General features: G+C 36.3%; 9 protein-coding genes across 12 annotated transcripts; 5 read left to right on the plus strand and 4 right to left on the minus strand.

Annotated features, from left to right (window-relative positions):
• The first annotated feature begins 565 nt into the window (after positions 1–565).
• LOC132163451 (Protein kinase superfamily protein) lies at positions 566–5,236 on the plus strand. 2 transcript variants are annotated; one of them, XM_059573747.2, is made up of 5 exons: positions 566–847; positions 1,632–1,897; positions 2,255–2,444; positions 2,587–2,978; positions 4,661–5,236. In XM_059573747.2, the coding sequence occupies exons 1-5, from the start codon at positions 745–747 to the stop codon at positions 4,976–4,978; spliced, it is 1,269 nt and encodes a 422-aa protein (XP_059429730.2). In that variant the 5' UTR covers positions 566–744; the 3' UTR covers positions 4,979–5,236. The 2 variants fall into 2 exon arrangements, with proteins under 2 accessions (XP_059429730.2, XP_059429731.2); XM_059573748.2 differs by lacking the exon at positions 566–847 and adding an exon at positions 989–1,125.
• Positions 5,237–6,557: 1,321 nt separating this feature from the next.
• Positions 6,558–8,012, plus strand: LOC148584225 (Serine/Threonine-kinase RLCKVII protein). The gene is made up of 2 exons (XM_088518912.1): positions 6,558–6,789; positions 7,493–8,012. The coding sequence occupies exons 1-2, from the start codon at positions 6,558–6,560 to the stop codon at positions 7,759–7,761; spliced, it is 501 nt and encodes a 166-aa protein (XP_088375038.1). The 3' UTR covers positions 7,762–8,012.
• An 84-nt stretch (positions 8,013–8,096) lies between these two features.
• Positions 8,097–10,983, minus strand: LOC132163449 (transferring glycosyl group transferase (DUF604)). Its single transcript, XM_059573746.2, has 3 exons — positions 10,105–10,983; positions 8,605–9,147; positions 8,097–8,198 (listed from the first exon to the last, which is right to left on the minus strand). Exons 1-3 carry the CDS (start codon positions 10,936–10,938, stop codon positions 8,097–8,099), a joined length of 1,479 nt encoding a protein of 492 aa, XP_059429729.2. The 5' UTR covers positions 10,939–10,983.
• A 4,926-nt stretch (positions 10,984–15,909) lies between these two features.
• Positions 15,910–29,052, plus strand: PHOT1 (phototropin 1). The gene is made up of 24 exons (XM_059573786.2): positions 15,910–16,197; positions 18,124–18,852; positions 19,005–19,187; positions 20,151–20,242; positions 22,294–22,570; positions 22,668–22,911; positions 23,014–23,084; positions 23,250–23,356; positions 23,469–23,518; positions 23,607–23,711; positions 23,891–23,950; positions 24,037–24,126; positions 24,440–24,516; positions 25,291–25,375; positions 25,522–25,602; positions 25,805–25,908; positions 26,542–26,591; positions 26,843–26,949; positions 27,096–27,221; positions 27,511–27,562; positions 27,978–28,090; positions 28,348–28,488; positions 28,622–28,729; positions 28,807–29,052. The coding sequence occupies exons 2-23, from the start codon at positions 18,128–18,130 to the stop codon at positions 28,724–28,726; spliced, it is 3,045 nt and encodes a 1,014-aa protein (XP_059429769.2). The 5' UTR covers positions 15,910–16,197; positions 18,124–18,127; the 3' UTR covers positions 28,727–28,729; positions 28,807–29,052.
• A 2,774-nt stretch (positions 29,053–31,826) lies between these two features.
• Positions 31,827–38,477, plus strand: LOC132163044 (BTB/POZ domain-containing protein). Its single transcript, XM_059573245.2, has 2 exons — positions 31,827–32,581; positions 37,257–38,477. Exons 1-2 carry the CDS (start codon positions 31,979–31,981, stop codon positions 38,205–38,207), a joined length of 1,554 nt encoding a protein of 517 aa, XP_059429228.2. The 5' UTR covers positions 31,827–31,978; the 3' UTR covers positions 38,208–38,477.
• Positions 38,478–43,140: 4,663 nt separating this feature from the next.
• On the minus strand, positions 43,141–86,361 carry NRPC1 (nuclear RNA polymerase C1). Of its 2 annotated transcripts, XM_088518925.1 has the most exons (27): positions 86,246–86,361; positions 85,985–86,114; positions 85,159–85,308; positions 82,712–82,889; positions 82,161–82,345; positions 81,890–81,999; positions 81,637–81,736; positions 80,376–80,588; positions 80,136–80,284; positions 79,914–80,055; positions 79,684–79,824; positions 77,368–77,556; positions 70,093–70,309; positions 69,086–69,179; positions 59,424–59,658; positions 58,975–59,166; positions 57,051–57,149; positions 53,929–54,132; positions 53,587–53,862; positions 52,447–52,594; positions 52,178–52,329; positions 51,561–51,716; positions 51,365–51,481; positions 51,158–51,243; positions 45,695–45,899; positions 45,215–45,417; positions 43,141–43,372 (listed from the first exon to the last, which is right to left on the minus strand). In XM_088518925.1, the coding sequence occupies exons 1-27, from the start codon at positions 86,317–86,319 to the stop codon at positions 43,321–43,323; spliced, it is 4,197 nt and encodes a 1,398-aa protein (XP_088375051.1). In that variant the 5' UTR covers positions 86,320–86,361; the 3' UTR covers positions 43,141–43,320. The 2 variants fall into 2 exon arrangements, with proteins under 2 accessions (XP_088375051.1, XP_088375052.1); XM_088518926.1 differs by lacking the exons at positions 43,141–43,372; positions 45,215–45,417; positions 45,695–45,899; positions 51,158–51,243; positions 51,365–51,481 and having other exon boundaries at positions 51,702–51,787.
• Positions 73,199–74,023, minus strand: LOC148584226 (uncharacterized). The gene is made up of 2 exons (XM_088519051.1): positions 73,970–74,023; positions 73,199–73,816 (listed from the first exon to the last, which is right to left on the minus strand). Exons 1-2 carry the CDS (start codon positions 74,021–74,023, stop codon positions 73,199–73,201), a joined length of 672 nt encoding a protein of 223 aa, XP_088375177.1.
• A 3,237-nt stretch (positions 86,362–89,598) lies between the features above and the next one.
• On the minus strand, positions 89,599–106,890 carry LOC132163737 (cell division cycle protein 27 homolog B). Of its 2 annotated transcripts, XM_059574104.2 has the most exons (16): positions 106,077–106,890; positions 105,722–105,794; positions 105,466–105,575; positions 105,145–105,191; positions 104,228–104,325; positions 102,697–103,001; positions 97,197–97,352; positions 95,040–95,256; positions 94,453–94,679; positions 94,278–94,343; positions 93,854–93,973; positions 93,516–93,592; positions 92,706–92,825; positions 92,347–92,566; positions 91,971–92,252; positions 89,599–90,256 (listed from the first exon to the last, which is right to left on the minus strand). In XM_059574104.2, the coding sequence occupies exons 1-16, from the start codon at positions 106,626–106,628 to the stop codon at positions 90,206–90,208; spliced, it is 2,721 nt and encodes a 906-aa protein (XP_059430087.2). In that variant the 5' UTR covers positions 106,629–106,890; the 3' UTR covers positions 89,599–90,205. The 2 variants fall into 2 exon arrangements, with proteins under 2 accessions (XP_059430087.2, XP_088375245.1); XM_088519119.1 differs by lacking the exon at positions 105,722–105,794 and having other exon boundaries at positions 105,466–105,525.
• A 2,890-nt stretch (positions 106,891–109,780) lies between these two features.
• Positions 109,781–110,918, plus strand: LOC132164214 (uncharacterized). Its single transcript, XM_059574658.2, has one exon. It carries the CDS (start codon positions 109,898–109,900, stop codon positions 110,714–110,716), a length of 819 nt encoding a protein of 272 aa, XP_059430641.2. The 5' UTR covers positions 109,781–109,897; the 3' UTR covers positions 110,717–110,918.
• The last annotated feature ends 3,619 nt before the right edge of the window (positions 110,919–114,537 follow it).

The raw sequence follows: 114,537 nt of genomic DNA on the forward strand, positions 1-114,537 counted from the left end.
CCGTTTAATGTTTATTACCAAATCAGGCTTAAATCTTTTATTTCTTTTTTGGGAAGAATATAAATCTTTAAATAAGATACGATTTTAATTGATTTATTGTATGTACTTTTTTTTTTTTTTAATTATTGTAATCCTCACCGGCAGGTAATTCAAAATAATACGAGGAAAAAAAAAAAAAAAAAAGAAAAGAAAAGAACTAGTGGCTATAGTGGGGAAAAGACAAAGATCTGTCGTTGCGAACCAGCTCGGCCGAAATTGCTGAATCCCCCAACCACCGGGCGGCACGTCATCAGAACAGTGGGCGATGAACACGTAAGAGACCAAGCAATGACAGGTTGCCTTAAAATGCAGTTGACCAAACTGCCACTGTCCGTTTCACGCGGCGTCTTTCGGTGTGTACTAAATTGTGCCCCATAATTTTGGAATGACTAAATAGTCCTCACCTGGCCATGTGGCGAAGTCTAATTGGGTAGAAAACTTGTGGGATGTTAACATGATTCGCACCTCAATTTTAAACCCCTTTCAAAATGTAAAGTAAAATCTACACACCAAATATAAAGGCACAGCCTTGAAGAATTATAAGAGCAGCTGTGTCTCTGTCTCTCTCTCCTTTGTCTCTGTCTCTTGTGTTTGTAACTCTCAAATTTTCTCTGTTACTTTTTATGTTTGGGTTTTTGGGTCTCTGTTTTGGGCTCTTTGTTAATATTCTGTGAATAGCTGAGAGACAGAGAGATAGAAGCTGTCATGGGTTGCTTTCGATGCACAGGGAAATCAAGCAAAAAATCAGAGAACGGGAACGACAAGTATAGCAGCAAGAAGAACAAGCCAGACGATCGAACCGCTTCAGGTAATTCTGCATGCCATTTTGATCAAATTTTACTGGACATTGAGGTAAGACCCATTTTCATTTGATCATTCAGATTCTTCTATTTATTTTTTTAAAAAATAAACGTTTTTGGGTGACTATTTTTTTTTTTTTTTTTTTTTGAATTTTCTGGTATATGGGTGCGTAGTAAATCATTCAAAATTGATAATTTTTGTAGGTGATAATCCGTGCCCCACCTTGTTTCATATTTCCATGAGGATTATCGCCAGTACTTTTTTGCTCTAATTCAATGGGTGGACGTATGCCTTTTCGTCTCAATTTAATTTTCTTCTGATAAATATGTTGACGGTGAACTGAGTAGTTAGAGAAGGCTGAATTTTAATTTTGGTGAGATGGGTTTCTCTTGAAGTATAAAGTTTAATTTTTTTTTTCTTTTTCATTCTGATTTGGGTTTAGAGTTAGGGGTGCTTTCTCAAAATTATATAATTTAAATTTCTAAGCTTTGATTTTGGGTTTATGTAGCTCATGTACTTATGCTAATATTCTCTGTTTTTTTTTTTTTTGTTTGCTTGCATGCCTGGAAATGTCCAACCCATAATCCAAAAGGGTTTTGTCATTTTACTCTCTTTGTTTGCTTTCAATTTTGATGATTGGTTTTCCGAGTCCCTTCTTTTAGAAAAAATTATCTCAAAACAATCTTTCCGCTTTTGCTCGTCATGTCCTTATTAGATGTCACTTTTGTTTGTTCTCTCTCTCTCTGTGGCTCTGTGTGGGATGCTTATGTCTTTTGGTTTCTGTATCTTAGATGCATTGAAAGTCAGCCCAAATGAGAATGTAAAGGAGACCGACGTGAAGGAGGTAGTGTGTAAGGATGACCAATTAGCTTTGGATGTAAAGGGTTTGAATTTGATAGATGAGGTTACAAAAGACGGAAAAACCGATGGCAAGCGGGCACAATCACTTACCTTTGATGAACTTGCAGAAGCAACCGACAATTTTCGGTCCGATTGCTTTCTGGGTGAGGGAGGTTTTGGAAAAGTTTACAAAGGGCACTTGGCAAAACTCAATCAGGTTGGTTGGAGTCAATTTGATTTTAGAATTTCTTTGTTGAAATGATAGACAAAATTGTGATAGTCAACAAGCCTGAAACCAAACTGAACAAATTACATTACTCAGAACAGCTCATTTAGTCAACAGGACAGAGTTGTAGTTTTCATTTCAACTCTTAAACATGTTTGCATTAAGTTAGAATTATTGTAGAACACATCGTTCTGCTTTGGGAAGCTATAGGTGCCATGTTATACTACTGTGTGATTATGCTGCTGTATATGTTCTGCTACTAAAATTCCTATTTGGTCAGTATTGTGCTTTTGTTCTATGGAGTAGGCTGGTGGTCAGACCTGAATTTTGTTACTGTTTTTGGTGCAGGACGTAGCTATCAAGCAACTTGACCGTAATGGAAGCCAAGGAATCAGGGAATTTGTTGTTGAAGTTTTGACATTAGGTCTTGCTGACCACCCGAATCTTGTGAAATTGATTGGTTTTTGTGCCGAGGGAGATCAGAGGCTATTGGTTTATGAGTACATGCCATTAGGATCTTTGGAAAACCATTTGCATGGTACTTAATTTTCTCAATACATGATCTCTTTTGCTTCCCATCTCGATTCTGGCCATTTATAGCTAACTTTTCAACTTTTTGGATCATCTCTACGAATGTTAGGATTTTTTTTTTTATATTCATCCATGACTTTTGATGGCAGAGCTTCCACCTGATAGGCAAGTACTTGATTGGAATACAAGAATGAAAATAGCAGCTGGTGCAGCGCAGGGCTTGGAGTATTTGCATGACGAAATGAAACCCCCTGTTATATACCGTGATCTGAAATGCTCAAACATTTTGCTTGGTGAGGGGTATCATCCAAAGTTATCGGATTTTGGATTGGCTAAAGTAGGTCCCATCGGGGATAAGACTCATGTTTCCACAAGGGTTATGGGCACATATGGGTACTGTGCACCAGATTATGCAATGACGGGCCAGCTGACATTTAAATCAGATATTTACAGCTTTGGGGTTGTTCTTTTGGAGATCATCACAGGGAGGAAAGCAATTGATCATACCAAGACTGCTAGGGAGCAAAACCTGGTTGCATGGGTAAGATAAAGTTGTTATTTCACTATACCTGCTGATATTAGTGTTGGTTGGATTGCATTATTGTGGTTGCTGTTCTTGTTGATATATTTTGTGCTAAGCAATATTAGTTCGATATTGGTTCACGTGTAGCGCATCAGTCTATCAATCTGAAAAGTTGATTTAGTGGGGATTGCTTTGTCTACATCACTTTTTTGAATTTTTTTTGTAGCTGTGTTGGCTGCCCGAGAGCTAGTACTTGAGGTGAACATTAGGTTAGCGATCAGCCCAAAGGACGAACCTAGGAGGAGTTTTACCTATTTGCTGGCTTTTATTTTATTTTTTATTTATTTTTTAAATGGTAAATATCACTACTGGGGCTGGAAATGAGTCTAGTTGAGCCGAGCCAAGTAGTGGCTGTGCGAGCTCGGCTTTACTTGAGCTTGAGTATCTAAACCCTGGCTTGGCTCGGCTTGCTAAGGGGAAAACTTTGTGCGACCTTGAGCTTGAGCTCGCCCATTAGCGATCAAGTACTCGGCTCAGTATCCGAACCAAGAGCATTTTTTAAGGAAATCATCTTCAGCTGAGCAGCCCAGTTGCATGGTGATGTTACTGCTGTTTGGTCCCAAGTGGCTTGTTAAGTAGTTCCAATTATGGATGAGCTCTACATTATGTAGAAATAGCTGGTCAAATTGCATGGTTAAGTTTTTTGTTTATTTCCTTCACTTGGAAAACCTATGGTATGTCTATTGAAATTTGACCTTCACTTTTAAGAATCATGCTAGAATATTTTGATAATGCATAACTCGAACTTATAAATAAAATTAGAAGCCTTGATAATGCGTAACTCATGCATATAAAAAGATCTTCACTCCCTTCTTGCCCCAAAGACCCCAAATTAAGAAAGGGGAGTTTCAGAAAAAGTTAGTTTATTCTTTCATCACAACAACCGAACAAAACAGGAATGAATAAATGGAACTTTTACAAAGATTTAATGGGACCGTTCACTGTGTTGAACTCACCATTGGTGAATTCCTTGAAGTGTCAAATGCAGTGAAACATATTGATTCAGATTCGTTTTGGGAGTTCATGTGCATCATAGCCTCATCATTATGAACCATGCATGTTTATATTGTCCTATCTCATATCACTAGATGAAAGTGTGTTTTTGTTCATTCTTGACATTCTCAACGCCGAAATAGTGTCTTTACTTACTCTTACAACCTAGTTGAAATTAGACAATTATAAACCATGAACTTACTATTATTTTAGCTTGGTCTCTTTACATGTCTCTATTTTTGAGTCCCAAGCATGTGGATCACATATTGAGTTAAACAAGATTGGATTAGATTTTTATATAACTTGACAATATAGTGTAGCTAGGCTAGGGAAGCTACACAACTCTATACCAACTCCCAGAAGAGAAAAATCAATGAATTTATATAAAGGCATGTTTGCGCTTGTAACTTATCTTAAGAGCCTATTATATAGTGCATTATGGAGCTTAAAATGTGATTGTAGTACATAAAAAGCTGTGCCAAGCAAAAGTAAGTCCGTTTGGTAAACAGGCTTGAAATAGATTTCTTTATTCCTTTTTTGTCAAACACCCTGCCCCCAATTCTCTTATGAAATTTCGACATTTTGAGACGACTTCCATGGCTCTTAGTAAGGCTTACAGATGTGTTGTGTATTGTATTTGTTTGCAGGCACGACCATTATTCAAAGACAGGAAGAAATTCCCACAAATGGTGGATCCACTGCTCCAAGGTCAATATCCTGTGAGAGGTTTGTACCAAGCTCTTGCTATTGCTGCAATGTGTGTTCAGGAGCAGCCTAATATGAGACCTGTCATAGCTGATGTGGTTACAGCTCTAAACTACTTGGCTTCCCAAAAATATGATCCCCAAATCCATCCAATCCAAAACCCTAGGAGGAGCCCATCTTCTCCTAATGTTAAAAGGGATGATGATAGAAGACAAATTGCCGGAAATGAAGGGCAGAGAGAGAGTGGCTGGAAGGAATAAGTCAATGATAAAGTGGTCAAATACCTTATACTCTGTTCATACATAATGTGCCTCGTTATCAATTTTTGCATCATAGAAGATAACAGGCGCTGCTTTGAACCTTTACATACAGGGAATTCCTGCCCTCTTCTTCTCTCAGTATCTCCTCTTTCATGTACATGTGAGCTCTTGTACCTAAGATTTCCCCTTTGTAGGAACTGTCTACCCATTTTTATAGTTTAGCATAAATTTTCTTAATAATGACTTCTCTTCTCATGATCTTCCTGTGATTCTTTTTCCAGCCATATTTAAGTAATTGGGCATGTATTTTCACTCTATTTAGCATTATGCTTGGAACTTGGAGAGATGTTAAAAAGAGAAATGTACGGAAAACAGTGCAAGTTTAGGTGGGTTAGATGGGAGTGCTTCACCATGAACACACTGCAAGTTTCTTCTTCCTATTGTTGCCTAGACAGCAAATAAGACTAGTGTTTTTCGAAGGCATGTGAAAAGCGAGATGTAAGAGGCTTGAGGACCTCTTTCGGGGCGGCAATTCGGGTTCATGGGTTGAGTTGGGTATCCCACTAGCAATTTACTGCCTGAATTACTAGTAATTTATACAGTAAATATAAGTTTTTATGAGACTCAACTGTTTAAGCAAGTGGGCAGACAACTCAAAATTTGCTTGGGCATGTGAACTTCATATTAACTTTTTCACATTTGCTGTTTGAATTGTTAGGCAGCAAAATTGTTGGAGATTTCAATCCATTCGACTATATGGGTTGACATGAATGACATTTAATTAATCATATCAAATCCCTAGTATTTGATTTTGTCACTATAACAAGGTTGCAATTTTTGCAGTTGTCAAAATAATAAATTTTTTTTTTTTTTTTTAATCAAATAAGGGAAAGCGGGTTACATGATTGACTAATTGACCACAAAAGAGGTGGGCATCCCAATAACAAAGCTCAAAAGGTAAATGCAGTACAAATTCTGAATCTGATCTAAAAGGAAAATCACTCCCCTATTTCAAAGAATTGGTATTGATTTGGATTGAAAAAGCTTCAAAGAATTTGTTTCAATGCCTATTTCCATAAATTCAAACATTATTTTGAATAAAAAATGCGGCATGTACATCATACAAACTATCTTGTTATATGAAATAACCAAACTACTTATATAGAAGTTGAACTTGGTGGGTAATTGCCCATCTAAATTATCTATAGGTTAATTGCCCGTCTAAATTTCCTATAATTTCTTTCTAGGGTTATTAAGTAAATTTTCTCAATATCAATCATTATTTTCAAATAAAATTGTGGAGATTTTGCTATATCAACATCTATCATTACATTATCATATTTATTACCCTCAGTATTGCCGTTAGAAAGAGGTAAATATAATGGATATTTGCCATTAGAGAGAGAGCCATGTGAACAGTATAAATAAGGCACGTGAATTGCACGTGCATGAATTCCCCGCCCAAAATCGTTTCAAAGCCAAACTGCCTTAAAACCAGATCACTCAAGCCTGAACACCACAACTAATTAATTAGAAAGAGGCTTCAAATTCTGTCTCTCTCTGTCTCTGTCTCACAAGAATGCAGCAGAGGCCCTCTTCAAGCTCATCTCGTGCACTTGACGAGTGGATCATCGACATCCCCCCGGAGCCACAAGCAAAGCACCCTCCAAGAAGAAGAATGGATGATATGGGCGATCGTCTTCTGGGCTTCTTTAACAGAAAGATTTTACGGTCCCCGGAGAAGTGGATCCATGTCATTCCTGTCATTTTGCTCATTTGCCTCTTTGTTCTTTGGTGCTTCTCTTACCCAGGTATATCTATATATATATATATATATATATATATATATATATATATATATATATATATATATATATATATATTCTCAGGTTGAATCAATTTTCAGGAACCCAACTGTTGTTTGAGGATTCTTTTCCATGTTATTGCTTTGCTTTTCATATTGTTTCTTGTTTTGGCGAATGGGTTGGTTCTCTATTTCTTTTCTTGTTTTCCTTTAGTATTGGTTTTGTAGATTTTTTAGGTATCTTTCTTTTGGGATTTTTCTTCTATTGCATCGATTTTTGTTCTTTAATATTGCTATGCATTTCGCTTGAGTCTGCACAAGAAAATTGGGCGAGTTTGGCACTTCCTCTGCTGCAAAAAATGGATTTAATGAAGAGAAAAAAAAAATTGAAATCTTATAAAGAACTTGGAGTTCGAAAGGGTTGTTGAAACACAAAGATATTTGTTGACTTCAATATTATTCTTAGTCTCTTTAGTCTAATATCACCCTTAGTCTCTTTGTGTTTTCTTGTTTTCTATCATCTGCCTTCTAGCTATTGGCTGCTGCAGAAAATTCTGAATATCATGTTTGTGTAGTTCTGTTTCTCAATGAATAAAAAACCCATCTTTAGAAAGTCAAAATATTGCTCTTCTTTGCAATGCTTTCATCTCATTGCTCTTCTTTGCAATCCTTTTGCCTAATTAACTTTTGTACCTTTTGCTTGAAAGCAGTAAAATTGGTGATCAAGGATGGCAAACTTGCTGCTATACATCAAATTAAGATGCCGGTGCTTTTCAATGATATTGATGTAGCTATCCTGGCAGCGGCGGCTATATCACCAATAGCCTCAGACTCTCTGAATCTCACAAGCAATAATGAGACTGAAGGGCCGCCTCCGGCGAGTAAATCGGATTGCAGAACCGTCAGCAGGATATGCTTCTTTCAGCTTTGTGTTGGGACATGTTTGCAAGAGATAAGAGTACTCCAAGAACACTTTTGAAAGTGTGTTATAATGAAAGTTTCACAATAAAGGTTTTCCTCTTTATCTTTTTACACAAATAGATATATAGCAGCTAGCACTTTTGAGCATATCTTGCTTGTATATATCAAGATACACAAATTGATAAGAAATAAACAAAGAAAAACAAGAAACAGCTAAACTCTATATCAGACTCATTTCGTGGATCAGTGATGTTGTTGATTCAAAATTCCTTCTCTTCTGTGGATTTAATTGTGTAATCTAAGCTAGCAAATCTCTCTTTCTGAGTTTTGATCCTATTGGCACTCTTAATTAGCATAGATTTTATTCTTATAATAATGCTTTCCTTGATGCTGCTACAACTGACTAATCTCTCCATCTCGACAATTTCCCACCCACAAGTACATTGTTGAGCTCTTCTGTGATGGCAGAACTCTACAACAATCCCTTCTTGGTGACTGCATATCAAATTTGTGATTCTGTCAGTAACAGTAACAGCAATATCAATCTTTTAAGAGCATGTCTGGGTGTGCATTTGAAAGATCTAAAAGTGCGTTTAACACTCAAAAAATTCATTTGAAGAAAAAAGTACTCGTTTAGTAAAAGAATTGAAAGCACTTTTAAGGGTCAAAAAAGCCTAAAAATAACCAAAATGCACTTTTTGGCAAAAGCTAAAAAATGAAACTTTTGTCAAAAAAACGTTTTTTTGATTTAAAATCTCTATTTCTCAAACACAATCTCAAACATACTCTAAGTCAAAAGAAGATTATGCTAAAAGGAAAAAGGGTAAACCATCGAGTCAATGTTCAAAATCAGGATCTCTCGGCTCTAATGCCATAAGATGATAGGAAATGGTAAAATTACCTTCTGCCAACGAAGAGGGTCTGGTTTTTTCAAGACTATGACGGAATCGATTTTCTCCGGCGAGTTCATCTTCCAACGACAATAAGGGGAGCGAGATTTATGACGAGAGTAAACCCCAACGACCTGCTTCCGGGCTCGATCATATCGGGAGGAGCTCATGTAGAAAACAAAGGGTTTCTGACACGGATGCTTGGTGACAGGCCTAGTGTTGAATGCATATGCTGTGTAATCAGCTTTTTTGTACCAATTAAGGAAGGTTCTAGTGGGCATCTCCAGCTCTCTGGGCGAGATGACTCCCCTTAAGATTTGAACCACATAGCCCCATGAGATGGAGATGGACCAATACTTTTTCTTGTCATAGCAGATTGATTGCTGCATTATACTTGCTGAATCGTGCCTGACGGATTGCATGAGGTGTTGGAGGGCTTTTACTCTTGTGGTGCGTGGGAATATTGGTTCCACCACATCAAGGTGGTGAACTGACACCAATGGAGTTATTGGATGGGCTCCCAAAAGCCCTAATAGGTCTCCATACACATCATACTGCATAACGACAAAACACAAGTCTTTATATGCTAAACAATATGGAGCACTAATGTCTTATGGGTATTTCAGCGTTTATCGCCACTACAAAAAAATCAGGATTTTGTGACATTTTTACAGTACCTTAGTTTTCAAAATGTCACAAAATGGTGACGTGTCAAAGAATAAAACGTTTTATATCCACACGTAACTAATTAGTGACGTGTGAACAATAACATATCACTAATTAGTGCATCCGGGTCATCAAATATTAAAGAATTACTTTATTTTGGCTATTTATTTTTTCAAAACACCTACATCCAACTTAGTACTTTAGTTATCAACTCTCACTATCTTATTTAAATATATAGTCTTTCTTCGACAATCATATTTTAGAAAGTTTATCGTTTTCTTAATGATCATATTTTTCAAAATATGTCTTTTTTTAATTGTTATATTTTTCATATTTTCCATCAAAAGATGAAATATAGTGAATTTTAGTAATTCATGGTGCTCCCAACAAAAATAAATCAATATATAAAAAGAGTCGTCTATGGAGTTGCTTGGCCAAAAGAGTAATCCCATGTGCATTATTCTCTCCTCACCCAAAAAAGCTGCCTGACTTTTTTTTATTAGAGGAGATAGAATCATATATATCTTCTTTTTTTTTTTTTTTTAAATGCATTGTTACAATTTGAAGCAAGTCGCGGAATTAGCATTTGGAGTTTGGGAGGGGGCAAAATTAAAAAATTTAGGAGTAAAATTCTAATTTTTTAAAAGATTGAAAGACTTTTTAAAAAAATTTTGGGAAAAATATGACCCGAATGCTCATTTTGACTATTTTAAAATGAAAAATGTTACACATTTCAATTCTCTTACGCTTCATAACATGCGATTAAATATAGTGATTAAATTTTAAATTCAATGATAATTTTTAAAGCGCGAGTGTATGCATGCATGTTGTGGGAATTGTCGTACCTGATGAAACCCAGGTTCCTTGGTGAGTGGGACCCCAAGCTCAGCCATGCAAGCCTGAATCCTGTCGTCGCTGCCATACAACCCCGGGTACCGCTGAATGCACCGGTCCTGCATCTTCGCCAGCTCCTGTGCCAGAGGATAGCTAATGGCGAATCCGCCGCCGCCATAAGCCATCGCATACGAGAAATATATGTTCTGAACATGACTCTCCGACGAGCTCCCGACGTAATAGAATTGCCGGTGATCGTACTTGGAAAGAGTTCTCACTACATTATCCACCACGAAAACAGTGTCGTCGTCACCCATTACAAACCATCTCACATCCTTCATCCCAAGCCTTAAAGTCTCCGAAATCACCCTCGAAATCCTCAGCGCCGACCTCTGCCCCTGCCGGTTCGTGTATTTGAATCTTTTGGTCTCGCCGGATATCCGAATCTCCGGCAGGCCTTCGTTTCTTCTGGTTCTTACTCTTTTATCCAACCAAACAACCCCTCTGGTTTCCTTCGGCCTCCACCACACTTTTATGTATTCCTTTCTCTTCTCCCACAGAGCCGACGAGGCGGCGATCCCGAAAACAACGTGCTTCAGCTCCGTGTCGTAGCGCTGGGATTTTTGTGGGAGTTGTAAGGTGTACGAAGCTTCTGCGCTTCCATCTTCGACGGAGATGTTGGTGAGCGTCTGAAGCTGTTCGTCAATGGAGGCGGCGGTGGCCGCGGGGCATTTGCGTTGGCCGGTGGTGAGCATGAAGTTGGAAGAGTAGACGATGCAGAGCATGGAGATAATGAAGAAGAACCAGGTGATGAAGGTGCTTCTGAAGCCGAAATGTTGCCTCATTTGAGTCCAACGTGGAGGCTTTTTGTCGGCGTCTTCAACCTTGGTGTTCTTCATGCCTGCCATGGCGGTTTCTGTTGAAGCTGTGGAGAGGATTATTCGGATCCGAGAGCAGGGAGATGGAGGGAGAGAGATCCATTTTAATGATCAGTTTAATTTGTTTTGAGTTTGTTGGGAAATAAACCGAATTTAAATGCGGGTATAATGGATTAATTAATAATCATCGTTGAAATTTGGTATAGTTCTTCTTGCCATGCCAATTAATTTAGATTTTATTATCTCAAAAATTATCATCTTTATAAAATTAGAGTTTTTTTTTTCTTCTTTTTTTAGTTTTAATTTTATTAATTACACTAAAAGATGATATAATCTAAATTAATTAATTGATGAGAGAAATGTTATTCCTCAAATTCTTATTGGATAAGCAGAAATATGAATAGAGTTGGACGAGAGATGAACAAGAAAAGAAAAACTAGTTCGAATTTAAAGAACTTTACCATATATAGTGTTCTAAGAAGACATCTGAATAGAAATTTGTTATAAACGGGTTTGTAGGTAATTCATACAAGCCCCTCTAATAAAATTACATATTTTCCGTCTCACATATTAAATAATACATGTCACTTTATGAAATGAGTTTGTATGAATTTGCTACAATTTTGTCCAAGAAATCTATAGCGATATACTGGGTATATCCACCCAACCAATTTTGATAGGAGTGCGCAACCTCGGGCCGGGTTATGGGCCGAGTAAACCTATTAGCTAGCCACTTGCTTTGATCGTTAAGGACGGCTGCTCTGATATGCGATCCCAACTGTCATGTCATTCTTGGCAAAGAATCATCAAGGCGACATTCTTAACCTGCCATCAACATGTGACATTAATGTGACAAATGGTAAATAGTTGTAGCTTGCCAAGAGGTAAGGAATTTAGTGCAACTATTCTTCATGGACCGTACCCCCACCAATACACAAAGAATACTGTACGAGCCTCTTTGAAATTACGTTCGAGAAATAGAGTTTTTAAATTAAACAATTTTATTTTGGCAAAATGCTTCATTTTTAAGCTTTTGTCAAAAATGTGTTTTAGCCATTTTTAGGCTTTTTGAGCCCTTAAATGAGCTTTTAATTTTTTTTTTACCAAACGAGTATTTTTTTTTCTTCAAACGGATTCTTTAAGTGTTAAATGCATTTGTAGGTTTCTTAAACGCAATTTCAAACATGTCCAACATCACTCAAAAACATGATTTGAGTGCCAAGCCAAGTCAGAGGTCGTGCCAACACCAAGCTTGCTAAGATTGTACATGGAAAAATTACTTCGCTTAAGAAAAATGAAGACAACCGATACACACATTTAAGAGTGTGTTTGGCAAACAACACTACATTGTTCATGTTTGGTGAGGAAAAAAAATGAGTGTAATAATTAGTATAGAAAAATAAAAAAATAGTATTGAAAAATGGAAAAAAAAATTTGTTTTGTATTGATTTTTTTTATTTGAATAGTAGTAAAAAGTAAATAATGTGATATAAAAAGTGAAAATATTTTTGTGTTGATTTTTTTAGGGAATGAAATGAATAGTATTAAAAAATGTTGGTGTCGTTTAACAAACAAGGTTAGTATTATTGCTCACGCATTCTCATTTCTCTAAAGAGTATTCTCTTTACAAAAACTCTTGCTAACTTACTTATCGAAGTAATTAAGTATTTTCGATTGGCTCTCTCATAAAGTTTTTAAACTTACTTTCTACTCCTTTTTGCAGGCATTTATAGGCATCGTTTGATAAATGATTTTGCCTGTTTTTGGTTATACACTATTCATCACACTTTTTTTATTTTTTTAATATTCTCTTACTTTTTACATCATATCAATTATTTTTTATTATTATTCAAATAAAAAAATCACTACAAAATAAAATTTTTTCATTTTTCTATACAAAACATTCTTACTTTTTCACTTTTTTTTTAAAAAAAACATTCTTACTTTTTTTTTTCACTTCAATCACTTTCTGCTACAGAACCAAAACCAAAACAAAATCTTTTATCAAACGAAGTCCTAGTCTAAAATTGGTCGTGCGACCAACTGCGTCATCTTATAGTAACATTTCATCCTTGGTGCAAGTAATGTGATTTGACAGGGAGCTTTTTGGTATCAATTTTTTGTCATTACACACAAAATGCAAAGTTGTGAAATGTCCAAATCAGTAATGTCTATTTATGTGCTTACTCAAGATGTTGAAATGTCTTATGTGTAGGCCATCTAGGGCATAGAAGAGCCCATTGGCCAAAGGTATGGGCTGCTCTGCTCACTAGATATTGTTGGGCAACAAAGCCTAATTTGCTTTCCCCCAATGTCACTGTCCTGATAGTTCCCCCTATTCCTGGCCCAAAACTTTAAAAAGGACAAAAAAAAAAAACAAAAAAAAAAATTACATATATTTTCTACTACTTAATTACAATTAATATAAAATATACAGATTAATTCATATATACATAATATTTAGGGTAAAGTTTAAACTACCACTTAATTGACAATGTTTTCTCAAACTACTAAAATATTGTCAATGTCCTAAGACTAGCAAAAAGATAAAAATACTCCTATATATTTCTCAATAAAACAAAAATACCCCTATAAATTTGCAAAAAAAAAAAAATTAAAAACAAAAATAATTTTTTTAAAAAACAAAAATTTTAATTAAAAAATAATTTATTTTTTAATTTTTTTAGAAAGCGATTTTTTTAAAAAAAAAAAATTTAAAAAGAAATTTTATTTATTTATTTTTTTTTTTATCTTTTGTTTTTAAAAAACATAATTTATATTTTTTTAAACGAAAATTTTTACTTAAAAAAAATTATAAAATCTAAATTTTTTCTTATAAAAAGATTTTTTTTTTAAATTTTTTATTTTAACTTGGGCACTCCTTGCATTATTATTATTATTATTATTATTTTCAGTTTTAGGTTTTTTCTAGAAGTTGTACTATTTTGTTTTGTTAATTTTACCAAGATTAATTTTGTATTAGACGGACATTGACAATGCTTTAGTAGTTTGAGAGAGACATTGTCGTAATTAAAAATTGAAAAATATTGTCAATTAGGTAATAATTTGAATAATATGTGGACTTTCTTCTAAAATTTATAAATTAAAAATAAAAAATAAAAATAAAGAAGAAAAAGAAAAAGAAAGAGAGAGAGAAAAGAAAGAGACAGAGACAGAGACAGAGGTGTTTTCTGCCATGTACACATCTGATTCCCATGATCTCCAACTCCGGCCAATGCAACAAAGCGGGACCACCTTTTCCTGGTGGGGTCTACCAGGAAAAGGGCACTACTTCACCAACAGGACTGTCTGATTTGACAACTCACAGACGTGAACGGATAAGATGATTGCAAGGAGGCGTTCACGTGGCTGTGGGACCCACGATGTGGAAGTGGGGCTCTACTACATCCTTCTCAGTTTTTTACCTGTTTATGAAATCAAAGTATGACGGGTTCACAAGTATAAAGTATTCACTTGCACAAAAAAGGTTCCCGTCTTATAAGGTGATGGTGATGTGAAAGTGTTGAACCCTTTTTAATTCAATTCTTATTAAAAGAAAAGGCTTAATGGTGGATAAAAGCTACTATATTAGTTAACATCATCTCATTTAAATAAAAAATTTCATATCAGTCTAGTGAAATAAGAGTCTGAGTATTTAAAATTTCTTTATAAAAAAAATAGCATAAATAAAATTAAGGGTAACACTCACTTAATCCCTTTAAATTACTACCTCAATAATAATCTACCCCCAAACTATTAATTGTGACAATTTACCCCATAAAATACCAAACAATAACAATGTATCCTCAATTTTAACAAAATGACGAAATTACCCTTATTGAAATAAAAACAAAAATACTAAAATTTATTTTTTATTTTTCAAATTTTAAGGAACTTACTCTTTTTTGCTTCTTCTTCTCCTTTTTTTTTTTATTTATTTTTTATTTTATATATATATATATATATATATATTTTTGAAATCTCTTCTTCCTCATATTATTAATACTAATATTGGGAAAGATCGAATTTGAAGCTATTTTTGACAAGGGACTTCGTTATTTATAATAATAATAATGTTAAAAATTATATTTTTATTTATGAAAAATTTCACTTCAGACCCATAAACTACTATGCATTTTGAGAATACCTTCCAAATTTCAATAACTCTCAATTTAACCTCATAAACTTTCAATTTGATTCAATTGACCCATTCTGTCAGATCCAACCGTTAACCCTAATGGAAATGACTAAAAAGACTAAATTACCCTTCGATTTTATTTTATTTTATTTTTTATTTGAAATTTTATAAACAAATCAGGGATATAAATGTTATTTTATCACTTTTAACGTTTAAATTTGACGTAGGGGTATATTACATCAAATTAAAAATTCAGAGAGTGAAATTAAGAGTTTTAGAATTTTGAGGAAGTCTTCTTAAAATGTGTGGTAGTTCAGAGGTCTTTAAGTGAAATTTTTTCTTTATTTATAATTATCGTATGCAATCTTAACCAATCTTTGTTAAAAAAAATAATTTTAAAATTTGTGGAAAAGGATATATTGCACGATGCTTGTGGTACATAACATTATTTTTATTTTATTTTATTTATTTTTATATATTCACATAAGAGAAGAGAAATGAGAAAATAAAATTCATACTAATAACCTTTATTTTATGGAACATAATATCTAGCTAATGGAACTATCTCCGCCAGTAATGGTCCATAGCGTTATTATATACAAATGGTAATTGTAAGTGTCACAAGTAGGTAAAAGTAAAAGTGAAAGCTCAACCCTTAATAAGTAAGTAAAGTGTGGGATATAATTCGTGGTAATTCTTCATCATCGAACATCAGCCGACAAGTGCCACGTGTCCAATAACGACGACTCTCTCAGGGACCATACTTCTCTGCAACCTACAACATAAAAAGCAAAAAAATTCCTTGAGAGTCTGAGACCCATATATATCCATCTCCTTTTTCTCCCAATTTGAAATGAAAATTAATTCTATATTTGCCTGAATTGTTTTTATCCTCGAGCTTTCTTGCCACTAGTGAGACACGGAGACCCAAGAAGCATTGCCCAGCGAGCCACCGGTCGGAAGCGCCACCAACTCGCAACGTGCTCTGCTTTAGAAGAGACTCTGTTTCTGCTTCTGCTGCTCTGCTTTTTCTGCGCAGGCCCATTTCCAGTCTGTCTGTAAATAAAGAAAGCGGAAAATCATTGGAGGTAAGTAGCAAAACAAATTAATATTAATTCCTGAAATGATTTTCAAATATTTGGGTATGTAGAGAAGCATGGGAATTCGTGTCGATTCTTGGTGTACCGGGATGGGAAGCCTGACCTTTTCGACAATCATTCTCTTTCTTCATTCACACCCTTTTCCCCATTAAAAAGTCCTTTTCTGCTCATTATCTTCTCGGCGCCTCTCTCTCTTTCTCTCTCTCTCTCTCTCTCTCTCTCTCGAAAGCTTTTTTCCTGAACAAGGAACTGAGCATAACCCATCAAATTCTGCTCCTGGGCTCATTTTTTCGTCAAAAACAAAACCTGATTCTGCAGTCTCTGCTTCGGTTGAGGTACTTCTACAGTTTCTACGTCCTTTTTACTATTTGGGTCTAAGGAGTACGGACCATTCTCCATGATTGTATTCATTTTTGTTTCTGGGATGATATAGCCATTCATATATATCATCTGTGTGTATATGAGTTTCGATTTTGTTTTCTCTGCTCTGTGTTTGATGCAGAATCTGATTTTTTTTTTCCTTTTGTTTTTGTTCTATTTTCTCTGAATCTCACGGCCAGAAAATTGCTGGTTGTACAGCTTTAATTATTAAACTAGCCAGACATTGTCGTGTGTAATTGTTGCTGTTTCTCATGTCACTAGTCAGCCAATTTTTCGAGTCACCGAACCTGATCCCACTGGACAAAACTACCCTCAGAAAATATATGGTGCGAGGAGTTTCCTTCCACGTCCAAACCATAACCAAAACAAATTAGTGAAGGAAAGCAACGTCAACTGACCACAACACCCCTGGAAAAGTTGTGAAATTCACTTTGCTTATTTCATATTTCTCTTCCAAAAACATCACTCTCCAAAGGTCCCCAGTCCAGTTCATTGCTCTGTCCCACAGCTCTCATCCACAGAAATATATTTGCATAGGCAGCGAAAGTCTTGGTTAGGATTGATCTCTTTGGGGCCGGACAAGCCCCATCATACGTTAATTTCCTCTTGGTCTGGTACTCTAGAATATATCCATCTGGACCCTGATTTCAAACACTTTGAAAAAAAAAAAAAAAAAAAGGTTCAAATTTATCAAGCTTTATGTACAACTGTTTACTTGAAAACGTGGCCGGCAGTGCATTTATGAGTTTTGTGTCCAATGTTAATATATCTACGTAGATTTAACCTTATTAGTTAAAAGTAGTGTTCACATTGATAAAGAAAAAAAGTAAAGAGTACTTGATATATATAAGTGATCAAAGTTTATTAACTTAGTTTTTGAGCAGAAAATAGTGTCTTAATATGTATATGGATGAATTTTTGTTTGACTTCCTTCAGTTTTATAACTTTTATCCTTTATGGATCAAGATCTACTCAGAATTTTAGTTTTTGAAATTTTGAATTCAGGTCGTTCATTTTTCATTCAATGATCATTGTTTTATAACATTATTTTATTTATTATTAATAAAATAATAAATATTTTATTATTTTAATAGTAGTGAAACACGTGACAGAACAATAACCCTTAGATAAAAAATAAATGGCTTAAATTTGAAATTCTAATGGATCTTGCTCCAACTTTTATATACTTCAGTGTCTCTTTTTAACTCCCGTTTTCACTCTTTCATATTATATTTCCCATCATATATTTCTATAGGAGAAATACTACACTCTCACTTTTACATATAACACTAAAAAGTACCATTAAAAATGCTACGCATACTATCACTTTTCCATGTAGCACTAATTGAAATGGTAATTTTTATTCAAAAATAAATTAAAAAGTTTAATAGTAATTTTCACTGGTAGGTTGAGAGTGTGGGAGCGGGAATATAGCGGGAGCTTGTGTCACATTTCTCTTTCTGCACTATATATATGGATACTAATCTCAACACTAATACTGTTATTTGGTGGACACGGGTGATGTTCATGCAGAGATATGGATAAACCAGAGAAGCCATCGTCGCTAAAACCAGCAATGCCCAGAGGCTCTCGCGACTCGCTGGAAGTGTTCAAGCCCTCCACCCGGCCAACTAACCCACCCATCGTGTCCCACCCCGCATGGCAGAGCTGGGTAGACCCACGTGGCAGCCCCGGCAGCCCAGACCCACCACCCAAGCTGTCATCCAAGTCGGGTCGGGTGGAGGAGCTCTCCACCTCTTGGATGGCCCTAAAGGACCCCACCCCACCGCCGCAGCCATCACCGCCGCTCACCCAGAAGACCCTCTCGGCGATCATGCTCGATCACGACGATCACCACAGACCAACGGCGGCCGCGACGCCACCAGCGGCTGGCGAAATCGGCACCGCGGCGCAGAGAGCCGCGGAGTGGGGTTTGGTGCTGAAAACCGATACCCATACCGGGAAGCCGCAAGGTGTCTCCGTCAGAACCTCCGGCGGCGGCGATGACCCGAGCAACAAGGCCGAAACTTCCAGGCGAAACTCCAACAACTCGGTGCGGAGCTCGGGCGAATTATCGGAAGATGGGAAAGAGAGAGGGAATATTCCCAGAGTTTCGGAGGACCTAAAGGACGCCTTATCGGCTTTCCAGCAAACTTTCGTTGTATCGGACGCGACGAAACCGGATTATCCGATATTGTACGCCAGTGCCGGGTTCTTCAAGATGACTGGTTACACATCCAGAGAGGTTATAGGCCGGAACTGGTACTACTACTACCACCACCATTTATAACTGTAATTTTAACCGTAATAACTGTCATATTGAATTAATAATTAATTAAAAGTGAATTTAATTAATATGTTAAGAAGAGAGAGAATGTTTTATTGTGTTGATGAGGTATTGGGTGGGGGTGCAGCCGGTTTTTACAGGGAGCAGATACCGAACCGGATGACGTGGCAAAGATAAGGGGAGCACTGGAGGCTGGCAAGACTTACTGTGGGAGGTTGCTGAATTACAAGAAGGATGGGACCCCCTTTTGGAATCTACTCACTATTTCACCCATCAAGGACGAGACCGGAAAAGTCCTTAAATTTATTGGGTTGGTTAATTCTTACTCTTCCATTTTTGTTTTCTTAAAATAAATTAATGCAATTTATAGAATTTAGTGCACACTTTTTTACCATCATAATAAAAATTACGTTTGAAACAATAGTAATTTTTACTTTTACGTTAAAAACTGCATATGACATTTCTCATGCATTTAAAATGCCTTTTTTTTTTTTTTTTTTTTTTTTTTTTTTTTTTTTTTTTTTTTTGTCCTTAAGAGGTAGTTCAATCGACAAGGACCACGCCTAATAAAGCCAAGGTCATTAGTCAATTGTAACGAGTGAAATGTGTTTGGTGAAAATGATTTAGATTCCAGCAATTTATTGTTCGGCTTGTAATAAATATAAAAGAGTTTTTATGGGAGCTATCTGTCTGAGAGCAAACTGCTCAATACTTGTTTAGACAAATAAATTCTATAAAAACCTTTTCACTTTTACGGTCTAAATTATTAACAATTTGAACAATAAAGTTACTGAAAATCTTAATCCAGCATAACGCGCCAAAATTGGGGCGACAAGAATGCTGGACAGCATGAAGGACAACCCGAGAATCCCATGATTGATAGATATGCTTGAAAAATGTGGTCGTATGTAACATTGTGAGTTGCACAGAATTTGTCCAAGAACATAGCACATGATTATTAACTGACCAGACCAAACAGAAGCTGGAGAATTGCCTCTTTTCTCCCATGCCACGTCACGTGTGACATGTCACTCCAATAATGGACCTACTTTTTTCCCCCAAACTGGGTCGCCCCACATTCTTGTCCTATTGTCCGATTCACTACTTGATTGTGATTGAGTGTGGCCAGTGGCCCTCTTGAGCTGTGAGCATTGGGTTGGCGGTGCACTTGCTACCGTCCGATTTTCTTAATTGATTTTGATGGGGAATGTATAGTGGAATGGGGGATTTAATTGGATGCTTATCTTTTGTTTGTTCTTTGTTGATTTGGCAGAATGCAAGTGGAGGTCAGCAAGCATACGGAGGGGTCCAAAGATAAGATGATGCGGCCCAATGGGTTACCCGAATCCTTGATTCGATACGATGGTATTGCACCACGTCCCCTACAACCTTTTTCTCTATCATGTTTTGTTCAAGCTCATAAATAGTGTTTTTTTTTTTTTTTTTTTTTTAATTTAAAATATTTCATGATTATTTATTTATTTAACACCTCAAAATATTTCTAAAAAAATTTTAAAAAGTAAAAAACGAGGGAAAAGTATCACTTATGTGACTATGTCAACATTTTTCCTATACTACAAAAAAAAAAAAAAAAAAAAAATGTCAATGTTCCCAAGGTCGTTAGTGTAAAGCCTTGAATGGATTCAAGTTTGACTAATTTTTTTGGGCTCGGCCACCCCCAAAACACTCGATCTCCCCCCCCCTCCCCCCCCCCCCCCCACCTTTTTTTTGGGCCTTTTGGGGGTGGCCGGACCACCCCCTTGGCCATGGGGTGATTCGACCACCCCCAGACTAGAGCCAACCCCGATTTGGTTTTTGTTTTGTTTTTTGTTTTCTGTTTTTTTTTTTTTTATAATATTTTGCTTTAAAAAAAATAAAAAATTAATGCCCAAAACGGTGTAGTTTTGGGCTGGGTATAATGGACATAAACAGTCAAACCGTTTGACTTTAACGTTGAAAACTAACAGAAGGGTTCAAAGTGAAAGCAAACCAAAGTTTAGGGAGCCTAAGTGAGAGTTTTGATAGTTCATGGGGTATTTGTCAAATCAGCTAGAAGTTCGGGGGGCTTACTGAAGTTTTCTCAAAAATAAAAGTTGTTTGATATTAAAATTTACTTTTGTTTTCTGTTTTTATTTTTATTTTTTTAGAATAAAAAAAAAAAAAGAGTTAAAGCCTGTTTGGAATTGTGTTCGAGAAATAGAGTTTTTAAGTTAAAAAAACATTTTTTTTTTTTTTGTAAAACTTTATTTGTAAGCTTTTGTCAAAAGTGTGTTTCGGCTATTTTTAAGCCTTTTGAACATTTAAAAGTGCTTTTAATTTTTTTATCAAATGAGTATTTTTTTCTTTAAATAAATTTTTTAAGTGTTAAAAAGCATGATACGCAATATAAACATGCCCTTAATTGCAAAACACACCGTATTCCGGAGTCAAGTTCTGCTAAATAACGTAAAGCCATGTGAAAGTTTTCTTGAAATGTCATCCTGACCTCTAAAGAGACCATCTGTCCTTTTTCAATGCATGATAAAAGACAAAAGAACATCATTCCTAGCTGGGGTAAAGCCATGTGAAAGTTTTCTTCAAATGTCATCCTGACTCCTAAAGAGACCATCTGTCCTTTATCAATGCATGATAAAAGACAAAAGAACATCATTCCTAGCTGGGAAATTGAGACCTCCATTTAGTTTCTGTAGACTGAAGTTCATATACATGACTATGATTAATGTGGCGCAGTATCTGTCTCCAAATTGAAAGTAAGTGTTCTGGAAAACTGGTTTTCCTCTCATGACGTTGCCATCAAACATGGCAGTAGCATGACTTTTAATTATATCCATTTATTCGTCAAACACTCTTCAAGAATACCATCGCCATGATACATATTTAGGTATAACTCGTATCTTAAAAGTTGGCTTGTAAGAGAGCTTATATGTATAAGATTAAGATTGTACTTGAATTATGTGAGACACTTAAGATAATAAAATATTACAATATTTCTCATCCAACGTCCACGTCGACCCACTTTATCGACACTGCACAATAGTAGTCCTTTCTTTTTTAACGTCTTTACTCATCTATTAGTTTTTAATAGTTTAACATTATGCTCGTAGATAGTACTGAGACATTTTTATCTCGCGTATATATAAGTCGTTCTCATTGTGGTTTGACCATAAAGCTGCAACCTCTTTGATCCTATGTTTAAAGTGGTGGCTGACTTTAATTTCAAATGATACAAATATTAGATAGAATTCAACTCTAAAACTTGGTTTACAAGAAAAGAGTGTCCGAAACTTATATAAACGGAGTTAAGATTAATCGACTGTATTGGCAATGCTGCAATGATAGGACTAAGAAGGGTAAAAGGAAACAAGATAATGGGTGACAATTCCTTATTGTTGAAATTAATATGCTGAAATTTGCAGCTCGCCAGAAAGAGATGGCCTCCAGTTCAGTGTCTGAGATTGTGCAAGCAGTGAAGAGGCCTCGTTCCCTCAGCGAGTCAATAAACCGACCCTTCATGAGAAAATCAGGTGGCGGCAAGGAAGATGACAGACTTGAGGCTCTAGCAAGGAGAAACTCTGAGAGTGTTGCTCCCCCAAGAAGGAATTCTCTTGGTGGGGGTTCTAGAACCTCAATGCAGCGCATCAGTGAGGTGCCTGAAAAGAAACCAAAAAAATCTGGTCGCCGTTCTTTTATGGGGTACTATAATGTCTTGTTATATATGGATGTTGTAATTATATTAAAGTTCATATTTTTGTCACTCTCTTTGTATCATCTTCTTCTATCTATGTTTCAGGATTATCAGGAAAACTCAATCCAACGATCACGAAAGCCTTGACAGCACTGAATTTGCCATGCAAGATTGTGATGGGAGTGATGAAGATGACATCAATGACAGTGACAGTGAGAAGAGGCCTGAGAGTGTTGATGACAAAGTCAGAAAGAAGGAAATGAGGAAGGGTATTGATCTTGCTACTACACTCGAACGTATAGAGAAAAACTTTGTCATTACTGATCCAAGGCTTCCCGACAACCCCATTGTAAGATTCATACTTGTCTGTTTTAGTACTCCAACAACCATATATGCTGTGTTGGGAGATGAATATTTGAGTTTAATGTTTCAAAGTTGTTCATTTCTTCAGATTTTTGCATCCGACAGCTTCTTAGAGCTTACAGAGTATAGTCGTGAAGAAATCCTGGGAAGAAATTGCAGGTGCCTCTCAAAATCGTTTAAGAGCCTGCATTTTCTCAATCCAAGAAGAACCCATGTTAAATCACCCAGATTTTAATTTACATTTTAATACTTTCAAATGACGGAGACATGATTCGAACTAGTAACACGTGCTTTAATACTATATATATTGTTTGGATTTTGTAGGTTTCTGCAAGGACCTGAAACAGACCCAGCAACTGTGAGGAAAATTAGAGAGGCAATAGACAGCCAGACAGATGTCACAGTCCAGCTGATTAACTACACAAAGAGCGGTGTGCTTACTTTTTGCAATCTCTATGCATAGAATCACTAAACAAAATGCTCACTTTTAGACACAAAACTTTGGTCCCCTCAATAGGTAAAGACCTTTTGTCTTCATTTCAGGTAAAAAGTTCTGGAACCTGTTTCATTTGCAACCTATGCGTGATCAAAAGGTCAGTACAGAACACAAATGATCTTCACAAATAGATAGCATGATTTCCTATAAGACAATTTTGACCAGAATCTGTACTTGTTAAACAGGGAGAAGTGCAATATTTTATTGGGGTACAGTTAGATGGCAGTCAGCATGTTGAACCACTTCGCAATTGTATTCCAGAGGACACTGCAAAAGAGAGTGAAAAACTGGTCTGCACTTTCTTCAATTGCTTCCTTTTATCTCTTAAATGTTATGCTTTTGGATTTCTTTGTGGTGTCAAGCTTATATCAATGTCTGTTGACTCAGAAGAAGAAAAAGTTCCATTGTTCTTTAACTATTGGAAATTTGCGGGGTTTCTGATACAAATCTATTTGATATCTATTCTCAGGTCAAAGAAACTGCAGAAAATGTTGATGATGCAGTGAGAGAACTTCCAGATGCCAATTTGGTAAAGTCTCACCTTGGTACACATTTGCTGAAAAGCTTTTGGGGTTACAATTATGACAAGGGTTTTTTTTTTTTGGCTATCTGCAGAAACCAGAAGATTTATGGATTAACCATTCTAAGGTAGTTTACCCGAAACCTCACAGGAAGGACAGCCCCTCTTGGAGAGGTATCCAAAAGGTATTGTTCTTATAAATGCATATAATGGCAAAAATCAATTATTTTTTATTTTTTATTTTTTTTTAAGCCATTTTTGCTGGAAAGTTTTGTAATTCATAAGCATATGCATGCATCACATTCAATACTTTATACTTCACACTATCTGTGGTTGGTTGATAAACAAGATAAGAAAATGTCTGTTATACTTCTCTACATTCCTTGTTGTTTCCTTAGTATTTGGATTTTCCTGTCTTTTTTTTTTTTTTTTTTTTTTCTTGAATTTCAGGCATCTATTTTATCTCTCTTGTTTGCTTATGTAACCCTTATTTTGCAGATTCTAGATGGTGGAGAACTGATAGGCTTGAAACATTTTAGGCCCATAAAACCCTTGGGATCTGGCGATACTGGGAGGTTAGATTCTTTTCTCCAATTTTCCCATCTGTTTTTCAGTAATAAAAATCATGCTATATGTAAGTCATGGAATATTAATTTCCTGGAATCTTATAATTAGTATGACTTTGTAACAGGTTACCACCAGGCATAGAATAATATAATATACAAATCCTTATAACTTAATATTAATTTCTTTGACTTTTTGGGTTGTCATAATCTAACTTCTGACTGATTCAAGATGCTCTCAATACTTGGCATTGGGGTTGTGATTCAAAAAATGTCCTTTTACAAAACTTGCATTTACTCTGCTATTAAAATGAGACCTTACTTTGGAAGTTCTGTCAGTAGTTTCACCTCTACTGTGCAAACCACATAAATGACTTACGATAATTAACTGATATTCATAAAAAGTGTTGCTATATGCTATAAGTTGCGAGCATATTGTTAAAACATTGATTAAATGATAAAATTTACTCTTTCTTGTATGCTTAAGTTTTTGGGATAAGTGGTCATTTAATTCATACAAGATTTCAATAACTAAGATCCAAGAAGTTCTAGTTTATAATCTGCTACCTGAAGATATTGGAAAGATGGACTTTTTTCTAATTTTGTTGAAAATGCAACTTGAGCTCGCAAGTGCTTGGTAATCTTGCCAAGAGTTTCTTTGATGATATTCACTTAATTTTTCTGTATACCTGACTTCTTCTTCTTCTTCTTCTTCTTTTTGATATAATGTTGACTAAACTTCTATGTTTCTTGGAAAATTTTTATGACTTGTGACTGGCATGGCAGTGTGCATTTGGTGGAGTTGTGTGGAACTGGTCTGTGTTTTGCCATGAAGGCTATGGATAAAAGTGTTATGCTCAACCGTAACAAGGTATCGAAATTGATTTTACGCCTCTTACATATCTTTTTTTTTCTGTATTTCTCTAGATGCTGTTTTTTTATTTTTTTTAAATAGTAGTTTGCAGATAATTTGCTTCCAAATAGTTTTACATAACTCCTTTCCTTCATGTTCCACAGGTGCATAGAGCTTGTGCAGAGAGAGAAATCCTCGACAAGTTAGATCATCCTTTTCTTCCTGCACTGTATGCTTCATTTCAGGTTAGAAATTTCTCTATAAACCCTAGTAATTAATGTATGAGATGATTTAAAATGGAGGAATTGCTATGAGCTTCAGGAGCTAAATTGACTCTTTGATTACTTAGTACTAGTGCAGGGAAGCTCAGATACTAACCAGTGTAAAAGAAAAAGAAAAATGGTATATGTAACAATTTTGATTCTATTGATGCCATTTACTTTGCAGACCAAAACACATGTTTGTCTGATAACTGATTACTGCCCTGGTGGAGAACTCTTCCTGCTTTTGGACAGACAACCCACAAAGGTCTTGAAGGAAGATGCAGTGAGGTAAATAATTTACCGGAAAAAAGCAAACCAGTCCGAGCCAAAAAAAAAAAGAAAAAGAAAAAGAAAAACAAGCAAATCATAGTGCATAGAGATTTGACAGTTTGCTATGATTGTTTGTATTTCATTTTCTTCTTCCAAGCCAAGCCCTTCTTAGAAAGAAAATTCACTGAGTTACTTAATGATTCTCAAATCTAGAATTTTCACTCACAAATCTAGGAATACACCTGACTGCGAAGGCATATAAAGATATAAGCATAGAATTAGGCTTTAAAGATATTGCTGACATAGTTGCACAAGAATTTCTCGAAGTTTATCCTATACATAGTCTGGAAGCTGCTCTGAGGTTAATTTTCTTTTTGTATCCAAAGTTATCCATATTCAAATTTACTTTAGTAAAGTGCAATCCAGCTATTTGATCCCCCTTCTTTTTAATGAAATAATTCAAGAAGTTAGGAACTTCAATATGTATGATATATATATATTTTTGCATTTTTTTTGTTCCATCCCTAATTTGGTGACCGTAAAGAGTTGGTTTTGTAATGTTGCTAAATTTTATTCATGATTGGGAACTCTAACATATGTTTTGCTAAGTTTTATTAATTCCAACTGACATGAAATCATTGATGATTGTAGATTTTATGCTGCAGAGGTAGTCATTGCATTGGAGTACCTTCACTGTCAAGGTAAGCTAATGTGCATTATGTGTTTATGTGTCTTTTAAATTATTCATACATATAAATAAGTAATGATTTTCTTGATAATTAAAAATCCTTATTCTAATTAGTGAGTGATTCATTGAACAACTTGATTAATATAATTCTTTTTCCAATAAATTTTTAGCCTGCAATTTCTGCTACTGAAAGCTTGCCAGCATATTTTACTGCAGTTTGCATTCTTTACACCTTTACTGAATCTCCTGCTGATTTCCTTGCAGGGATAATTTACAGGGATTTAAAGCCTGAAAATGTTTTACTCCAGAGCAGTGGCCACGTGTCCTTGACAGATTTTGATTTGTCATGTTTGACACCATGCAAACCACAGGTATTCTAGTTATCTAATTTTCTTTAGCAGAAATATCTTCAGGAAAGATAAAAAGATATTTTACAACAAAAGGGAAATATTTGCACAAGTCCATGATGTCTTGAGACATTAGAATAAATCTGATTGGATGGTGGTGCCCTTTGCAGCTTTTGATTCCCAGTACAAATGAAAAGAAGAAAAAGAAGCAGAAAGTTCAACAGAATCCAATCTTCATGGCTGAACCTATGCGAGCATCAAATTCTTTTGTTGGCACTGAGGAGTACATAGCTCCGGTTTGTCAACTTTGAATATCATTACATTTGCCGGATCTCAACATCTGCATGTTGCATATGTTTAGTTTTTGCATTTTGAAGGATTTTAGAAGTTTAAGGATAATTTAAGTATATAGGTTTTTTTTTTTTTTTTTTTTTTTTTTTTCGAATAAGAAATTGATTCTTTTTCACCAGTTGAGACAGTTCTTTCTTGGGGATCATATGCATTTTAGTGTTCATTTCTTCTCAAATTATATGCCATTTTCAAAATTTGTTTATTGAATATCCATTACCTGTCAATTCCTTGCAGGAAATCATTACTGGAGCAGGCCATACTAGTGCAGTGGACTGGTGGGCTCTTGGTAAGTTTGTATTTTATTAATGAATGAGGCTTTGATTTTATTTTAATAACTTCAATGGAGCTCACAATACAAATGAGAAAAATATCCTTTTATCTGTTTTTTGTTTTTCTAAGTGGAGAGTTTCTTCAAATTTCTTGAATCAAAGAGTGGAGATTGATATTGTTATTGACTTAAGGAAATTGCACGATTCGACTGTGCGGCAGAATGATAAGACAGATACATTGATCATCTTATCCTTAAAGTATTCAAAACATTAAAAAATCATGCTCTAATTTGCATCAATTGCACACCAAGATTATCAGTGAATTTCTGAAGAATGCAAAGCTAGACATTTATTCTTGTTGTAGCATCTTCTCAAGAACTTTATAAATAAACGACCTACTACCTTTGCTGATCGATTGCATCGTTTTCTTAGGCATTCTTCTATACGAAATGTTCTACGGATATACGCCATTTAGGGGAAAGACTAGGCAAAAGACATTTACCAATATTCTTCAAAAGGATCTTAAATTTCCAGGAAGTATACAGGTGAGAGATCTTGCTCCTAAACTATTTTCTCACATGTAATGCCTAAATTTATTGAATTAGCATGATATTTTGTTAAGGAATGCATATTTCTAAGAAAGCATCTTGAATTTCTCAAAAAACATTGGATCCCATTTTATCTTTGTACTGCTTGAATTTCTTTTTACCAAACTTCATTCCCAGCTGCATACCTTATGCATGAATATGGTTAAAAGCCAAAACATAAGGCTTGGTATTGAACAAAATTTGGTCTAATGCAGGTGAGTCTCCATGCAAAGCAGTTAATGTATCGGTTGTTGCACAGGGATCCCAAGACCAGATTGGCCTCTCGTGAAGGAGCAGATGAAATTAAGCGTCACCCGTTTTTCCGGGGTGTCAATTGGGCTCTAGTTCGCTGCAAGGTATGATGGGAAACCTTGAAATGCATGAAGTATAACTAATGGATGATATTGCTGTCTGTTCTTCTCTACATAATCTCCATTTTTGCATTCTCTTTGATGGAATTCAATCACTGACATATTTGTATAATTCCAGAACCCTCCTGAGCTTGATGCTCCTCTCTTTGAAACAACTGAAGCTGACAAGGAAGCCAAAGTCGTGGATCCGGAATTAGAGGATCTTCAGACAAATGTTTTCTAATAGGTCTGGTCCATGCTGTTTTATTATATATGTATCTTCATTTGTTGTTGGTCTTGTTAATTAGGAATTCTGTGTTGCAGATTTGAGTCTGGACACCATATCTCATTTCAGAAAAGGAAACACAATAGAGGCTCTGAAGAGCTCCTTGTTCTGTTGAGGAGTTGGAATTTTATTGGCTTGGTTTGTGCTTCCTTGCCTTTTGCATTTTTGATTAACAGCTTGGTAGCTGCTGGTAGGAGGAGAAATTAAGGTTCAATTGTGTCCTATGTAATAAATACATGGTGTAATGTTATTCCCAGTTGGTTTGGACTAAAAAACTCTCTCTCTCTCTCTCTCTCTCCCAAAGATTTAATGACTTTGCAAGAGAATCTAAACATATACAAAATAAAAGAAGAACGCAAAAATAAGCAATTACAAACAAAGAGATTTACTTGGTTTACCACGCTACGTTCACGGAGTTTCAGCAATGTTTCACTATTTTTTGAGAAACAATACAAGAGGCGCCCCAATCACACGTACAAAATCCTAAAGTAAGAAGTTGCTATAAATACGACCCTCAACTGCGTATTCTTATATAAATTTATATTTTATATGCTCAAGAGACACTTCATGTCTTTTAATATCAATATGCTTACTTCTTCTTCAACTCTTATTATTTTTAGAGAAAAAAAGTGCAATAAAGTTATCGTAGAAGATATTGATAGGTCTCACCATAGAATCGATAATCTTGAGAATTTTAACAAAGTTTCTCCTCTATAATACTTATGTAATGGCTTCATAGCATGCAATGAATCCTACTTCCATGGTAGACATAGCAATTATAATCTACTTACTGCTTTTCTAGGAAAACTTTCTACAGTAAACTTTCTGCTATTTACACATCCATCAAAATCTGAATAACTAACCGCTTCCAAATGGTAAGATATTTGTGATTATAAAAAAACATTTCGATCAAAATAAGCATTACATATATTGAACACACTTTAATGCATATACTTCAAAGTCAATATCTAAATCTTGAATAAAACACGAAAAAAAAAAAAGAAAAAAAACTTCATTCAAGGATGAATGTGGCTTTGACGTCACATGTAAAACATAAAAACATAATGCAACGGAAAATAGTCTTGACATAACTTGTAATAACTTAGGAAAAGTGTTAGCCATACCTGCACTATCACTTTAAAAGAACTAGTCAAGTTGGAACTTCCTTAAAATCACTTATAAATCAAGTCTTACCTAGTAAGGAATTAATGTGGGACTTAACACTTATGTATGTCGTTATAAACCATACACTCTATGTGAACTACTCATCGTTTCAATGTGAGACTATGATGTTACAATCTCCTCCCTTCCCCTTAAATCTCTGATGTCCTCGTTAGGGCCACATTATGTGATGCACCAATACCACATGACGTTGTCAGGTGGCTCTAATACCATTTGTAACAATTTAGGGAAAGCGCTAACCACATATGCATTATTACTCTTAAAAGACTAATCAAGTTGCAATTGAAGCTCCCTAAAATCACTTATAAAGCATAATCTCACATAGTAAGACATCAATGTGAAACTTAAAACTCATGAGTGTCTTTATAAACCATACACTCTATGTAGTCTATTCATCTTCCTAATATGAAACAACATGCTCTAGAAGGAATTCCAAGGAGGCCCCATGAGAAGTTAGAAATCTGATACTTTGATAGAGAAAGGTGTTACATAACATCATCCATGTTGATTTGAAATAGAAAATCTAGTAACAGAATTCTTGAAGAAAATTTTCTAAGAAGTTTCTTCTGACTTATGCTTTTTTGCTCACATAAACATTTTATTTATAGGCTCTGCTGGTGACCCTAAATTAGAGTATTACTATAACGACCTAGGGAAAACGTTAGTCACAATTGCATTATTACTCAAAAGTGACTAGCCAAGTTGAAATTTTCAACTTGCTAATTATTTTAGAGTGATATTACAGATGTGATAAGTACTAATTTCCAATTAAAATTTCATCAATAAATTAACAAACATCCTTAATATCTCTTGAATTAAACCACACAGAATAAATAGATTTGGTATATATATATATATATATATATATACATGGGATTGAAATTATTTGCAAGCTTCTGACATGATTGCAATATGCATGACCCAACATGCTGGCTAACATGCACAGCATTATTTAATGCCTCCATAAGGTTGTGGTTGTAGTTGTTTGATTTCCTTAAGGTATGTCGGTAGCATGATTGCTCACCAAATTAATTCAAACCCTTTTTTCACATGTCAATAAAATCTTTATAATGCAATGGTGTTGGCATGGCATCCATGTGATGTGCCCCATGGTCTTCATCCATACTTGAAAAGGCCATGACATACATACATAATAATATCGATTTTTTATTTTTTATTTTTTTTTAATATTGGTGGAAGAAGGAAAAATTATAACAGAAAAAAGATAACAGGATAGCACCCAATTAAGTAATTTTTTTTTTTTTTGGGTAAATAAAAATGAATTAAACTAAAACTCAGTAGATATAAGTATACTAATAAATTCTCCTTTTAGTCTTATATAATTTAAGTGTAATCTTAATAAAAAATTGTTATATATTATATTTTTTTAACATAAACTAATTCAAATTGCAGGATATTTATAGAATAATAAAATAATTTTCAACGTTACTCTATCCTAATAAGCAGAGTAGTCCATAAGGGGAAGCTCAATTGACTGTAGATCACACCTTATGAAGCGAGAGTCACTAGTTCGAATTTCCACTCTCCCATCTCGTGTGGACATATCAATAATAATAATAATAATAATAATAAGCGGAGTGAATTTTATCTAACGTTTATATTATTTATAAAGTTAAATAAGACTGCAGTAGGGAAGGTTTAAAAAAATGCATCAAAATATATATATTTTTTTTAAAAAAAAAACAAAACAAAAACATAAAAACAATGATTTGCTGAGAGATATAAATAAGAAAAAGAAAATTAATTTCCATAAAGCTGAGCGCACGTGGAAGAAATAATCCTTCCCTCGCTTTCTCTAAAGAACCGTTTTTTTGGGTAAATTTATAATCATACCGCTTTTCTTGGATCCCCTTTCCCTCACACTCTCTCTCTCTCTCACGCTCTGCGCTTGATTTCCAAGACTGAAACTCACACTCTGCGTTTGATTTCCAAGAAAATTTCAGTCTTTCTTTCTTTCTTGATTTCCCATTTTATCACTTCCGACGCTCCTCAAGTATCGATCTTCAAATGGCATTGAAATCCAGAGAGGTCTCGGCGATGATAAAGCAGGGATTCATCTCTGACCAAACGCTGTCGTTTTCGCCCTCAAGAACAACCACCGCCACCACCACCACTAGGGTTTACTCTCCGGCCTCGTCTCCCACCTCCAACACGCTCTTGTCCCCGCCGGCGTCGCCGTTCCCCTCGTCGCCGGCGCCTACTCAGCCCCCGGCTCGGCCCGCTCACTCCCAGACGCTTTACGAGATGATGTCCGACGAGCAACACCGCGAGTCTAGGCTCTCCGACGAGAAGCGCCGGAAGCTCCACGAACGCGTTGCGAGGCTCCTAGACGAAGCGCCGTTTCGGAACGCCCCCGGCGACGTGAGGCTGGCGGTGGTCGGCAGGGACGGGTTTCGCGTCTCGATGGACGTGCACAAGAGCGTGCTCGCTGAGAAGAGCCGGTTCTTCGCTGAGAAGCTGAAGCGGGACCGTGGGGTGTCCCACTCGGTGGAGATCAGCGACTGTGACGACGTGGAGGTATACGTGGAGGCCGTGCTGTTGATGTACTGCGAGGACTTGAAGAGGAGGTTGATGGGCGAGGAAGTTTCCAAGGTTTTGGGATTGCTCAAGGTACAATGGCTTTGCTCTTTCCTCGCTTTGTTTTGTTTCTTATTGTAAATGTTCTTTTTCTTTTTCCTTTTTGTGATTACTATTACCTTTTGTCTTTTTTTGTATTTGGTTGCTGAGGAAATCTTGGGAGGGATAATAGTTTTGGGGATACTGTTGTGTTTTGTGCTGTATGGGTTTTGTGTGGATGGATGGTGAAATTTCGTGTACGAATTAATGAAGTGAGGACCTCGGTTTGGAATGGAAGGCTTTTGGTTTTGACGTGGCTGGTGCTTTAATTATGATGTATTGTTTCTAATACTTTGTTTCAGGTGCTAAGATTATTGTAGCAAATTGAAGAACATGAGGTTTTGGATTTATGTTTTACTTGGTTGTTTAGTAGATGATTTCATTTTGTTGTTGAGAGGAATCACATATTGGTTTAAGTTTTTTAATCAAGCAGTTGGTTGTTCTCAGTAGCTTTTGCTGCCATTTGCTTTGACTAGGATTTTGTTATATCACCTATTACTTTGTCTGTGAAATTTTATGTAGAAAGATTTGATAGGAAAAATTATTTTAATCTTTGTTGTCTGAAGATGTATACTCTGTCTTCGCAATTGGTACTCATTAAAAATTTGGAGAGTAAGACTAAGTAATTCGTGACAATGTCAAAAGACGTTAAGGACCATTTTGGATCAAAGCATAAGTACCATTACACTTTATTTGGGTGATGAGGATTTGGGTGAAGTAGATGAAGAGAAAGCAGAAGATAAAGATGGAACAATATCTAGTCCTATAATAAAATTGAAAGCCACCATCTGCACAAGTACCTTCTCTGGATTGGTTCTTAAGCCCTAGATATCAACCCCTATATTTGCTCATATACGTGCGATTAGGTCATGTGAGTGCTGAAATATCTAAGACCCGACTGTCTTATTCATGGTGTGGTTGTGGCTTGCTTCAACTGTGGGCTGTGATACTTGCTACAAGTTGGACAAACATGACATGGAGGTGGCATTGGCATGACTAAAACTCATGCATGTGACCAATTAGCTAATTATAGGCAGGTTGCTGGGTAATTGTTATGGGTTGGAAACCAATTGTTTGTAGGCTTTGATGGGCTGATAGGTGCAATGGCCGTGCACATATGTAGGTCAGGTGGCAGAATAGTATTAGACTTGAGCTGAACAGTCTGTGGCAATTGCTTGCTAGAATCATTAGGCGGGCCTTGTGGTAGTGTGACATGGTACCAAAGCAGTAACCAGTCGTTGGGGGTGTGACTGTGAGACCTAGAATGTTAGACCCACACCCTAGAATGTTAGTTCCACATTGGGCAAGCAGATTGCCTACATTGAGTAGGTGAACTATAAAGGTGCTTAAGGTGTTAAATCTGACATTGGTTCGTTACTAGGTGAGATTGGACTTAATAAATGATTTTAGGGAGCTTCAATTGTAATTTCAACTAGTTTTTTAGAGTGATAGCATAAATGTGGTTAGCGCATTTCCTGGGTTGTTACAAATTTTATCAAAACAACCTAGTAACATTGTGTGGCATTGGGGGCACTAAAGGATATGGGTCCTAATGAGGACATACAACATTAGTCCCACACCCTAGAATGTTAGTCCCTGACTGGGTGGGTGGACTACCTACATTGAGTAGATGGATTATAATGGTGTTCATGGATGTTAACTCTCATATTGATTACTTATTAGGTGAGACTTGCTTTATATGTGATTTTAGGGAACTCTTATTGTAATTTTGACTAGTATTTTTGAACTAATAGTGCAGGTGTGGTTAAAGTTATTTCTGGGTCCTTACAATGACATCATTCCAAAAATAGTTACTTGATCATTGCTGGGCCTAAGTGGTTGTGCATTTATGTTTAGTAGACCCTATTAAAGCTGTTGGGGGTGTCAATAGTAAGGATGCGGGTTGTTAGAACAAGAGAACAAGAGAACAAGAATAAAAAATAAAGTTCTGGTTGTTTCATTTGCTATGATTCTCATTTAAGGGTTGTCCCAAACGCAAGAAGTTGAATATTACTATTGCTGAGAGTGAAAAGAAGAATTTGGACTTTGAAAGCTTTTCTTGAATGATTCCACTGCGTTATACTGTCAATATATACACGAGTTATCATGGAAAAGTTTACTAGCAGGCAATGAAGTGAATTCTTTGATATTTGGAGGTATTGAAATGTAGGTTTGGTGTTTGACAAGAATAGTGCTATACAAGGTAGCGTTGTTGGCTATATGGATTCAATTTATGGTGATGATTTGGACATAAGGTTTCTTGTGGGATATGTGTTCACTCTCACTAGTCATGCTATCAGTTTTTTTTTTTAGACACCCAAAGAACCACTTTTCCTTCCAAGCTTAAACAAACGGATTCCTGTTATAGACAAAAAAGGCTCAGAAAATCGAGGTAGCAGAGAGCACATAAGCATCAGGAAACCAGAGATAGATTGTGCAGACAGATCTTGCTATCAGTTTTTTTTTTTTTTTATAAGTAAATGATATAAATAAAAGTGCAGAGGGGCGCAACCCACATACACGGAAAGTATAAACAGTGAGCGCCTAAGAGGGAGAAAAATAATATTAACAAGATCTTGCTATCAGTTGGAAAACTATTTCCGTAGTCTATAGCAGCAGGCTCTACTAAAGAGGCAGATTATGTGGCATAGATAGACATAGTAAAAGAAGCCTTTTGGTTGAGAAGTTTGGTTTCTGATCTTGGCTTAGAGCAGGAGATGACTGTTGTATATTGTGATAGCTAGGGTACTGGAACAAGTAGATTGGTGTTAGACACCACTTTATTTGTAATGCTGTGTCTCAAGGAGATATTATTGTGAAGAAAACTGCTACAACAAATAACATTGCATATTTGTCTAAGCAACTTCCATACTCAAGTTCCACTCCTTGAATTTGATTGATGTTTATAGTTTGTTATAATCCTTAGGAGCTTTGAGGAGGCTTTCTTGAAGGAGGCTTTTAAAAGAGATTTTGTGTTGTTAGGCTTGACAAAATTCGAGTTAATGTGAATATTGTGTAACTTGCCTCAAAAGTCTTGTAAATCCAACATTGAAAGGTAGAGAACGGTGTATATAATTTCTATTTCAAGGTGGTAATGCCACGTCAGTATGAAGAGAGTGATGAATTGTATCTCAAGCCCTATTTATAGATATTGGTGACTTCCATCCAAGTAGGGCTCTTTAAAAAATCTTTCCATGTGGGAGATTGAGATATATTTTGAGGTTTTTGGAGTATAATTAGGACTTAGTTGTACTTTTTTCTCATCACCACTATAGTTCGTCTTTTATGTTCCTTCACTTCAAAGGGATTTTTTTGTGGGGTGGAATTGGTGACGAGTTTAAGTTTCATTTAGTTAGTTGGTTGAAGATTTGTACTTCAATATCTTCTGGTGGTTTGGAGGTCAGAAATCTTGTTTAGTTTAATTGAACTCTGCTGGGAAAACTAAATATGATAGCACGGGGGAATGTTGGTGTTCTAAAGAGGTAGTGGAATCTTTTGGAGCGGGATTATGGGAATATTTTAGGAGGGGGTGGGGAGTCTTTTCCAGATTTGTTAGATTTGAGGTGGACGATGGGTAAAAGATTAGGTTTTGACATGATTTTTGGTGTAGGGATCTGCCCCTAAAGGATACTTTTTTAAAACTATCTAGTACTGCGCGATGTTAGGAGGCATGAGTGGCAGATCATGCGCAGTTCTCTATTGGAAATCTTCAATGGAATTTATCATTTATCCGACCGGTGTAGGATTGAGAGGTTGATTTGTCACCTTTTTCTTTGATTGTTTGTACATCGGGTTGAGACAAGGTGGTAAGGATAAAAATATGTTGAATCCCCTCCAAAAGGTGAAAGTTTGAAGTAAGATCCTTTTATCATGCATTATCCATTCTTGTTCGCTCCCATTTTCTTTGGAAGAGTATCTGGAGAGGTAAGATTTCTTAGAGAGTGGCATTCTTTGTGTGAACAATAGATCTAGGGAGGATCTTGACTTTGGATAACTTGAGGAAGAAAAGCGTCATAGTGGTAGACTTGTGTTGTATATGCAAGAGGAGCGGGGAGTCCATAGAGCTTCTTCTTCATTGTGAGGTGGCAAGAGAGTTATGGGTTGCATTGTTCCTTCATTTTGGTGTAGAGTTCGTTATGTGTAGAAAGGTAATAAAATTGTTGGCTAGTTGGAGAGGCCAGATAGGAAGTCGTAACATTTTAAAAGTGTGGAGGATGGCGTCTCTGTGCTGAATGTAGTGCATTTGGCGAGAGCATAAAGTAAGGAACTTTGAAGATCGCGAGATTTCGGTTATCGAAAAACCAACCTACACAGAGGGTAGATTCAAATTTTACATTACTTCTGATTTTCACTGATTTCTTGGCAAGAAGGGAATTGTAAAATGTGGTTACATCCTAGACTCTTTCTCAGACCTCACTAGGGCATAGACTAAAAAGTGAATACAAACTTCAAACTTCGTATATTCTATCTTGTTGCTTATAAGAAAATGAGTACTTTATCTAAGCTTCCAACTTTTTATTATCACCAAAACAAGAAAGCAAGACCTAGCTATTTTGCTTTGGAAAACTTAAACTGCTCATAGTATTTCTGTATTGTCTGTATATAATACTGTAAAAAATCTCTCTTTTGTTTTTCCCTTTCTGAGTTTGCCGTAATTAAATATTTGTAGGTATCTGCAGCTATCATGTTTGATGCTGGGATTATGTCATGCTTGGAGTATTTGGAAGCTGTACCATGGTCTGAGGATGAAGAAGCAAAAGTTATATCTCATCTCAATCAACTTCAGCTTCATGACTCCGACACTGCAGTTCTGCTGAGAGTATCATCCGAACCATCTACTTCTACTAGATCTGATGACATATTCTTGAGATTGCTCAATGGTGTTCTACAAGCAAAAGATGATAAAGCTCGTCGAGAAATGAAATCTCTGATTTCTCGGTTACTTAGAGAAGATGCAGCCAATGATAGTAACAGGCTTGATGTCTCTAAGGATGTCCTTTATAATCTTTGTCATAGATGTCTTAGTTCTCTTATCCTATGCTTATCAGAAGCTACGTGCATGGATGAGAGGCGAGATCGAGGGGTTTTAATGGGTGAAATAGCTCGAGAGGCTGACAATATTCAGTGGATTGTGGATATTCTAGTTGACAAAAAAATGGGTGACGAATTTGTGAAATTATGGGCAGATCAGAAGGAGCTCGCCGTCCTCCATTCAAAAATCCCCACCATGTACAGGCATGAAATCAGCAGAATCACTGCGCAACTGTGCATTGCTATTGGGAGAGGACAGATATTGGTGCCGAAAGATGCCCGGTTTTCTTTGCTGTCTACATGGCTGGAACCTCTTTATGAAGACTTCGGATGGATGAGGAGGGCTTCTAGATCAGTTGATAAGAAGCTGGTTGAGGACGGATTGAGCCAAACAATTCTTACCCTGCCATTGCCACAGCAACAGGCTATCTTGCTTAATTGGTTTGATCGATTCCTTAACAAAGGATATGACTGCCCCAACATTCAGAGGGCTTTTGAGGTTTGGTGGAGAAGAGCCTTCATCAGACAACATGCAACTGAGCAGGATACTTCCCAGTTGCAAATAACTGTATGTGATTATCCAAATTGAAAGGTATGTTACCCTTACCCACCTCAAAGGTATGTGTACATAGGAAATGACTTTTTTTTTTCTTCATGTCAGCCTAGTTTTTTTTGTTTTTGTTTTTGTTTTTTTTTTCTGCTTTATTCCACTTGAATTTCCTATATTTCTTTTTCCTCTGAAAAAAAAAGGGAATATCTGAAAGATGCGGAGTCTACAATATAGAACAATGTATGGTGAGTGTAAGAAAAGTAATGAAAATTGTATGACAAGGCAAATCCATGCCTTGAGTTTCTGTTACGATTTTGCTATTTATTGGTAGAAAACTACTATGTCTTCCTTCTTCTTGCTAGAGAAGATATCTTGCTGCCTAAAGATGTGGAAGGCCTTTACATCTGTTGAAAGAAATTGATTGGCTCATTCTGCCACTACCCTAGCAAGAGAACATCCTATATATAAATTGGATTTAACCAATTTTCTGATTAGGGCATTTGGGGTATAGTATAAAAAGGACTTTGATCAGATATTATTACTGAGAAGGATATTTCCAGCAGCTTATTACAATTTGTATATTATCAAAACTGAAAGACATTAGCAAGTCAACAAGGTCCGACATCTATACATTTTTGAAATGATAAAAAAAGAAAAAGAAAAGAAAAGAAAAGAGTAATGTTATACTTCATACCAAAAGCACAGCACCACAATCACATTCTGCTATGTGGCATGGGTTAGTAGTCTTTAGTTGTATTATTATCTTTTTTATTTATTTATTTATTTATTTTTTATCAAACAAGAGATGATTTGAGGATTACTAACTCATGCCACGTCGGAATAGTGTGATTATGGTGCAAGGAATAACATTTCTCCAAAAAAGAAAGAGAACTTATACTAGACAATAGAAAAAGAGTAATGTTACTTTTCATACATATTTATTACATTAATTTCACATTGATTGGCGTGACTTATTTTAAGTGATTTTTCATGTTAGCCCACTTCAAAGATAAAAAAGAAAAATTACTCAAAACACGTCACATCAGTTGACAGTCAATGTGAAATGAGTTTAAAAAGTATTTTTTTTCTTCATGAAAAGTGGAGCTTAGCGCATTTACTTGAAGGATGATACATATTGTAACTTGAGATTTGTACAAGTTTCTGCTGGTGAGAAAGGGAGCAGCATACCCTTTATCTTCCCCTAAAAAAAAAAGGTTGGCCATAATTGAAAGTGCAAAAATTTTTCAAGGAAAGTTCACGAAGTAAGAATTAAAGAAATTTGATTGAAAATGGAGAAAAGCACCGTACATTAACTAAGATAGTCCACGTCATACCCTTTTATCTCATCAAGTCGACCCCCCAATGTACTTGAATGTGTTAAGATGTATTGACCCAACATGGTAAATACTTATAAAGCATCATCAATAATATGACAAACCAAACAAACCCTTAAACCAATTCAAAGCTACAATGTGAAGTTCAACTCAAGAAGGAAGTGAGAGAGCATTTAGAACTAGGGTTTCTAGTATAGTAAGAGTAAGGACATGTTTATTTAGGCACGGGTTTGCATGGAATACATAAACAACGTTGCATGCGTTTTCCTGCCTTTAACAACAATCTGAATAAAAAGGGGAAAACATCCAATGGACCACAAAACCCACAAAACTCCAAATCAATTTAAAGCGACAAACACACATGTAACCCATGTTTCTTTACTCACAAAAAGATCACACAACCACCATATCCACTACATATATTTGCAATTAATTACTATTACATCCACCATCCACCAACAGAGCAAGACCCACATCCATAAATACCCACATACTTTTCACAAATCAACCACCTAGACACTAAAATTTACACTACAACAATGGTTTCAAACAATGAAAACATCACTCTGAGGATGACCCACAACTGACACTAAAAAATATATCTATGAAAAAGACAAATATTTTCAGTATATTTGTGGGTCGTTGCAAATATGATATGTGGGTCATTGTTTTCACAACAAAACACCCAACATACCAAAAGTGACACTCAAAATTGAAACTCAAAACCATTAATACTTGCAAAAAACTAGAACAGCAGCATATTTTGTAAAGGTTTTGTTGTCCTTTACTCACTACAAAAATTTATTTATTTTTGTCACAGGCCTGTAGTGACGTGTCAAGGCTGTTGACACGTTACTAACGGTTAGTAACGTGTCATTAGTAATGTGCTTGGCGGGTTAAAAAATTGGTCGTAAGTACTGGGAATTTAGTAACATATCAGTTAATGACACGTTACCTTTTAATAACGTGTTAAACTGGACACGTTACTACAATTTTGGTAACGTGTCAGAATTGACACGTTATCAAATGATAATGTGTCATAGTTGGCACGTTGCCAAAATTATAGTTACGTGTCCAAGAGTACTCTTGAGTTTTTTTTAGTTGCTGGTTGTGTTTTGTAACACTAATTGGGATCCTAAAAGGTGTTATGTATTCTTGTTTAGCATATGAAATTCTTATTCATCAAAAAAAAAAAAAAAAAAGAACAATGGTTTTCGCAACAAAACACCCAACATACCAGAAGTGACACTCAAAATTGAAACTCAAAACCGCTAATACTTGCAAAAAACTAGAACAATAGCACTTTAACGAAATTAAATTCATGTTTGAACACAGTGACCCATGATTTATGCAGAAACTTTAATCGGTAGGTATCATCTCGCAAGCAATTCACGTCTCTCGATTGCTATTCAAACCGTGGAGGATGGAAGAAGGATATATATATATATATATATATTTTCCCTCACACAATAGATCGACTAGCACCTCCAACTTAGGGATTTAGCCTAGATTTCTAATTTCCCTCCCCGTTTTTATTATTCACTTTGATTCCCTCGATCCCGAAAGATCCAAGGGGCTCTTCGGTAATATATCCAAACGGTGTGTTTTGATCCTACGTGTCACGTATGACACCTATGATTCCAATAAATGGTGTGTGGGTACATGTAATGTGAACTGGATGGCCGCAAAATGGTGCACTTTGTTTTTCGAAACGGTGCGTATGGTCTTGGATGGAGGGACACTACTCAATTTAAAATAAAGATGACGGAAAGGAAAAAAAACAAACTTTGAGGAGTTATCTCACAAATACCCAAAAGTTAAAATACTAAATAAAATGGAGCAAAAGCACAAAAGATGTTCTTTTACCCCCAACAATCCATCTATTACCTTTACCTCAAGGCTCTCACTAACAAATATTGGCAAGGGGAACAAACTTGTAGTTACGGCTTTCTCAAAAGGAATCCTTATGACGTTGAAATGAAATATTGAAATATGTTGAAATTTTGGATTGTTGTCCACTATGTTTTGTGAATTCATGGTTTTCTTTGTCCACTATGTTGGGAGGCAGGAGAAGTCTTGGTTTGTGGTATTGAAAGACACAAAGCCCGGTTAGTGGCCAAGGGCTTTTCATCAACAACCTGGTATAGACTTGATGACACCTTCTGTCCAGTTACCACAATCCGGATGTTGCTTTCCTTGGTTGTCACTTCTCGGTGGTGTATCAAACAAATAGACATACAAAATGCTTTCTTGCATGGCTATTTGAAGGAATTCATCATAATTTTCCAAGGGTTCGTTTGATAAACGATTTTGTTTCGGATTTGGTTTGATGCTGTAGCAAAAATTGATTGATGTGAAAAAAAGTAAGAATGTTTTTTTTTTTTTTTTTTAAGTGAAGAAGTAAGAATATTTAATATGGAAAAATGAAAAAAATTTTTGTTTTGTAATGATTTTTAATTGGAATAGTAATAAAAAGTGATTAATGTGTTGTAAAAAGTAAGAGAATGTTGGAAAAAAGAAAAAAAAAAAAAAAAGAAAAAAAAAAAAAGAAGGGATTTTTGTGCCTTTGCCTTTGCCAAACCGTTTACCAAATGGTGCCCAGATCATGTATGTCTACCTCTAAAAGCCATTTTATGGTTTTAAACAAGCCCTACAAGTATGGTTCTCACGGCTGAGCACCAAGTTATTGCAGCTTACATTTACGGCTTTAAAAGCTGATTGCTCCTTATCTTTCATTCGAAGAATTGATTATTGTATTTTTATTCTCATATATGTCTTCTTCCAGAGGTATAGATGATTTACCTGATAAGTTTCATTTGGATTTTGCTCTCAAGAATCTTGGTTTCTTTCAACTATTTTTTGGGGTGGAAGTTACCATGGTCTCAAATGGTTTGCTACTTTGGGTCTTTACAATACTTATTTTTCACTCAACCTAACATAATGTTTGCACTTAACAAAGTATGCCGGTTTATGCAGCAACCCATTGGGACTCACTAGATCGCCATTAAAAGTATACTTTGTTATGTAAAGAATATTGTTTCTTGTGGCCTCGTTATCCAACCTTAGCCTATCAAGATGCAGATTGGATAGGTTGTTTGGATGATTAGAAGTCCAACCAAGGTAATCGTATTTATTTGGGATCTAATTTGATATCATGGTAACAAAGCACTGTCTCTCGGCCTAGCATTGAGGCCGAGTGCCAAGCTCTAGCCTTAGCGACAACGAAGCTCACATGGCTTTCTTCTCTTGGCTGAAATTGGTGTTTCTCAACTTCAATGTCCCATCCTTTGGCGTGACAACATTAAAGCTATCTATCTCTAGGCAAATCCGTTTAACTTGCCCGTACAAGGCATATAGAAATTGACATTCATTTTGTTCGAGAAAAAGTTGCCTCTCAATGTTTGTCCCTTACTGCTGAGTTTGAAGGGGGTGTTGAAAATTAGGTTCAAATAGGGTAGAAGTCTAAGTCAAAGCCAACCCCAACTCCTTATGTAGAAGATAAACATAGTAAGGAATAGGGTGGTGATTGAATTGATAGTTAACTTGAATTAAGTTCGCTTATGTTGTGTTCTTGTATGTGTCAAACTGTTGTATAGCTGGTTTTATTATAAATACACGTTAAACCCATGAAATATTAGTGAGGAGGAAAACACAAATTATCTTTGCTTTCACAAAAATGTCATAAATATATCAGTGGATAAAAAAGTAATCGCTTTTATCAGTCTCTGTACATTTCTCAACCTTGATCAACTGCAACACTGCACATAGAAATGATCCCCAAACTATGCTCCACCACCTTGAAAACTTCGACTTGGAACTCAAGATAGAATTGCATTTGGCCGATAATCTAGTTTTGAAGGTAGAGTATCTCTGCACATAAGAAAATACAGTAGTAAGCTCAAAGCCTTTGGAGGGTACTCAAAACAAAACCTAGTTTGATGCTCAGCTCAAATTGCAAAATCAGTGCGCACCAGAAAACAAAGCATATGATGGTGAGAGCTCTCTATCCTTCCTAGTTAAACTCATTTAGCTAATATTTTCACATGAGATAGATAATTTGACGTAGCGGAAAACTAAGGTAATAAATCAAAGAGTAATGTCTTTGATTCTGCAAGGAGAAGTGTCTTCGTCTTCTACCCAAAAAGATAAAAACAAGCCTGCAAGCTAAAAGAAAGATAAAACTTCGCAGAGTATTTGAGAGAAAATTCTCTGATTTGATAATAATTCCATTAGTTGAGTTTTACATAGTAAACAAGCCTATTTATAGAAGAGAAATACTTGTAAAGAAAGTAAACCTACTTTTAGTAGAGAAAGTAAACCTAATCCTAATAAAGAAAGAAAAATAGTTAAAGCAAATCTAACCCTATTAAAGGAAGAAAATAAAGTCCTAATAAAATAAAATACTAATATATAAAATTGACAATTAGCGGGCATCGTGACAATCTTTCTTTTTGTACTTCCATTGTCTGATAACAGGTAAAATTCTGATCAAGCGACGTTGCTCTAATATTATTTTTGATATATATATTTTTTTAATTTTGTATTTACCGAAAATAAAGATAAATATCGTCTTACATCATAATTTCGGCATAATTATGTATTAACATCACTTTTGTTATCTATTTATTTGAGGGGAAAAAAAATAGATAGAAAGTCTTAGATCTAAGTAAACTCGTATATTAAATTTAAAAAATTGGAAAATGGGGCTTTAATGTTTTAAGTCACACATACAAAAGTACAAGGGTCCTAGCATATTGCACCCCCCCCCCCCCCCCCCCCCCCCCCCAAAAGAAAAGACTACGAATTTACAAAATATGTTTAGGGTATTTTGGGCAAAAGGTAGAAATAGATACGTAAGCATATATTTTCTGAAACATTCATTGTGTTCTAATGACATTTCTGTTGCATTAAGTACACCTTAACTACTGCCCTTGGTACACATTAACAAGACTCATCCAATATAAAGTTAGGTGCATGTATTCTGATAAGTTGCCATTTGTGGGTGCTGATAATTTAGCTATTATCAGCGCCTTCATGGGATCACCAGTGGTGGAAAATTACTACAAGTTCTGAGAATTCAGTTGCAATAAAGGCCGAGAAACAGTCTCCTAATCCCATTATCTAACAATCCTCACTGCCTATCGTCATCTTTTTGTTTATTCCTCTCCATCTATCTCTAAGATGTTTGGATTTTTCAAAACTCCATGGACATGTAGAAGATAAATGCTATACCCACTCAGACCAAGACATAACTTTTACTTGTTCAAATAACAATTAAGGTGAAGCAGGGTCAGGAACAACGAATCTCTTTATGATAAACAGATTCATTTTGCAAGTTTGTTATTACGGGTAGTTCCTACAAAGGATCGGACTAATGACATATACAATACTTGAATTTTCGATGTAGATGCTACATAGTTGGTTCTCATCCTTCAGAGACTACGAGTGTAATAGGAGCATCCGTCGACAAAAGGATCGCCCTAAGATGATCATCTCATGGCTATTGAGAACGAATCAAATCATGTTCTATTTCTCAATCTTTTTGACTTGCTCCTACAGAACCAAGGTCGAAAAGATGGAGAAAAATAGGTCATTCACAACCACTATATATTAAGTCATGCATATGGATCATTCGTGTGCAAGAAATGAGAGGTCATAAGTTGCATAAAAATCTAGCTTTGTATGACAGTATAATGAATACTGCATTTTTACCTTTGTTTAACTTTGAGCATTCCGGTGCCTATCGGCATTGGTATACCCATGATTATGCATTCAGTCACTCCTTCAATTCTGTCATCCCTGCCGTTTACAGAAGCACTGAAAAGATGATCTGATGTCTTCTCAAAAGAAGCCAGCATCAATATACTTTTTCCCATTTTTTGGATGCCAAATCTTGTGATTCCAAGCACATCACCCTGTTACAATAATCATCCATATATGAGCATATATCTGAACCATAACTACATGTTTAACACACCAAAGCATAATCTGAGTCAGTTGCTTTAAATTTAAGTTTCAGGTTATAAAACATACTACTCCCTCCATCCCAAATTGAGTGTCCATCTTCAAAAAGAAAAAAAAAAAAAAAAAATTCAAGTTTTTTGGCATTTTGGTCTCCATGTCATTTGCAACCAGGAGACTCATCATGTGAAAGAGGGAGTACAATGTTACAGGATGGGGAAAAGGACGCACCCTAAATGTCATCAAATCTGCTAAGAGCATCATATGGCGAATGTCGATGCTCATTCCATGACTTTCCATTGTATATTTTATCTCCTCGATAATACACTTCCTTGCAGCTTCAATGCCAAGTGTCTGGTGCACCTCAAGAACATGATTACTTGTTGTTTTACGTCCATCAATGCCCTCAGTGCCCATAACTTCTTTAAGACCCGTGCTAAAAAGATGCATAAAATATATTAAGATCAAATGAAAGAACAGCTTGTGACATACAGCAAAACAAAAGAAGTGACTATAATTGAGTACTATCTATCCCTATTGTGATGTTATGCAAGATGTCAAAAGATATGGCAAAAGCCTCTTGGTTTTCTTGCTTGCTATCATGGCAAAGTTGAAATTATCATCTGCCTTCATTTTTGACTAAACATTTCACATTCAACCAGAATAGTTACAATATTTAATACAAAATAACCAATTTCCATTGAGGCAGGTCTACCTAGTTGTTTCTCGACTAAAAAACTCAATCCCGAGTCACCATCAATCAAATAGTTAACGCCATCAACCAAGAGTTAATCTGTTTGCTATTTTCCACCTTGATCTCTCAATTCAGGATCTTTCTAATCCATCCAATGAAAACTAACTGTTAGGTTTTTGTAATTGGTTCATTCCGTGTGCAAAACTTATTTTCATGTTTTTGGGGATTGGGTAGTTGTGTAATTATGTCTAAAGTTGATGATGTTGAAGACTGCTTCAAGAAAACAAGTACAACAGCTGATGTCTTGACATAGACATAAGCTGTACGGACATGAGTAGCTCCATGGAGTCACCTGTTCTCTGGGCTGTCTGGACACAATGGCGGGCACTTGCTCTTGGGTTGGATGATGTTTGAACATGGGCATAGGCTGTCCAAGCATGAGCAGCTCCTGGGAGTTGCTTGTCCCCTGGGCTGTCCGGACATGGGTGTGGACATGAGCTCATGGTTAACTAATGTCTTAACATGAAATAAAATGGCCCAGCATGGGAAGCTTTGCTAGGTCAATTTGGCATTGATGTCCAGACAGGAAATAAAATGATCTGGACATGATGAAGACAGTACGCATATTTGGAAAGTGATGACCTGATACTAAGGACTCATGTCCGAACAAGGAAGACGGTTAGGTTAAGAGACCCTACCTTGCTTGTCCGGATGCCGCCACACAGAAACATAGTTTTCTGTCCAGTTAAAACCTGTTATGCCTCAGTCTCTACAGTTTCCATAGTTCTATTACACACGATTTTCATAGCTTCATAGACAGAGTTGAGAGGCTGGTTTCAAGTCCTCGGTCTGCTGCTATACAAGGATTTTGAGTTTGTGCCAAGAGTGTTGTTTGTGTGTCAAAGATTCTTGGAGTGAATCCAAGCCATAATGTTGCTACTGCACAATCTGCAGATTTCAAGAGGCTGGTTTCAAGTCCTTGGTGTGCTGCTATACAAGGATTTTGAGGTTTGTGCCAAGAGTGTTGTTTGTGTGTCAAAGACTCTTGGAGTGAATCCAAGCCATAATGTTGCTACTGCACAATCTGCGCATCAATTGAAGTCTACTGGTGTTGTAACTATAATGTTGTCTACCTCAACCGGTACAACAGTGTTTGTATATAGTCAAGAATGAATTACAAATCATCACCAACTTAAACTCTACAATGGGGAAGGTCGAGGGTTGAACGAGGAGGAAAGGAGGAGCAAAGATGAGTTATCTTCGGAGTTGGAGAGATTGTTGTTGTGTGAGGAGATAAGCCGGTGTCAGAAATCCCGGGTTCTATTGTTAAGGGAGGGGGACAAGAATACCAAATTCTTTCATAGGGTGGCAAACTCAAACAAGAGAAACAATGCCATTGAGTCTTTAATTATCAATGGTTTTTTGTCTTTGGAAGCCACTGATATCAAGGCGCACATTGTTCAGTTCTATACACAATTGTTCACTGAAAGCTTTAGTTGGAGGCCTATACCAGATGGTTTATCATTTCAGTCTATTGGAAGTGAGGAAGGTTTGTGGTTAGAAAAGGATTTTGAAGAAAGTGAGGTGCTAGAGGTGGTTAATGAGTTACAAGGAGACAAATCACCAGGCCCCGATGGTTTCTCCTTGGGTTTTGTGCAAACATGTTGGGAAGTAATTAAAGATTATATAATGGTAGTTTTCAAAGATTTCCACAGCAAGGGGAGGTTTCAGAAAAGCCTAAATGCAACATTTGTAGCGCTCATTCCAAAAAAAAGCAGGGGCGGAGGAGTTAAAGGACTTTTGACCTATTAGTTTGGTGGGCATTGTGTATAAATTGATTTCCAAAGTGCTAGCGAATCGATTGAAAAATGTGTTAGAGAAGATAATATTGAAGTCTCAAAATGCGTATATTAAGGGGAGACAGATTTTAGATTCAGTTCTGATAGCTAATGAATGTATTGACAGCCGGCTTAGATTTGGAGAACACGGCTTGTTATGTAAATTGGACTTAGAGAAGGCGTATGATCATGTGAATTGGGAGTCTTTGCTATTCGTATTGCAACGAAGTGGGTTTGGGGAGAAATGAAGGAATTGGATAGTGTTCTGTATTTCTACAGTCCGATATTCAGTTTTGATTAATGGAGAACCCTTAGGTTTTTTTAGAACCTCCTAGGGTATAAGACAAGGGATCCACTATCTCCTTTTCTGTTTGTTATTGTGATGGAGGCGCTAAGTAGAATAATGGAGGCTATTGAAGACAGTGGTCTTGTGGCTGGTTTTTTAGTGGGAACAAGGAACAAGCTTGGTTTTAGTGTTTCACATTTGCTGTTTGCTGAAGACACATTGATTCTTTGTGGGGCCAATGAGGAACATCTCAGAAATCTTCGGTATCTTTTTCTATGTTTTGAAGTTGTATCGGGGCTAAAAATTAACTTGCCAAAGTTTGAGATTGTTCCAATTGGTGAGGTGGAGGATGTTGATAGGCTGGCAAACATTTTTAGGTGTAGGGTGGCAAGATTACCTATGAAATATTTGAGTCTTCCTCTGGGGGCGCCTTATAAGTCTACCACCATTTGGAATGATATTATTGAGAAGACGGGAAGGAAATTGGCAGGCTGGAAGGAAATGTATCCATCAAAGGGTGGGAGGCTCACACTGATCAAAAGTACTTTGTCCAACCTCCCTACGTATTTCTTGTCCCTATTTCCTATTCATGTGAGTGTGGTGAACAGATTGGAGAAGCTACAAAGAGATTTCATGTGGGGTGGTCTAAATGAGGAGCCTAAGTTCCATTTAGTGAAATAGGCTCAAATTTGTTCTCCCATGCAAGATGGTGGTTTAGGAATTCAAAACTTGCACACTTTCAATCTCGCTTTATTGGGTAAATGGTTATGGCGATATGCAACGGAAAGGGAAGTGTATTGGAGGTTGGTTGTAGAAGTCAAGCATGGGCGCATGAACGATGGATGGTGTACCAAGATAGTGGAGGGCCCTTATGGAGTTGGGGTGTGGAAACATATTCGGAGAGGGTGGGAAGTTTTTTTGAGATTTATTAGCTTTGGAGTAAGAGATGGCTCCCACATTATATTTTGGCATGATATTTGGTGCAGGGATTAGTCCTTAAAAGGAAGCTTTTCCTGCATTATTTTGAATTGTGAGTAATAAGGAGGCATGGGTTAGGGATCATATGCAGCTGGCCAATGGTGTTATACAGTGGAATGTTTCTTTTTCACGAGCGGTCCAGGATTGGGAGGTAGAGGTGGCGATGGCCTTTTTTGGGAAGTTATATGCTTTCCGTAATCACATGGGGGTGTCGGATTGCATGCGATGGACTCCTTCTAAACGACATATCTTTGAGGTCAGGTCTTTTTTTCGCAAGCTTTCTTCTTCAGGGACAGATGTGGCTTCCACTTTCCCGTGGAGGAGTATATGGAAAGTAAAAGTTCCATTGAGAGTTAGTTTCTTTGTGTAGATGGCGACTCTTGGCAAGATTTTGACCTTGGATAATTTGCGTAAAAGAGGTATCATTGCGGTGGGATGGTGTTGTATGTGCAAGAATAGTAGCGAGTCTGTAAACCATCTTCTCCTTCACTGTGGAGTGGTACGAGCTTTATGGAGTATGGTTTTCTCTTTTTTTGCTGTTACATGGGTCATGCCTGGAGGAGTAGTAGAATTGTTAGCTTTTTGGCGTGGTCAGCGAGGTAATATTTCAGTTAAGGAGGTATGGCGAATTGCACCACTGTGTGTAATGTGGATTATTTGGCGAAAGCGGAATGGAAGATGTTTTGAAGATCAGGAAGGTCAATGGAAGAGCTCAAAAAGTTGTTTATTCAAACTCTGTCCAATTGGGCCGACGCTTTTAGTGTGCCTCAATTTTTATCTTTATGTTTCTTTTTCTGCCTTTAGTGGGACATTTCTTTGTATACTTCCTGTGTACTATGATTGCGTCCCTTTGCACTTTTCAATGAATCACTTATTTATTTATTTATTTTAAAAAAATTACAATACAATATCGGAGTAGGAGACAATATCAGAGTCCTCAAGAGGGTGACCAATGGTTGCCGGCATGTGAGCAAAGCCTTGGGCCTTTTGAAAACAATTAGCAATTGGCTGAGTGCCTTTCTTCAAAGTGGTGGGTTGATGTCGGACTTGCATGAGCCGAGCTTTAGAAAGAAGGAAATAGCTTGAAAGAGCTATTGCGTTATGTTCTAAGGGTATTTGAAGGTGTGCAACTTTTTCTAGATCAACCATAGTGGGTATCTTGACATTTTTTTTCATGGATTTGATTTTCTCTTATTTAGAAGTGATTAGCTGAAGCCAAGATCAACATTGAGGTGGTTGGGGTTTCAGAAGCGGGTAAAGACCAGGATGGCGTCGCTTGAGAAGGTATTTATGTTTATCGGGTTCTTGACATTTTTCATTTTCAAGGAATACATAGGAAGATAGTTATTTCAATGCAAATTTAACAATGCAAGTAACACATCAAATTTGCAAATCTTTGATTGACTTCAATGCTTAAGACACATGAGGAATTGGATTACAGGAAGGAACACAATTAAATCCTTGGCAAGGGCATAAGTGCATACCATTTCTTTTGGAAGCTACTAAATGAAATCAAGATGCATAAACTTTATGCAACTTAAACTTGAAAATAGCATAAGAGAGGGGTTGGGGGGGGGGTTGTGGGGTGGGGTTTGCGTTCCCTGTCAAATGTCATTTTCTCCTTCAAGTGAAATTGCCAAATCAAAAGATCAGAGTAATTCAAACCTAAACTAATGTGGCATCCTCATACCTTTTTCAAACAAATTTTTCTTTAATAATAATATTTTACTATGTGAATTGAGAAGAATCTTCAGCCCAGTTAAGACGAACATAAATAAATACCTAATTTGCAGAAGAACCAAAATAAGAAGAGGAGCCGCAATTATACTTATTGGAAGAAATTATGCAGGTATCATAAATAAGTACTCAAATATAGTGAAAAACAGAAATAAACTAACCCTTCTACTAGCAAACTGTACTTAGTGGTCTTCGTCTTTTTGTTTTCTTCTTTCTTAATGATTGCACGCTCAACAGTTTTTATACCCTGTCATCCATAAACCAGTGAGTACGCTACTATTCTAAACTGGCAATTCAACCAAATGGGGAAAACAACGTAGTATAGTCTTCAATCAGAGGATAAATTATGAAAACCATAGAGGTTTTACCTTTACTATAACTGTTGGGAGCAAATTTTTAAGAGAGTGGAGTTGAAAATGAATTTTACTTCTATCAGTGTCTGGAGAAAGAATTTCCAACTTCCCAACGTCCAAAACCTTAATATGCTGCAGAGTAACATGATTTTGAGATATTAAGAACATAAAAGAGTAAGAAGAATAAAAAACTATACTAGAAAATTCTCACCTCATGCTTCAGTTTGAGTTTTGGAGTTTGTATAATCGATTCTTTCACAATATTAGCATCTATACACAATTGTACATCTCGAATTCTCTCCATGTCAAGCGTGACGACTAATGAAGCTAATCTTGAAGTCATTACGAGTTTTATACTCTTAGCAACCTGCATCGTGAGGGGATGGTCAAATAGGTCACCTAAATCATACTTGATGGAGATCTGAAGGGGATCCAAGACTATGTAGTCTCACCACAAGACAAAAACCATGGAAGAGTTAATCTATTAAGGAATTATTGAGCAACTTAGGTTGACAAATAATTAAAAAAAAAAAAAAAAAAAAAAAAGTTGTTGGCTTTTATAAAATAGCATAATTACTTCTGATATAAATTGAATCACTACTTTGGTATTTTCACATCTTAGTTATTGGATAACCTATTTTTCGACCAATGAGAGAATAATGCCAGCTAACTTATCGAATCTGTACATGAAGGCAGACTTCTTAATGTAAATAAAATCATTAATTAAGAGCATTATACAAACTTCATTTAGTAATGAATATCACTTAGAAATCTAAATTTAAAATATTAAGAACATGACACAAAAATTCCTCAAATGAATAAACATACCTGGCCTAAATTTGTTTTCTCAATGCGACCTCGCACTATCCGTGCTGTATTCACATTATTGTCATTCTTGAGAGCTGCAGTGATGATGGGTGTACTTATTTTTTTGGCTCCATTTATTATTTCTTTGATACGAGGAACTCCAAGTGTAATGTCTAAATAAGAGTCAAAGGACCACATCGAAATCTAACCAGTTAATGGCCAAAGGCCTTAAAAAAATATTAACTTAGTCATACTTGGACATCACAACGGAACTATTCAATCAAGGATACTCATGCTTGCAACTCCAGCAAAGTGGAAAGTTTTCAATGTCATTTGTGTCCCAGGCTCTCCAATACTTTGAGCTCCAATTGCTCCAATTGCAGTTCCAGCTTCAATTTGTTTTAAATGATAACGAGAGATACAGGTATTCAAGAAAACCTAAACAATGGGTAAAGAGAGCAAATTGTACTAGATGGGAGTTATAAAAAAAAATCTATATCAGAAAAGAAAAGAGGAGTGCAGCCTAGTAGCATAGAAAAGATAGAATAGGTATAGAGTAGGACCCCCAAAAATGGAAAAAATCAAATGCAAAATATTTGAGAAAGAGGAAAAAGAATAGCAGCTAAAAGTAGGAATCCTATAAAATAATCTTAAATTCAACCCTGGAGAGTGTTTGACTACATTGTCTCTAATTCTCCTTTTATCAAATGGTTTCTCTTTTGTTTTCATATAGTCTCTACTACTTTAATCTGCACCATCAACAGAAATGGTGCTGGGTTTGTTCAAACTGTTATAAGCCTACGTGACATGGTCTCCCTAACCAAAAGACCAATATTCCTGCACCAAATGATATGGGAGACCATGCCACAGGCTTTAAAGGTTGGGGGGAGGAGGGGGTGATGTTACAAACCCATCCTTCAGTAAAGGTAGTTGTTCGAAACCAAGCTATAGAAGAGATTTTTAATTCTTGACAAGTACAAATATTATTTAAGAAAAAGGAACCTGAAATGCAGAGGCAGTGTACTAAAAAACCCAAAAAATTACACAGGCTCATCAAAGATATTGAAGGATGCTCCAAATACAGGCTGGTGACTTTGTGAATCAGAATTAATTAAAGCATGCTTAACAAAACCCACATCAATCAATAATCAACAACATCCTCTTAGTTCTAGATTTTTTTCTTCTTCACTCCTAGACACTTCTAATGACAGTTTTAGTGCCTAACACAGCATACATGTAGGGATGCAACCAATTCTAGATCCATCAGAAAATATAAGAAACTGACATGCATGACTAGAAGCTGCTTACAATATTTGAACTTTAAATTCAGTGAGTAAAGCATTGGCATTTAAGATGCTCATTTTTTTCCCGTTATGAAAGGCAAAAACTGACTTCTGCTTGCAAAATTTTGAGAAAATAACATTAAGTACCTCAAGCTGTTTTGGGGTAACTCCAGATATATTTTTGACAATTTTTTCCCGAATTGCGGAATTTTCCTTCACAGCAAGATTTTCAACTGATTCAAATGCCTCCCTTGTTTTTGTTAATGATTTTACATATTCATCTAAGAAACTCTTGAAAGAATTTTTAAAAGCCACAGAGCAACCACCCTCAGGTGTCATATCATCTTCCAAAAGCCTGCGTTCCACTCTTTCAGACACTTCAAAAGGAGATAGATATTCATTTCCTCCAGCGGGGCATGTGGCCTGTAAATAGACACTATCAACTCAAATTCCAGAATATGAATAGCTTGGTAAGGCAGAGTTTCAAACCTTGGCTTTCAAAAACAACCGATCAAAATTTAAAGGAGCTCCACTTTTTCCTTCCATGTATGCGGGATCCATGCCGTCATCTCCATAACGAAATTGAACTACACATCCACTTGCATTCCGTACTGTGTTATCATAATGAATGGATAGGTCCTCAAGTGCTTTCATCAATCGTCGTGACATATACCCAGTGTCAGCTGTTTTTACCTGCAATAACATAGCAATTCAATGATAATATGTTTTGCAGCCAGAAGCTCACTTTGTCTATTGGTTGATGAGAACAATTGAACCACCATGCCAAACTCTGAAATTCCATCCCTACACCACCGATCTATAAAGGCTTCCACAAATCAACAAATGATGGCCTCAGCAAGGCATAAAGTTTCTATATACATCATGACACAACAGGTGACAGGTACATTTAAAAGAATTCCTTTTAGGAGAAATTCTCATAATAAAACTTCCAATATTTCATGTCTTACTTAACCGAATACTTTACATTGTTAAATTATCAAATTCACTATTTCCTATCAACTTAAGTGTTTGGGATAACCAGTAATTTGACATAATATCAAAGCAGAAATCTTGAGTTCGAATCATCACATCACAGTTTACCCCAAACTGCAGTTAAATATTTCACGTGTTGGGCCTCACTTATCAAAGGGGAATGTTAAATTATTAATTAAATGATTAAATTTACCATCTCCTATCAGTTTAAGTTTTTTAGATAATTGGTGATTTAGAGCACTAGCAGTAGATGCCTTATATGCAGTTAAATATTTCACGTGTTGAGCCTCACTTATCAAGGGGGAATGTTAAATTATTAATTAAATGATTAAATTCACCATCTCCTATCAGTTTAAGTTTTTTAGATAATTGATTATTTAGAGCACTAGCAGCAGATGCCCTATATGCCATTCTCTTCCTTATGTTTAGGAAAAATTAAAAAAAAAAAAAAAAAAAAAAAAACCACAAAAACCTACTCACATCAGATTCTCTACATTTAACTAACCCCTTAAGGGTTGCTACAGTGTTTCCCAATGTGTAGGGAACCAAAAGTGATTCCCTATATATTATTTTAATATAAACATTTCTCTTTTCTCTCTCATCTTTCATCTTTTTATCTTTAATTGGGGATTGTGTTAGGATTTTGTGAAAAAAGTGAGAGTAGGTAGGAAACTTGTATTTTATAAAGAAATAATATTTTAGTGGTATAGGAAAGGCAAGGAAAGTTATTGTGAAATATATTTTCATAGGGAAGCAAAAAATAGTTTTGTGCCATAAACTTAGGAAAAATCAAAGGGAAGCTGTTGCTAGTGCTCTTAACATTCTTGTCATTGCTAATCATAGAAGAACCTCATTTACTTTCACGAAATGCAAGACAACACATAAAAGCTAAGTAGAAGTCAATAGTTTTCATGTTACAACCATGGAATAGCTAAAAACTATCAGGTATCAGAAATAGTGTTAACTGTAGCCCCCACCCAAAACACACACAAAATAACCCAATGAAAAAGAATCCCCTACCAAAAAGCTGACAATAGTAATTTGTTGCTTTGATTGAGTTTGATTTAAAAAATTTGCACTAGCAATAGTTGTTATGGAGTACAAAATGTGGCTGTGTATGGATGGTAAGTTTGCTTGTGTATGGACTTCTTTAGTGGTTGCAGGAAGAGACACATGGCAACTACTAAAGAAGTAAATCAAATGGTAAGAGAAAATAGAAATTAGGAATAAGTAAATCCAAACAATAAAATAAAGATGTATTTTGGTGAAGATAGACACAACATGGGGAGGCTCACAGGTCTTGAAACAAAAAGGGGGCTAAAATCAATGTGTTATACCGTTCGAATGAGAATTTCAGAACTGAGTTATACCGTTCAAATGAGACTATAACACCAATGTGTCAATTGGCATCGCACACGGGAAAATGGACAGTCAGGATTAAATCAAAAAGTGATCCATTCGAATGGGAAGCACCCCCACGTGTCAACAAGTGTGCAAGTTAGGTGAGACACAATGTGTTAAATGCAGCTGACACAAGCCTGTTCAAACAACAGTATCTTCTGCTCGAACAAGAATGTAGAGTATGCAAAAATCCGAGTCTTTAAAACTTGAAATGAAGGGAGAACGTTTCATATCTCCCTTCCAAGCATTCCAACAACCAAGAGAGGCGAGAGGAAAAGCTCGAGGGTGTTGTAAGAGTGTTAGGAAAAGGTTTTTTTAAAAAAAAAATTAAATTTGGCCACCCCTTGGATTTTTTGTTGTTGTTAGTTTTAGGTTTTTTCTAGAAGTTCTAATATTTTTTGTTTTTATTTTACGAAGGGTAGGTTCGTCATAAGGGGAACATTGACAATTTTTGGTAATTTGGGGAAGGGCATTGTCACAATTGAAAGTTTGGGAAAATATTATTAATTCAGTGGTAGTTTAAGGAGAGCATGTAGACTTTCCCTTAATTATATATATTTTTTTGATAAGTCCCTTAATTATATTTATCCGAAGAGTTACTATAAAAAATAGTGGATTGGTCTGTGTTGTTCTTGTTATTATAGTAAATCTTACAAATTCCAAAGCAATTAGCAAGAGTATTCTTAAGACTATAAGACATAGTAACAAGCATATCTGACGATCAAATAAGTTATCAATAGTTGGTAGAAGGCAGGTTTCTTCCCCACTTGCCCTTTTCCCTCTGACTTCTACAAGAGGTTGAAGATGGCTTTTGATGGCATATGAGCTCACCTGCTTGTGACTAATGAGCATTGGCAGATAATGGCTAATTTTCTCAAACATAATGATTATGTGCTACTGTCAGTCCATGTTATTGAGAGATGCTAATGGCAGGACCACATTTAAAAAGACATCAAGCTTTAGGATTTGTGGCAACCCACACTAAAAGCACTTAACTATCTAGACATTAGCAGAGGACAGATATAGACAGAGGCCAGGCATTAACCTCAGTTGTATTGCTAGACAATTACAATTCAACTGTATTCAAGTCAATAGGTTGCACCAACAGATAAATCACACAGTGAGGAAAGTGATAAAATTTTCATCCAAATACACTACATATGATCTCAAATATCCACAGTTCAACATAATTGAAAAGCTAGATAGAGTAGTTATACCGCCGTATCCACAAGGCCTTCTCGTCCTCCCATAGTATGGAAAAAAAACTCGGTGGCTGTTAAACCACTGTAGAAAGAATTAGCAACAAAGCCTTTAGCCTGCATCCAAAATTTAAAAAAGGCCTCTCAACGCTTCAAACACACATGATTTACAAACAAGTTAAACATATTAAAGTTCACCGATAACCCTATATTATCCCCCAAGATTCAGTATTTACATATATACATCTCAATTAACTTGCTTGACAAAGAAAGGTTGATCAGTTGCACAGTTTTTTTTGGAGTAGATTTCAATCATTAAAAAAAAAAAAAAAATCATTATTCATCATCACAAAAATGCAATTACCTGATTAACTTCAAGATTTATAAAGCCATACACTAATGCACTTTGAAGCCATAATGACAAAAAAATATTGAATCCTACTTCCACCTATTCAATTAAGAACCCATAAAAGATACTGTGTTTTTTTTGGGCGGAGGAAGTGCATTCGTGTTAGAGTTCACTGACCAGATTAGGTTTTTTAAATAAGGAACAGATCAAAGGTGCAGAAATTCTATTTTCATGCTGAACTAGAGATCATGTTAGAAAAAGAAAAAGGATTTTTAGCTCTTGCTTGAGAATAAGGTATTGATAGTGGTACAAATAGCAAGGCAGTCATGGTGGCACCATAGTGCCAATGGTTCTATTTAATAATGAATAATGTAAGCTTAATGAAGGGCCACTGTTTGTGGTGACATTGTACTTGACTAATGATAGGGGTGGTGACAGGAAAAGGAGTATAGCAATAGCAAGGCTGTAGTGAAAACAGCTATGGGAACCACATCGTAGGTTCATGACAATAGCAACTTCGTGGTAATGATGGCATTATACAAGGGCTCATGCTATTGACAGTATATAACATGAGGATGATAGCACGGGCAGCAATTGAGCAATACCAAACTGGTGAACTTCTGGTGCAACATAATGTGGGCATGGAGATGGTGACAGTTGGAAAGCTGTAATCATGGGAGTAACGATGGTAACTTCAACAAAATGGTGAATTGGCAATGTGATGAAAGTGGAAGAAGTGGTTGGTGGAGTCCGCATCAATGGCACAAATTGGAGTTGTGCGACCGTATGCTTGTTGCTGGTGATTTATCTATTTCACAACTATTTTCACAAGTCGCTATCACAATTTCAAAAAATTTACCTCAAGAAATTTTTATTTTTATTTTAAAGTAATTCAATATCAATAAGTGCAAAACTACAAATATAAAAGAGAACCCCTTAATCTGAAAAAAAGAAAAAAAAAAGAAAAAAAGAAAAAAAAAGAGAAGTTCAAAAAATATGCAAAACTAGAAACTAGAAACAAGGAAACTATGATGTGCTGATTCTCAAATGCTGGCACATTAGAGAATAAAATGGTGCTCTTCAAAGAGATAGGGGGGGGGGGGGGGGGGTGGAGATTCTTGCACCTTCTAGAACACATTAGAATTGTTTTCGGGTAATGTATTCTAGAAGGTGCAAGCCCCCCCCCCCCCCCCCCCGCGGGGTTCATAATATGCCTTAATTACTAATAAATTATTCGCTGTTCATCCTTACTTGCATACATACGGTAAGAGATCATTCATAAAAGGACAGAAATTTCCTCCAAACCGGTCTAAACGAAATATCCTCTTAACTCATTTAAAATAGTGTCATATGTCTATAAACATTTAAAAGGCACATTAAATTCTTAACGTCATTAATAGCAGTTTACTAATTTAGACTAAATTTAATGTGCTTTTTAATTTTTTATAGACACTTGCCACTATTTTAAATGGGTTTGAGGATATTTTTTTCAGACTGGGTTGGAAAAAATTTATGTCCTCCAGAAAACCCCAAAGAAAAATAAAAGTTTGCACATAATTAAACCATTCAACGATAAAGAGCTGTAAAACTTACTGCAGGGGTTTTTGCTTTTCGAGGGAAATGAGGAAGGCTCCGATCTATGAACCCATTAGGAGCACGGCGACCCCCAACTGATTGCTGACCAACACAAGCAATCATTTGGCTAATATTGATGGGAGAACCTTTGGAACCACATTGGGACATGATCAAGGGACTATTTCTCCAATGTAGCTCTTTCATGCAAACCTATTGAAAGAAATAATATCACGAACCAAATTTAGCTACTCCAAAATACATTCCTCACAAACAAAAATGAACTTGAAATTGCAAATGTTGATGAAAAGGTAATACTCTTCAAACAAGAAACTTCCTCTCTCATTATCAGGAACATACGATTGTAATCACAGGCTATGCTTCACAATTTATACTTGGCATTCCCAAAAGGAAACCTTCAACAAAAACAGGTAGGAAATGTTTCAATGTTAAACAAATCAGAATGGTACCTTGCCAGTTTCATCTCGAATATTATTTAGTATTCTAGTTATCCCAGCCTCTAGTGTTTGAGCAGCATCACAACCAGTTTCAGGCGGTAGATTTCCTTCATTGAACAACTGTATTTTTTTATCACAACCTTGATAACCGTTAGAGATTGTTTCCTGTCTCCTATCATTCAAATATTTACTTGGTTGGACATCATCAATCCCAATTGAGAACCCATGATTACCTATCCACCGAGCACTGCACATCGAAAAGAGCATTAAAAATAGAGCATCAAACATCGACATAGGAAATTGGATTTAAATTAGCCGCCTACAATTACGATGAGATGACAAGTAAATATAACAACTATATACATTCTACATGTACAAACAGTATGTTGAACATATATATTCTACTGCAGTTAATATATAATAAAGGCAACAATGAAAATGAAACTTCCACAGGAAATAGGAGACATGATAAAAAGATCATCCATCAGATGACTTCAACTTAAAAGTAGAGAGAAGCAACCTTCCTGGAACAGGATAAGTGTCCACGACGTAAGTAATCCACATCCTCTAGTAGCTTTACTCTTACTCTCTTCAAAAGTAGGGGTTTAACGTCATACACTCCATTACCTCCCAAATTGATCATATCCTTATTCACCACTTCTACCAGACAATTTTAGACCTCCCTCCTGGCCTTTTCACTCCAACTTAAGTCATATATATGACAAAGAGAAACCTACATTATATAGCTCTTCCTTATTAGCACATTCATCAATTAGGGTGCAAATGGCCAAACCATTTTAGGCAACTCTCCTTTATCTTTTGCCTAATCAGTGCTACCCCCACCTTTAAATACAAGTGGGGACGAGAAATAATACTGGAATAAGTGTGTCCCATTTGTTGTTTGTTGATGATACTCTAATCTTTTGTGGGGCAAACAAGGAACAAACTCGTAATTTGAGCTGTCTTTCCTTAAGCTGTGAAGCTGTTTTGGGGTTAAAGATTAATTTGCCAAAGTCAGAGATTGTTCCAATTGGTGAGGTGGAGGATATAGATAGATTGGCTCGTATATTAGGATGCAGGGTGGCAGGGTACCTATGAAGTACTTGTGTCTTCCTTTGGGGCGCCTTACAAGTCTACCGCCATATGGAATGGTATTGTCGAGACAATCAAAAGGAGGTTGGCAAGTTGGAAGAGGCTTTATTTGTTGAAGGGAGGGAGGTTGATGTTGATTAAAAGCACTTTGTCTAACCTACCTACGTATTATTTGTCATTACTCCATATTCCTTTGGGTGTGGCGAACAGGTTAGAGAAGCTTCAAAGAGATTTCTTATGGGGTGGTCTCAATGAGTTTAAGTTCCATTTAGTTAAGTGGTTACAAATATGTTTTCCCATGCAATTTGGTGGTTTGGGAATTCAAAATATTGAGTAAATTTAATCAAGCTCTTTTGGGAAAATAGTTATGGCACTTTGATACGGAAAGGGAAGCGTATTGGCGTTTGGTTGTAGAGGCATAACATTGGTGCATGAATGGAAAATAGTCTTTGGGGACATCTCCATTGGGGGTTTCTTCCCCTTCGTGGACGAGTATATGGAGAGTTAAAGTTCCATTGAGAGTGAGCTTGTTTGTGTGGACAACTCCTCTTGGTAAGATTTTGACTTCGGATAATCTACGTAAGAGAGGAATTATAGTGGCAGAATGGTGTTGCATGTGTAAGCGAAGCGGCAAATCTATCAATCATCTCCTTCACTAAGACATGGCACGAGCCTTATGGAGTGTGATATTTACTCTCTTTGACCTCACATAGGTCATGCTTGGAAGGGTGTTAGATGTATTAGCATGTTGGCAAGGTCAAAGAGGTAATCGTTCAATTATGGATGTATGGAGAATAGTCCCTTTGTGTTTAATGTCGAATATTTGGAGAGAGCGGAATGCACGATGTTTTGAGGATCATGAGATGATGCCTAACAAGTTCAAAAACATGTTGGTCAAGACTCTGCTCAGTTGGGCAAGGGACGTTTAATATTTCCCAACTTTCTACTTTGCCTCAATTTGTGGATTTTTGTTCTTCTTTTCGCTTTTAGTGGGGCTTTTCTCTGTATACTTCCTGTGTACTAAGGTTGCGCCCCTTGACAAAAACTGGGTTGTCGTTGAAGTGTGGTTGTCGACTGGGTCTGTGGTGGTTTGCCGGCGTGTTCTGTGGTAGTCGCTTGGGTCTGTCGCCGTGGTTTTTGGTATCACCGGTGAGGTCTGTCAGACGCCGGCGTGTTTCCGTGTATTTCCAGCGAGCCTCTAGTAAGTCTCCGGCGCAAGTCCCTGCTTGGTTTAGCTTCTGGTTTTGGTCTTTCCAGTGGGATTTCCGGCGTGGTCTACCTGTCCCCAACGAGTTTCGACGGTCTCAGGCGAGTTTTTAGCTTTGTTTTGTTTTGTTTTGTTTTTTTTTTTTTTTTTTTTTTTTTTCTTTCCATTCCTTTTAAGTGGTTGTTACAGTTACTCTTATTTTTTTTGTATTTTTGTGGAGTCTGGCTTCTTTGTTGTTGAGATTATGGCCTCTAAACTTGAAACTTCCTTCATTAATGCTCCTATGACTCTTGTGAAGCTGAATGGAAAGAATTATATTTATTGGGCAAGGTCTGTTGAAGTTTTTCTCAAAGGCAAGGGTTTGTTTATTCACTTAACCTCGAGTATGCCTATTGAGTATCCTCCCAGCCTTTGGGAACAAGAAGATAATCAAATTATCTCTCTTATGTTGAATAGTATTGAGTCTCACATTGGATCTTCATGCATCTACTTGCCTAGAGCCAAGGACATTTGGGATCATCTTAGTCACATGTACTTTGGAACTGGGAATATCACTCAGATTTATGAAGTGTGTAAACAATATTTTGGACTTGAACAAGGTGATCAAACTGTGGATGAGTACTACAACCAAGTTGTGGCTATTTGTAAGGAGCGAAACTTGCACCAACCGCTCTCTAAGGACCTGAAGAAAATGGAACAGCAATGTCAAGATGTGGATGTGGTTCGGTTTCTTCTTGGCTTGAAACCCGAGTTTGAGTTAGTTTGTGCGCAGATTTTTGGGGGTTCTACACTTCCCTCACTTCCTGAAGTCTTTTCTCGGATAATCTTACTGATCATAGCTCTCAAATAAGTTCTAAGCATAGTGGTGAGCGTGCTGCTTTTTATTGCTACCTATGGAAGTTTTGGTAGTTCTCGTGGGGGACTTGGTGGTTGTGGTGGTCGTGGTTTTCGTGGTGGACGTGATTCTCAAGGTGGAGGTCGTGGGCCTCGCAAATGCGCTCATTGTGGTCGTACTAACCATTCTGTGAATTTTTGTTGGGATTTACATGGCATACCATCTAGGTTGGCCAATCAGGTTGCTTCTCACGATGATTCCCCAGCTCCATCTAGACCACCTGTTAGCTCGAGCTCACACTTCGAGAATGATTTGATCTCCATTCCGAAAGATGAGTATGCTCAGTTCGTAACCCATAAGCAGGCTTCTACCTCTTCCACTGCTACTCTTGCTCAGTCAGGTACTGCATCTCACTGTCTTTTATCCTCCACTCGCGACTCTTGGATTATTGATTCTGGCACCAATGAGCATATGACTGGTTCATCCACTTCTCTCTCTGATTATTGTCCTATTGATACACCCCACAGTGTCACCCTAACTAATGGTTCCCTTTCCACCGTAGCCGGCTCTAGCCATACCCATTTGAGTCCAGATATTGAGTTGTTTTCGGTTCTACACGTTCCTGGTTTTCCTTTTAATTTGTTATCCATTAGTAAAATTACCAAAGCTCTTAACTGTTCTGTTAGTTTTTACCCTTCTTTGTGCATTTTTCAAGATCTCAAGACGAGGAGGATGATTGGTATGGGGCATGAAGTTGGTGGCTTATATTATCTGGATCTTGCACCTTCATTTTCCTCATGTGCTTTACAGTCGTCAACCTTAGCTCTTCAGTGGCATTGTCGTCTTGGTCATCCTTCCCTTCCTATGTTGAAGCATCAAGTCCCGAGTCTTCGAAATGAGTTGTCCGTGTCTTGCGAAGCTTGTCAGCTTAGTAAACACCGTCGTGTTTCTTTTCCGTCAAGAGTTGTTAGTCGTGTTTCACATCCTTTTGAGTTAGTTCATTCTGATGTATGGGGTCCTATGAATATTGCATCCAATAAATTTCATTATTTTGTGACCTTTGTGGATGATTTTTCTCGTATGACTTGGCTATTTTTAATGAAAAATCGTTCAGAGTTATTTTCTATTTTCCGAATTTTTCGTAATATGATTAAGACTCAATTTACTAAGAAAATTCGTATTTTGCGTTTTGATAATGCCAAAGAATACACATCTAGTTCTTTTGCCTCTTATTTGTCTGATAAAGGCATTATCCATCAAACATCATGTGCTCACACTCCACAACAAAATGGAGTGGTTGAATGCAAGAATCGTCATTTATTGGATGTTGCACATTGTCTCTTATTTCATATGCATGTCCCCAAACATTTTTGGAGTGACATTGTTCTTACTGCTTGTTACCTCATTAATCGAATGCCCTCCTCGGTCTTAGATGGTGCTTCTCCTCATTCTCTCTTATATTATTCTTCAACCCCATTTGCCTTACCACTTAGGGTTTTTGGGTGTGTTTGTTATGTTCATAATTTGGGTCCTGATTATGATAAACTGGATCCTCGTTCTACCAAATGTGTCTTTCTTGGTTGTTCCACAACTCATAAAGGATATCGTTGTTATAGTACTGTTCTTCGCCGCTACTTTACAAGCGCCGATGTCACATTTGTTGAGTCTCTTTCCTATTTTTCCGTTGATGCGTCTTTCGAAGCATCTACCCTTAAGCCTGATGTCGCGTCTGTTCTGCTGCCTGTTCCATATCTCTCTAAGTCTATCATGTTGCCTCCACCTTCACCTGCTCCTCTCCAGGTTTATACATGTCGGCAACGCCCATCAACTCCTGCACCTCCACCATCATCCTCCCCGTCTTCGGATCCGCTGGCACCTGCATCCGATTCCTTACCCATTGCCCTACGGAAAGGTACACGTTCTTGCACTACTAAACATCCTATCAGTCAGTTTGTATCCACTAGTTCTTTATCTCCTTCCCATTTTTGCTTTATTTCCCATCTTTCTCCTGTTTCCACCCCAAAGACGGTGCAAGATGCCTTATCTAACTCTAGTTGGAGGCAAGCTATGGAATTGGAAATGAATGCCTTACATCAAAATGGTACGTGGGAACTTGTTCCATTACCCCCTGCTAAGAAGACTGTTGGTTGCAAATGGGTATACACGGTTAAGTTTAATCCTGATGGTTCTGTTGAAACGTTGAAAGCTCGTTTGGTTGCTAAGGGTTATACACAGACATATGGTATTGATTATGATGAGACGTTTTCTCCTATTGCCAAAATCTCTTCTGTTCGTATTCTTTTTTCTTTAGCTACTAATCTTAATTGGCCCTTATTTCAGTAGGATGTCAAAAATGCCTTTTTACATGGTGATTTACATGAGGAAGTTTATATGGAGCAACCACCTGGGTTTGTTGCTCAAGGGGAGTATTGGAGTTGTGTTTGTAAGTTAAAAAAGGCTTTGTATGGTCTCAAGCAATCTCCACGGGCATGGTTTGGGAAGTTCTCTAAGGCCGTTATGGAGTTTGGTCTTCAACGTTGTCAGACAGATCATTCAGTATTTCACTTGCATACAAATGCAAGCTACATTCTTCTTGTGGTATATGTGGATGACATTGTGATTACAGGTGATGATTCAGGAGGTATTGCTCGATTGAAACTGTTTTTACAGCAGAAGTTTCATACAAAAGATTTGGGAAAACTAAGATATTTCTTGGGGATTGAAGTTGCTAGATCCCAAAAGGGTATCAATTTATCTCGAAGAAAATATGCACTTGATTTGTTAGAAGAGATAGGTCTCTTGGGTGCTCGTCCTGTTGATACTCCAATGGATCCTAATCAGAAATTAGTAAAGAATGAAGGAGAATTATTTGAAGATCCTAGTAGGTATCGCCGTTTGGCTGGAAAGTTGAATTATCTCACTATTACTAGGCCAAACATTTCATATGCAGTTGGTGTTGTTAGTCAATTCTTGGAGGCTCCTAGAGTTTTACATAGGGAAGTTGTTACTCGTATTATTCGATATTTGAAAAGAGCTCCTGGCCTTGGGATATTGTATAGACCGAATGGACACCTCCGGGTAAAAGGATTTACTGATGCAGATTGGGCAGGCTCCCTCCCAGATAGGCGATCTACTACAGGGTATTGCACATTCTTGGGTGGTAATCTGGTGACTTGGAAAAGTAAGAAACAGAAGGTGGTGGCACGGTCGAGTGCTTAGGCAGAATACAGGGCAATGTCTAATACTGCTAGTGAATTGACGTGGTTATAACATTTCCTATAGGAGATTGGATTCACCACTCCTACTCCTATCCCGTTATTTTGTGATAATCAAGCCGCTATACATATTGCGTCTAACTCTGTTTTTCATGAAAGAACTAAGCATATTGAGGTCGATTGCCACTTTGTTCGAGATAAGATACTCAGCAGAGATATATCTACACCATTTGTGAAGTCTGGAGATCAACTAGCTGATATGTTTACAAAGTCCTTCTGTCGAAAGAAGATAGAGTTTATTTGTTCCAAGCTCGGCTTATATGATATATATGCTCCAACTTGAGGGAGAGTGTTAGATGAGCATATTAGGGTTAATATATTATATGGGGTATTTTGGTCTTTGTACTCAATGTTACCTTGTATATATATGAAGTATGAGAGCAGAAGGCTACGTGAAAAACAACAAAGACTCTTCTTTCTTCTCTTTACATGCAAACCCTAAATCCCTCTAACAGAATTAATTACTTAAAAAAAAAAAAAAAAAAAAAAACTGCCCTAGGTCCTCAAAAATTATGTCATTCATTTCCCTCCATAAACACCATAAAAGGCACATAGGCACCATCTTTCACACTACAGCACTCCGCAAACTACCAAAGGTCCACCAACAAGCATACAAATTGACTACACATCTAGACATAACCCAAAACAAACCAAAACGACTGAAAGAGGCAATCCAAATGGCATAAGCCACGTCAAAATGAAGAAAAAGGTGGTCCACGAACTCCTATTCCTCTTACACATGAAACATCTGTCCATCACAATGACGTGGCGGTTCTTAAGATTATCTAGGGTAAGGATCTTACCTAGAGCTATCGACCACGTGAAAAAGACCACCTTCAAATGAGCTTGAGTCCACCACACTCTCTTCCAAGGGAAGTGGCAACCTTCAGTATAAGCCAGGAAGCAATAGAAAGATTTGACCTTAAACGACCCTCTTTTGGAGAGGACTTACTCTAGCTGAATGCAATACCTAAAGAAATGAGGCAATGACATCCACCTCTCAATCATGTGTTGCTCTAACAAAGCTCACATTCCAAAGGTTGGAACCACCCAAAAACTCCAAGTGAGCCACAATAGAGGCATCCTTTGCACAAGCAATACTAAATAAAACTGGAAAAGCTTCCTTTAAAACCACATCTCCATACCATTGATCATGCCAAAATCTAATCTTGGATCCATCTTCCACCTCAAATTTGGTAATGACATGAAATTTTCTCCTATCCTTTCATGATATTGTTCCATAACCCCAACCAAATGCTCCAAAAGGCTAGAGAAAACACCACCCACCCCATGAATAGCCAAATTTAGAGTCCACTGCCACTCTTCACCAAGCCTCTCTCTCAAGCCCATAGCGCCACAACTGTTTACCTAAGAGAGCACGACAAACACCATTAAGTTCTAAATACCCAACCCTCTCTCAGAGATCAGTGAACAGACCTTGGACCAACTCACCAAGTAATATTTGAACTCTTCACCTAGCCCACTTCATTTTATGAGCATGTCGCTTCTTAATACTCCAATGTTTTTGTAGCAAAGAACACAATTAGTCTTAACTGTTTAGTAAAAATTTCCCTGCGGATTCAACAATCGCAAAAAACTCCTAATACATTTCTCCACTTCATCCATATTACTCTAATTTAATGGGCAACATTCTCCCCAATCTCCCTCCCTCTATGAATTATAAAATAGGTTTTTGCTATACTTCTCTAGTTTCTGATAGGGTTGTAATTCCCTTTTATTGCTGTTTTTTCCCTTCTTCATTGTCTTCTCTTTTCTTTCTTTTTCTCTTCAACTTTTTGTATTCTCTTGAACAACTTCAAACTATAACTAGACCTCAACACCCATAAATCTTAAAAATCATACTTTACCAAGCCCAACCCTTTCCATCATCACACAATCAAACAAAGCACCCAAAAACTTCAACCTCTTACCATTAACATCACCACTCATAGCTTACAAGTTTGCTCTTCACTTGACATAATTGACCCCAAAACCATTCTTCCTAACCTTTAGCCACAAATTGAACATTTAATTGAAGCCTGAGAACTCAAACTCAGTCATAGCCAGGAAATTCTCCACACCTGTCAACTTCAAACTCCATCGATCTTATAATTACTTCCCACCACCTTTCTTTTGCAAGACATCCCATGAGCTCAAAGGTTGCAAGATTATACTACATAAGTGGATTTTCCCACTAACTCAATGGAACTTATGCTTAAAAGTAAAACTAGTTCTACCAGAAAGTCACAACTCCATATGCTTGGACTATTTCAAAAGAAAGGAAGAAATCAACTGAGCAAAACTTCTAGCTCCAAGTCATTCAAACAAAAGCTATGGGAATGGTGTTGGTGGGCCCCCACTAAATTTTTACAAAAGCATATGATATTATAGTATTTCATACATAGTAACACTTCAGAAGTATTTCTCAGCTTTAGAGAAAAACCTAAACACCATAAGAAACATAATGCCCACAATTTCTTGATCTAACATAACTCTAAGCAGCATTGACCATGTCAATCAATTGACATACTCCACGATAGATGAGTTGCTACAGTTCCTCTTGTGGTTGATCCACCAGATCGTTCCTTACCACATTTTTAAAGAGAATTCCTCCATACCGGAAGTGATTCTACTCCAACCCAATCTCTCTGACATAAACCTGACCATGTTCAAATGCCCTCCAAACACCACGGCATTGGCCACTTAGCAACCACACTATCTAATTCTGACAAAAGGTTTCTCTGAAGTTGACAATCAATAGCTCCATACACATCTGCCACTAGCCAACATCCATGCAAATTTTTCTATGTAGGAAAATTCGAGCAGAAAATTATCATTAAGAGACTAGCCAGGCTCCAAACAAAATAAAACAGAACCTAAAAAAAAGACTGGAAAATTGAGAGAGATAGCCAAACAGACAAAGATAAACGTAATGCATCAGCAAGAAATACATGAATGAGAAGGTTTAAATCAAGATGCATACAGTTCAGCAGACAAGTTTTTCTGGAACAAATCACTAAAAAAATATGTCGAATAGCATTCAGAAAACCAAACAAATAATGTAAAATGCACTTGTCCCTGCCTGAATGCAAAAAGCATGTATATTAGCATATTTTCCAATAAACATGGAAATATGACGGTACAGATGCGCAATTGAAAACCTTAAACCAAAGCATTAATAACAATGGATCAAATTACAATTGCACACAAACCAAGATGGACAAAAGGAACTCACAATTAAAAAAAACATGTGCCAGACAAATACCTCAATTTGGCTAGCCGATTCATGCATGCAGCAGCAGCATGTGCTTTATAATCTCGAAGAAGAACAGAGAAAAGTCCATCCTTATTGCCATTTCCTGGGGCGAAGATACATATATAAGAGCATACACATTGATTCATCGAAAGCCAATAACCCAAACTATAAGAATTTCGCAAATGAACTTTTATGAAATTGCTCACAGACCACCAAGGTCAAAACGTCTCACTCAGATACCCATAAAAGAGGGCAAAGCTCAAGATACTTGACCCAGCAACGAAATCAACAATCTTGAGATAAGTTTCTAAAAGGATCAATGGCCAAAAAAGTAGTACCCAACTCAATTTACATTAGCAGAACAAATGATAGTATGCCAATACAACTCAGGAAGAAGTTCCTAACTGAATAACAGAATTGAGTACCCTTGCCTTGGTACACTACAAAAGAAAAAAGAAAAAGGAAAAAAAAAAAAAAACAATTTTCACTGATTATTCAAGCATTTTTTAGATTTTGTAACTATGGCCAGTTTCAGGGCACGACTTAAGACAATTTAAATATCAATCCATTCTAAAAACATGAAATATTCCAGACAAACAAGAACAGTTATTTCACAAACCAAAGATACTAATTCAAAGGAGAACAATCTGAAGTTATATTGCTATTTCACAAGGCAATCCACATCGATGTAATTTAAGCGAGGGCCCTATGACAATGACAGAACAACCCGAATAATCAACCCATTTAAATATTCCAGACAAACGAGAAAACTGTTATTTCACAAACGAAATATACTAATTCAAAGGAAAACAATCTGAAGTTCTATTGCTATTTCGCAATGCAATCCACGTCGATGTAATGAAACCAAGGGCCCTACGACAATGACAAAATGACCTGAATAATCAACCCATTTTCAATTCATTTACCAAGGAGAGTTTCACGAAATCTTCGCTCTTTACCTACAATTAAGGAAGAGTAAGATCGAGAAATCCACAAAGAGTAATGCAATAACTTACCTAAAGTAGCTTTCCCAAGTTGCCCAGATAAAAGCTCACTATTACGGAAGTAGACAAACCCATCATTAGGGCACATGGCTTCTGGTTCTCTTTCTCCTTCTTCCTTAGGCTTGATGTAGCTTTTCTCCTTTACGGTAAGATTTACATAAACTCTCACATTTGCATGCGGCCGGACTAAAACACTAAATAATTGCTTACCGGTCCAAAGCTCTATTGGCTGCAGAACAATTACACTCATATCAATGATGGCAAAAAGATACCTGCTGTACAAAAAACGATATCCATTTGTTCTTTCAAATAACCTGTTTTCATAAGTTTCAACACAGTTTCATTCCATAACCAGAAGAACACTAACCATGCCAGTATGGACATACTTCCCCAGCATCAAACTAAAGAATCTAACAATCAAACAGAACAGCGCTATTGCAAGCAGATAAAAAAACAAAGAAGAATTGCATTCAGTTTAGGAAGTTTGACTGATATAAAACGTGTGCATTTGTCAGAAAAAGAAACATTAATAATGTCTGAAAGATAAGAACAAATAGGTACTGGACCAGCAATTACAAGCCAACAAAAACAAGAAATGTAAAACACTGACAACAGCACAGGAGATTTATAATATTTTGCAAATTTGCTATCCAAGTTTGAAAACACAAAGAAATGAGCAACATCAACAAAGGCACCAAATGTAACGATCCCAATGTTCAGTTAGGCCGGAATACACAATTTTAGTATCTGTGGAGATTTTTGTTGAAGAGAACAAATTTCTAATTCACATTAATTATTAAGTCTATAATAGGAATTTTTCTTCCTACAAGGCCAAATTTTATTGACAATAGAAAATTCTAGAAGCGGCATCTAAGGGGTATTTTTATGGTCTTACAATTTAATATTTTCTTTTATTGTTCTAAATCCATACAAGCCAAGGGATACCAGACCAGCAATTACAAGCCAACAAAAACAAGAAATGTAAAACATTGACAACAGCAAAGGGTACAGAGATTTATAATATTTTGCAAATTTGCTATCCAAGTTTGAAAACACAAAGAAATGAACAACATCAACAAAGGCACAAAATTTAACGATCCCAACGTTCAGTTAGGATGGAATACAAAATTTTAGTATTTGCGAAGATTTTTGTTGAAGAGAACAAATTTCTAATTCACATTAATTCTTAAATCTATTGTTGGAAGTCCCACATTGCCTGGGTATTAAGGAGATTGTCCATTTATAAGGTGAGGGGAAACCTCAACTCTTGAGCTAGCTTTTGAGTTGAGTTAGGCCCAAGACCCATTTCTAACATGGTATCAGAGCCTAACCCAATTAATTGGCTGTGGCCCACCGTCACCCATTGTCGCACGTGTTGGCTTGGATGTTCTCCCGCCACACGTGAGGGGGCGTGTTGGAAGTCCCACATTGCCTGGGTATTAAGGAGATTGTCCATTTATAAGGTGAGGGGAAACCTCAACTCTTGAGCTAGCTTTTGAGTTGAGTTAGGCCCAAGATCCATTTCTAACATCTATAATAGGAATTTTTCTTCCTACAAGGCCAAATTTTATTGACAATAGAAAATTCTAGAAGCGGCATCTAAGGGGTATTTTTATGGTCTTACAATTTAATATTTTCTTTTATTGTTCTAAATCCATACAAGCCAAGGGGTACCAGACCAGCAATTACAAACCAACAAAAACAAGAAATGTAAAACATTGACAGCAGGAAAGGGTACAGAGATTTATAATATTTTGCAAATTTGCTATCCACGTTTGAAAACACAAAGAAATGAACAACATCAACAAAGGCACAAAATTTAACGATCCCAACGTTCAGTTAGGATGGAATACAAAATTTTAGTATTTGCGAAGATTTTTGTTGAAGAGAACAAATTTCTAATTCACATTAATTCTTAAATCTATAATAGGAATTTTTCTTCCTACAAGCCCAAATTTTTTTGACAATGGAAAATTCTCCTTTTAAGGAAATGCTATTTTTGGAAAGTTTCGAGAAGTTCTATTTAAGGTAAGGCTTTTGATTCATGAAAAATTTTAAATAAGGAAAGCTATAAAGTGATGTGAAAACCCTCTCACATGTAGTCCTAAAAAGTTCATGAGAAGTAAAGGAATGAAAATGAATTTGTTTTGACGAGGGTACACGTGTGGAAGAGGTAATTTCGGCCCCACACATGTTTAAAGATGTATGAGCTCAGTAGCGTTGCTCGAGATGGAAGCGCAACAACTAAAGGACATTTGAGAAGGCAGTAATCCATTGCTATGTCACGCTAAGTGCACCTTGGTTAATTAGCGGACAGGCAGGTTTGTTGCCACAATTGCTGCCATGGTAACAAGGACCATGCAACCCTAGTACACAGGGCGTAACGGTGATAAATATGTTTTCAAAAGAATTTAAAGAAAAAAAAAGGTTTAAAGATATTGTTGTATTAAAGAAAATAAAGTTAACTCAACGGCTTTATGGTTCAAGATCTCCTTACTAAGCATTTCTCGCTCACCCTTGTTTTAGTTTTCCAGTTAGGAGGCCAAAATGGGAGTTAGGATAATCGTCAAGTCATCTTATGAAATCCACTTTACTCAGTGCACAAGCACATAACTTATATTTTCTCTAGATTTTATTTATGTTGTCAGGAATAAATTGTGTTAAGACAATTGTTTCCACAATTATTTAAGTTTTGGAATAACATTATGTTCTTTAATAGCATTTAAAATTAGCATGTTAATAAATTACACTGACGTAGCGAAAGACTAAGGTAACTAATCAAAGAGCAGCTTCTTTGATTCTGCAAGAAGAAGCGTCTTTATCTTCTACCCAAAAAGATAAAGATAAGCCCGCAGGCTAAAAGAAAGATAAAACTCCACAGAGTATTTGAGAGAGAATTCTCTGATTTGATAATAATTCAATGAGTTGAGTTTTACATAAGAAGCAAGCCTATTTATAGAAGATAAATATTTGTAAAGAAATAATCCTAATAGAGAAAGTAAATCTAATCTTAGTAGAAAAGTAAACATAATCCTAATAACAATAGTAAACCTAACCCTATAAGGAAAGCAGATAAAGTCCTAATAAAATAAATAAAATCCTAATATAAAATTGACAATCAGCGGGAATCGTGGCAATCTTTCCTTTTGTACTTCCTTTGTTTGAGAACGGATAAAATTCTGATCAAGCGGCGCTGCTCCAATATTATTTTTTTCTTTATTTTCGTTTTTACTGAAAATAAAGGTAAATATCGTCCTACATCAGACACCCCCATTTGAAAAAAACTCGTCCTCGAGTTTTCTTCGGGACATAGCACGAACGGCTCCTCTAAAGAAAGGTACTTGGAGAAATCTACATAGATAGGATCAAGACACGATCTTTCCTTTTCGTCTTCTTCCACAAAAATTTCTCCAACGATGTCTTCTTTGATGTCATCTTCAACTCTACAGTTTTCTTCAAAGGAATCACCAATTTTCGTGGTGATCGTGATGAGTTGTACCTGTGACGGAGGATGTGGTGGTTGTTCTTCCACTGGTGTAGTCGTTGGAACAAATATTTGTTGCTCCACAAATTGTTTCTCTAACGGCAACTCCAAATTAACAGCATCAACATCATTTTCACCATAATTAATATTCTCTTCATAGACGGAGCGCCTATTTGGAGATTTATGAATATGGTTATGGACATGTTGAATGTGGCTTACGTCATCATCAAGGAATCCGTCAACACAAGGATACTGAACGGGTTTCCTTCAGATCCCATAGTCATCCTAGGTATTCCTGTGCTTCCAAAGGGCACGCATTTGCATGCGTTCAAACGTCTCCCACAACTGGCGCATCTCCTATTGCACTGTCTATCGAAACTCCTAAAATTCAGCTCTTGAAACAACATCTCTTTCACGAACGTCGTCGTTATAGAAGTTGTTGTAGTATAAGTTGGCCATCGAATCCAGATAACGCCTGGCTCGGATACCCCATGAATTTGGCTCTCTAAAGAGTCCCTCCCCTACAAGCGGCGTTGTTGGAGAAGTTTGTCACCGTTGCGCTGATTGGCCATGATCAGGATAAAGCCTGCTCTGATACCAACTGACAAAGCGGAAGACTAAGGTAACTAATCAAAGAGCAGCGTCTTTGATTTTGTAAGGAGAAGTGTCTTCGTCTTTTACTCAAAAAGATAAAAACAAGCCCGCAGGCTAAAAGAAATATAAAATTCCGCAGAGTATTTGAGAGAAAATTCTTTGATTTGATAATAATTCAATAAGTTGAGTTTTACATAATAAGCAAGCCTATTTATAGAAGATAAATACTTGTAAAGAAAGTAAACCTACTTCTAGTAGAGAAAGTAAATCTAATCCTAGTAGAGAAAGTAAATCTAATCCTAGTAGAAAAGTAAACATAATCCTAGTAACAATAGTAAACCTAACCCTATAAGGAAAGGAAATAAAGTCATAATAAAATAAAATCCTAATATAAAATTGACAATCAGCGGATATCGTGACAATTTTTCCTTTTGTACTTTCATTGTTTGAGAACGGATAAAATTCTGATCAAGCGGCGTTGCTCCAATATTATTTTTGATATTTTCTTTACTTTCGTTTTTACTGAAAATAAAGGTAAATATCGTCCTACATCATGCCCTAGCAAACCTTATGATTCTTTACGCCTTTTGAGTAAATAAATTCGCAAACCTAACCCTAGCGGGCTGCAGGTGCTGCATAGAATATATAGAAGGATGACCAAACAATAACCTATGCACCTCATGTTCCTCACATCATTAAAAATGGCTCATTCTATCAAGCCTAACACCCTTAGTATTCATTAAATATTGATTTTTTGTTACTGTGGTTGATGTAGGACGCATGTGTCCCCACCCCAAGAATAAATAGTTTACTTTAGTTTATTTTTATTTTATAATCCTTTCCCTACTAGGAGTTTACTCTACTAGGAGTTTATTTACTTTTCATATTAGAATTATGTTTATTTTCCCTACTAGGATTATGTTTACTTTCCTATTAAGATTAGATTTACTTTCTCTACTAGAAATAGGTTTACTTTTTTTTGTAAAGATTTCTCTTCTATAAATAGGCTAGCTTATTATGTAAAACTCAATTCATGGAATCATTAAAAAATCAAAGAATTTTCTCTCAAATACTCTGCGAAATTTTATCTTTCTTTTAGCCTACGGGCTCATTTTTATCTTTTTGGGTAGAAGAAGAAAACGCTTCTCCTTGCAGAATTAAAGACGCTGCTCTTTGATTAGTTACTTTAGTCTTTTGCTACATCAGTGGTCAATCCCAAGATTGAAGGATGTTAAAGTATTGATTAAAAGATTAAATTTACTTCTTCCTATCAGCTTAAGCTTTTAGGATAAGTGGTAATTTCACATGGTATCAAAGCCAGAGGTCATGAGTTCGAACCTTAACTCCATCAATTCAGCCCACGCTTCAATTAAATATTCCACATGTTTGGCCTTACCTAATAAAATGTAGTTTAAGCACACACGAGGAGGAGTATTAAGGTATTGATTAAATAATTAAATTTACTTTTTCCTATTAGCTTAAGCTTTTGGTATAAGTGGTAATTTAACAAAGGATAATATTTGAGATTTTCAACTTCTAGCCATCCTTTTACTCGACTTATAACCTCAATTTGTTTTGATGACAATCAAGACCTAGATCTTTTTACAAATACAAAAAGCTCTTCACACATTTGTCTACGCTAGAGCATATTCAGTTCATTATATAGTAGAAAGCACAACCTATTAATGATCACATTGAACAATTTTCTTCATCATCTGGTTAATTTACAATTTGGTATAATTACTTCCACTAGTCTCTAATTACTCATTGACTGGTCTAATGAGAGCTTGGCAATGAGGAAAGTTTGGGCAATTTAATACAACATTCAAAATATATATATATATATATATATATATATATATATTAAGAATTCATATTTTGGCCATTTTAAGAGAAGAAATTACAAGTAAAACTAAATTAAATTATATCGGTGATAAGAAAAGTATATCCAACCATGAAGCAACATAGAAAATCCAGCACTTGAACAATAATTTTTTTTTTTTTTATCAGTATATATATATTTTTTGACATGTTCACACAAGGGAAAGGGGGGATGCGAACTAGTGACCTCCGCTTCATGAGGCGTGGTTCATAGTCGATTGAACTACCCATTAGGGACTTGAACAATAATTTATTAGACAAGTCAACAGCTTAAACACAAAGTAAAGTATTCCTTGACAAACTACTCCACAAGCAACTTAGTCACTATCATGACACTTATCCAAAACAGGTTATCCTTTTCGAGAAGTAAAATCAACTTAAACTGACATAATTGAAACATTCAATTGGCTTCAAAATACTATTGCTAACCAAATTATAGAAACTTCATGGAGGAACTACTATGACATGATTCAGCCAATGCTACGTCACATAGTTTCCACACATGAAGTGCAATGCGTATGTTTTCATCTTAAGAGTTCTCTTGTATACTCCCTGTGAAGTAGGGTTGCGCCCTCTGTGCCTTATTTATGATATGAACTTACTTATAAAAAAAAACAACTAGATGGAAGAAGAAGACGGAACATCCAAAAACTAAAGATGTAAATAATAACAACCACCTTTAGATTGGACATGAGATTGAAACTATGACACTCCAAAAAGTTAGCCCCACACCGAATGAGTGGATTATAAATATACTGAAGGGTGCTAAGTCCTACAATGGTTATTTACTAGGTGACACTAAAATTTATAAACGATTTTAAGGAGCTCCAATTACAACTTGATTAGTCTTTTTAGAGTGATAGCATAAATGTAGTAAGCGCTTCTCGTAGGTCGTTACAAATGGTATCAGAGCAACCAAGTAATACCATGTGGCACTGCAACACTGCATGGTGTGAGCCCTACCTATGTCAAGGTTTTGAGTAGGAGAGATTGTGACCCTTCATAAAGTTAGTATCACAATGGGAAGATGAAATGTCCACGTTAAGTGGATGGATTATAAAGGTGTCGATAGGTGCTAAGTTCTATATTGGTTTTTTACTAGGTGAGACTAGGCTTTATAAGCAATTTTAGGGAACTCCAATTACAACTTCACTAATCCTTTTGGAGTGATGGCACAAATGTTGCTAAAGTCTTCCCTGGTTGTTATAGCAACAAACACAAAAAGAGTGATGCAAATGAGGAAACCACGAAGGATATGGACTTTGTAATATTTGTATGAAATTATATATGCATGTATCTTTGAATTACAACATAAATATAATACACACCTTAAGTATTGCAGGAGTTGGCAAATCAACAAAATCCATGCCATCCACCATATAAGAACACATGAGAGAAAAACTTGCACGGTCATAAAATGTATCCTTCCTTGTGATGAGAAAAGAAGATGTTAGAAAATCTTGAGTCGAAGCAACCAAAATCTCTCCATTTTTCGGCGTGCATAGATTGTTTTGCACCTAAGAATCACATGCAAAGTATTAGAAAAGAAAAATATGCAACTATGAATAGAAGCATAAACAACTTAGATGTGAGAAAACATCATTTTCCATAAAATACATCCTTTTCCTACCCACCGGGAACCAATGACAGGAGGGGCCTAGACAAGAAGATTGCAAATGCTCCCTCAAGTCAGTTCAACCATAACCTGACCTAGCTTCACTGAAGGCACTATTAAACAGCTAACCAGTGAAGTGGAAATAATTCAAAGCACTTCCCATTGTAGGATTCAACCCCAAGACCTACCACTCGCCAAACCACTTGGGAATAAGCCAAGTGCCACTAGACCCTTCAATGGTGACCAATGTAGTTATTAGATAGATTACGATGTTTAATTAAAGTTATAAGTTGAACAAATATGTAATTTTGTGATTTAAAAAAAAATCAAATAGGGAAAGGATTACAAGTGATCAAAATACCGAAAAGGGATGGGCTTCCCTACAACAGACCCAAAAAATGGAAATTAACAAAGCAAGTAAACAAACCAAAGTAGGAAATGGGCCAAACAAATTACCGGTCCTCTCCAAGGGACTGCACAAGGCGGTTGCTAAAGTAAAAGGAGTACAAGAAGAGTCACAAACCTCAATAGGTTCACTAACCCTAATTACAGGTGAAAGAACCTCAAGAGGTCCAAGCCCATCTATAATTATGTGACAATGAACGTATATAATATGTTTATGCTTTAGTGCTCTAGTGATACTATGAATGATGTCTTTAGTTTACAAAAAAGAAAATTTTATAGCCATTTCCACTGCAAATTTAATATCCAGGTGCATTAGTAATGCCTCAAGATAATTATAGAAGGGATGACTTCACTTACATCTTGATGTTTAGGCACTTTTGTAATCGTACCCTTAAGTTTAAAAAGTGTCAATATCAGGTGCCATGTTTTAGAACTTTGCAATGTCACACGTCTGTTAGGATTTTCTATTAAATCCTAACTAAAGATGGCAAAATTCCCAAAATAGTCGCATTTGAAAATTAAAGTAAAAATAAAAACAAAAAATTTGAACACAAGCCATGGGTGGCCCACGGGTGGCCCACTGCTAAGGCTAGCCATAGACCCTTGTCTTTCTTTTTTGTTTTTCCTTTTTTAAAATTTTTAATATTTTTATTAGTTTTACTGGGGTATAAGGGATATTCACTTGTCTACCATTTAATTTAACCATAACTCCTAATAGTATGAGTGACATTGCAAACTTTTAAAACATAACAACTCGACATTACAACTATTTAAACTTTAAGGGTACAATTACAAAAGTGCCTAAACATCAGGGGGGGTAAGTGAAGTTTCCCCATTATAAAATGAATAAATTATCGGGGGGTGTAACATGATGACTTCAATATTTGATCGTAGATCATCACCCAACTTTCTATGTATTGTCACTCATACCTACCTTTAGGTTCCATAAAGGTTGCAGAGACCAATAAAAGCACTTGACATAAAGAAGAACATAAATAAATATCACATAGAAGTATAACGACAAATGGAAACCTAAGATATCAGTGCTAGTATATCAGATGGTAGTAGAATACTTAAGATTCTTGTGTTAACATAACAGAAGTAGAGACCAATATAGGTACAACAACCTCCTGCATCTAGCAATGTCTTTTAGCTCAACCTAAGTAGTTTAATTTGTCCTGGTATTTTCAACAACTTAGATACTACATTCAAAATCCTCCATATATATTTTAGTATATAGTAGTAATACATGATTAGATACTTAATTAGTTTCAGAGCACCTGTATTATATGCAGAATCCCTAATTCAAATTGAATTTTCCAGTTGCTCAGTTGCTATTACATAGGTATTTTAAGTTATCGCCATGATCTTCCTCGTTGATTTTGTAAATCATGGCTTCGACATGTCATTATTACCCATTACATTCCCTTTCAGAAGTGACAAAGGATTATTTAAGACTAGGCATGCATAATCTTCACTTTACCATTCTATATATAATTTGCATATAAATGGAAGATCAATTTTACAATCGTAGCTGACATCAAACATATCACAAAACTTGGATCCAGAACATGACAGATAACCACTACGAATAAACCTAAATGATAGTAAAATCAATACTTACCCCCATCAACAAAACAGCTTCTGTTCGAGCCTCCTCCGTTTGTGGGACATGCAAGTTCATCTCATCGCCATCAAAATCAGCATTATATGGATTGCACACAGATTCATTGAATCTCAATGTTCTCCAAGGCATAACTCTTGCCTGCATGGACAATATGAGAAAGCTTAATCAGATAAAATACAAAAAGTTTATGTAATAAAAAGTGACAAACCTGTATTAATAGTAATCACCCTATGACACATGATAGACATCCGATGCAAGCTTGGCTGCCTGTTAAAAAGAACAATGTCCCCGTCTTCCAAATGGCGATGGACTATGTCACCATATTTCAGTGCATCAGCAAGTTTCCTTTTAACAGCAGTAAAAGGTTTCCTGCAGCACCCAATAGTAAATCCCACATCATTACTATTACTATTTGCTCTTGAGATAACAGTGACAATAATAACCCTTACCTAGAAGAGCCATCAGCATATGTGAGCATAATCGCGCCGGGGTATTTATTGGGGCCATTACTGACACACTGTCTCAACTTCTCTATATTGTGGTGGGAAACACGTTCAGGATAGCTTAAGATTAGAGCCATTTGGATGGGAATTGCAACCTAAACCCAATAAATAAAATTAAAGAAACAAATCAACAGCAGGCACAATAACAACAGAAAAATTGTTCAAGCTTTTAGTACAATGCTTGACCTCGGTAATTTTCAGATTAGGGTCAGGTGATATAACAGTCCTGCCAGTATATTCAACACGCTTCCCAGACAAGTTCCCACGAAAGCGTCCCTGCTTCCCTTTGAGGCGCTGAACAAAACCAGCTAGTGGCTTCGCAACTTGCATCAGAGTTTGAACACGAACATCACTATTTATATACTGTGCGACCTCAACTTGAAGCATATCCCAATCAACCTAAAGCAAAATTCTCAGAATAAGCATAGTAATCACACTCTGGGACCAGAAGTAATATTTTCTGTCCCATTATATTATTATTATTTATTTTTTGCATCTAGAAAGATAAAATTAAAACACATATCCAAGCATAATATAAAAATATGTGAAAACCAGCCTTCTGAGTAACTCACACAGTAACTCATGCAGATATTGTTTTATTAAAAAACTACAGAAACATTGAGAAAACAAGCAATAAAATGGGCAATAAATTTTAAAAGAGACTAAATTCAATCAAAGGAAAAACAGATAGAGACAAAGAGAAAGAGAGACGACCTTGCAACACAGAGAAACGTAGAAGTTTCAGAAATGTAATAAGGAATGAATGAACAAATCACTTAGGAACAGTAGATTAAACATCTACAAAATTACTTATAAACTAGGGAGAGAAGGTGTAGTTACGCTAAACCTCATGGAAACTTATAAAGTAATGTTGCAATCGTTTTCAACCACAATTTATATGTATGTCATAAAACATTTCAGATCATATTCCAGATAATGTTTAAAAAAAAAAAGTTAGAGGAGTGCTTGCCGCTTGCCCCTATCTCTAAAGGCTGATCTGTGCCTTAATCTCCAGCATGAATCTTAGATTCCTCCTCACAAGCACGGCCATGCCATGCCCTGAATCAAATAGATCAGTCCATTCTAAAGTCAATCCAACTAAACTGCCACGATATAGTAGAAAAGGCACGTGAATTGTATGACCCACAAGAACCCATGCACCAAACATTTAGGCTCATATTATCAACAATAAAAATAAAGGATGTGACTTGAAGGAAAAATTAAAAAATAATAATAATAACACAAATAACATCACACTCATTCCTGAGGAGTAATCTGTACATATGAAGTTAATTGACAAACACAAAAGGCAATGGAAAAACAACACTACTTGAGAATAAAAAATTAAATAATCAACATCATCTACATCACTTGTAACAGTCATTGATTACAGTATTCAATGTCAGACAAACTTGCGCAAGAAAGGGTTCAAAATCCTCCATCCTACCAGACACTTCGGTGCAGATTTTGCTTCTAATAACTCCTGGCGAAGGGTAGAATTTGCCTGAATAATTTTCTTTAACCTCTCAGTAATGTCGTTTTCATTGCTGCAACAAGGAAAAATGAAACCCATAAGGATAATGTTCAGCTATAACATCATCATAGCACTCACCACAAAAGGAAAAGCTAGCTAATAATAAATCTGAAAAATAATTAGAAAAATAAATACAGTTGAACTTATTAAACTTATGCTGAATGACCTTTGAGATCCATCCATAATAACAGAAGGACGAATCGATATAGGAGGCACAGCAATATTTGTCATGATGAGTTTCTCTGGTCTATCAGAAAGATAAAGCAACTCACAATCCTGCAATAAAATGAAATGAAGAGATTTTATTTATAAAAAGTGAAGCAAGGAAAATTCTAACATGCTTAATTTTAACAATGGCAGGCACCCACTGTATCCTAAACAACAAATAAGAAAATCATGCAGAACTTAATAACATCCAAATCACAATGGAAGCATACCTCATCCAGCATCCTTTTGAAAAGAACAAGAACTTGGAAAGGGTTAAGAATATTTGTCATACTGAAGGGCGCCCTAGACTCTTTTGTGTGAGAAATCGCTGATCTAAATTCTTCCATACTCGCATCATTAGATTGTTTACGCTCATGAAGTATGCCCAGCGTATGTACAGCTCTCTTAACCGAAACTGTTATACATCACATAACATGGTAATCACCACAACATAGCACATTAAAGCTTTCAACAGTAACAGACATCAAAACAGAAACCACAGCATCATTAAATATTTTAACAAAAAGTAGCATTTTAATAACAAAGTTAAGAGTTTATGAATAGACCATAGATAACAATTAGCATAGTAACCCCAAGGGGTAGCTCATCGGTTAGAGACCACTCCTCATGAAGCGGAGGTCACTAGTTTGAATCTCCCCTCTCCCTCCCTTTGGGGCCAATTACTTGTCAAAGAAAAAACACTTAGCATAGCAGAAAACAATCTAATCTTTCACCCTAGGTAATGACAACATCATAAGAAGTAGAAAGCTAGAAGCCAAACCATTTACATATCCACATCTTGAGCACTTCACCGCTTTATTGCTGCTTGTCAAGTTATTACACTTTTTAACTATCTCTTTCATCAACTCAGCCTTCTTCATAGCCTCCAGTTTAGGATTTCTCATCTTCTTCAAATACGCTATACGTAAGTCCTCCCCCAAAAGTATACGAGCACAAGACTGTAAAGAAATCTTTGGAATTAAGAACTGAGAAGACCAGTACCATAAGCAATAGAAATCAAGAATAGCTTGTTTAAAATGCATTCAAAAATCACACGCGCACACACAACCTCCCCACCCCCCCCCCCCCCCCCCCCAAAAAAAAGAAAAAAGAAACTCCGTCGAAAGAAAGAACCAAAAAACCATTGTACCACAACCTTATCCCCACTGCTTTCTAAAAAAGTAAGGCCCCGTTTGGTTTGCGGAATAGACCATTGGAATGGACTAGCTAATCCTAGGTATAGCTATTCCTTTGTTTGGGAATATACTATTCCTGGGAATAGTCTATTCCCATGGAACTACTAATCTCATACACACAAGATTAACTAATTCTCTAAAAAATGAGTGGCTTAGCTAATTCTTTCCTCTGGGATTAAATTACTCATGTAAGTTGGCACAAAAAGCCCACCCTCTCGACACCCATAGCCGTCTTCTCAAACTGCAACATCATCTCTGCAAGGTATGTCTCTCTCCAACTCTTCTATCTCTCATCTCTCGCCCCCTCTCTCTATTTCGAACAATTTTTTTTTCTTACTTCGATCTCTCTTCTCTCTATTCCGTTGTCTCTTTTCTTTTTCTCTATTTCGATCTCTCTCTTTCTGTGTTTCTCTCTTTTCTTTACAAAGAAACAATTTTTCATCCCTCTCTATCTGTTTCTCTACCAGTTTTTTTTTTTTTTTTCCTTTTTTTCTGTTTTCTGATTCCTTTTTTGTTCCCTTTTTTTTTATGGCATCCTCTGATTATCACATACAAGTTTTTTTGGTGATCCGTTTTTTGATTACTACATCAAAAAAATTGATTTGTGATGTTTTGTTCCATCACAGGTCTTTCTCTGCAAGTATGTAATATCAGAATTAAGCACGTTGTTCCTCACATACAGGAACGGGAAACAAAAACAAAAGCACGCTGTTTTTTTTTTATGATTAAAGGACTAGACTTTTTTTTTTATATAAATAATTTTGTAGCATAATTGCAAAAGAAAAAAAAAAGCCACATACCTGACATAATTAAAAATAACTTTCTTTCTTTATTTTTGAAACATAAACAACTATATATATATAGTTGTTTATGTTTCAAAAATAAAGAAAGAAAGTCCTTAATAATATAAATTATATTTGTATTATGAGGGTATTTTAGGAAATTTGATCACAATATGATTCCATTCACTAACATATTGCATTGTACCAAACGAAGGAATACATATTCAGTGTTCTATTCCAACGTTACAACCAAACAAAGGAATATGAATAGCTATTATATTCCACACTCTTCTATTCCCAATAGTAGATATTCATTTTTCCAATGGACTAAACATTCCGCGAACCAAACAAGACCTAAGTGTTTGTTCAGCCATGGAAAGGGTTCAATTTCCGTATGTGACAATTAAATTTTCAGCATTTATAGTGTGGGACCCAAGTGCAACTTCTGATGGAGATCCACTCACATGGTTACAAAGGTGGCAACAAAAGGAGTGAAGGGCTAAAACAGTTTTAAATTTGAGTCCCTAATTCTTCTATTTCAACACCAAGCAGCCATCAGCTCAATCAAGATTCATTATTTTCCTCACCTAACCATCCCAAATATCAGACATCAAAATCCCACCAAAAATCAATCAAGAATTCATCAAGGGTCCAAACAAAGTGCTGACTTATCACCCTGGTTTGATGCTAGGTTTATCTATCCTCTTCTTTCCTTCCCTATTCCCTTTCTATATCCAGTTCACTGCAATCAGGGTACTCTAGCACCCAATTGCAGGTACTCCAACCACAAACCAAGGCCTAATTTTTGCTAACTTGTCAAAATATTGTAAGTTTGTTCTTTTTGCCACTAATTCCTAGGTAGCTTCTTTTGTATACTCCATGTGTACATAGAGGTGCCTTACGCTTTTAATGATATTTCGATTATTTATCAAAAAAAAAAAAAAAAAATTACATTTTGTAAAGAGACTAAGCTTGACGTGGTTCAATTCTGATTGGGGCAGCACGATTAACAAGTATTTATGTTACTTAAACCCAATTTTCCAGTGAATACCACTGTTTAAAACCAGTCACATTTTAAGAAACTATTACAACCTCAAAATAACTAGGAAATAAAGTGTTATGGCAACCATGCATATAACATGCAACAACTTGGAAACATAACTTTTATGCAACCTTATAGTAACATGCCAAACTTACTAAAAAAAAAAAAATTGGGAACAAAAAGTGGGGGCAAAAAAAAGCATTCTGACCTTACAAATGCACTTCAACGTGTCAATAATGGTACCCATATATCCAACATTGAAAACAGGGAGGGTGAGTTTTAGGTACCCAAAGTGCCCAGGACAGTCGCTATAACTACCATTGCATGTTGCACATACACTATTCTTATTTGCAGGGCCCTGAAATAGACAAAAGGAAAACCTTGTAAACCTCTTGATGCAAGGAAAAATCAGAGGAAAAAGTAGAAGTGAAGCTACATCAAGGCACATTGAAAATAAACTATCATAATAACAAGATCATTCCACCATGTCAAATTTCATCAGACTAAACAGAAGAATGAGATTGAGAGTGAGCGATGACATTTACACCGACTTGGATCAGAGCATATGAGAAGACGAGGATATCATTCATGTGTTTTTAGTATGGGGAGGCAGCCACATTCTTCCTTTGGAGGCTAAGCATGATTTAGATGGGTTGACGACAATGGAACCAAATTGCAGTACCTCTGTTAGATTAAATTTTTGCATATTATTCTTAACTATATCAATTTTAATTAGTCTGCATACTACGTACAAACCCAAAATCATCCCTCTGTAATCCCCATTGAATTCATCACCAATTGTAAAATGTGTTTCCACAACAAGAGAATTGAGTAGATTGGACTTAATTTCAGAAACTAAAAGATTAATAAATCCATGCCACTTTGAAATTTTTTTCCTTTTTATTTATTTTTATTTTGGGTAAGTTAGGTCACTGAAGATTGCTTCACCAAGAAGCTTCCTTCAAATGAGCCATAAAACTTGGGTTCCGATACAATCCACACACAAACAGAGTAGTGAGGGGGGTAGAGAATACCATGCGTGTATCCAATAAGCCGCCTTCAATAGGAATTCTTCTGTTATCATAATATTGACCTTTGTATACTTGAACCTCCGCGAGTTTGCTGATCTCGGATTCGGAGAAGGTGCTGAATTTCACGCTTTTTCTGCAGAGAAACGTACACTAAAAATCAAAACTAAAAAAATCTAATAATTCAAACAGAGCTTTCTTTGCCCTACAACATGAAACTCTCGCTCAATCAGAACGAAACTGAACGTAGCAGACTAAGATTCTCACATTTTGCGGGGGCCAAAGTCCTCGATGTACGGTTGCTTGGTGAAGGCTATGCCTTGGGTTGGCGCTCTAGCCATGTTCGGATAACAAGCCGCAAAGGGGGACAGCAGTGATCGCTTGAGGGCTTGAGGGCCGGGTGACGAAGATGGCCCTTCCTGGGGTTTTAGGCTTTTGGTAGCAATAGAATGCGCGGCAGGGTTTATGGGCGAGAGTAAAAATGATAAAAATTATTATGAATTTAGGTCGGTCGGGTAAGGAAACTCACTCAGGGCTGGCAAACGGGTAGATCCAATTCCGACCCGTTAAAGACCCGCAATCTGATTACCCTAAACACAAAAACGACTCGTTTAGTTAAACAGATTAACAAGTGTGACACAAGTATAATACGATCCAATCCGATCCGTTAAAAAAACCTAGATGAAAAATGAAAAAAAATAGGGTAATATTAATAATAAATTAATAATATACCAAAGAGAATATCCCTGTACCAAATTACCAATGCCATTGGCAGAGATGAGAGAGCCGAGAGGGAGAGAGAGTGGCGCTGGGGGGCGGAGATGCTGCCTGGTGGTGCCTGCGAAGCTGCGATAGAGGGAGACAGAGAGCCGAGAGGGAGACTGTAAGAGAGAGGCGCTCGGGGGGGGGGGGGGGGGTGTGGGCGGGGGGCTGGCGGCTGCTGTGCTGGGGACCTGGGGTAGTGCGGCGCCGTAGTGGGGAGGGACTGGGGTGGGGTGTGAAGAAAAGAAGAAAGAAGTGTCTCAGGATTCAGTAATGTTCATAATTATTTACAAAAAATATATTAACTATGATTATAAAAAAAACTATAAATTTTAATATGATTTAACGATAAAAATTAATCTTCTATGAGTTTATATTTTTAAGAATGTTTTATGTTTAAAAAAATTGTTACTTGATGATTTGATTTGAAACGATGTAAATGAGCCGAGCTTGGATGGGCTTTTCTTGTTTGAGCTTAACTCGTTAATTTTTGTGTCGGGCTTGAGCCCAACACAAGTGTAAAAATGGTGTTTTGAGCTTCAGCTCATCAGGGTTGGATCCCTGTTCGATATCGAATTCAAATATTTTGGCCAAGCTTAAGCTTGAGTCCTCAAGCTCGACACGTGTAAGTCTATTTCAGTTTAGTGTTTTACTATAAAAATTTAAACATATTAATAATATAAAAAATTGAAAAAAAATTAGTTCTTTTACTCCAAAGACAAAAAAAGAAAATTGGTATATCTTATAGATCTCTAAGTTCACTTTCATACAACAGAGTGATTTGTAATTTAAGCTAACTACATGATCTAATTTTGCATTTATATATATTTTTATACCTCACAAATGATTTGTAATTTAAGCAACTAGAGTGACTAATTTTTTATTTATCTCAAAAAACTTTTTTTTTTTTTTTTTGTATTTATCCACCCCTTGGTTTTTTTTTTTTTTCCTTTTTGTTTAAAAAATAGATTAGTTTGGTTTTTTATTTTAGTTTTTAAAAGAATTAGAGTATTATAGGCATATAATAAATAAATAAATAAAATTGGCCTTTTTGGCATACATTGGTAGTTTAATATAACACTTATATTTTTTCCAAGATTATAAAGTGTTTTTGTTTGACTTTTGTGTTTAACCTAGATTAACAATGCTCATACTCTCTCCCTTTTGTTGTACCTTCAGAGAAAATATATAATTTTTTTTTTTATTTTTTATTTTTATTTAGCTATCATATATAAATATGAAATTAATGTTTTGTGCTACTTGATAAGCATAGCACAAACCTCCCCAAAAATACTTTCATAAAAGTTACAACACTCGAATCTTACGTTTTGACATAAAGCCTCACAACATTCTGTTAGATGAGAACTTTTGCACAAAATTATACTTTAGAGATGAGAGAATCATATCAATGTTGAGTGCAAGTCAGACGTTTATGACATAGAAACAATAGTTTTTGAATTGGTTAGGGAAAAAAAGGAATATAGATATCAAGATTCATTCTCTTTCTTTTTTTTGTATTGGTTCCCCTTTGTCATTATCAATGTTATCCTCTTTGTCGTAACTACCAAGTTGTTCTCTTGTTCGACTGCTTCAAAACTACCATTTTCCAGTAGCCCCTTTTTGTACCCATGTGTCAAGTAATAACTACTAGACCATGCCATTTAATAGGCTCTCTTAACTTCTATACTTTTTTATAATATAAACCCTTTAAAATGGTCTTTTACCCCCACTAAAAAGTTTTTTTTAGCTTCCCCCCTACACCTTGATTTCTAGTTCCACCTCTGCCTCATCCCTCCTATTGTATTTTTTTTTTCTTTCTTTTATTTAATAAAATCTTACTTTAGACCGAAAAAAAAAAAAAAAAAAAAAATCTACAGCATCACATGTAAAGAGGTACTAACTGGTTTGTAATCCGAAGTATTGAAGTGAAGAAAAACTATTTCTATATTCATAAAGATTTCCTTGCCCTCTTCCCAACTACATTTTCAATGTTGTATCGAGACTTTATTCTCAATTATGGATGATATGGAACATTAACAAATTTTTTTTTTTACAAAAAAAGGGTTTAAATTTTAAATCCCCTCTAGGGTTTGGTTGCTTTATTTTTCCTCTCTAGGGTTTGATTTTTATCACAGGAGGTCCCTGTGGTTTTGATAATAGACCAAATTAGTCATTCCGTTAGTTGACTTAACGGAAGTCCACGTGGACCAATCAAATGTTAACACATGGCACTTACTTAATTAAAAATAATAATAAAAAATTGGGGGTGATTTTGGCCACCTCCTTGGGTACCAAGAGCAACCCCCAACTTTCTTTTCTTTTTTCTTTTTTTTTTTCTTTTTTTTTTTTAATTTAAAAAAATTAATTTAAAAAAGTATGTGCCACGTGTCAACATTTGATTGATCCACGTGAATTTCTGTTAAGTCAACTAACGGTCAACTGACAGAAGAACTAATTTAGTCTATTATCAAAACCACAGGAACCTTCTGTGATAAAAATCAAATCCTAAGGAAAAAAAAAAATAAAGCAACCAAACCCCAGTGGGGGTATTTAGTATTTAACCAAAAAAAAAATAAATAAATAAAGCAAGAAATGTAAAAGCTGAGGGAGCAGAGGGTATGATGCTTTGTTCATAATGGGGAAGAATAGAGAAAAAAAGAAGTTTAATGAAGGAATTGAGGTTGTTGTTTGGTTTCCAAGAAAAGCTAGAAAAGAAAAGAAATCAAAGTTGCATATCTTGGAATTCGTACGATGCTTCAGAAAGCAAAATTATCTACCAGCAACACAGCAGAAAATCAGCTCATTCTTGCTCTACTTTCACAGCAACAAGACATCTTTATAAACACATCCAAAAGATCTGTATAGAAATAAATTGGAGTTTATTCATCTTCTTTCAATTACGATTACAATTTATATGGACACCATTTGACCCCTAAAACCTTAAATTGTTCAGTGGAATGGCTGCAGCAAAGGCCTGTTAGCACAAATCACAAACAAGCTATAATCTGAAGAGGCAACTCAAGTAAAGGATAAACTTGAGTCCCACAATTGTGAAATCAAAAAGTAAATCACTCCATCGTCAAAGGATGGGTGCAGAATCAAACCCTAGTATCAATGTATTGGCGAGTCAACTACACCTATGAACAACTAATACAGGCTAATGATACAAGACTTTTTCTTTGGCATCATGATACCACTATCCATACAAGTATGAGAGCTTTTTTATACCTTTGTTACATCATCCTCCGTTAGTATGCGAATCACCCCCACAACTGAGGTCACTTCACATAATCAGCCAACTAGAAGGGGCGCCGGCACAAACAATCAGGCCTCAAGCATCAAGCATCAAGCCATTTTATTCATCATCCGTCGAAAGCACAAGCAGGCCAAACTCCTTGGGGCCAAATGATCTGAGCCGAATAGTTTAGATCATTCTCCAATTCTGCCTGTGAAGAGAAAGTGGATCTACATCTCCTCTTCTAGTTCATCCGGCACATGCAACTTCTCAATGGCAGACTGTTATAAGATTAAAAGAAAGGATGAACATTGCAAACATTCCTTGCTCTCTAGGAAGAAACAACTTACTAAAAAAGAAAAGGAAAAACTGCAATCTATTTGTGCAGTAATCAGACCTAAAATAAATGCTTTTGTTTTTTCCAAAAAATATATAAATTTTTTTTTTTTTTTTTTTTTTTTTAAAAAAAGAAGCACATTGACGGTAAACATACAAAGAAAAGGCTAAAGAAGATGCATAACTAATCTTATGACAAAACTGAATGGCAAACTTGTTTGTGATAATGAGATAAGGGAGCTGAGAATCACAAGAATTGAGAAGGCCTGCATTAAATTGAATGAATGGGAAAGAAAGATCTGGAAATGGAAGATCAGGAAGAGGAACAGCAGTTCTGCACCCTAAACAAAGGTGTACATAACAAAAGAGGCTGGTTATGGCTTTTAGTTGATAAGGTCCCTTCGCATCTATCATGAGCTGGATACCACTTTCATAGAGCTCACAATTTCTTGTGAGAATCAATGGAATGGATCCGGCTTGCATGCGGTAGTGGTGGTACCATTTTCCACTAAATGGTACCGTTTTGCCCAGTTAAAAACTAGGTTTAAAAAATTAATAATAAAAAATTCATTAAAACTTAAATATTATTTTTTAAAAATTAATAATTAAAAAGGTAAAAATGTTTTTTAAAAAAACTAAAACAACATGGGGTGGCTAGTTGGCCAAGTGGGTGGCCGGCCACCCCATTTTGGCCAAGGGGGTGGCTCCCATGGCCGGTCTGGAGGTGGACGAACCACCCCCATGGCCGGTCTGGGGGTGGACGAACCACCCCCATGGCCCTTGGGGTGGTCCGGCCACCCCCAAAAGGCCAAAAGAAAAAAAAGAAAAAAAAAAAAACTGTGGATAAACCCAGTAGCGAGTATGACGCTGGCGGTGAAAGACTTGGCTGCGAAGAAGAGGTTGTTGTCGGTAAGGAGGAAGTGGCAGTTCTTTCTGACGAGGGGGATGGCGATTCCAACCACTCCGGGCCTCCGGCGATGAGGATCGACGCGATGGCGACAAGTTTGACAAGTTTGGCGATGAAAACAGAACCTCATCCCGCCAGCAAACCAGTGGCCTCCGCCCACGATCCAGCGGTTTCTGCCCACAATTCCGCCAACAACCGCGCGGTCCCATGAGCAGCGAGCTCTAATCTCCACCGGCAAGTGATGGCAACAAACCTGCAGTTCTGCAAATGGCCCCATGGCCTTAGCTCAAGTTCGTCCTTCTCGCCTCAAGGTCGCCAGACTTCGCATCAAGTTTGCCGGACTTTAGCAAGTCTACAGCAAGTCTAGAGCCACCCCCAGACGGCCAGCCACCCCCTTGGCCAACCGGCCAACCCATTTTGTTTTTGTTTTAGTTTTTTAATATTTTTACCTTTTTAATTATTATTATTATTTTTTAATTTTTAAGTTTTAATGAATTTTTTATTATTAATTTTTTAAACCTAGTTTTAAGTGGGCAAAACGGTACTGTTTAGTGGAAAACGGTTTCCGCATGCAAGCCGGATCCCAATGGAATATAGTGAACTGTGCCCACTCATTTAACTCCCATGATCCTCAAAAAGAGATATTCTTTTTCTTATGTGGAAATTTACAGAATTCAAAAAACTGAAGGTGCAATTTAATAATAATATCCAATTTTACAGGCAATAAGATAACTATGAAATAAGTCAATCACCTTAATGGCAGCAACGTCTGTCGCAGGTGGTTTCAAATCCAAAGCAAGACCAAAATGAAGCATCGCTTTTTCATGCATATTACGCCGCTTATAAATGGTACCCATCAAAGCAAATACACTGCTTTCACGAGGGATATACTCTTTAAGCTCCTCCAGGACTTCTAGGGCTTCATCAAATTTTTCCAAGCTCACTAGGATATTAGCCTTCTGATACATGGGAAGAGGATTCTTCTTATCTGCTAAAATAGCCTTCTCCATAATCACCAAAGCTTCGTCATTTCTCTGTCGGATGATAGAAACACAATTAAGAAAGCTTTCAAAAACAGCATGCTTCCTGAAGCCACAATATTGGAATCATTATAGCAAGAGGTCAAACCTTTAAGACATGCAAAGCTGTACCAAGATAACACATTATAACAGAAGAGTATGGATTTATCTGAAAAGCCATCCGGAAGTGATGCTCTGAAAACTCATACTTTTCTTGGCGAAGATATATCATTCCAAGCCCATACCAGGAGTTATAATGTCTTGTGTCAACCCAAAGTGCACTCTGGTAGCTCTTAATTCCATTATCAAAATCCTCCAAAGCTACATATCTGCAGATATGTATGCAATAGCAAGATCATAAATGGCTAGCTGAAATAATAAAAAGTAAGAATTAAGCTCGCATAAATTCACTCTAGTAGATATTCCATTTCATGGTTTAAATCAGGGAGGGAGAAGGGACTGTCATACTCATGACCACAAAGTGTGTGTGCATATGCAAATCTTGGATTAAGTTGAACGGATCGCTGGAAATTTCTCAGAGCAGTTTCATGGTCTTTCTGCAAGCTATAGCAATTTCCCATAGCACACCTGCATGTCCATTCGAAAGGAAACATATAAGAAATAATAATGTTGATAATAACAGCTAACAAGTCCTAATACAGCCATAAAAAACAAGAATCTAAAAGCTTCATAGCCTTTTAATCCTCAAATTTGCAAAGACACATTCCTAGCGAGGTGTAAAGTAGATAATTAATGCCAAAAAACCCAAAAATTGCTGAACTGCTATGAGTAACCATAGAATTACAACAATTTAACAGGAGGGCAGAAACAAACACAGCTCATAAGGCAAAATTGAAAGATAAATTCCAAAAAGACCTTGCCTTCCTTCCTCTGAACATATAGGCAGGAACAATTTATAGTTCTCTAAATGAGTCTGCATATCTCAAGATTTCAGAGTTTAATAGAGAATATTAATAGTACTTTTCCATTTGAGAACTCCAAGGTCTGCAAGTTAAAGACCTTGTGGCGCACAAGAGTGAGGAAGAAACCAAAATACATGTTTATTAAGATGAGATAATTAAAGATTCTACTGCATATTGCAGCAAAACTTTAAACACAAGATTAAAGTAACAAAAAAATTTGATAGGAGAAACAGCTCCGAGGATGCGAAAAATGGGAGTAATAAAAGGTCACTTGCAGAACTAATGCTAAGCAGTTTTATAAGAAAACTAAGATTAGAATGCACTGTCTTATTTGAGGAAAGGTTGATAACGCTACCAAGATTCAGGAGCTAAGCGGTCAGTTGATATAAGTTCTTGAGCCAGGTAACTTAACTTCATATCTTCCTTCAAATGCTGCAATGATGATAGAATAACTGTCGGTGAAGCAATAAAGTAAGAGAGAAACTTTTACTGCAACCATCCAGTATCATAAATGCAAGATAATAGATTAAGAGTTTGCTTGAGATTAGAGTACTTATGACAGAAAAGTAGAATAGCATTGACTTTAATAAGCCCCCAATTTAGCTTAAGTTACCCATCTAAGGGAGTTCATTTTCAGATTGCATCCTGGGGAAAATGAACACTTTTTTCAAGAACAATATGGTGGGAACTCACATAAAGAACTGTTGAATACATATCCATTCCTTCTAAACTGTAAGGGGATGCCTGGCGGGCAAGACTGAAGGCCCAATCAGCTTCTAAATAATCTACCAGTTCAAAGTATGCTTTTCCAACCTGCATTTGACACATGAATTAATTAACATGCCAAATACTAAGTAGTATTCAGACACATTCTACTGTTCTAGCAGAAGAGTCATTGACAGATCAATGGCACATAAATAAACCAGTTCATTGATAGAAAAAAAAAAAAAAAAATATATATATATATATATATATATATATATATATATATATAAACAATGCATTTAAATACATTTAGTCACAACTCTCACCTTATGTAAGTACATGATCAGCATAGTAGAAAAAGGTATAAAATCCAGAAAAGGGTTAAAAACAGAATTTTGAAAAAGCAAACTACCTGGGAAAGCACCCAGCCTGTGTTATAATGCTTCTGTGGAAGCTTAAGATAGACATCCAGTGCTTCCTATACAGCCCAGAACCAGTCAGACAATTAAGCATGAGACAGGAAATACAAAATCATCTTCTTTTCCACAAAAATATATTTCGTTTATTGAAGAATAATCATGTAATACCTGGCACCTGTACATGCAGGAAAGTCTGTAGCCTTCCCCAAGAGTTCTCAAAAGGTCCATTATTTCTGAAGCACCACTAATGGATCTTGAGCCATTCATGATATCTGCACTAATTGGAATGACTGCTCCTTCTTGTTCGAGTGATCTAGTATCACCAGAGGGAGATGAACTAGAAGTTGTCAATGTGCTATTTGATCGAGAATCATCAAAATTCTCATTGCGTATCCCTATATGAGATAAAATTTGAAAGCTTATAGAGCATCAGTTTAATAGCAATTAGGCAGAAATATAACATAATAAGAGAATTTGACTTCAGGTATGACCAAGTTCACATTAACATATTGGAAGTCATCATCTGTAATCTATAGTAAAGAAATTTTGGATCCATAATGCAGTTAATTTGAGTTCACGCATGGCTTATATAACAATTATAACTATAGTCACAAACAAGTCCTTTTATCGTTAACTGTTAGAGAACAATTAATTGTAAAACGTATCAGTGAAAGATCATCATTTTTGCACTTCTCAATCCTCATATGATAGTATAAGTTTACTGAATTAGTAAAAGATAAAAGATATTTCATTACCTTCATCAATATTTTCATTTGTCCATGACTGACCCTTACGAACTGTCACAGCACGAAATGCCATAGAGCTCAGTTTGGACCCTCCAAAATATTTAGAAGAGTTGCTAGTTCCATTTCCAACAGCCATTGTGGCACTCACATTTGCGTTGGCCCCTCCATCTCCAGAAAGCCTTGTACTTCGACGAGGGCCAGAATCAGAAAATAACCTCCCAGAAATCTGAAAACAAAGGAAACAAAATAATTTCAAGGGGGAAGATTCCAAATTGTGCATCAAAAAGATCTAAAAATAATGTAAGAATACTCCTCCCACAAACAAGGTCTACATGGATATACCAAGCAAGAAATAGAAGAATTATTACTGCAAGAAATGTAGTTAATAAGACAAGCGCCAATCACTTAATGAACAAATGAAAATGTCACCTTCACACGAAAACAAGAGCAACCATGCCCACCAAATTTTTAAGATCGGCCAGAAAGATGCCACAAGATGTCTAGACAAGTTAAACCTACAGATTAAAGCATGACAGGGCAACCTATGTAATGAACTGAAGGCTGCATCAGCCAAAAAGAAAAACAACCTGACCATGAGCTGAATTTTGTACCAAAAAAAGGTAAGGAAAAACGGAACAGAATAACTTCTATAAGAATTACACCAATGTCTTTTATGCCCTCCAATAGAAGGTAGACATGTAAGCTTGGAATACCAAAATGCATTAAAATGATAACACCAAATCAATCTCTATTCTCTTAGAAACATAACCAAGCCATTGATAAAAGCCTCCGCCATTCCCCGATCAACAGACACCCTCGCCAAAGCCTCATTCAACCGTTGTTATGGTGCTGTTAGCTGGAACCCGGAATGAAGCAACCGTTAGTGATCCAATAAAAAAAGAACAATTCATTATAGAATCCTTGCGTAAGAGACTTGTCTGCTTCATGTTCACCTCACACAATGTACATGCATTAACAATTTACGGCTAACAAAAAAATAGGCTTTGACAAGTTCATATTCCTTACTGAGGAAACAAGGACAATTCATGAGAAAAAGTTCTTTGCGAAGTCTGTCTTCTTAGATTCCACGTCAACAGTTGGGCTCTAAATTAATAACAAATAACTAAAGAGATACCCCGAAAGAGTCTTGACCATTTGTACTGGGGCCTTTCAGCATCCCTGAGAGTATACTTCGAAAAGACCAAAAATGGGTGGCTTAACCAATATTTAACTTTCAACATTAGGGAGACCTCAGACATGCCAGGCAACAGTCAGCAAAATCATGACCGAAAAAAGACAGTGAGTTACAAAATTCTGCCTCATCACCTTCTTAGGCTCTTTCAATATCTATTCTGTACCAATAGCAAAAAAAATTTACCATCAAAAGCTTGTGTCTGTCACATGGGGCTTCAGATGTGGCGTTCAGTGAAGGAACAGTGGTGATGTTGAATGGTGAATGGGGCTTTGTCTTTCACTTGGTTTTGTTTCAAGAGAATAGAGATTGATCTGGTGTTATCATTTTAATGCATTTTGTTGTAGTAAGCTTAAGTGTCTATATGCTATTGGAGGGTATAAAAGATCTGATTTACACCAGGTCCTTGTAGAAGTTATTTTCAAAGTGAAAACTACTGAATAGCCTAAAAAAAAGCAGAACCAAACCACATGATCTTAAAAGGCAAACTAATAGATTGGTGTCAGCTGTGAAAGCTCACAACTTTACATTAGAAAAGATTTAACAAATCAAACAAACTGATACCTAAAACAATTCAAACTTAGCTCTTCTAGCCAATGTGTAACTGAAGCTGAGAGTCCCCTGCTCAGATACTTATTCAAAAGACACATACATCCTCCAGACACGTTACAAATAACTCATATTGGCTTCCTAGTTTCATGCACAATAAATGCACTTTGAAAATCTGACCAAGTAATTTGTTAAAAAAAATTCTCCACAAATGAACACTTTGACAATTTAAATTGTGAAATTTATAATAAGGAATTACTGCATAATGGTATTATCACTGTATTCTGACTAAAAGAGGTGATACATTAAGGCAGTGCTACGTGTAATTATGCTTTTATCCCCATATCAAATGGGGTGACATTTTAAAAAAGAAAAAAAAAAAAAAAAAAGAGAGAAAAAAGAGCATGAATATACAAATCAATAACCTTCCGTAATTTTCCTTCATCCACAAACTTTCTTCGAGGGGCTTGAATAGTAGAGTTCACAGTTGACCTTGGAGAGCTATCAGCAATGGGTATGCTTGGGTTTGGGACATTTGGCTGCACATTTCTGTACAAAGGTGGTGGAGCAACACCTGACAACTGTGAAACATAGGGGATCTCAGAGCACTGAATGATCTTTACAGTAAAATGGAGAGATAAACTAACAAAGACGTAGATAACTCAATATATTTGCTAAAGAAACAAAATCTTGTTAAGTAAATCATGTCCATAATCTAAAGATGCAAAAGTGGTGGCAAATCATGGGTTTTATGTCTTATGAGCAGCATCAAAAAGGATTATGAATGCAGAACTTCTCATATAAAAGTTCAGTGCAGTCTAAATGAAAATTAAAGCAACTTACACTGGAGAAACTTGCATTTCACTACCACAAGATTGGGAAATAAAGGCTTACTCCTGGGAGAAAATATAATTATATAAAGCGCACTCTGAACATAGTCTAAAAACAAGAATTATGAGGGAACTGACGAAATGGGGGGAACTGCAAAGTAGTAGGAATTACAAAATCCAGACCTAAAAACCTTAGGGGGGGTGTGCAGCCAAATGTAGAGTGTAAGTACATAAACCATAAGGTAAAAAAAAAAAAAAAAAAAGGGGGCAATGTCTTTGCCACGATAGTGTCACCTGAAAATTCAAAGTTTCCTAGTTCAGGCCGAGAGCTGAGCCCACATCTTTATTGTTAAAGAACTATAAATCCACATAAAGTAAAGGGGTCCTACCTACTCAGCACTAATAATTCTCTGAATTTTAAAACAACCATACACGGAAAAGGCCAAAATCTGTGGTGTCTTGCATAAAAAAGTATAGAATAAAAACCACAAGACAGACAAAACAAATGTCTTTGGCACAAAAGTCTCACCTGTAACTTCAAAAATTCCTAGACATCATCACACCAGAAATTAAAGATACATCTTATATATGAAAATGTTAGGGAGATTGAGACCTTAGGGATTTTTCCAATGATACCATAATATAGTATATTTGGACACCATTAAACCCAAAAGTTGAAGCCTATGGGTTTGGGCCCAGCTACATTAACCACTCACACATGTAACATCTTTCTAATGTGAGACTCAATCTTTTCACACTCACATGTGTATATTCAACAATGTTCCTTTCACATGTGAGTCCATAACCACATTGCTACACTCCCCCCTCAAATGGAAGTTTTTCCTATCAATCTTAAGAGTCATCTCCATGATCACTTGTGTGCTATGTGAATTTGCCCGTGTCATGCACCTTTGCCCCTACTTCAGGGCTTTAGTATTTACTATATACTCATGGCAGGAACCTTTGCCCCTTACTCCAGAGACCATCGTCCATGTCCACACCTTGCACCTTTGTCCCTACTCCAAGAACTCTTATCTATGCATGCACTACTTCTCAATACCGCACACCACGATTGGCTCCGATACCACTTGTTAAGGAGATTGACACCTTTAGGAGTTTTCTAGTGAGACTAATATAGCACGTTGGGACACCACTCAATTCAAAAACTTAAGCCCATGAGTTCAAGCCCAACTATGCTATATTAACCTCTCACTTGTGACATCTTTCAAATGTGGGACTCAAAACTTTTTACATTCACACATTTATATCCATAAAAAACAACCTCTTCCTTTCATAATTTTTTTTATAAGTAATCGAAATATTATTAAAAGCGAAAAGCGCTACTCAGGTATACAAGAAGTATACCTAGCTAGGAGGAGGAAAAAAAAGATAATGAAAACTAAGCTCCTAGGGAGCTACACATGCAACTGTCCAAGTATAAAGAGCAAAAAATAAAAGGGACTCAACCTCTGCCAATGTCCTCTCACGGTCTTCAAAACTTTTTTTGTCATTTGTTTCCCTCCAAAAACACTACAAGAGGCAAGAAGGCACCATCTTCCGCAAAACAACACTTCAAGTTCTACCACCAGTCCACCAACAAGCAAACAAGTTAGCTACACTACTAGGCATCACTCAAGATAGCCCAAAATGACTGAAAAAGGCATTCCATAAGGCGCAAGCAACCTCACAATGGAGTAGAAAATGGTCAACGGAATCCCCATTCCTCTTGCACGCATAACACCTATCAATCACAATGACATGTCACTTCCTAAGATTGTCCATAGTAAGGATCTTCCTTAAGACAACCGACCAAGTAAAAAAGGCGACCCTCAAGGGATTAGTCAATCAAATACTCTTCCAAGGGAAAGGAGTGTCATCGTTACAACTTACAAGCAAGGATTTTGTAGAAGGAGCTAACAGCGAACAACCCTTTTCTAAAGGAGAACCGCCAAAGGTTGTCTTCACCATCTCATCTCACTCTAACTGAGTACAACAAATTGAAGAATGAGGCAAAGATATCCACCTCCCAATCATGAGCCGCTCCAACAAACCTAATGTTCCAATGAATTGAGTCACCAGAAAACTCCAAGTGAGCCGTTACTAAAGCATCCTATACACAAGCAATATCATATAAATCTGGAAATGCTTCCTCACCACAAATCATGTCAAAATCTAACATTGGCGCCATCTCCTACATCAAACCTAGTATGAATTGAAAACATCCCCCAACCCTTCCTGATATCTTCCAAACCCCATACAAACCAACAAGCTAATTAGAACAACACCCACACCACGAGCTGTCAAATTTAGAATCCACCACGCCTCTCTTTTTGCACATAGCGCCAAAGCCATTTTCCCAAAATAGCACAGTTGAACTTCAACAAGTTCTAAATGTCCAACCCTTCTTCAAAGATCAGAGACCAAACCTTAGACTAGCTAACTAAGTGAAATTTGAACTCTTCACCCAGCCTACCCTATAAGAAATCACGATGAAACTTCTCTATAAGATTTGCAACACCCACATTGAGAGGAAAGAGGAACAAGAAATATGCAAGCAAATTGGAAAATGTGCTCTTTATAAGGGTAACCCCACCACCCATAGACAAGTAGATCATTTTCCAACTAGCCAAACAACATTTTATCTTTTCAATAACTTCGTTCCAAATAGACTTGACCTTAAAGGAGGCCCCCAACGGAAGACCAAAATATTTCAAAGGTAAGGAAGAAATCTCGCAACCTAGAATGCCAACCAACCCATCCACATTCTCAACATTACCCATAGGGACCATTTATGACTTGGCCCAGTTGATCTTTAGGCCAGAGGCAGCTTCAAAGCATAAAAATAAAGCACGCAGGTAACGAAGGTGGTCAAGCTTAGCCCCACAGAAAACCAAAGTATCATCTGCAAACAACAAATGTGAAATGTTAACCCCACCAAAAAGACTGAGAGAAAACCACATTAACAGTGGCAGATGGCATTCTACTTAAGGCCTCCACAACAATAACAAAGAGAAAATGCGATAGAGGATCTCCCTGTCTCAAGCCACAGAAGATACTGAAGAAATCAAATGGATTGCCATTCACCAAGACGGAAAAGTGCACCAAATACCGTGTGCTATCCAAGAGCACAATTTCTCCCCAAAACCACACCTCCTCATCAAGTAAAGCAAGAAATCCCAATTGATGTGACCATAAGCCTTTTCAATATCTAGTTTTGCATATCACCCCTGACTCAATAGATTTGATTCTACTATCCACGCATTCATTAGCAATGAGAACGGAATCAAGGATTTGCCTACCTTGAACAAATGCATTATGGGGTTTTAAAATAATCTTCTCCACAACCCTTCTCAATCTATTGGCAAGGATTTGGCAATAATCTTATAAACTCCACTCACAAGACTAATAGGCCGCAAGTCCATAAGATCAATAGGTCTGGATTTCTTCAGAATGAGGGCAATGAAGGTGGCACCAAGACTTTTTTCAAACTTACTACGTGCGTGGAAATCATGGAACACCCCCATAATGTCTACCTTGATAACATTCCAACAAGCTTGAAAGAAAGCCATAAAGAAACCATTAGGCCTAGGCGCCTTGTCACTGTTTATACCTTTCACCACCTCAAGAAACTCCCGCTCATCAAACCGGCTCTCTAGCCTAGTAGCTTTCACCACTTCAATGGAGTCGAAAGCAAGGCCTTCCAACTTAGGCCACTAGTTGAACTTTTTTGAAAACAAACTATCATAGTATTGCACAATGTGATCCCAAGTAACAGATTGATCAGAAGAGACTGAGCCATTTACATACAGAACTTCAATGGATCTGTTTCTCCTATTTGATTTGGCCGCCCAATGAAAGAATTTTGTGCATTTATCACCGTCTTAAGTCAAAGAGCCCTAAAAACTCTTTCTTACATAATTGATAAGCAAGTAGGTTGTCCTTTCCCCCTTCCCCTCTTTGCTTAGGAAAAAAAAAAAGAAAGAAAGAAGATAAGCAAGTAGGTTAAGAATGTGTTTAAACTCAAGTTGAGACCAAAGCCTAGGCCACTGATGTAGGCTGCAAAATTATAATTCCCATGTAAAATGAAGATATCTCTCCATTACAAACTTCGATAATTCTAAAAGTTAAAGAAAGCGAATAATGAATCGCCTAGAGTGAATCTAAAGCATAACACTACAAGCTTAGTTAAAAATAACTTGATATGAATATAATTACGGAAACTGTGAAAACTACACACACTTACAAAGATAATCTTAGTATATATTTCACCAACACATCAACATCAAATCAACTAAGAAACTTGAATCATGTTATCATAAACAGAAGGAAATTGTCATTGTGGGCATGCATGCATGCCAGAATGTTAAAAATGGTCATTGTGAGAGTGGTTAGTTGGAGTGTAATTATGCCTTGTCTTAAATGGATAATATGGAAGGAAAAGAAAAGTTGGACTTTTGAAAGGTTGAGCTTGATCTAGTTTCAACTAAATCTTTATTCTAGAAATCTTTGTATAACTAGATAACTGCTTAAGGCAATGTCCGTTCATCTCTTTTTCTTTTTCTTTTTTGAATTTCTTGAGCATTCTATTCTTTTAATACCTAATTATTAAAAGCATCACCGGTAGTAGGGCTAGCAATTTTTTACACAACCTGCAAATTCGACACGAACCCAACACGAAATGGGTCGTGTTGGGTTTGCTTAATACCACATGTGTTTATTAAATGGGTTATGCATGCCGGGTCGTGTTAGGTCAACCCAATATGACACCTTTATTAAACGGTCAAATGGGTCATATCGGGTCACATCTGGGTTGTCTCAGGGTTAAAAGGTTTAACTCGTTTAACTAAACGGGTCATTGTTAGGGTTAACCCTTAACGGGTTGGCGGGTCAAACAAGTCAACCCGAACCTGACTCGCCAACCCAAATTGCTAGTAACTGACAGCTTGGAAGCAAGTTAGTCATTCTTTTATAAGCAAAGCTCAACTAACTTGCCTTAAACATAGCAATAATTAATCATTACTATACCAAAAGAAAAAATAAATTTAAAACCTTATATTCCGATATACGTTATGAGGTGTAATTTAAAATATTATACCTGTGAAACCATTGGTGAAGGAGTATTATAGAATGATATGTTTGATGAACCACCATTTGAAGACTGAACAGCAGCTGCTCCATGATAATTACCAGGAATATCTCTTAGGTTATTGCCTTGCATGTGTTTTATTTGCCTTGGACTGGCATCATCTGGGCCTGGACCAAAGTTCCTAGCAGAAACTGCGCTACGATCCTCATTTGGCATGTTCAAGCTTTGGGAAGCAGATCCATGGGATAAATATTGCTTTTGTATGCAAAGAGCAGCTGCGTCACCAAAAACTGCAGTTGCTTCTTCAGCAGCACCTAAAATGATCAAAAATAAGGCTTTGATTAAATATGAATCAAAAGTATGAGATCAAGCCCCAAACTAAATCTCTCAATTACGTGAGCATTGTTAATTAAAAAAAAAAGACTAGCAGCAACTGTTGTCATATCCATAACACAACAAACTTTATTAAGAAAAGAATTAATCCGGCCCTTATAACTATGATTTAATTAACCTCCAATCTCAACAACTGCATATACTTTAAATAGAGGCCAAGTCAGCAAAAGGGAACTAAAATACAGACACAGAGACATGGTATATAAGTGGGGAATGTTAATGGGTCATTTTCATAATTACATAATCATGGTCAGATAGATTTTATTTTTTTTATTTTTTATTTTTAAAAAATCAGAGCTACTAGAAATCAATGATTAAAAGACAAAGTGCATGTCTCAGTAAAAAGGTACCTTTTCTAACATGTCACAATAATTTCTAATATCCTTATCCCAACTCTACCAATGACACATTGATGTTACATTATCAGACTTCATGATAAAGGAGGGTCACTTTAAGCAGAGCCAGGTAAAGTTATAGCTAACTAGCCTAACTTCTCCACCATACATCTTTTTATATATATATATATATATATATATATATATATATAAAAAGATATATATATATATAAATAAAAATAAAAATAAAAAATAAAAAAAGGAAAGAGCTCTTCAAATTTAAGGGCATTGATCACAGCACTAGCATCAATCACAACCATTCCAACATGCAGGGCATAATTTCTATCCCTTAACTATCAAACTCAAATGGCAACATATTAAACAATCAGTTTACCTTGAACTGCAAACTCAGATTTTGATTAAGCACGCTATTACACATCCATGAGGCCTAGTCCAATATTAGAAAATTTATGGAATTAACATTCTCAAGACAAAAGGTACAGAAATGAGATAATACGGGGTGGGGTGGGGAGAACATCTGCTAATAATGATAACTGAATCAAATTTTACTCCACTAATTACCAATTCAAAATGAAACTCAACATATGAAGTAAGTTGGCTCTTAATCAACTTCTCTTCCTGCGGATAGCAGATTCATAGGTAAAGTAAAGAAATCCTTGGATTTGAAATCGCTACGCATAACATTTTAAGCCCTGAGAATTAACTGATCAGTTGCTGCATGACACTATCAAGTATGCTGGTAGCCACAGCAGTTCAAGTACTGGGACCATGTGGAAATTTTTTGTACAAACCTAATACACACAGCTCCTCATATGCAGCCCACATTAAAGGATCTACTGATAATGCCTGCTTAAAATGATGTACAGCACTTTTTCTTCTATCAGTGTACCTAAAACAACATAAAATCTCAATAAATAAGAAGCTGATATTCTGAATTAAGAAATTGCACAAACACACACAGACATAATCATGCAGGTCAATAACAACTAACCATTTCAGACTTTATGTTAGCTTTAAAATTCAAAAATGAGAATTGAATTAAATTCAGACTCACTTCCTAGTTGTAGGACGAAGGAAGTATAATTCATAGAGCACAAAGGATAAAAGATATATAGTAATGAAATTCAATTAACTGTGCTTAATGACCAAGTTTACATCGTCCAAGCTCTAATTCAATACAGGACTTTGGATAAGCTAGAGCTGCAAGTAATAGAAACAAATTAAGGAATAGAAAAGGCTAACACAAAACAAGAGAGTGCGGCCTTATACCTCTACTACAAATAGTCAGCGAAGAAACATGAAAGGACACAAAGAGTCAGAGAGTCTGTTTCTTGGGGAAGGAAGGGAAAAACTTTAATTAAATATGCTTCTTTCACCTGATATTCGGTCAAGTGAAATGCAAATAGATTTGTAACTTTGAGAATAAGTTTTAGACCGCTTCATATATAAGTGTATGAGAGAAACCAGTTTGAAGGGTGTCTCTTTCACTTCTTTTTGTTTTTATTTATTATTATTATTTTTTCTTTTTTCTTTTTTTGATAGTAAACAATGTATTGTATCGCCCTATTAGTCTCTCATTTGTACTGTACATGTATTTCAATCAACAGGAAATACATTTCTGGAAATTTAGAAAAGGATATATGGGACAACAAAATAGCAACCTACTTTACCAAAAGAACAAAGAAAAAAGAAAAAGAAAAAGCGTGACCTGTAAATAAGCCCTAGAAGGTAATGACCGGCTGCACCATTTGGAATCTGCATATAGAAGATAAACAACAAGAAGTAAATCACCATCATCCTAAAAGCAACTGAACAAGCAGACACTTGCCCAAAAATTAAAAAACTGGCAAGCAAAGACCAACAAATAGCAATGATGGAACATTCAAAAAATTACAGTGACCAAAGTATAAATCATGCAACTTGTTTGAATCCCATTTTTGAAGAAAACAAATGTAACGGTTAAGAATATTTTTTTTGTAAAGAGCAAAGTCGAAAGAAGTTAGTGAGTACAAATGTTACCCTCCAATACCTCTGCACCTGGCTCATTAGCAGGACATAATGCAGCTTCGGCTTCTTTAAGAAGATCCATCTGAAAGCATGACAGTGCAAACAAGTAGCGGGACTGAGCCATTTGCATTCCTTCATAGAACAATGAAATAAAAAAGAAGAGAGAGATTAATCGATGAGCAATTTTTCAAAAAAATCAACCACAATAAAGAAACGTAGAAGAACCCTAACAACAAATTGGTTCAAAAATGGCAAAACATTAATACTATGCCACATACCCTTCAAAATATGGTAAGCGGCATAAGATTGATTGTCGTGCAAGTAACAGCCAGCTAATAATTGCATATTCGTCTGCATATAACAAAAAGTAAGCATCAAGGATTCAAGGAAAACTAAGAGGAATGATTCAGAGAATGCGAAACAATGATGTGTCCCGTGATGAACAGCAATCAATTCTTAAACAAAAAACCTAAAAACTACTTTGCTTTGTCTTCCTCAGAAAATTGCAAGATAGAGTTCCTAGTTAACCAAGCCCATTGAACCCTTTTTGCAATTTCACCCACTCTTTTTTGGGTTAGAAAGGAAAAAAGTTAAGTGGAAAATACCAAAAAAGAAAAAAGAAGGAACAGAAACCTCGGAGGGGAACTCAGCGCAGAGGCGTTCGCAGATGAAAATGGCGTTTCGGTACATGAAATGATGAAGGCTGTTCTGTACGCAGTCTGTGAGTATTGCTTCCATGGCTGCTTCGAGCGATTTTTCGTTTTTCTTAGAAGAGAGAAAGAGTAGAAAACAAAGGGTGTGCTCGGGGCTGTTCACTTTCACTTGGTCGCCGGGTATCTTGAAACCACCTCTTTGCTTGCTGGGGCAGGAAGTATTGCTTCCATGGCTGCTTCGATTCTCGCAGCTGGAGACAGAGAGAGGGGGATCAGGATCCCCGGCTACTCTTTTGAAATTCCCGAATTCTCTATTTTGACAGTCCAGGCCATTCATTACATCGAACGGTCTGGAACATGCCACGTGTACACATTTTGAATTTTTGAATTTTAAACCTATATACTTTCTTCCTCTCTCTCTCTCACAAATACTTTTGAAAAAACGTCCCCTCCTTCCCAAAAGAAAATTTCCACCCAACAACCGAACGCCCGCCGCCGATGAACTACCACCGCGGAATGCAGCCTTCAACATCCAAAGAATTCTCCTTCTCCGCACATCCTAACCGTCTCCCTCTCCCTCTCTCTTTCTCTCTGCAGTCCTCGACAGATCTGGTTTTCGACGAACCACCACCTTCGTCTACCCTTCTATCTGTTAGTGCAATCAAGGGTGAGATCAAACACGCAGAGATGGCAGCTAGGCATCTCTTTGAATTGGATCCGCTCAATGCTCGACCTTACATCATGCTGCTTTCCAACATGTATGCTACTTGTGGAAGATGGAAAGATGTGGCATCCATGAGATCGATCATGTCTGAAGAACAATAATGTCAAAAAGTTTGCTGCTTTATAGTTGGATTGAGATTGATGACAAAGTACACAAATTTGTTTCAAGGTCAGACTCATCTGAAAAAAAATAAATAAATAAATAAATTTTAAAAAAATAAATAAAAATGAAAAATATAATTTAGCCTCTTAAACTATCGGCTATTTACAATTTAGTCTTCAATATTTAAAAAGTAATAAAGTAGTTTTCAAATTACCAATACCAATTAGTTACAATTTGGCCACTCTATTAGTTATTACCCTCACATAAGATGAAAAATTCAATACGACATCGTTTCAGTAAGGTTAAATTACTAAAATGCCTTTTTTTTAAAAAAAAAATCAATTTAAAAAATGCCTCCAAAGTTTTGAAAAAAATAAAATAAAATAAAAAACGATGATTTAGGGATGACTTGCCGGCCACCCCCACCACGCCATCCATCCCATCGCCCAGATTCTATGGGTCGATCCCAGATGGCCCTTTTCAAAAATGTGGATTGTTGAGAACGGTTTTTGATAATTTTTTTTGCCAGAAACAATCTCACTATAAATTTTCTGAGAAATTGCCAGCTAGAATATGGTTTTTACGGGGGCTTCAGGTGCTTGATTTGTTTGATAATTTGCTGGAGAGAGAGTTTATAAAGGAATTGAAGCTTTCTATGATTTGAGAGCAATAAATTTAAGCAAGAATCGGTTCTCTGGGAAGCTCCTGGCTGATATTGGAGAGATTGTTCTGTTCTAAAATTGGTTGATTTTAGTGAGAACTCTCAGATTCGTTGTAAAGACTTAGTTCATTTGATTTAAAGCTGGTTTGGAATTACGGTGAAAAATAGAACTTTTGAATATAAAGTTTTTGCCTGTGAATTTTTGTTAAAATTACTATTATTAAAAAGCTGTTTACACAACCGCATATCTTAAGTTTTTTTTTTTTTTTTTTTTTATGTTACTAATGTTTGATAACAAAAAAAAAAAAAAAAAAAAAAAAAAATTGTTTAGATGAAGAGTTCTTTTTTCAAGAAATAGAGATGTGGCAGGCATATTTGGTCCAAGCCTTAGGAATATGAGTCAAGACTCAGGTGGAGATGGAGACGTTGCTGGTCTGCGATGGTGCGGCCATCGGTGGGGGAGAGTGAAGATGGAGATGGAGGGAGAGATTTGGATTTTGATTTTGGGTGAAAATAAAAGGGTTAAATACCTCATATCCCCTAGGGTTTGCCAACTTTATTTTTTTCTCCCTAAGGTTTCATTTTTATCACAGGAACCCCATGGGGTTTTGATAAAGGACCAATTTAGTCCATCCGTTAGTTGACCGTTAAGACTGACACGTGGACCAATCAGATGTTGACACGTGGACCAATCAGATGTTGACACGTGGCACCTATTTAATTTTTTTTTAAAATGTATTTAAAAAAAAAAAAAAAAAAAATGTGGGTGGCCGAGCCACCCCCTTGGCACTAGGGGGTGGCCTTGGGCTCCAAGGGGGTGGCCGAAACCACCCCCTTGGAGCCCAAAGGGGTGGTCGAGCCACCCCCAAATGGCCAAGAGTCACCCCCAGTTTTTTCCTTTTTTTTTAAAAAAAATAAAATAAAATACATTTTTTAAATTTTAAAAAATTAAATAGGTGCCACGTGTCAACATCTGATTGGTCCATGTGTCAATCTTAATGGTCAACTAACGGATGGACTAAATTGGTCCTTTATCAAAACCTTAGGGGGGTCCTGTGATAAAAATGAAACCCCAAGAAGGAAAAAATAAAGTTGATAAACCCTAGGGAGTTTGAGGTATTTAATCCAAAATAAAATGAGAAAAAGCCGGGGTGTTAAAAAAAACCGAGTACCAACTGGTAAATAAGAAATCGGTTTTGAACCGGTTGGAAAAAACCAGTAACTAAATACCCGGTTCTGGTTCTGGTTTTTGGCATCCAATTATAATCAAGTAACTGGGGCAAAAAAAACATAATTAGCATTTTTGTCCCAGTAAATTAGACTTTGTTGTGATTGTTAATAAAAAAAAAAAAAACTAAAACTAAAAACTAAAAAACTAAAAAATTGTAAAAAAAAAAACCCTATATATTATTTATTTATTTATTTATTTTTATTTTTTAGGGCATTTTTAAACATTAAATTTTTATGGCATGTGTAAACATTGGATTTTAAGAGCACTTTTAAACAATGAAGTTTTAGGATATTTTTAAACATTGGATTTTTTTTTATTTTTTTTTGCCCAAAAAGCCAAAAACAATAATTTTTTACAATTTTTTAGGGCTTTTTTTTTTTTTAAAAAAAAAAAATTAACAATCATAACAAAGCCCAATTTATTGGGACAAAATGGTAATTGCTTTTTTTGAAAAATGGGCAAAAAATTGTTAAATTAAGTATAAAAATTAGACCTAATACCTCAAATAAGTTAAAAAATTAGGCAAAATACCTAAAATAAGCCTAAAATGCTTTTTTTTTTTTTTTTAAAAAAAAAAAAACCAGTTACCTGGTCCAGATAACTGGTTACCCGGTTTCAATTACGAACCGGAATTGGCTGGTTATTATATAATCGAATACCCGGTTTCGGTTTCAGTTTTTCAAAATCAAAAAACCAAATATCTCAGCACTGGTTTTCGATTTTGGCCAATAACCAAAATTTGGGATCGGGTTAACACCTCTAGTTAAAAAGGCTATACTCCTGAGCATTTTTCTCAAAATTTCTAATTATTATTTTTTTTTGTTTTTTAAAGGTCTGAAGTGGAACCAAGCCACGTCAAAGTAAGAGTTGTGATTCAAAGCACGCGCAGGATTAAACTTCTGCTGCATAGACGGACTCGTTATTACTGATGACCCTTCTCTTCGTAATTTCCTAATTATGATTTCCTAATTAAGCCCCATAATCGCAAAAACCTTTCCCACAAAATCTCAAACCCTAGAAACCCACCTACTGTTTCTTCTCTCAAAGCTTTGGGCAAACCGAAGCCCAAGCTCTCAACCAAACATGAAGATGGTCATAGGTGAGGTCCTCTCGTCAAAGCCAATCTCTCTCAAGAAGGCCACCTCGACTCTCTCCACCTTCGTCTCCACCGAGAACGGCGCGTCGCCGGCCATATGTGCCTACCTCCGACGCGCCCTTGCCTCGTTCAAGGAGTTGCGGCAGCACGAGAAGGAGCTCAGAGATCCACGGTCTGAGCAGAGACAATACCGGTCCAAATCGGAGACTCTCAGCGATGTGAGTCACAAGCAAAAAAGAGATCAGCCGGAGAGTAATATTACCAGCGGAAACCCAATAGAAAGGGACGAAAAACCTACCCGGATCGTCGTTTCGGCTCACAGAATTGGAGACGAGGGTGAGAAGCATAAGAAGAATAAGCAGAAGGGTGTATTTGGTAAATTTGGGGATAATGGAAGTGAAGTTGGGGAGAGTAGAGGCACTCAAATTAAAGTGAAAGTCGAGCCTGAAGAGAATCCGGGTCGAAGAGATGAGGGCAATGTGGGAATGGAGAGCGAGAGAAAGAAGGACAAAAAGAAGAAGATCATAGCCGAAGAGATTAAAGAAGAAAGTAAAGAATTAGGTTTAGCCGACTCCTATTCGGTGGAACCACAGAGTAATAAAAGGAAGAAGAAGAAGGAGATAAACGATGCTGGTGATTTTAAGAATAATGGGATTAAAACTGAGGACAGAGATGATAGTGTTAAAATGGGAATTGAAGAAGTAAAGGAGGAGAGCAAAAAGAGGAAGAATGCGGAGGTTGAGGAGAAAGCAGAGGATGGTTCGGAGGAGCAGAGGAGTAAGAAGAAGAAGAGGAAAACTAATTGAGTATTAGGTGGTTTAGCAATTTTGCTGTTGTTGTATTTGGAAACTGGTGGAGATTTTGTTTCAGAGCAATCCATTGGCTTGGCACGGCCTGGCATAAGGGTAACTTTTCTGTGTAACCGGTAATTATTTTAATGTAATATTGAGGGAATGTGTTTCTTTATACCTATTCATTGCAATGAGATCTAGTTGATGGCTAATGTTATATCTGTTGTAAGTGCTACCATGGATTGTTTTTCTGCGAATTGGACAACAAAGTAACATTGATGAAAGAAGTGCTTGATGAAAAATGGGGTTTTGTGCTTCGCTACATTGCTAATGAGTTAAGCATGTATATACTGGTTTCCGCCCTTTTCTACCTACTCTATAGAAGAAGTTATTATTCACTTGGTTGATTGAGTTATACGATTCATTTAATGCCAATGGGAAATATTTTCAAGTGCATTTTGTGTTATGATAGCTATCGTTATCGTTTAGGCAGCTTGGAGACTGTTTTCCTCTTGTCATTGCTTTACTATCTTTTTAATGCAAACCAGTTTGGATAATGGTGTGATTGGGATGTTCTAGTTGTAATGGTCTCTGTCTGACATGTAGCAGCAAACTTTATTTGAGTTCTGGAATTATGGTACTTATTTTCTATCCCCCGTCTTCAAATTATCATATCAATCATAGTGTTCATTGCAAAACCCGCTAAGCACACATCTGCTCCCCAACGAAGATTATGCAAAGCCAAATGCTTCAGATTTAGGAATGATATCCGATGATCTCCTTCAGATTATCATATCAATCATAGTGTTCATTGCAAAACCCGCTAAAGCACACATCTGCTCCCCACCGAAGATTATGCAGAGCCAAATGCTTCAGATGTAGGAATGATATCCGATGATCTCCAACATAATATGATTTAGGGGAATGAACTATTAAATGCAATGCATGTACTATCTGTTTGGAAAGCTTGCTGCTAAATATGTGAACACTGTGACTTTTGGTTCACAAAAACTGTGTGGAAAGGAAAATGATTACAGAATTATTTACTTTAACCATTTTCATTCCTCTTTCTTTCCAACTGCCAAAAGTAGGTGTATACTTTTCCTGCAATCTTTTATTCATCAGTAAATAAATCAACTTCATTAAAAAAATACTAATTATCCTCTTCAAAGCAAAGTCTTGTGCCTATAAAGATTGTGTGCTCTAATCTATATATTTTCGCTCTAAAGCTGTATAAATATCAGCAAACGATAAGCTACATAGCTTTCTGTGTACATGTTATACATCTCATCTTCCAAAAAAGTAGTGAAAATTTCACTACTTTATGAGCCCAGCTTTGTTTTCAGGGGTGAACAATGCTTCCTTGAAAATTTTGCTACACTTTGTGTATTGATGTTATTAGATTGTGCAGTTTTATCATCGGTTCGTTCTACTCAGCCTTAATTGCCTGCATTCTATGCCTCAGCCAAAAGAAAAGAAAAAAGAGAACACATTTTATCAAATAATGCAATATCAGGAGGTGCAGCATGAGTCCCTTTTCCTGCCCGTCCATCATTCATTAAACCATTATTATTTAGTAAATGATATCTAGGGTGGTGAGGACTGGGGACTCCATGACAAGCTTCCGTTTTCATATATCCATGAAAGGCTATCTGTTTCTTGCATCAACTTGTGCATGTCTGCTCTGTCTATATAATAGTAAAAGACTAGAAAAAGTGGCAATTGTAACTAATGTAAAAAAAAAGGAAAAAAAGGACTAGAAAGAAGGTTATAACAGTACTTGTATTATCTCAACTTCCTATGGCCCCACTTCTCCTACTGCTTTGCCTGCATGGGGCTATCTTCAGGTCGCAGTGCTTCTCTCTCTGTGGACTTTTCTTAGTGCTCTTGTTCAATTCTCATTGGTGAATGAATAAGATTGTTTACAGAGAGTTAGGAAGCCACTGAGTTGAAGCCACTAAGTTGGAAGGTCCTGAGGAATGGAGGCAAAGGCAAGGACAGGTTTTTGGTTTTGGTGCTGCTCATCGAGGAAGCATAGTGAGGTTTGAGGAATCGATTTTGCTTCGATCCATTTCTCTTAAAGGAAATGGATTCAAATGAATTGCAGGTGATCAAATACTTCTCTCAATTTTATGATTCTATCATATTCATGAATGTATGCACATGAATGTTTTTAGAAGCATAGAAAATGGAATATGGGAGAATCTGTAGTCAATTTTTTCTTTTTTAAATAGCATGCAGCAAATATGTAATATAGTAGAACAAGAACCAAAAGTCTAATTTAATTTTTGTTAAAGAAAGAATAGGGGCATCTACAGTCAATATTTGCCTGCATTTGAGCATTGTTTTATCTTTATTTTTTAAATAATTTTTATTGTTTATAATTATATGCATAAATCAAGAAAGGCAAGGAAATTGGACCTTTTTTTTTTTTTTTTTGTTTCTAAATCTTCCAAATTTTCTTTTTATGGAAGGATTAGAGTTTTGAGACTTGGAACTTCTCTATTATGATAATTCAAAGACACCTCTGACCATGTGCACAAGAACATGCAAAGAGGCTAGTGATGTCATAATTAGATTGGTGGAAGGAACACATGTGAAATGGTAGCACTTGTATGTGCTGATATTGCTTTATCCCTTTGCATTCGTGGGAGCATGTTTCATGGTCATTTTGATAAGACTTGCTTGATGACTTGCTGACTCTTGAACTAATATATGTAAGTGATAAAAATGGGGCTTTGTTTGATTCAATTTCAGCCCCTGAAAGCAAAACTGATATTGAGCAAGTCTCTGAGTATCATTCTGACTGAAATTGACTGATATACAGCATACCAAAGAGTGTGGGCACTATTGCATATCTCAGATTCTGGATTTCCTCAGATATTATGTGGTGAAACATCCTTGTCTTCTATTGAGCATGTGAAGATGTATCTGTTGTGTTTTTGAAGACATTGTGATAAAGCACATTTTTAGAGTGACTTTCAATGCATAATTGGTCAACCTTGAGAACCAAATCTGGAGTCTATAGGCAGTTTTTTGATCCTCCCATTGTGTGTTGTGATACCATCTGCATTCCACAGATTTAGTAAAACTGTGCCATGACATTAGTTTCGGCATTGATGTTATTGCGGGCAGTGTAATGAGATGAATTTCTATAGATGCTTACAACTCAATCACTTTGTCACCTCTGGATTTCCTACAGGCTTATGTTCTTTTGAACAATAAACTATTTAGCCATGCAGACTAAATTTTACCCATACATATATTTGTGATGGCTACTGGTTATATATTGCTTTCAACTCTTTCCTGTTCTTGTATTCGTTGCAATAAATAGATGATGTCTCTTGAAACTTGATTTGCGGGAAGGAAATCGTTTCATTTCAATGTCTTTTCTTGGTGACCACTTTTGTGGATGTGAGATTTTCTCCCAATTCAATCATTTTGTCTTCTGTTTTCTTTACTTTTGGTTCTTTCCCATTTAAATCTATTTTATAAGTGGATTTGTCCCAAAGTGCTTGTTCAAATGTGTCTCCTTTGTTTTTTTTGTTTTTTTGATAACGTAGGAAAACTTTACTCAGATTAATTGCACGTCGCAAACGCATACTGTTCAACAATCCTCATTGTTAATCAAACTCCTACGGGTAATTGACCCCACCCGCCAGAATCAGTTACCAGGTAATCCAGGAGCTTTCACTCCTTACGGGCTAAGCAGTTTATCCTCATGCTCAGGAGGCATGAGGATATTGTGTCTCCTGGGCATGAGGATACAGTATGCGCAACAAATGTGTCTCCTTTGTTGCACATACTGTGTACTTAATCTTACAGTCTTTGAAGTT

The sequence above is a fragment of the Corylus avellana genome, chromosome 8 (genome assembly GCF_965113065.1).
Source record: "Corylus avellana chromosome 8, dhCorAvel1.hap1.2, whole genome shotgun sequence".
NCBI classification, from domain to species: domain Eukaryota; kingdom Viridiplantae; phylum Streptophyta; class Magnoliopsida; order Fagales; family Betulaceae; genus Corylus; species Corylus avellana.

Coding starts and splice junctions, on each gene's coding strand:
- LOC132164214 (XM_059574658.2), top strand. CDS start 109,898: ATGAAGATGGTCATAGGTGAGGTCCTCTCGTCAAAGCCAATCTCTCTC.
- NRPC1 (XM_088518925.1), bottom strand. CDS start 86,319: ATGGCTAGAGCGCCAACCCAAGGCATAGCCTTCACCAAGCAACCGTAC. Junction 53,863..53,928: donor GGTTGTTTTTGAAAGCCAAG/GTTTGAAACTCT, acceptor GTCTATTTACAG/GCCACATGCCCCGCTGGAGG. Junction 51,244..51,364: donor TCCCAACAGTTATAGTAAAG/GTAAAACCTCTA, acceptor TATGGATGACAG/GGTATAAAAACTGTTGAGCG.
- LOC148584226 (XM_088519051.1), bottom strand. CDS start 74,023: ATGGCCAACTTATACTACAACAACTTCTATAACGACGACGTTCGTGAA. Junction 73,817..73,969: donor ACGACGTTCGTGAAAGAGAT/GTTGTTTCAAGA, acceptor AAACCCGTTCAG/TATCCTTGTGTTGACGGATT.
- PHOT1 (XM_059573786.2), top strand. CDS start 18,128: ATGGATAAACCAGAGAAGCCATCGTCGCTAAAACCAGCAATGCCCAGA. Junction 25,603..25,804: donor CACTGTATGCTTCATTTCAG/GTTAGAAATTTC, acceptor TTTACTTTGCAG/ACCAAAACACATGTTTGTCT. Junction 28,489..28,621: donor GGGCTCTAGTTCGCTGCAAG/GTATGATGGGAA, acceptor GTATAATTCCAG/AACCCTCCTGAGCTTGATGC.
- LOC132163044 (XM_059573245.2), top strand. CDS start 31,979: ATGGCATTGAAATCCAGAGAGGTCTCGGCGATGATAAAGCAGGGATTC. Junction 32,582..37,256: donor AGGTTTTGGGATTGCTCAAG/GTACAATGGCTT, acceptor AAATATTTGTAG/GTATCTGCAGCTATCATGTT.
- LOC132163451 (XM_059573747.2), top strand. CDS start 745: ATGGGTTGCTTTCGATGCACAGGGAAATCAAGCAAAAAATCAGAGAAC. Junction 848..1,631: donor AGACGATCGAACCGCTTCAG/GTAATTCTGCAT, acceptor TCTGTATCTTAG/ATGCATTGAAAGTCAGCCCA. Junction 2,979..4,660: donor AGCAAAACCTGGTTGCATGG/GTAAGATAAAGT, acceptor ATTTGTTTGCAG/GCACGACCATTATTCAAAGA.
- LOC148584225 (XM_088518912.1), top strand. CDS start 6,558: ATGCAGCAGAGGCCCTCTTCAAGCTCATCTCGTGCACTTGACGAGTGG. Junction 6,790..7,492: donor TTGGTGCTTCTCTTACCCAG/GTATATCTATAT, acceptor GCTTGAAAGCAG/TAAAATTGGTGATCAAGGAT.
- LOC132163737 (XM_059574104.2), bottom strand. CDS start 106,628: ATGTTGAAGGCTGCATTCCGCGGTGGTAGTTCATCGGCGGCGGGCGTT. Junction 104,326..105,144: donor CTTCTAGGGCTTATTTACAG/GTCACGCTTTTT, acceptor ATGTTGTTTTAG/GTACACTGATAGAAGAAAAA. Junction 103,002..104,227: donor TGAGGAGCTGTGTGTATTAG/GTTTGTACAAAA, acceptor TGATCATTTTAG/GTGCTGCTGAAGAAGCAACT.
- LOC132163449 (XM_059573746.2), bottom strand. CDS start 10,938: ATGAGGCAACATTTCGGCTTCAGAAGCACCTTCATCACCTGGTTCTTC. Junction 9,148..10,104: donor AGGAACCTGGGTTTCATCAG/GTACGACAATTC, acceptor GTCGTTATGCAG/TATGATGTGTATGGAGACCT. Junction 8,199..8,604: donor ACCCTCTTCGTTGGCAGAAG/GTAATTTTACCA, acceptor TTTGATATGCAG/TCACCAAGAAGGGATTGTTG.